The sequence below is a fragment of the Desmodus rotundus genome, chromosome 1 (assembly GCF_022682495.2).
Source record: "Desmodus rotundus isolate HL8 chromosome 1, HLdesRot8A.1, whole genome shotgun sequence".
NCBI classification, from domain to species: Eukaryota; Metazoa; Chordata; class Mammalia; order Chiroptera; family Phyllostomidae; genus Desmodus; species Desmodus rotundus.
The window spans coordinates 97,995,580-98,134,934 of NC_071387.1; the positions used below are offsets into that span (position 1 = coordinate 97,995,580).

At 51.5% G+C, this 139,355-nt stretch overlaps 4 protein-coding genes and 1 non-coding gene across 9 annotated transcripts in view; all 5 read left to right on the forward strand.

Annotated features, from left to right (window-relative positions):
- Positions 1 to 1,054: 1,054 nt before the first annotated feature.
- RAB11FIP3 (RAB11 family interacting protein 3) lies at positions 1,055 to 96,557 on the forward strand. Of its 2 annotated transcripts, XM_024553128.3 has the most exons (15): positions 1,055 to 2,046; positions 57,775 to 57,868; positions 65,867 to 65,958; positions 73,820 to 74,031; positions 76,990 to 77,139; positions 79,213 to 79,347; positions 82,651 to 82,686; positions 85,648 to 85,741; positions 86,838 to 86,941; positions 90,378 to 90,518; positions 93,080 to 93,161; positions 94,003 to 94,140; positions 94,385 to 94,540; positions 94,656 to 94,796; positions 94,881 to 96,557. In XM_024553128.3, the coding sequence occupies exons 1-15, from the start codon at positions 1,447 to 1,449 to the stop codon at positions 94,992 to 94,994; spliced, it is 2,289 nt and encodes a 762-aa protein (XP_024408896.3). In that variant the 5' UTR covers positions 1,055 to 1,446; the 3' UTR covers positions 94,995 to 96,557. The 2 variants fall into 2 exon arrangements, with proteins under 2 accessions (XP_024408896.3, XP_053783448.1); XM_053927473.1 differs by lacking the exon at positions 79,213 to 79,347.
- Positions 6,624 to 6,727, forward strand: LOC112298514 (U6 spliceosomal RNA). The gene has a single exon (XR_002974153.2). It is a non-coding gene; the product is annotated as a U6 spliceosomal RNA (small nuclear RNA).
- A 4,086-nt stretch (positions 96,558 to 100,643) lies between the features above and the next one.
- Positions 100,644 to 125,652, forward strand: CAPN15 (calpain 15). Of its 4 annotated transcripts, none has more exons than XM_045189679.2 (13): positions 100,644 to 100,878; positions 101,434 to 101,546; positions 118,343 to 119,807; positions 120,697 to 120,905; positions 120,986 to 121,169; positions 121,245 to 121,468; positions 122,289 to 122,414; positions 122,496 to 122,648; positions 123,045 to 123,206; positions 123,358 to 123,590; positions 123,671 to 123,822; positions 123,896 to 124,074; positions 124,141 to 125,652. In XM_045189679.2, exons 3-13 carry the CDS (start codon positions 118,365 to 118,367, stop codon positions 124,316 to 124,318), a joined length of 3,243 nt encoding a protein of 1,080 aa, XP_045045614.1. In that variant the 5' UTR covers positions 100,644 to 100,878; positions 101,434 to 101,546; positions 118,343 to 118,364; the 3' UTR covers positions 124,319 to 125,652. The 4 variants fall into 4 exon arrangements, with proteins under 4 accessions (XP_045045614.1, XP_045045612.2, XP_024408898.1 ...); XM_045189677.2 differs by lacking the exon at positions 101,434 to 101,546 and adding an exon at positions 109,311 to 109,591; XM_024553130.3 differs by lacking the exon at positions 101,434 to 101,546.
- Positions 125,653 to 131,095: 5,443 nt separating this feature from the next.
- Positions 131,096 to 136,695, forward strand: PRR35 (proline rich 35). The gene is made up of 4 exons (XM_024553401.3): positions 131,096 to 131,516; positions 131,642 to 131,787; positions 134,524 to 135,656; positions 135,920 to 136,695. Exons 3-4 carry the CDS (start codon positions 134,563 to 134,565, stop codon positions 136,551 to 136,553), a joined length of 1,728 nt encoding a protein of 575 aa, XP_024409169.2. The 5' UTR covers positions 131,096 to 131,516; positions 131,642 to 131,787; positions 134,524 to 134,562; the 3' UTR covers positions 136,554 to 136,695.
- A 1,421-nt stretch (positions 136,696 to 138,116) lies between these two features.
- NHLRC4 (NHL repeat containing 4) overlaps positions 138,117 to 139,355 on the forward strand; it is a 1,912-nt gene continuing 673 nt past the window's right edge. The window contains 2 exon segments of the mRNA XM_045189684.2: positions 138,117 to 138,277; positions 139,039 to 139,355. The exon segment at positions 139,039 to 139,355 is cut by the window's right edge and continues 266 nt beyond it. The gene's annotated coding sequence lies outside the window, so the exon portion shown is untranslated.

Here is a 139,355-nt window from a genome sequence, read left to right on the forward strand (position 1 = left end):
AACAGAGGTTCAGTTTCCTTTAGTTCTTGCCAAAGCTGCTTATGAAACATATCTGGTTTGGGTGCCCACGGCGTATAAAAATACCAGTTCATACTTCCCCTTGATTCATTTCATTACAGGCTAAATTTAGAATCTCGCCTGGGGCCTGGCAGTTCACCTGTTCCTAACTGGCATGTCTCCACTGTCATGCTTGTTGCAGGGTGCCCATGTTCCTGTCTGGCGTCCTGTATCCTCATTGATGAAAGTGACATCTAGAGAAACAGATGCCAGTTGTCAAAGACAGCCACTTTGCTTGGGAGGCCTGACTGCTGAGTGGCGATCAACACTGTACATCCTGTGAAAAACACCTTTTTCATAGGCTTAAAAAATATCTCAGTGTTCGACCACGTGTACCTTCAGTTAGAAGTGAGATAAACAGCATTTTCGGTGCTCTCCCACCCTCGTAAAGGGATAGCGCGGTCCAGCTCCTGCTTCTGCTAACCTCTGCCCGCCACCGCAGGTAAAGCCTGCGACCTATTCGCGCCGTGGGCATCAGCGAAGGGGCGCGGGCTGTGGGAGGAGAGGGGCGGGCGCAGCGAGCGCACGTGCGCCAGGAGGCGGTGCCACGTGGGGGCTGTGCTCAGTGCCACGGGCAGCACCCCATCCCATTAGGATGGTGTTCTTTGTTTATCCACTTGTGACAGCGCTTTACGCAGGCAGGACTCAGCCCCTTTGGGACAGGTGCGCATAGGGGTTTTTCGTTCTCCTCTCGGCGCATTTTATTCATCCGCACAGTGCGTGGGTCAGCTATCCCTGCATGCCCAGCAGTGACATCACGTATGCCTTTGCAGCTCCCGAGGACAGCTGCCTCCTGAGTCTGAGGGTCGGGGTCCAGACCAGGGTCCGGCAAAGAACGAGAGAATAAGAACCCACACTGCTTAGGCCCAGGTTGCCGCACACCGCCCCCGTAATCCCTCCTGTTTCGCTGCCCGCCTTTTGTAGCAAGTCGGCGAGGGGCGGGGCCGGAGGGCGCCGCGGCGTGTATACGTAACTCCGGACAGAGGGCGGGGCAAGGGCGGCGGCGTTCGCTAGGGTACCTCCGGCGTCTCATCCTCTCTCCTCACCCTGCTCCGCGTCCTCCTCAGCGTCCTCTCTGTCGCCCTCCTCGGCCCCTGGGCCGCACGCCGCCGCCTGTCCTCTTCCTTGCCCTCCCCGTGCCTAACGCCATGGGCCATCGCCCGCCGCGCTGCCGGGCCGAGGGCAGCTGAGGGGCCGCGCCAACATGGGCAAGGGCGGAGCAGGGCCCGAGAGCCAGCCCGAGCAGCCCGGGAGCCCCGTGCGCGCACGCCCGCGCCGCCGCGGGGATGCCCGCGCCCGCCGCCGCGCCCTGAGCGCCTTTGTCTGCCGCCCGCTCTGCCCGCAGCACCACTGGCCTTGCGGGCCCGCGCCGCGGCCCGGGGCGCGTCCATGAAGATGGAGCCGGGCCGGCCGGCTTCCCCCAGGGGTGGCCCGAGCCCTGACCCGGAGCCAGGCGGACTCGATTGGCCGGGGGTCGCCCCTACGTCCGCCGATCCTGCCCCGCGCCCAGGTCTCAGCTCGCTGGACCCTGCCGTCTTGAGCGCCGAGCGGGTGCCTGGGGCTTCTTACCTGCTGCCGAGTCAGGCCTCCTGCCCTGACCCCGATCCTGACCCCGATCAGCCGCTGACAGAACTCGGCCCGCTTTTTTTCTGGACTAAAGAGCCAGAGGATTATGGGCCCCAAAGTTGCCAGGAGAGCGCGTCTCTCTGCGCGCAGGATTTTGGCCACAGCAACCACGGGAGGGGCGAGGTCGACTTCTTTCCTTCCTTACCCTCGCCGATGGTGGAGTTGGCGCTGGAGGTGGGTCCCGGGGACGCGCACCAGCCATCGGACTTAAGCCAGACCCGCTCCATCACGAGCGAGCCCACGGGGTGTGCGGAGGACGGCCCCCGCCTTCGAGCCGTGTTCGATGCCCTGGATGGGGATGGGGACGGCTTCGTCCGCATGGAGGACTTCGTCCAGTTCGCCACGGTTTACGGGGCAGAGCAGGTAACTCGGCGAGCGCGCCTGGGCCCTCAGCATGAGAGCCTTGGCCTGCGCGCCTCCTCCGGGCCGACACGGTCCGCTGTGTTCGCGAAATGCATGGTTAGGACCAGTGGGCCCGCTTGTTCTTTTTATTCATTTTTGCCCTCACCTCTGGCTCAATTTTACCAAAGCTCCTTTTCCTCCTTTTAAAGAGGTTCTGTTCTAGAGAGTTCGTTTCTTTCACTGCCCTGCAACCCGTCCCCCGGCTCTCCGGCGCCATAGGAGCTGGGTCTTTCTTAAACCGAGGAGAGTTCCTGGTGACAGCTGTGTGATGGAAGTGCCCCCTGAATGAAGTGCCGGGCAGTTCCTCTAACTGAGGACCCAGATCTGGATTGGCTGAAGTAATTCACTCCTTCAGACCTCGAAGGCCAGGCTGGGCTTGGCTGCTCAAGATCATGGTGACAGACACCTTTTTTGGCAGGTGTTCTACGTAGACTTATCTTTTATTGTTTGGGAGACAGTGAACACTAAAAAATTTCACTTGTGTACCTTCTGTGCAGAAGGAAAGAGAATGGTGAGGAGGGGAGGGGGGCTGGGAATGAGCCTGAGAGCATCATGGTGAATACAGACTTGAGCAGAACTTCATCAGGGCCACCCCCACTCTTGTAGGAGAGGTGAGACATAGACAGCCGACCATGGGAATGCACGGCGCAGTGTGCCAGGGGTCCCACGCAGCGTCCAGGAGCTGCAGCTGCCCCGGGAGTGGGTGGGTCTCAAGGTCCAGCCCTTCTCTCTGGTCTCAGCAGTCATGAGAATTGGTGGAGATAACAGCAGGGCTGTGTGTGTTCTGCTAATAACCGGGTAAACATGAAATAGGTTACTGGTTTTCACTTTTAAATATTTTGCTTAGTAGTAGGAAATCCCTCAAATGCTGATCATCTAGTTTTTGTATTTTATTGACTTTTCAACACATGCAGACATTTTTTAAGTGGGTGTTCAAGTATATTTGCATGTTTAAGCCAAGAGGTTTTTAAGAAAATAGGTAAAATTGACACCCTGGTATTTAGGGTGTTGTAACTAAGAACCTTTATGGGGGACCTGTGTGCCATCCCCCCGCCCCCCATCCCCCAGTATTCACAGTGTTCCTTGAGCCCAGGAAGATGTGCTGTGCGTGCCCCCTTCACCTCCCGTCAGCATGGTGCTTGTGTTTAGCGCTGGGCTGGAAGACATTGCTCAGAGTGCTCTCCCATGTGTTAATCTAATGGGCATAGAAATATATCATTTCCTCTGGGGTTAGGGATAGCGATTACTAGTCCAGGTTCTTGGTGCTTTTCCTTCTTGACCCTGGGCTGGAGAGCACCTTGGGCATCCTTGGTCTTCTCTCCAAACATACCCTTTTTCATTACACCAAAAATGTTTTAAAAATACTATATTTGTGTGTGTGTGTGTGTGTGTGTGTGTGTTTAATCATAACCTGTCATGGATGGCGTACTTTACAGCTTATGTGGGGCTCATTTATGTTTTCACTGGATCATCACCACCTCTCTCTGAGGTAGTATAGTAGTAGGCAAGCAGGCTTCATCTCACTTTACAGGTAAGAAAGGAAGCCCCGAAAGGTTAGACAACTTTCCCAACACCTCACAAATTAAATTGCCAGTGCTAGAACAGGGACCAGAACTAGGTTTTTTGTCTAATAACATTTAGATGGCTCTCAACTTCTTTCTTTCTTTTTTTTTTTTTAAGTTTTATTTATTTATTTTTAGACAGGGGAAGGGAAGGAGAAAGAGGGGGAGATAAACATCAATGTGTGGTTGCCTCCCATGCACCCCCAACTGGGGACCTGGCCCACAATCCAGGCATGTGCCCTGATGGGGAACTGAACCAGCGACCCTTTGGTTCACACACTGGCGCTCAGTCCACTGAGCCACACCAGTCAGGGCACAACTTCTTAGGTTTGGTGGCTCAATATATTCCCACAAAATTTCATCTAATTGAATTTCATAAAATCCTTTTCACTGGAGAAACACCTTTTGTTGTGACTGTCCTTACTGATCACAATGGGCAAAACTTTGAGTAGCTATTTGGGGCTGAACTTTCTTATAGTCATAAAGTAGAAGACATGAGTCAAAATTCTTTGCTCAGTTAGCTCCTGGTAGAATTTCTAATTGGGTGGTAAGGCTCGTATGACTCAGGGTTTGGTGGCGATGGGCGAATGTAAGGAACCTGTGGCATTGCCCGCTTCAGTCTGTTCTCCCAGGCTGCTCAGGAAGCAGTGCTAGACTTGATCTCCGTTAAGTACCCAGACTTGAGTGAGCTTCCTGGGATGCTGGAGGAGATCAGTTTTGGAGCAGATAATTCACAGGGTGATAAAAGGTTGACTTTTGTGTTGGTGTAAGATCAGCTATCCTTTATTATGATTTAGGCTCGCTTTTTCCAAGTCCATTATCAGAATACGTTATAAAGCATGCCTTGGCTGGTGTGGCTCAGTGGATTGAGTGCTGGCTCACAAACCAAAAGGTCGCTGGTTCCATTCCCAGTCAGGGCACACGCCTGGGTTGCCAGCCAGGTCCTCAGTTGTATGAGAGGCAACCACTTGATGTTATCTCTTCCACATCAATGTTGCTCTTTTTCTTTCCCTTCCCCTCTCTCTAAAAATAAATAAATAAAATCTTAAAAAAAGAGCACAGTCTTGAACATATACAGAAGTAGAGAGAAAAGGCTAGACTAGTGAACTCCCCCTCTGCCCCCTCGCCATTGCTCAGTTTCAGCAGCTTTGGTTCACCTGTAAACGCCCCAACTCTGTATTATTTTTGAAACATGTGACATATCATTCGTCCATAGATATGTCAGTTTATATCTCTGAAAGATAAGGATTCGTTTTAAAGCATTCACGATTTTTAAAAGCCTTAGAAGCTGTTCAGATAAGCTGGATAACAGAAATAAAGACCGTAAGTTTTTGTATTTTCCACTTTGAATTTCAAAATATTAAGTGTGTGTGACCATTAGGCTGGTCGCATTACTGTCCTTGATAATATCAACTAGATTATCGTGATTATTGCAAAATTTTCAAAGGTAGCATGTTCAGTATCTTTTATGTAATCTGTTTATAAAGGAAGCATTTTAAATTATTTAAGTTCTGTATCTGAAGTTTTATTAGAAGCAGCTCCCATTTATAATACAGATGGCTTTTGTGTCCCTCTTCAGCAATGTCACAGCGTGTCTGGCTCTCATTACGTCACCCCGTGGTAGATCAGGTGTCGTGTAACATAAGTGTTAAGAGGAATCTGCAGAGGAAAGGAGGAGGCGGACTACAGTGGAGCTTTCTGGTGAAACAGTAATCGCTAGTCAGATGTGCCCAGGCACTAGTTGTGAACTTGAGTAGGTTATTTTTAACGGCCTCGACCATTTCTGAAGATTCCTCATCAACACAACCCTTCGTACTGAGAGGACTGATGCTTTTGTAGTCACCACTAACTCATTGTAAAGTAGAAATTGTAGAATAAATTCTAAGAGTATTGTGAGAAAGGATTAGTTTATTTTGGTTTTATTTTTCAAAGGAATAAATCGTAAAGATTCTCTTCACATTGTATTATTACGCTCTCTTGCACAGTTCTATTTTGATAGTCAGTGATCTTTTCCAGAGAACCCTCCCCATCCAAGCCCCGAATGCCCTTCAGGAACCTTGTAGAATTGTCTGTCCTCTTCAGTACAGACTTGCATAAGTAGGCTGCTGAAGGAAGGGCTCCTAGTTTTTAATTCCCCACCTCTGCTGGTGGGAATTGGAAGTCCCTAGGGACATTTGGCTGCACCTTTTTTTCCCTCTTTTTCTTTTGGGTGCACCTTTTAGTTGCTTCAGTGTCCTTTCCAGTTTCTACCCTGGCCTTGAATTTGAGTGTGAGCGTGTCTGTGTGGGTGAGTGAGAGAGAATGAGTGTGTGTGTGAGCAGGTCATGTGGGAGCTGATGTGTATGAGAGAGAATGAACCTGTGTGTAAGAGCAGATGAATGTGGGAACTTTTGGTTTTTTATGTGTGTGTGTTTGCATGTGTAACTGTTGGTCTACATGTTGGATAGATTGCTAAAAGGCAGATGACATTCCTTTATGTGCTTGGATCACAGGCAATTTTAAAAAAAGATTTTATGTACTTATTTTTAGACAGAGGGGAAGGGAAGGAGAAACAGAGGGAGAGAAATACTAGTGTGTGGTTGCCTCTCACGTACCACCTACTGGGGACCCGGCCAGCAGCCCAGGAATGTGCCCCGACTGGGAGTCAAACCAGCGACCCTTTGGTTTGCAGGCTGGGACTCAATCCACTGAGCCATACCAGCCAGGGCACCTTTGCAGTATTATAAAATAACTCATGCTTATTATTTTTAAAGAATTGGAAAATACAGAGTGATACAAAATATAAACAAAAAATGACCAATAGTCCACAATTTTGAGAAAAATACAATTAGCATTTTAGTACTTTTCTTTCCAGACATTTTTTAAACACACACAGGCACACATACACAACTGTCTAAAGAAGTACACAGTTGAGTTCATATTGGGTAGAAGCTAAATTATTTTTATAGATGATCACTGTTTAAAAAGATGAAAGGACTGCTCGCTTTGGCAGCACATACACTAAAATTGGAACCATGCAGAGATTAGCGTGGCTCCTGTGCGAGGATGGCACTCAAATTTGTGAGGCCTTCCATGTTTAAAAAAATAAAAGGAAAAATAAAAAGATGAAAATAAATAATATTAGTAAGCATTATCAGAAAAATAAGAATCACTATAATACCACCATCTACAAGATAGCTACTTAAGTAAATTTAAATATATATATTTTAATAAGTCATATTTTATATATATTTTGTATATAAAGTTATGTTTTAATAATATATAAAGATATACATAATATATAGATATAGATAAAAATAATATATACAATTATATATTACTTATATAAATAATATATAAATATAAGTCATAATGAGTTATATATTTTAATAAAATATTTTAAAATAATAATATATGACTTATAGGCAAGATGGAGACATAGGCAAACATGGCTCACCTCCTCCCACAACCACATCAAAATTACAACTAAATACAGAACAACCATCACTCAGAACTGTCAGAAATTGAGCTGAATGGAAGTCTGATAACTATAGAATTAAAGAAACAACACCTATCCAGACTGGTAGGACGGGTGCAGATATGGAATGGGCTGGTCCAAAATCCACGTGTAGTGGATAAAAACTTGGGAGGGAGGAGTCCCAAGACCCACACTAGGCCTCATCCAGCCCAGGGCTCCAGTGCCAGGAAGATAAGTCTCCACAACTTCTGGCTGCAAAAACCTGTGACTATTGACTTGGTGGAAGAAAATTCTGGAGTCTGAAGCAGTTCCTCTTAAAATACTCCCACATGGACTTACTCAGACTCACTCCCTCTGAGCTCCAGCTAGGGGTAGCAGCTTGAAAGGCACCAGTGGCACACAGAGAGGAACTGAAGTGTCTGGCATCAAGGCAAGAACTGGTGGACGGCTTTCTCCCAGACAGAAAGGTGGGCAGAGGCCACTGTCCCTTTTCTGAGCCCTCCCTTCACAGACTCACAGAGCTGGCAGGCAGGTGCCTTATCTGAGACTCCATCACCTGGCTGACACTGTTTGCTCTGCCCTGAAGATCACCTGAGGCTCCATCCCACCCAACTTACCTGCCCACCCAAGCTGTTAAAAGTGACTTTTCCATATGAATGGCTGGTCTTGCCTAATGCTTTACAACTTCCTAAATCTTCTCAAAGAAGCAGCTGCCTGCCTCAGTGAGCCCCCAACTCCTCTACCTCTTGCTAAGTGGCCCCAGGCTGGCACCAGCAGTAGCCAGCCTAGATTCACAGCTTGGCTTCACCTGGGAACCGTCAAGCCCAGCACAGGTAGCAGCCATCTCAGATTGCTTTATAGCTCATGGAGGGTGGCCCCAAGCAGAACACAGGTGGGGGCCGACTTGGGCCTGCACCACTTGGGGAACCCCAGAGTCTGTGCACCCAGTGGACAGCTATAGACTACATTGGAACACCACCGCCCGGCCCCTGCACAGTTGACCCTCCACAGAGGGCAGAGGGTGGTGGTCTGTGGTCACAGCCATTCCTTTTAGCTGACTGACTTGGGTAAATCCCTCCCACTGATCTGCCAACAGCAACCAAGGCTCAGCTACAAGAGAAGGGTGTACTGAGTGCACACAAAGGGCATGCCTTGAGTACCCAGCGTGGGGGATAGGGGAGGCTGGGCCAGGGGACCCTACAGGACACCTGCTACACTAGGCCACACTACCAAGAGATCCAGTCATAGCAGCTCTACTTAATACATAGAAACACAGGGAGGCTGCCAAAACGAGGAGACAAAGAAACATGGCCCACATGAAAGAACAGATCAAAACTCCAGAAAAAGAGCTAAATGAAATGGAGATAAGCAATCTATCAGATGCAGAGTTCAACACACTGGTCATTAGGAAGCTCAAGGAACTTAGTGAGGACCTCAGCAGCATACAAAAGATCCAGTCAGAAACGAAGGATACACTAATTCAAATAAAGAACAATTTACAAGGAAACAACAGTAAAATGGATGAAGCTGAGAATCATATCAATGATTTGGAATGTAAGGAAACAAAAAACAACCAATCAGAACAAGAAGATAGAAAAAGAATCCAATAAATGAGGATAGCATAAACAACTTCTGGGACAACTTTAAGAGGTCCAACATTTGCGTCATAGGGTTGCCAGAAGGAGAAGAGAAAAAGCAAGAAATTGGAAATCTATCTGAAAAAATAGTGAAAGAAAACTTACCTAATTTGGTGAGGAAAATAGACATGCAAGTCCAGGAAGCACAGACAGTCCCAATTATCTTGGTTGCAAAGAGGCCCACACCAGGACACATCTTAATTAAAATGCCAAAGGTTAAAAATAAAGAGAGAATATTAAAAGCAGCAAGAGAAAAGCAGTTAGTTTCCTACACGTGAGTTCCCATAAGACTGTTAGCTGATTTCTCAAAGGAATCTTTGCTATCTAGAAGGGATTGGCAATAAATATTCAAAGTCATGAAAAGCAGGGATCTATAGCCAAGATTGCTTTACCCAGCAAAACAATCATTTAGAATCAAAGGGCAGACAGAGGGCTTCTCAGATAAGAAAAAACTAAGGAGTTCATCATCACCAAACCATTATTTATTGAAATGTTAAAGGACCTTACATAAGGAAAAGGTCAAAACTATGAACAATAAAATGGCAATAAATACATGTCTATCATCAATTGAATCTAAAAAAAGTAAGCAAACAGGAGGAACAGAGACAGACTCATAGATACAGAGAGCGTTCTGATGGTTGCCAGGTGGGAGGGGTGTGGGGAATGGGAGAAGAGGTGAGGGGATTAAGAAGTACAAATAGGTAGTTACAGGACAGCCATGGGGATGTGAAGTACAGTATAGGAAATGGAGAAGCCAAAGAACTTATACACATGACCCACGGACATGAACATTGGGGTGGGGTTTGCCTGACAGAGTGTGGGGTTACTAGGTAGAGGGGGCAAAAGGAAAAATTGGGACAACTGTAATAGCATAATCAATAAAGTATAATTAAAAATAAAAAACATAAATGTTCATGTTATTAAAATTATACAATTACCATATCTTTATTTGAAGATTTTATTTATTTTTAGAGAGAGGGGAAAGGAGGGGGAAAGAAAGGGAGAGAAGCAGCAGTGTAGGAGAAATACTGAGCAGTTCCCTCTTGCTCACCCCTAGCTGGGGCCTGTGCCCTGACTGGGAGTGGAGCCGGTGGCGTTTCTGTTTGCAGGCAGCACTCCGCCCACGGAGCCACACCAGCCACCGCGCCATGTTGTTGTTTTGGACCTGCTGTTTATTTATTGCTGTCAGTTTTGTTGAACCTACTCTTTGATCAGTTTTTTAAATTGAAGATCTCTGGTATTAGGTGTATACTTTAAAGGAAGTCTAAAGTTTACTTGTCCCAGGAATATTGCAAATTGTTAGGTATTATTCCAGTGTCGGATCTACATACAGGAAGAATTTAATTCCAGGCAGACTACATGGACAAGGCTGTAAAGGGACCAAGCCCATGGATTCCTTCCCTTCCAAACACTTATTTTATTTGAATTCTGAAAATAGGGCTAAACATTAGTTATAATCAAAATATTAAACAAAGGGTTAGGCATCCACTGAAGGCTGTTGATGTGGTCCTCAAAAGTGATAATTACGAAATTTCCAATAAGCGAAGATAGGGGTATGCTAAATTGTATGTATACCACAGTTATAACTAAAAATAACCCATGTGAAAATAGTCTTGGTGGAAATATTAAAAATTATTTTTCATTGTGTGTATGTGTTGGGGAAATGTAATTGTAGGAGGGGAATGTATGGAGGGAGAGGGGTTTGGTTTTATTAAAGATATTGGCTAAATTTTCTGTTATGTTACTGATTTTGTTTTAATTAGTTTGAAAAGTGGTGCCTGTATACACATCACAAATTTCGAACAGTATAAGAAGGAATGTAGTAGTGCCCTGGCTGGTGTGGCTCAATGGGTTGTGTGCTGGACCCTGAAGCAAAGGGTCGCTGATTTGATTCCCAGTCAGGGCACATGCTTGGGTTGCAGGCCAGGTCAGTAGGGGGCAGGTGAGAGGCAACCACACATTGATTTTTCTCTCCTTCTCTTTCCCCCTCCCTTTCCCTCTCTCTAAAAATAAATAAAATCTTAAAAAAAAAGGAATGTAGTAAAAGATTTTATTACAATTTTTAGAAACAAAAAATGTATATAAACCCTAAAGATAATATTTGTACATATTTTACTTTGAATTAGTATAGATTTTAGATCAAGATATAAAATACATCTAAAGTAACTCAGATTTTTAGTAAATTGAAGATCTTTCTAGAACATTAAATTAGCATGTTCAGATGCTTATTGAAGGTAAACTGTTAATTTTACTGATATTTGGATAAATGTATGTAGTTCTTTTTTTAATAGAGGTCTTGTTTGTTTGTCTGTTTATTTATTTATTTTAGAGATAGGGTAAGGGAGGGAGAAAGGGAGAGAAACATAAATGGGTTGCCTCTCACATGCCCTGAACAGGGTGTTGGGGGAACCTCACCCATTACTGAGGCATGTGTCCTGACTGGGAATCGAACCAGCAACCCTTCGGATCGCAGGCTGGTGCTCAACCCGCTGATCCACACCAGCTAGGGCAGAAAATCCTTATAATTCTTGAAGGCTGGCTTACAGATAGGCATTGTGCTTTCATCGATATCTAACATACGTTAACTGTAAGAAATTCCTGGTGGAAAGAATTGCACTGTTTGCCCTGTAATTTTCAAAAGTCCTTGAGACTAGTGGATTCGGATAAATGGATTCAGTACCATCATTAGGGAGGAAAAGAAATTTTTTCATTAGGTACAGTTTTATTTTTCCGTCCAAATATTTCACGTTTGTTTTAGGCAAGTTGGTATTACTCTGATTACAAGGTGTGTTCATGTGCTTTTTGTACGTTTCAAAACCAGAGCTAACCTTGAGCCAGGGTCCTGTCTGTGCCACTGAGACAGGTGTCCTGGCTCCCTGTCCATAAGCTTCTTGCTGGGCAGACTGAGCCTTGGGCCAACAACAGCAGGCCTTGCATGGGTGCTGTGCCCTTTTCTGCAGGGACATTGTGGGCGTGATGTCATGGATGGATGCTTCAAAATATGAGACATTTGAAAGGCCAAGTATTGAGTAACATTTTAGCATTGTTAGCTGTAAATACAGGAAGCACTATCACTGCATATTTTAAGTCGTTTTTTGCACACATCATGTCTATGTTAGTAACTTGATAAATCATATTTTTAAAAGTTAAATAGTAATTTAAAATTTACTAATAGATTGCTTGAGCCACAATAAAAATAAGTAAAAGTACACACTGATTAGAGAGATTAGCATTTCCTTTGAAAACCCATTAAAGTAGCCAGGCCAGGTTGCTCAGTTCTTTAGCGTTGTCCAGGTCCCTGGTCAGGGCACGTACAGGAATTAACTAATGAATGCAAGTAAGTAGAAGGACAAATCGATGTTTCTCTCTCTCCCTCTCTCTCCCCCCTTCCTCTCTCTCTATCTCTAAAATCAATTTTTAAAAAACAGTGGCTTACTATCTGAGATTTCCTGTCTCTGTATCCCTATTCCACTTAAAAAAAAAAAAAAAGAAAAGAAAGGAAAGAAAACCTACAAAATACCTTTTAAAAACTTCAGCCAGTGAGAATAGTTTTCTAACTTGAAATACACGAGGGGTGGGTAGAAGGCTTGCGCTGTGGGAAAGATTGGAGCAGAGGGTGGCTAGCTTCCATGTGTCCTGTCTGATTCCTGGCCCTCCTTCTTACGTCAGTGGAGGCACCTCAGATCTCATAGGGTAGAGCCAGCCTAACCAGTGTGTTCTTTTTTTTTTTTTTTTTAATTTTATTTATTTATTTATTTTTAGAGAGAGGGGAAAGCACGGAGACAGAGAGGGAAAAAAACATCAATGCGTGGTTGCTTCTGGTGTGCCCCTCACGGGGACCTGGCCTGAAACCCACGCACGTGCCCTAACTGGGAATCAAACCAGTGTCTCTTTGGTTCATAGGCTAGCACTCAATCCACTGAGCCACACCAGCCGGGGCCCAATGTGTTCTTAAAAAAAAAAAAAAACATGAGTCACAGATAAAAGGTTGATACAAAAACTCTTAAAAGTCCCAGGGAAAAAAGACCAAAATCTGATAGAAGAATAGACAAAAGATATGAAGACATTCCACAGAAAAAGATAGACAAATGGCCCTTACACATGTGAAAAATGTAACTGCAGAACCAGCTCATAGTGGTCCTATCCTGTTTCTAACAAGACCCAGAACCAAAGTTAAACCTTGGATACACCGTTTATGAGTAACACTTGGGAACCTTTACCTGCTCCTCCCCATAGAACCAAAGGGCTGGAACCGGATGGGAACCCAAATCCTTTACAAAATGTGGGGTCTGTTATCCAGGAAGATCCGGTGGTGAAACACCTTAAAATCCCGCCCCTAACCCTGGGTCTAGGAAGACGGATTTGAGCCTTGCCTCCTTTTTCCTTGCCTGTCAACTCGCAAATAAAGCCTTTTCTAAAAAGCTGGTGCCATAGTATTTATTGGCTTCTATGTTTGTCAGGCAGTGAACCCTTGCTCGGTAACAAAGGTGCTCAGCTACACTCATGATAAGAGAAGTGGAAATTAAATCACTGGGATAGCATTTCTCACTCATCATGTTGGCAAAAAATATAAAAGCATGAACACGTTCTGTTGGTGAGGCTTTGGGAAATAGGCACACTCTCATATTGTTTGGTGAGAGTGCAAAATGGTACAGTCTTCATCAAGGGGGGTTTAGCAGTATCCGTGTATGCATTTATCCTTTGACCTCACAGTTCCACTTCCAGAGTGTACCTCCATGAATACAAACCACAGGTGCCCGAGGATATTCATGGTGGCAGTATCGGTGACATAAAGTATGGAACAACCCAGTAACCATCCAGGACGAGTGAACTGAGGTACGTCTACATAACAGAACTCTTTTTATTTTGCAAAAATAAAAGAGTGCTGTGAACTGGTAGGGAGTGATTTCCGAGATATATTGAGTGAAAAAAAGGACAAATGAATATACATGACAGGTGGTAAGAAAAAATGGGTATTGTATGATTCCTCTTGTAAGAGGCTTCTAGGGGAGTCAGCTTACAGAGACAGGAAGCAGAGTGGCGGTTGCCAGAGGCGGGGGAATGGGGAGTTAGCGTTTAACGGGTAGAGTTGCAGTTCGGGAAGATGAAAACGTCCTGGAGATGGATAAGGGTCATGGTTGCACAACAGTGTGGATGTGCTCGATGCTATGGAGCTGTATACTTTAAAACAGTTAATTTACTACCATTAAAAAAAAAAAAGATGAGGTTCTGAGGCCTAGAACCCCGAGTGATGGACTCCAGCTCAGAGGAAGAGGAATTCACAAGTAGAATAAGAAACCATACTGTACAATCCCCAAACCAAGTCCCCTTCTCCTCCTGGCCATGTAGTCGGAATCCTCAACCCGCCCAAGGTTTCTGTGCTCACAGACTCTAGGGCAGGCCTAGGCCAGCAGGGTCTCATTGTACGAATAAAGAGAAAGAATGCAAAATGAGAAAGGGGGAATAAAAATATGAATATATTTGCTTTTTGCAAAAAGGCATGGGAAGGATAGACTAGAAACTAAATTTTTTTTTAATCCTCACCTGAGGATATTTTTTAAGAAGATTTTATTATTTTTTTAGAGAGAGGGGAAGAGAGGGAGAGAAACATTGATTTGGTTGCCTTTTGTAACACCTGGACTGCAACCCAGCATGTGCTGTGGTGGTGAATCGAATCAGCACCTTTCAGTTCGCAGGCCAGTGCTCAATCTGCTGAGACACAGGGCTGAGGAGATTTTTTAAAATTGATTTTAGGGAGAGGAAGGGGAAGAGAGAGAGAAACATCAATTGGTTGCCTCCCGTACTTACCCTGACTGAGGATCAAACCCACAACCTGTTGGTGTGTGGGACGATGCTCCCACCAACTGAGCCACCCGGCCAAGGCTACACTAGAAACTAATTTTAAAAACTTACTCAAGTGGGTGGGGACAAGGTATAAGGGACATGAATGATATCTGAGTATGCCTTTCTATATAATTTTGAATTTTGAACCACGCAAATATTCTCCATACTCAAAAGTAAAATTAAAGCAACAATAATAGAACACGCCTAAAACTGAATTCAGATAGAAAAAAATGAACCTACAAGTATATTGGATTAATAACATAACCACATAGGAAAATAATCTAAATCACATTAATATAGTACTCCGTATACTTTTAGTGGAATATATTCAAAAGTAAAAAACTACAAAGAAACTTACTACAAAGTTAGGGTTGTTGTTGATAGATGAGCAGTAGTAATTCTGCAATTACTTTCGGTGTATTTTGGGTTAGTATGAATTAATAAATACACTGGTTGGTGTTGGGAACCATGGTTCTCTGGGAAAAAGGAGATAAAAATATAGTATGGAAAAGGTAGGGAAGAACCCTGCATCTTGGGATTTAAATTAGATGTATCAGTGTGAATATATGATTTAAAAAAATTTCTAGATCTGTCTTCTGAGAGGGCTTAGGGGCCATTAACACCCCAATAGCAATGAGTACACCTAGCTCCCAGATCTTTGTTGCCAAATATTTCCCACTAAAGGAACCAAGGATCCTTGGAAAAATATTCCAGATTTTGGGCAGGCAAAATTCACCGTGAGCCTGGATTATTTTGTACCAGAAAGCAAGGAAGTGTTCAAAAATTGATGGGGACATGTTGAAAAACGTACAGCTTGAATGGGTTTCTGCTAGGCAAATCTGGGACATTTTGACCATCAAAAAAGAATAATGATGATAGCCCTGGCTGGTGTGGGTCAGTAGACTGAGCCCAGCCTGTGAACCAAAAGGTCTCCAGTTCGATTCCCAGTCAGGGCATGTGCCTGGGTTGCCGGCCAGGTCCCCAATTAGGGGCATGTAAGAGGCAACTGATAGATGTTTCTCTCACACATAGATGTTTCTCTTTTTCCTTCCCTTACGCTCTCTCTAAAAAATAGATTAAAAATTTAAGAATGATGATGATAAAGGACATATTGAGTTTAACAGTTCATACCACATAGTGAGTAAAAATTAGTTGTAGTGATACTTCGGAGGGGGTGGTGAAAGTAGAAGGAGTGAAAGATATAGAAAGTCAGTATTTTGCAACCACCAAGGTAATAATTGGTTCAGGCAAGAATCATCAGTGGTTGTCAAAAAACATTGTGTAAACATTTGCGAGGGATGAGGGTGGGGAGCAGGATACTCACACAGTGTAAAGTATCATTCCACAGATGACTGGTTACAAAAGGAAAAAATTAATCTCTATATTGGAGAAATCTGGCAGACTCTACCTTAACCAGGTGATCAAACTCAGACTCCCCAGTGATGGATAGATTATGTGCTTCTGGATGGGATGCCAAAAATGTTTACCCTGAGTCTCATAATGAGTGATAATCAGACAAACCCAGACTCTAGGGCATTCTATACAACAGCTGCCTGGACTCTTCAAAATATCAGTGTCATAAAAAGGGTCGGGACCCTGCTAGCTTGAAGCAGACGAAAGAATTGTGACAACTAATGCCTTGTCCTTGATTGGATCCTGGGTTAAAAGAAAACAGCCCTTTCAGCCATCTTTCCGTGGAGCCATAAGGGTGCACATGAAGTCCTGGCCGATGGCTTCAAGAGTGTCAACAATGCCGAAGAGAGAGGCAATGCCAGGTTCTTACTAGGCTGGGCTCCAAAGTCTGTCTGGTTTCTGTGATGACAAAGCCTGGTTACATTGCTGAATTTGATATTATTGACCACAGAGCTGGAAAAGCTGTAGTGAACCTCACGGGCAGGTTAGACAAGTGTGGAGTAATCCGCCCCAGATTTGACGTGTGACTCATAGATCTAGGAAAATGGCAGAGCAGCCTGCTTCCATCCCGTCAGTTTGGTTTCATTGCGCTGCCAACCTCAGTGGGCATCACAGACCGTGAAGAAGCAAGATGAAAACACAGGAGGGAAACCCTGGGATTCTTTTTCCAGGGATGTAGTACATACATGCAGAAAAAATGCCTCAATGGACAAAGAAACAAAACAAAAACTGTAAAGGCCATTACTGGGCTGATTGGGGAAATTTGAACATAGACAAAATATTTGATGATACCAGTGTTAAATTTCTTGGGTGTCATTATGGTATTATAATTACGTAGGAGGGTAGTCCTTGGAAATACATGCTAGAAGAATTTAGGGAGGTATCTTGATGTCTGTAGGTTACTTTTAATAGCTCCACAAAAAGCGCATGTGTGTTGAAAGAGACATAAACAAAATGTGGAAGGACATTAGTAGTTGGTGGATCTAGGGGAGGGATACATAGATGTTTCTTACACTCTTTGAACTTTGCAGTGGGTTCAACATATTTCAGAATAAAAAGGAAAAACAATATGGGAATTTCATTGATGATAACTTACACTTCATCTTGTAGTATATGTTAGAATGTGTGGCTTTTAGTAATCTTAAAAACAACGAACAAAAACGAAAAGCCCCTTTGTTCCCAAATCAGTAAAGGAATGCCACACACAGGCACGCGGGTGTTTCTTTAATTCGACACCCAGCGCAGCCTTCGTTGGTTCATGCAGTGCACAGGGTGTAAAATGACCGCGCCCTCCGACACGGGAAATTCAAACAGCTCCTCTCAACACTAGGAGCGTGGCTGAACCTTGTTTTCCTCTATCAAGGAGTGGTGCTCCCGAAGAGATGTAAATATCTTGTCCAAGTACAGACTCCCTCAAAAGGAAGTTAGGAGAGAACTCTTTCCTGTCCCATTGATAATATTCAAATGGGATAAATCCGGATTTGAGTAAATGTGTGAAAACAGCTAAGGAATGCTTAGGGTACCTGAAAACTAATTTGTTTAAGGGCAGCTGCATTTTCTGCTTTGTGTTTTGTCTTGGGGTGAGAGCGGCCAGGTAGGTGCTGTTGTAGAGTTCAGTGTGTGCGACGCGGTGTTACATGCAGAAGTTATGGGGGTTTCATTGTATATTTAGGCATCACAAAGTGCATTAAAACTGGGTTTGCGGTTTGGGTTTGGCTTAAGCCAGCAGTTTACCTGCCCTCACTGTCAGTGGCGTGGAAAGCATTTAGATTTGGCGAGGTGCACGCTGTGCCGGTCAGGGAAGTCCTTGTTGAGGTTGTCGAAGCCTTGGACGCCAGCTTCATAAACTTTCTGTTCCAGGCCCCTTTACTCTGTTACATGATACTGAATGTACCAAAGAACTTTTGCTTATGTGGGTTGTATCTCTTGATCTTTGCTATATTAGAAAGTAAAACTAAAAAACAAAACCAAAAAACCCCTCAGACATCTTTTACTAATCCATTAAAACTAATTCATTACATGTTAACATTAATGGAATTTTTATGAAAAATAACTACTTTCTAAAACGGTGCGAAGAGTGGCATTGTTTTACATTTTTGCAAGTCTCCTGGATTCTTCTCTCTGCCCCTGCAAGCAGCCTGTTGTGTCATGTAACCTTTGGGAAATGCCACTGTACATTGCGAGAGAGTGAGATGAAAGAAAGAGTGTCTTAGCATGTTATCATTTTGATCTCGGACACCCCACCCCCCAAGACCCCAGTCTCCCCAGGATTCTTAGACCACTTGTTGAGAACGGCAGTGTTGCTGTGCTACTGAAGTGACCCGGCTGTTGCCTGACCTCACACACTTGCTCTCATCAGAATCACCTGGAGGTCCCGTTAAGCCTGACTGCTGGGCCCACCCCAGAGTGCCTGATTTATCTGGTTTGAGTGGGGCCTGATAAGAAATGTGCTTCTGCCCTGGCTGGTGTGGCTCAGTGGACTGAGCACTGTCCTGCAAACCGAGAGGACGCTGGTTTGATTCCTGGTCAGGGCACATGCCTGGGTTGCAGGCCGGGTCCCCAGTTGGGGGCGTGCAAGAGGCAACCCATCAGCATATCTCTTGCACATGCTGTTTTTCTCCCTCTTGTTCTCCCTCCTTTCCCTCTCTAAAAATAAATAAAATCTTTTAAAAAACAAAATGTGTTTCTGACTATGTCCTGGTGATGCTACTGCTGTTGGACCTGGTGTCTCACTCAGAGAGCCACTTTTCTACAGTTTTGAAAATGTTTGCATCTCTTTAAAGACACCCCCCCACGATGTATTTTATTTTAACATCACTCTTTTCCTCACTGATGTACTTATTCCTAAACATTAATTTCATAAATGTTTACTTGGGACCCACTCTGCTGTCTCCTCAGAAGGCCTCACGGATGCCCTCTGCCCTCCATGTTTTCTATCTGGTAGATTTTATTTATTTAGTTTTAGACAGAGGGGAAGAGAGGGAGAAAGAGAAGAGGGAGAGAAACATCAATTTGTGGTTGCCTCTCCAGTGCCCCCCACTGGAGACCTGGCCTGCAACCCAGGCGTGTGCTCCCACTAGGAGTCGCACAGGTGACCCCTTGGTTCGCAGTCTGGCGCTCAATCCAGTGAGTCGCACAAACCGGGGCTGTTTTCTGTGTAGTGGAAAAGCACAGGTGAAGAACCGGAACCCAGACTGGTAAGCCTATATACCTTGGCCTATTCTTTTTGGCATGTCTCTGCTGTCCTCTAGCCTAGGGGTGTCAAACTCATTTTCACGGGGGGCCACATCAGCCTTGCGGTTGCCTTCAAAGGGCCGAGTGTAATTTTAGGACTGTATGAATGTGACTACCCCTTAACTAGGGGCAAGGAGCTCGGTGCTGGGCGGGGTAGAACAACATGGAGGGCCGGATGTGGCCTCGGGCCTTGTGTTTGCCACCTGTGCTCTAGCCTCAGGTTGCTGCACGTTTTTTGTACTAATTTTAATTTTATGTTTTGGTTTAAATTTAATTTTTATCATATGTATAGTTTAAAAAGTCAAATAGTGTACTACGCATGTATAAGAAAAAGTAGCTATACTCTCCTTACTTCTCACTCTCAGATTCCTGTCTATTTCCTTCTAGGGTCCCCCTGCCTCCAAGTTTAGGTGGTTTCTATTGACTTTCTCTTGTAGAAGGTACACCCGCATGTATCTCTCTGTCTCCTCCATTATTTCAATCCAGTTAATCGTAATCTTGGCTAAATAGACATTCTGTATTTATCTTAGTGTATTTTGATTGTGGATATTTTTCATAGCTGTTAGGTATGCTGTGATTACATTTCCAAATACAACTTATGCTTTTCCTGGAGTTAGTAATCACATTATGTTTTTTACTTGTTTAGTTTTCTACAGACTATCAGTAGTCCTTTCTAGCCTGTCTTTAGGAGTCTCATCATTCAGCACATACTCTTGGACTTCCATTGTTGTGTACTGGCTCCTGTTCACACAGGGGCTCACCGCCCCACCGCCCGCCCCTGTCCTCTGGGCCCAGTGTCCTGCTTTGGGAGCATCCCTGGTCCTCTTTCTTCTTCTTCTTCTTCTCCTTCTCCTTCTTCTTCTCCTTCTCCTTCTTCTTCTTCTTCTTCTTCTTCTTCTTCTTCTTCTTCTTCTTCTTCTTCTTCAAGTTTATTGATTTTAGAGAAAGGGAGGGAGGAAGGAGGAGAGAGAGAGAAACATCGATTTGTGGTTCCACTTATTTATGCATTCATTGGTTGATTCCCATATGTACCCTGACTGGGGATCGAACCTGCAACCTTGGCGTATTGGGACAATGCTTGAACCGATTGAATTACCGGGTCAGGGCCTCTTCTCTGATTTAGCTTTCTTGCCTGAGCTTCCATGTCAGACATTTAACTGGGCTTTCTTTTATCAGGTTCGACACCGATACCCATTCTGCTTCCTGTGCTTTGCTGGGTCATCGGGCATTTATGTGTTCTTTCCTCTGAGTTCCCACTTGTCCATCCCTGTGCGTCTTCTGGAACGTTTGGGGCCTTTGCTCTGGAGCTGCATTTTTCCAGTGGGCTTTCAGGAAGGAGTGGAGAGAAACTCATGTGTTCACCCTCTAACTTTGTTAAGCCTCTCTCCCCGCTCAACACCCCACACGTGTATCTATCAGAACAGGCCTAGGAATCTGCCTGTGCACTTTCGCACCGCCCCACTGTAGTTCTGTGGTACAGTAGAGCAGGCCTTGTTGGGGGTCACAAAGCTGGGGGTGGCCGGGCCGGGCCTCAGACGCGGCTGCCCCTTTCTGTTCTCCCTGGACTGTAATCTGCAGGAAATCTGTGTCAACAAATCACTTGGGTTAGCCTTTCTCATCTTGCGTTTTGTGTGTGAGTGTTTTCAACTTTTGACAAAGTCCACATACTTGAACTTAGGTTTTTCTAACCCTGGAATATTGCATTATGTGGATGTACCATGGTTGCTAGGCATTTATTTTGTCCAGTTCCTCCCTACTGGGAGTAGTGCTTCTATACCTCCAGCCATACAGGTTAGTTTTCACGTACCTGACTTACAGCAGGACCTACTTTTTGTGTTGGGGCTATCGGGGATATGGTCTTGGGCTTTGAAGTTGTAGATACTTGGAAGAAGTTTAGTCAGGCTTTCTTAAGCATTTCAGAGCTTTTTCTGTGGCATCAGAGGAGGTAATACAGGGAGGAGGCAGAAGTCCTTGGCTGAGTTTCTGGAAATACCTCATCTGTTTCAGCAAGAGCTTCCTGTTACTGGCTCTAAATACAATCCCTGAATCTGTAAGCTGAGCAACTGCAGGCGTCTTCCTCCCCTGCCCAGTTTGCAGGAGCCAGGCCCTGTTGTGGGTGCTTGGGTGCTGGGGACCTGAGTGTCTGATGAGCTGTTGTGCGTGAGGAGCGCTTTGAGGAATAGGTGCTGCAGGTGATGGCATTCTGGCCAAGTGTTGCTGGGGATCGTGTTCTTTTGTGATTAGTTATGTAAGGGCTGTGCTTCCATCTATAAAGTGGATGTTATATGTAACATTAAAGGAAATGAAAGGGTGTCCTTGGGGCTTTGGAGTCAGACAGACCTAGGTTTTGTTTCAAGCTCAGCCACTTCTCATTCTTTCATTCAGCAGATATGTGTGATGATATTTTAAAAAATATATATTTTATTGATTATGCTGTTATTGATGTCCCATTTTTTTCCTTAATTCCCCTCCGACCTGCACCACCTTCCCACCAGCATTCCGCTCCCCCTACCGCCCTTATGAAGGTCCATGGGTCATTCATATAAGTTCTTTGGCTTCTCCATAACCTATACTATTCTTAACTTCCCCCTGTCTATTTTGTACCTACCATTTTTGCTTGTTATTCCCTGTACCTTTACCCCCATTCTCCTTCCTCCTCTTCCCCACTGATAACCCTCCATGTGATCTCCTTTTCTGTGATTCTGTTCCTGCTCTAGTTGTTTGTTTAGTTTGGTTTTGTTTTTGTTTTAGGTTCAGTTGTTGATAGTTGTGAGTTTGTTGTCATTTTACTGTTCATAGTTTTGATCTTTTTTCTTAGATAAGTCCCTTTAACATTTCACATAGTAAGGGCTTGGTGATGATAAAGTCCTTTAACTTTACCTTATCTGGGAAGCACTTTATCTGTCCTGATAGCTTTGCTGGATAGAGTCATCTTGGATGTAGGTCCTTGCCTTTCATGACTTGGAATACTTCTTTCCAGCCCCTTCTTGCCTGAAAGGTTTCTTTTGAGAAATCAGTTGACAGTCTTATGGGAACTCCTTTGTAGGTAACTCTCTCCTTTTCTCTTACTGCTTTTAAGATTCTCTCCTTGTCTTTAATATTGGGTAATGTAATTATGATGTGCCTTGGTGTGTGCTTCCTTGGGTCCAACTTCATTGGGACTCTCTGAGCTTCCTGGACTTCCTGGAAGTCTATTTCCTTTGCCAGATTCTGGAAGTTGTTCATTATGTTTTCAGATAAGTTTTCAATTTCTTGCTTTTCCTCTGGCTCTTGCTCTTCTCCTTCTGGCACTCCTGTGATTTGGATGTTGGAATGTTTAAAGTTGTCCCAGAGTTCCTAAGCCTCTCCTCACTTTTTTGAATTCTTGTTTCTTCATTCTGCTTTAATTGAATGTTTATTTCTTCCTTCTGCTCCAAACCATTGATTTGAGTCCTGGTTTCCTTCCCTTCACTGTTGGTTCCCTGTACCTTTATTTTACTTTGCATAGCCTTCACTTTTTCCTCTTTTGTGACCATACTCAGCCATTTCTGTGAGCATCCAGATTACCAGTTTTTTGAACTCCGCATCTTATAGGTTGACTATATCTTCATCACTTGGTTCTGTTTTTGGAGCTGTGATCTCTTCTTTCATTTCATTTTTTTGTCTCGGTGTGCCTGTTACGTAGTAAGGGGCAAAGCCTTAGGTATTTGCCAGGATGGGGCAACCCACATTGCTGCGTTGTGGCGCTGTATGTGGAGGAGGGATGTGAGAGGGAACAATGCCTCTTGCTCTGCTCTTGCTGGCTTTCAGCCACTTCCTCCCATACCCACCAGCAAATTGGGCCCTTCTGGTGCTGATTCCCGGGTTGGTGGGTTTGTGTACATTTTAGGACCCTGTGGTTCTGTCCAACAAAGTCTCCTGTGAGGCTGGGAGTTTTCTCCTGCAGCCACAAGCCCCACAGGTCTTTACAGCCAGAGGTTTTGAGGCTTTATTTCCTGCGCTGGAACTCTGGGTTGCGTGGTCTGTCTTGCTCCCCAGTTATTCCTCCCGGTTTATCTGCATGCAAATGTGGGACCACCTGGTCTGCCAGCCACTGCCTCACCCTCCCCATCCTCTAGCTGCCCCTCTCTGCCCTCCTGTCAGTCTGGATGAATGTTTCTTCTTCAACTCCTTGGTTGTCAGACTTCCATACAGTTCAATTTTCTGGCAGTTCTGGTTGTTTTTTGTTTTTAAATTTGTTGTTGTCCTTTTGGTTGTGCAAGGAGGCAAAGTGTATCTACCTACGCCTCCATCTTGGCCTGAAGTCCGTGTGATGATGTTTATTGAGCATATTCCTCGTGCCAGGCAGTGTCATAGGTTTTGGAGACACAGTGAGAAGCGAGAACATTTCTTGTCCTTTCTGAAGTTATTGAACAGGTAATCTCCAGTACGTACAAGCTGATAGAAATGCAATGAAGGAAAAGCAGAGATTACTTGAGAGTGTGTAACAGTGAATCTGACCTCCTTAGAAAAGTTTACCTTAGGGAAATCCCTCTTTAATTTTTTTTATTCTTTTTCTTTTTGAGATAACTTTTGACATTCTGAAGTTAATAGAATTCGTAAGGTAAAGGGTGGGAGAGGACAGAGCATTCCAGGTGGAGGTGCAACTGTGGAGAGGCCTGAAGGGGAGGAGCTGGGGCACTTGGGAAAGACAAAGAACAGTGAGGCTGGAGGGGATGGTGGGCCAGACCTCACAGGGCTGCACCGGGACTGTTGCTGTTTCGTCCCACAGTGGTTCGAAGGCAGAAAGAGTTTAAGTAACTCACTTGGGATTGAAAGACACATACACAGTGAAGGGATGGAAAAGATAAAGGGAAATGAAAAAAAAAAAGCTGGCGTACCAAAACTTAGATCAGCCAAAATAGACTTTAAAACAAAGGCTGTAACACCCAGCAGTTACAAAGAATTTGTCTTGGTGTTTATACAGAGACAGCTCCTGGATATTTTCTAAAGAAACCCAAAGCGTTAATTCAAAAAGATACATGTACCCATGTGTTCATTGCAGAGTATTTACAATATAGCCAAGATGTGGAAGCAACCAAAAATGTCCATCAGTAGATGAATGGGTAAAAAAGAAGTGGTATGTTTATACAATGGAATATTGCTCAGCCATAAAAAAAGAATGAACTCTTGCCATTTGCAACAACATGGCTGGGCCCAGGGGGCATTATGCTGAGTGAAATAAGTCAGACAAATACCGTATGATTTCACTTCTTTGCGGAATATATCAAACAAGATGAACAGACCTGGCAGGTGTGGCTCAGTGGGCTGAGTGCCGGCCTGCGAAGGTTGCTGGTTTGGTTCTCCGTCAGGGCACGGGCCTGGGTTGCGGGCCTCGTCCCCAGTTGGAGGCGTGCGAGAGACAGCCAATGGATGTCTCTGTCACACATCGATGTTTCTCTTCCTCCCTTTCTCCCTCCCTTTCGCTCTCTAAAAATAAATAAATAAAATCTTAAAAAAAAATAAATGTGCAAACAAAGCAGAAGCAAACTTAGAGATGCAGAGTACATTGTGATGGTTGCCGGATGAGAAGGGGGTTGGGGGCAGGAGTTGAAAAGGAGAGGAAATTAAGCACAGACTGATAGTTACAAAGTAGTCATGGGGTAAAAAGTGTAGCACAGGGGATGATAGTCAGTGATATTGTGTAACTGTGTCGGATGGGTGTTAGGGTTATTGAGGTGATCACTTTGTAAGTTATAAATATCTAATCACTATGTTGTATACCTGGAACTAATACAATATTGTATGTCTGTAATTGAAAAATTAAAAATTAAAAAAGAAGTTTAAGTAGAGAAGGTAGGTAATAAGATTTATTTTTTCACAGGATGCCTCAGTTTGGAGAGGACAGGAGTAGATGGGGTCGCCAGTCACGAGGCCAGTGCTGGGCTGGCCAGGACTTGGACTTAGGTGGTGCCGGAGGAGATGGAGCGGAGAGGGAGCTGTAAGCTCTGGGAGGCAGTAATGGTGTGACCCCATGGCTGAATGGGTGTGGGTGGGGACTTTCAGAAGGGAGTGGGAAGGTGGGGATTCTGAGGAGGGATTAGGGAGGTGGGAGCCCTGTTGTGAACCCCCCCGGACATATCCATGGGCTGTCCAGTGCTCCCTGGGCCTGGACCTCAGAGGAGAGGTCTGGGCTGGAGATACAGTCTGAGAGTTCAGTAGTTAGAAGGACTCCAGCAGAAAGTAACGGAAAGCTGGACTATAAATGGCTCTAAAGATTAAGAACATTTTCACAGGACGAGCACTAGGTAGGCGACACCTTAACAGCGTCCTTAGGTCCAGCCCTGTCTGTGCTGCTCAGCATGCTGCCTCACTGATTTCACTGTGGCTACAGCGGGCAGCATCCCGAAGCAGAAAGAGAGCCCTTTCCCTGTGTCTCAGTTTAAGAAATTCTTCTGCAGTCCTCCCCGGGCCCACTGCCCCTGTTCCCCTTTGTGGGCCGTGTTTGCTCACAGGCTGTCCAGGCCTGTCCCTACCAGGGGGTAGAGGAACCACAGGTGGCTTGAGCAGAGCTTTCCGAAGTGGGGTCCTTGTACCACCCCTGGCAGCGCCATTAGCATTAGCATTGTCTGGGGGCTTGTTAGGAATGCAGCAGCCACGCTGGAGTGGGCGGGTGTGAGAACCATCAGTTAAACCAGTCAGGATCGCTTTCCTGGCCTGGCTACAGGCAGCCTTCCCTGCTGGGGCCTCTCTTGGCTCCAACACTCTCTGTTCCCCTTTCCCCACTTTACTGCTCTCCTTAGCACTTACTAGCAAACTCTGTGTTAATTTATTCTCCTATTTGTCATTCCCACCCACCCACCCTGAATGTGCCAGGTGGGCCCGTAGTGCAGTAGCACCCTAGATGTTTGCTGAACTAAAGGAAGGAAGCAAGATCTGAACAAGATTGGGGGCTGTCAGCAAGGAAAAGGGGGTGAGTATTGTTGGTGACCAGCTGGCAGTGAACAATGGGGTTCAGCTAGAGTCACCAGTGGAGAGCTCAGAAAACACCGTTGAAGGCCAGCGGGAGGAGCAGAGGAAGCAGAGTGGAGGTCGCAGAACGGAGATCGCAAAGGAGGCTGAGGAGGGGGAGGCTGAGGCGCAGAGGGTGATGTTTATTAAGATAGGCTAAGGACCCTGACCGGTTACTTACCTGCTCTAGGTTTCTAAGTGAGGATTTTAGTGGTACCTAGTTCACGGTGGTTGTGAGCAATGCATAAGGCAGGTGTGATAATTAAACACATCCTCACACTGGGGGACTCACACTGGGGGAGTGCTTCGTAAAGAGTAAGAGTCAGAGTGATTGAAGGCTCACTGTATGCAAAGTCTTCTCAGGATTTTAATTTTCTTCTGGGATGTTTCGGGGGAACTTAAAGTAACTGCATGTGTATTTGTGGCTTGTGGTTCAAGAACTTGGCCTTAGGGTGATGTGTGTTTACCTGAAACCACGTGTCAGTGTTTCTGAACTACAAATTTCTGTGTTCCGTTTCTTTGTATTGAAGACTTACTAAATGGCTTAAAGAACTTGTGATATCATATTGGGCATGAAACTGCTTTCTGTGAAAAGCAGAAGTACAGGGAGAGGTTGGACCAGGGCGGCTTCTTTCTCCTCCCTTTTATCCCCCTTTTCCCAGAGGATGCCAAAACTGGTGGGTGTTCTCCTAGGCTTGCCTGGCATATTAATTTCCTAAAGAAATGTTCTCTTTGCCGAAAGAGTTCCCTTTGCTTTGCCGCCAGCATTCTGCCTGCTGTCTCTCAGAAGGCAGGAGATGTGTCTTCCTCACAAACATGTTCAAAGACACAGTAAAACTTATTTTATCCTTTAAGGAAGGAGAGAGTTATTTCTGAAAATTCTATATGCCGAGAAAAAAATACAATAAAAAAAGAAAAAGAAAATGCTATGTGCCGAATCCGGGCATGTCAGTGCTTTCGACCAGCCACACCAGGGAAGTCATCTATGGATGGGGAAGGAGGCTCCCCCACGCCCCCTGTTGGCAAGGCTGAGAGCTGAGAGGGGAGGCAGGACAAGGCGGTGAGAGCAGACACCTCTGTCCACACCCGTGCATCCACATTCTTCCTCATCCAGCGTTCTTTAGAACGGAGGAAGATGAACTTGGGTCCATTATTCTTCAACCTTTGATATTCCTGATAACTAAAGTCATATTTGCCCACTGTTAAAAAAGCGAACAAGTGATCCAGAGACACATTCCACAGGGTATGCAATCTTCCCCGGTCGCTATTAACAAATGGCGGTGTGCTCTCACTTGGGATGAATTTTTATCTTTCTCTGCCTTCACTCCCCATAAAGCACTCCTGATTAACTTAAAGGCCTACATGTAGACAAGTGATGAAAATAAACTAGGTATATGAAATGCTGTAATAGTAATAAAATAATCCTGATACTCTGTAGTTTCTGCTACAAACTGATTTCATGTGCGTGCGATTTCATGTGCGTTCATTGGAAGTGGGACCTCACAGCCAGTGCTCCTACCCACCAGGATGGTGCACTTTGCCCTGTGCTGCTTTGTTCCACCGCTCAGCAGACACACACTTATGTCCCCGTGTCCAGGCCCCATTCTCTCTTCCTGTGATGTGAGAGCACAGGTTTTGAGTGACTGATACTCAGGCATGTATTTTTTTTGACTTACGTGTATTTAAAGAAGGAAGAATCCAGGTTCATATTCACAACCCTGTGAGATACAAAGTTGCCTACATGGTACAGCTTTTCGAAATGGGGTTAGTGTTTCTGCTGGTGGGGAGTTTGGGGATGTTAGTTGGAGTTACATACTTAACCGAGGTCTTTGAACTAAAGCCTCTGCTCCTTCCTCCACGTCGGGGGTTCTCAAGCACCAGAGGCATCAAAACGTCTGGACGGTTTGTTAAAACTCGGTGCCAGGTCCAGTGCTAGGTCCCCCTGGCCGGATCACTCAGTCAGTTAGAGTATCATCCTAGTACACCAAGGTTGTGGGTTCAATCCCCGGTCAGGGTGTGTACAAGAAACAACCAATGAATGCATAAATAAGGGGAACAACAAATTGATATTTATCTTTCTCTTTATTTCTCTTTCTCTCTCAAATTAATTTTAAAAAAGCTCATGTAGGTCTCATCAGCAGTTTTTGTTTTTAGCAAGTTCCGGGTGGGGCCTAAGAGTCTGCATTCCTAACCAGTTCCCAGGTAGTTCTCCTTGACCCTGGCTGCACACAGAATTACCAGCAGAGCTGGTAAGACAGTTTCAGACTCTGGAGCTGGGACCAGGAAGAGAGCAGGAAACCTTGCTCTACACTGTGACGTTGAGAACTTTGCTGTGAAGGAAAACCTCTGTCCTGCTCAGGCAGGTGAGAGCACGTGAACTTGGAGCAGGTTCGAGTGCCGCTCTTTTGTGGATCTTGGTGCAGATTGTGTTGTGGGTGAGGACTGTCACCTTAGCTCTGGAGACTTGTTTGAGAAAAAGCTCTAAGAAGGCCAGAAAGACAGTTGGTGAGAGAGGCTGAATTTGAGCCTGAAACTGTAAAATCCAAGGCCCAATTGCTTTCCAGTTTGGGGTGTTGCCTTCTTGGGGAAAAAGCCCCAGAGCTGTGTATTGGGTGGTCTGTGGGGGCTTGGTAGCCTGGGTCAGTCAGTGGGGCCTTTGTTGCCGGTAAGTAATCAGTAAACTTAAACTTTGTTCTGTGGTCAGGCTTAAAAGTCGGTGTTTGGCTTTTGACAATCACAGGCTTCCTTTGTGATTGTCACTGCTGAGGGTCCCTTGCTGGGTCCTGCCCCCTGCCATGCTTGGGCCCAATCAGTGTGAAGGGTACTCAAGGAGAAGTTAGGAGGACAGAATAGGTGTGGGTGCATGAGTACATGTTTTGAAACGAAATATTTTTCTCTCTGTCATTCTGTAGCCTGTGATGATTCTCATGAGGGTTGTGGATATTTGCAGGAGGCGAAGACTGTCCTGGGCTGTGTTCAGGAGCAGCTGCCTCTCCCCTGTTCGGCTCTGTCTTACTCTCGGTGTTTGAATGCTTTTATGGATTTCTGCCTTTGGAGCAGCACCAAGTGATAGTCACTGGTGAGTGACTACCTATTTGCTGAGCTGCCCAAAAGCACAGAGATGGCGTTTCGCATCTGCGCTCGGGTTTCAAGGGCAGCCACCCTTTGTGGGTAGGAGCTCAGGTTCCACTCAGCTGCTTTATCAGGTGGCTCTTGGAACACAAAGGGGACAGGTGGGTAGTCTTTCCAGTCGGGTATGATTATCTGGGAGAGTAAGGAGAGACCATGCTGGATGGAGCAAGTTACCTCCACAAGTGTTTGCTCCTCCCTCTCTTCTTTTCCTTCTCCAGCCCTTTCTCTCACCCTTCTTGTCTCACTTGTTTACAAAGTTCTATTTCATTCCAGCATTGGGAGGGTGATTTACTTTACTAAAATCCAAGAAAAACAAGGTTGCATTTTTTTTTTTGCTGTGGGAAACACAAAGCCCTTTCATGAGAAAGTCCATCCTTATCAACCTTGATTCACTCTAGCTGATGAGGATTGAAAAGACACTAAGTTGCCAGACACCCCTCTGGGTGATTTTATTTTTAAGATACACCCTTTAAGGAGCCTGCCTTATAATGCATTTCACAGGAAGTCCCACTTGGAACATTGGGCTTTCTCTCACACATTTAGAACTTTGCAGTGGGAGGAATCTTAGCATTTGTAATATATGAAGAATGAACCTGTTCTCATTGTTGGTATTGCCATTAAAGCAATAAGAAGAAACTCAAAAAGAAAAAAAAAACCCATAATACAGATTTAAAGAAAAATGTGCAAAAAAGGGAGAAAACAAAAATCCCATCCAGCACTGTGTATCTTCTCAATCTTCTAGGCTTTTAAATTATTATTTATATAGGAGAGATAAAACCAGAGCCATAATTTGCCATTTTAACCTATTTTAAATCAATATATTTTCAGTTCTAAACTATTTTATTTATTTTTAAAAACATGTTATTTTTAAAATTATATTTTATTGATTATGCTATTACAGTTGTCCTGATGTTTCCCTCTTTGACCCCTTTCCACCCAGCACCCCCCACTCCCTCAGGCAGTCCCCCCACCATTGTTCATGTCCACGGGTCATGCATGTAAGTGCTTTGGCTTCTCCATTTCCTACACTGTACTTTACATCCCCATGGCTATTCTGTAACTACCTATTTGTACTTCTTAATCCCTCACCTCCTCACCCATTCCCCCACACCCCCTCCTGTCTGGCAGCCATCATAACACTCTCCGTATCCATGATCAGTCTCTGTTCTTGTTTGCTTAGGTTGTTTTTTGGGTTCAATTGTTGATAGATACTTATTTTTGCCATTTTATTGTTCATAATTTTGATCTTTTTCTAAAATAAGTCCCTTTAACATTTCATTTAGTAATGGTTTGGTGATGATGAACTCCCTTAGTTTTTTCTTGTCTATGAAGCTCTTTATCTGCCCTTCGATTCTAAATGATAGCTTTGCTGGAGAGAGTAATCTTGCTGTAGGTCCTTGCTTTTCATGACTTGGAATATTTCTTGCCAAACCCTTCTAGCCTGCAAAGTTTCTTTTGGGAAATCACCTGACAGTCTTTTGGGAACTCTCCTGTAGGTAACTAACTTTTCTCTTGCTGCTTTTAAGATTCTCTCTTTATCTTTAACCTTTGGCATTTTGATTATGATGTGTCTTGGAGTGGCTACTTTGCATCCATCTTGTTTGGGACTCTCTGTGCTTCCTGGACTTGCATGTCTATTTCCTTTACCAAATTAGGGAAGTTTTCTTTCATTAGTTTTTCAAATAGATTTCCAATTTCTTGCTCTTTCTCTTTTCCTTCTGGCAGCCCCATGATGTGAATGTTGGATGTCTTGAAGTTGTCCCAGAGGCTGCTTATGCTATCCTCATTTTTTTGGATTCTTTTTTCTTGTTGTTTTGACTGGTTGTTTTTTGGTTCCTTATGTTCCATATCATTGATTGATTCTTGGCTTCATCCACTCTACTGTTGTTTCCCTGTAAATTGTTCTTTATTTCAATTAGTGTGTCCTTTGTTTCTGACTGGATCTTTTCTATGCTGCTGAGGTCCTCACTAAGTTTCTTGAGCTTCCTAATAACCAGTGTTTTGAACTCTGCATCTGATAGATTGCTTATCTCCATTTCATTTAGCTCTTTTTCTGGAGTTTTGATCTGTTCTTTCATGTGGGCCATGTTTCTTTGTCTCCTCGTTTTGGCAGCCTCCCTGTGTTTGTTTCTGTGTATTGTGGCCTAATGTAGTAGGTGTCCTGTAGGGTCCCCTGTCATAGCCTCCCCTATGATCCAAGCTGGGTACTTCAGGTGTGCCCTTCATGTGGACTGGGTACAACCTCCTGTTGAAGTTGAACCTGGATTGCTGTTGGCAGATGACTGGGAGGGATTTACCCGGGCCAGTCAGCTGCAAGGACTGGCTGTGACCACTGACCACCAACCTCTGCCATCCGTGGAGGATCAGCTGTGCAGGGGCAGGGGTGGGTGGTGCTCCAACATGGTCTATAGCTGTCCACTTGTTGCGCTGGCCCTGGGATTTCCCAGGTGGTGCAGGCCAAGGTCAGCCCCTACCTGTGTTTTGCCAGGGGCCATCCTGCCTGAGCTATAAAGCAACCTGAGATGGCTGTTCCTTGTGCTGGGTTTGGAATTTGGTATTTTAGGTTTTCGCCTTTCTACTGTTACAAGTTTTACTGTAGCTGAACCTTCCTGAGCAATTTTTATTACTTCCTTAAGTTACAGTCTTAAAAATGAAATTGCAGGGGTGACAGATACATAGAGTTTAAAGGATTAGAAAAGTATTGCCAATTTGATAAAGGAAAAATGCTGTGTCATTTAATCTCCCTTTTTCTTGTGTGTTTGAGTTGAAGTTCTTCTGAAAGTGTCATTGAACACGAACTCCAGTGCAGCGTATCCTCTGCGTCTTAGCGTGAGTGTCGCCTAGCCTGAGGCCTCTGTCCCTTAATCTGTGAGGTGAGGGTGTCTCAGGCAGCCTCCAAAGCCTTGTGGAGCCCTGAAAATGTCATTTCTGTTGGCATTTCTTTCTTTTGTGGTGTTATCCTTTCTTACAGGTTTCAGTTATACGCTATCCTATGTAATTAAATTAGAAACAGACACTGTCTGTTTTGGCTTAACCTTCTGTTTTTAAAGAGCCAAGTACAGAATATATAAGCAGAGAAAACCTGGATGGTGTTGGGCAGAATGAGAGTCTGAAGAATTTTCATTTTGTGTTGACTTTAAAATTTTTTCCACTGTTGATTGATCTCTGGATAATTAAAAAAATTATGATAATCATAGACATTAGGCCAGTTCTACAGTTAACTTTATTCATCAGTGGTGGTTTGATACATCAAGGTTTAATGCTCATCATTTTAGAGCTTCTGGAATGTTTTGGTCCTCTCAAGATTGGATCCTAGGTACTATCTTAATCTAGGAACTGTTACCTCTGGATTTAAACCAACTCTCAAAAAAACAAAACCAAAAACCAACCACGGACTATGCAGAAGTGAGTCTTTCTGGTCCAGTCTGGTTTTGGGGAGTGAGGGCTGAGGGACATTGCTCCCACTCAGATGGCCAACCAGAGGGTGGACTAATGTTGTGGGCCCTTTACTGGGTTCCCCATGGGGAGAAAGTTCCTGCCGGAAGAACTGAGGGAGCCTCAGAATAGAACCTGTCTTCTCCTAGGCACTCACCCATTCCTTCTCAGTAGTGTGTTCAGCAGGGTATGCTTTGTATCACCTTGGGCCAGGTATAGGCCGCGAGAGATGGATGGGGCAGGCCTGGTACTTGCCTAGGGAGGCAGATGAGCAAATGGAACATTAGGATGTACTTACCTAGAAGCCTACCAAGGAAAGATGTTCTCTGGGTGAGCCCTGAGGTTTGGGTAGTAGCCCCTGCGTGCTTGAGGTGGAGCTGGTGGGGATAAGAACTTGTTCTGGGTACAGAGATCAGGGTGCAACATGGCAGTTGGGGGAGTTGCATCCTAATGATATTGGGAGTGGGGCCTTTGGTCTTTCTGGTGATCCTGGACTTGTAGGAGAGGGTGCTTTTTTGCCTTGTTCATTTCTTTGTTTCCTTCGCAGTTGCCTCTACCTGTACCTCTACTTCCCTGGACCATATCAGAAGTTGGTTGTCCAACTGAAGCAAAACGCTGGTGCCACTCATGGGCAGGGGCATCAAGGTTTGCTTTGTTTCTGGTGATGACTTTGAAGGGTAGGCTCTCCTTGGTAGAGGATGTCTCCCTTCAGAAGGACTTAAAGAGTGACACTTGGTGGGCTGTCTTTCCAGAGTGGCCCTTGCCACTGCTCACCTAGGTGTGCTTGCAGCGGGCAGAAGGCTTGGTGCACCTGCAGGGCCAGCTGCAGATGAGAGCCCGCTGCTGTGAGCCAGGGTCTGGCCATGTCTTTCAGAAGACATCATCGTTAAGATGGCTCCTGAGTATGGCAGGGTGTGATGATGTGTTCACACGGTGCTACTTATTCATGTATCTCAAAGCTTTAAAAAAATTTTTAAACTGATTGTAGGGAGGGAGAGAAAGAAAGAAACAAATACCAGTTTGTTGTTCCACTTATTTATGCATTCATTGGTCGGTTCGTGTGTGTGCTCTAACCAACCGAGCTACCTGGCCAAGGCCTCACAGCTTTTTTTTTTCAAGCAGAATGACTTTTAGTTTTAAATCACATAATGAAACTTCTGTGTTGTTTATGAACTTGTACCTTGTGATATACCCAGGTGGGAGCTCAAGGCACAAGGAAAGAGTTTCAGGTCCTCAGGCTGTGCTCATCCAGCACCTTGGGTTGGACAAGTCTGGAGCATGAAGGGTCAGTGGGTGGTTTGGTACCTCACTACAGTGATTCTGTCTGTTTCAAATGGCATATGGAGCTATTACTTAGTAAAGTAAGCATATTCAAATCAGAGGCTTTACCATGTTCTCTGGATCCCTTCCTGCTAGAGAGCACTGAGATGTGTGTCTTCCCAGTTCTTTTCTGTGCTTGTATATAGCGTCCCAGGAAACAAAACGAATATTTGTACCATGTCTTATTTTGTGTAAGAGCTTATTTTTAGTGACAACTCATGACATGCCGGACCTTGTTGTGAGCATTCTGTGCCAGCCTCATTAATTCTCAGCCTGGGAGGCACCATTATGAGCCTGGACTTCTGTCTCCTTAGGCAGGCTGTCCCTGCATGGCAGCACTGGGGTTCCATTGCATCAAGGGAGAGAGGCAGAGCATGGGATCCGAGAGGGCACTGGGTTTCCCAGTGGAGAGGTGGGGGTCTGTTACCATAAAGGGGGGCATTAAAGTCTACTCCAGGCAGCCAGCTGCCCCGGGAGAAGCCAGTGTTCTTCCAGGGCATGGTTTGTATTGGCCAGATGAAGTCCCACTGTAGCGATGAACTGATTTAAGTCTCTCAACAAGCCTCCCATTGATGCCTCCAGCTTCTTATCACTGTGATGGATCGCTTCTTTCAGAAGTTGGTTGTCCAACTGAAGCAAAATGTTTATTGAGTAAGTATTTACTGAGCACCGGCTGTGGACTAGGCACTATTGTAAGATGGGACAAGGGTCTCAAGGTCTGGGCCATTTTTACACTAAATGCTATCTTTGCTAAATGTTAAAATGTAGCACAGTATTTTGCAGACGGGCTATAAACAGGATAAGCTTGACTGGAATCCAACCTGATAAATGTAGCCAGTTGCAAAGAAGAAATCAACGTGTAATTGACCAAATAATATATATAAGCAGTAGCTAACCTCCCTTTAAGGGAGGCACAGTTTTATATATGAATTGTCTTTTTAAAAATTAATTAATTTTAAAAAATTAATTTTAATTAAAAATCCTCACTTGAGGATGTTTATTGATTTTTAGAGAGAGAGAGAAAGGGGTAGGGAGAGAGAGGAAGAAAAAAACACTGATGGGAGAGAGAAACATTGATTAATTGCTGGCCATGTACATCTGGACCAGGGATCAAAACCACAACCTAAATACGTGCCCTGACTGGGGATCAAACCCAGGACCTTTGGTGTACTAGACAGTGCTCCAACTGACTGAGCCACCCAGCCAGGTCTCCCCTGTCTACTTGCCACGAGTAAACAAGACTACCTTGCAACAGCCAGGTCTCTAGAGCACCCCAAAGGGTGAACCTCTTGAGGTCGGTAACATTATTCTTGCCCTGGGGTACAGCAGTGAGCAAAATGGAGGAAAATCCCAGGTTTTTTCTAAATGTTTTAGATACACTGTATCTACAAAAACAAAATAGATATGTTTTTAAAGGTTGTTTCATAGACGCAACTATTTTCTCCATGCATTTCATCAGAAACATTATTCTAGAAAAAAGAAATCCTCCACCTGAAGATTAGCCCCAGGAAAAAGTACATATTTATGACATCAAATGTAAGTTAATATGACTAATGTTCAAAGCCTAACCTCAAATCCTTTATGTACTTTTAAAAAATATTTTATTTATTTATTTTTAGAGAGAGGTAAAGGGAGGGAGAGAGGGAAAGGAACATCAATGTGTGGTTGCCTATCATGTGCCCTCTACTGGGGATCTGGCCTGCAACCCAGGCATGTGCCCTGACTGGGAATCGAACCAGCAACCCTTTGGTTTGCAGCCTGCACTCAATCCACTGAGCTATACCAGCCAGGGCCCTCTATGTACTTTATTACCAAAGGTTATTTACAATCATGCTCAGAATCACTGCCTGATTGATGTGATCAATATTAATATTTATTCTCTCCAAAAAAGGTGAGAATAAAGACTTAAAATTAGCATTAGATAAGATGAATTTGTTTTAAAAATATAGTGAATAGACTAAAACAATAGGGTAAAAGTTGTACCTAAAACTTATTTTTAAATAAGTAAGGTAGGTGTTATAGGCTGATAACTGATACTGCCCCCAAAGATATCCAAGTCATAACCCCTGGAACCTGTGAATGTTACTTTTATGGCAGAAGGGCTTTGCCGGTGTGATTAAATTAAGGGTCTTGAGATGGGGTTATCCTAGTAGGCCATAAATATAATCACAAGGGTCCTTAGAAGGAGGAGTCACAGGGAAATTGGATGACCCAGGAGGAGATGGGAGTGCAGCGGTGGAAGCAGAGACTAGCATGTTGCTGACATAGTCCAGGGAGCATTGGCGGGAAGGTCAGGGAATGGATTCTGCCCTAGAGCCTCCAGTAGAAACCAGCCTTGCTGACTCCCTGGTTTTAGCCTGTAAGGCTTTGGAACTCTGGCCCTCAGAAGTATAAGAGAACAAATTTCTGTTATTTTAAGCTACAAAGTCTGTGGCAACTTGTTACAGCAGCAACAGGAAGCTAATACAATAAGGAAATGTTTACTTGGTCCAAGAAAGGAAAACAACCAGATTCAAACAGGAGATATAAACTCAAACCATTTCAATGGCTGTGGAGGGAGAATTGGAGATGGGAAGACACCAGTACCATTTTATACAGATACGCTTTTGAGAATGAATGTAGTATTTACCTAGGTAGCCAAATACCAGTGTGCTGTAATTGCATGACTTGTACATTTTTTTCTTTTTAAAAGTATACTGTTAGGTATTTGTACACCCATGTTCATAGCGGCACTGTTCATAATAGTCAAAAAATAGAAGCAGCTCATGTGTACACTGGCAGGTGAAGGGATAAAAAATGTGGTGTATATATACTGTGGACTATTTATTCAGCCCTAAAAAAGGAAGGGAATTCTGACACATGCTACTACATGGGTGAGCCTTAAGGACATTAGGCTTACTGAAATAAGCCAGTCACAGAAAGACAGATACTGTATGGTTTCATTTATATGAGGTTCCTAGAATAGCCAGATTTATAGAAACAGGAAGTATTGGGTTGGACAAAAAGTTGTTTCTTTTTTCCATAAAATAAAATATATTGTTTTGGAATTCTAGCCAAAATAGAGGTGTAGATAGATACACTTCTGCCTCCTCGCACAATTGAAAGATAACAACAAATTTAAAAACAAAACCAACCAGAACTGCCAGATAATCGAACTGTATGGAAGTCCAACAACAGAGAAGTTAAAGAAGAAGCATTCATCCAGACTGGTAGGAGGGGCGGAGATGGGCAGCAGGGGCAGAGAGGACCCAGGGCAAGGTGGCAGCTGGGGGTTGTATGCAGATAAATTGGGAGGAACAACTGGGGAGTGAGAAAGACTGTGCAACCCAAGGTTCCAGTGTGGGAAAAGAAAGTCTCAAAACTTACAGCTCTAAAAACCTTTGGGGGGTTGTGGCAGCAGGAGAAACTCCCAGCCTCACAGGAGAGTTTGTTGGAGGAGCCCGTGGGGTCCTAGAATGTACACAAACCCACCAACCCGGGAATCAGCACCAGAAGGGCCCAATTTGCTGGTGGGTAATGGAGGAAGTGATTGAAAGCCAGTGAGGGCAGAGCAAGAGGCATTGTTCCCTCTCAGATCCCTCCTCCACATATAGTGCAACAACATAGCAGTGTGGGTTGCCCCCCTCAGTACCTAAGGCCCCGCCCCTTACAATGTAACAGGTGCACCCAAAGAAATACGGCCCAAATGAAAGAAGAGATCAAAGCTCCAGAAAAACAACTAAGCAATGAAGAGATAGCCAGCCTATCAGATACAGAGTTCAAAACACTGGTAATCTGGATGCTCACAGAAATGGTTAAGTATGGTCACAAAATAGAGGAAAAAGTGAAGGCTATGAAGAGTGAAATAAAGGAAAATATACAGGGAATCAACAGTGAAGGGGAGGAAACCAGGACTCAGATCAATGAGTTGGAGCAGAAGGAAGAAATAAACATTCAATTAAAGCAGAATGAAGAAACAAGAATTCAAAAAAGTGAGGAGAGGCTTAGGAACCTCTGGGACAACTTTAAACATTCCAGCATCTTAAGAGGCACCAGAAAGAGAAGATGAAGAGCAAGAAATTGAAAACTTACTTGAAAAATTGATGAAGGAGAATTTCCCTAATCTGGCAAAGGAAATAGACTTCCAGGAAGTCCAGGAAGCTCAGAGAGTCCCAAAGAAGTTGGACCCAAGGAAGCACACACCAAGGCACATCATAGTTACATTACCCAAGATTAAGCAGAAGGAGAGAATCTTAAAAGCATCAAGAGAAAAGGACATAGTTACCTACAAAGGAGTTCCCATAAGACTGTCAGCTGATTTCTCAAAAGAAACCTTGAAGGCAAGAAGGGGCTGGAAAGAAGTATTCCAAGTCATGAAAGGCAAGGACCTACACCCAAGATTGCTCTATCCAGCAAAGCTATCATTTAGAATGGATGGGCAGATAAAGTGCTTCCCAGATAAGGTCAAGTTAAAGGAGTGCATCGTCACCAAGCCCTTATTATATGAAATGTTAAAGGGACTTACCTAAGAGAAAGAAGATCAAAACTTTTATGAACAGTAAAATGACAACAAACTCACAACTGCCAACAACTGAACCAAAACCAAAATCAAAACCAAACTAAGCAAACAACTAGAGCAGGAACAGAGTCACAGACATGGAGATCCCATGGAGGGTTATCAGTGGGGAGGGGGTGGGGAGAATGGGGAAAACTGTACAGGGAATAAGAAGCATAATAAGTGCAAAAGTAGGCAGGGGATGGTTAAGAATAGTATAGGAAATGGAGAAGCCCAAGAACTTATATGAATGATCCATGGACATGAACTAAGGGGCCAAGCAATGCTGGTAGGAGGGCAGTTTCAGGGTGAAGGGGAATAAAGGGGAAAAAAATGGGACAACTGTAATAGCATAATCAATAAAATATACTTAAAAAAATAAAAGACATTTTTCATTTTCACCAGCAACTTTATTGATTTGCATAGTTTGAGTATGTATGTCTTTACATCTAAACATACTTTTAAAGATTTTATTTATTTTTAGAGAGAGGGGAAGGGAGAGAGAAAATGAGGGAGAGAAACATCAGTGTGTGGTTGCCACTTGTGTGCCCCCTACTGGGGACCTAGCCTGCAACCCAGGCATGTGCCCTGACTGGAAATCGAACTGGCTACCCTTTGCTTCATACTCCGGTGCTCAATCCACTGAGCCACACCAGCCAGGGCCGCCCCATCTTTTCTCAGTAGACACCTAAAAAATACACTGGAGGCAAGTTATGTTATTCCTGTACTCAAAACTCTCCCGGGGCCTCTCATCTCATCTCCTGCTGCTGACCCCCTACTCACTCTGCTTCAGGTACCCAGCCTCCTTGAGGCTCCCTGCATTCTACAGGCACCCTCCTCCTCAGGCCCTTTGCACTGGCAGTGCCCTTTGTCTGGGACACTCTGTCTCACATCTCTTCTGCCCTGGGTCTCTCCTGGAGCTCAGGGTTCCCCACCACATTGAGCCAGGTGGTTGGCAAAATTCAGTTCCTTGTGTTTGTAAGGCCGAGATTCCTGTTTTCTTGCTGGTGGTTGGTGTGCAACAGCCCTCAGGTCCCAGTTGGCTCCCTCGGGCCCAGCCCTGTGACCTGACCCTCCCGCAGCATGGCTGCTTGCTGCTTTTCCGTTGTGACCAGCTGTCTGCTCTAGTTAACGCACGCACAGAGTGACTGGCTCATCACATTTGTGATGCACGGCTCTTCCATCACATTTACCAGGTAAGCCTTCTCAGGACCCTGCCCCCGCAGTGTCCGCTCCTGGAGGAGCTGACAACACAGGAGCGGCCGGATCACTGCCCAGGTCACTTGTAGTAAGACCCCCACTTGACAAGCCCGTTACGCAGTCCTAGCTTTTCATCAGCTTTTTAGTGAGCACTTTTAAGTGTAAAGAAATGGTCAGGCGCCTCAGATACTTGAGGAAAACCCACAATAAAGGGAGAGACTAAAAACAAATAAATAAAAGTAGAAAGTGCTTAAAGGGAACAGTCAGTGCAGATAGCAGAAAAAAGCTTGGAAAACTTGACTTATATTGTCAGATTGAAGAAGACATTATATTCAGAGAACTAGAAAGCGCACTCAGAAATTAAACATGAAATAAGAGCATCCAGTTGAAGGATTGAAAGATCAAGTCAGGAATATATCCCAAGCCCTGGCTGGGTAGCTCGTTTGGTTAGAGAATCATCCTTACATGCCAAGGTTGTCGGTTCGATCCCTTGTCAGGGCGCATACAAGAACCAACCAATGAGTGCATAAATGCGTGGAACAACAGATCGATGTCTGTCTGTCTACCCCCACCTTCCCTTCTCTCTAAAATCGATTTAAGAATTTTAGGGGAAAAAATTACTATATCCCAGAAAGTTCTTTAAAAGGCAGAGAGAATGAGAGGAAAGATAGGAAAGCATGTGGCTGACTAGCCATAGCACCTGACAGCCTTGCGGGGGAGGCAGACCAGGGTCCTTATCAAAAGGGTCCTTCAGGAACTCTTCCAGGCTGTATCTCTGTCTGAAAGAGCCTTCCCTGTGTGTAGTACAGTGAGGAGAAAGTACCCCCAGCAAGCAGGGAATGCTGCTGGTAGAGGTTCCCAGCAGTCTCCAGAGATTAAATCGTGCCCCACACATATCGTCAGGACAGGGCAGCCTCAGACTCCACAGCACCCACAGGAGTGAGAGGAGGCTGGGGCAGCAGCCTTCCCAGTGCCATAGGACCCATTTCCAACCTACATCTGTGTGTGCAGGCACTGCCGGGGAGGGAAGGGTGCGGGTGCTTCAGATAAGAAGGGAATACCACATACCACATACTTTTCAAGGTGCATACCACATACTTTTCTGGAAGGAGAGCCTAGAGAGCTGCCCGCACAGAGGAGGGAATGCAGGGGCGGCAGCCAGGCGTGAGGCCCCAGGGGCCTGGTTGTGTGGGAATGGTCTAAATGAGGCATGTAATTCTGCAAAGATGTTAGAGCAATAGGCATGCAGAAAATTCAGGCAATGAGAGGTAAGGGAATTGCTAAGTATAGGAAAAATTTACATAAGAAAGGCAGTGCTATAGTTTAAATGTGGTCTAGCAGAGAAAGATATTTATGTCATCAATGATGTAAACACTGCAGAAGACCTAGCCAAACTTGGGAGAGTGTGGGGAGAGTGCTAAGTTCTCTCTCTCTCTCTCTTTTTTTTTTTTTTTTTTTTTTTTTTACCATAGGAGGCCAGAATGCAGCATGTAAATTTGAAAAGCCAAGAAATAGTGCCAGAAGCATATTCTCAGGCATGGAGGCAGTGAACACCCCCCACCCTCTCCAAAGCTAGAGTAGAAAGAAGGGCTTCTCCCAGCAGGGCGCGCTGGGTGAGAGGGGAAGGAGCTGCTGTCTGGTTCCAGGTCTTGCAGCACTGACTTTCTGAACTGTGTACCTGCGTTGGATAACGTTTTGGTTTGTTTCTTCCTCCCTTACAGTTATTCTCAGGGGTCTAGGATGGGCCAGGAGTCTAGGAGCGTCCCTGTGAGGATGAACCCTTCAGTTCTCTCTTGTGTGCAGCGATGTCATTGCAGGGCACGCCGCCCTCACGCAGCCTGGAGTTTTCTGAGCTGAATCGTCCTTTCTCCAGTTGGTTAGCATTCCAGAGAAAAGCCCTAGAGGGGTCGTTTTTATAGCTTCTTGGAGCGGGGCACAGGCCAGGAGTGACCCTTTCCCTCCTGGGGCACCCCTGGCTCTCCCCAGCACCAGACCTGAAATGCAGGAACCAGCAGGAGAGGCTTCTGTTCCCTGAAGTGCCACTGTTTTCTCAGATTAATGTGCTTACATGAATGTTGAGTGTATGTGTTCTTTGGTAACTTCTGTAAATTCTTTTTTATTTCCTCAGTGTGTTTGCATAAGGCTTGATTGTGTCCAGTTGACTTTTTCCGAATATTCTTATGTGCATTTTATGATTTTATTGTCTTTAACACAGAGACAGCGCTGTGAGTATACTAAAAACCACTGAATTGTACCCTTTAAGTGGGTGAATTGTGTGATATATGAACTCTATCTCCGTACAGCTGTTAACAGAACTAACATGGAGAGTCAGAACTGCCCCAGACCCTGGCCTCTCCGCCGCCCACCCCACCCCTGCTGAACCAAAATCTGTAGAGTGGGTGTGGGACTCCCTGGAGAGCAGCAGTCTGCCAGAGTCCCAGTGCCGACAGACGTAGGAAGAAAGCAGCTTCTGCTGTTGGAGGCAACCCACGGCCCTGTCCTAATAACGTCAGGAAGAGCTGGGCAAGCCCTGGCCATCATGGCTTAGTACGTTTGGTGCCGCCCCGCAAAGCAAAAGGTCACTGGTTCAGTTTCTGGTCAGGGTGCATGCCTGGGTTGCGGGTTTGGTCCCCGGTTGGGGCTCGTATGAGAGGCAACTGGACGATGTTTTTCTCTCTCGATGTTGCTCTCCCTCTCTTTCCCCCATCCTTCCCTTCTCTCTGACAATAAATAAATAAAATCTTTAAAAAACTAAAAAGAACTAGCCAAGCACTGGTTACAGCTGGGTGCTGCGCAGGCTCCTTCCAGCGATGGAAGGCACAGCTGGTGGCATTGCAGCACGCGTTTCTGGAAGACAGAGCTGAACTCCTGAACGGCGTATGTGCCTCTTGGGGGGCCTGCGGAGTGATCTTTTCCATGTAAGACCAGCAGAATGCTTTTATTCCAGAACCTTATAAGCCCTCCTCCCTAAACCAGGGTTGGTTAATTAGTTCATCACAGGTGATGGAGAAAGCTATTTTTATACCTCTGGCAGAAAAAAAAACAGTTCCAAATGAGCACATGCAGTGTTGGAAAATCTTATTTTATTGTCGTATTTTAAATTTTAAATTTAGAAATAAATATACCTCACCTCTTTTAAGTTGGCCAAAAAGTAAACATTAGATTTATACTCTTATGACTTCATTTTCCCCAGCAGGACCCAGTAATTCCAGAGGGGTTAGTTAAGGTGTTTAGGGAGACAACGAGCCTTCATTGTGTGTCCACACAGCTGGGCAATTTTTAAGTACCTAGAGATATCTCTGAACTCGGTCTCCAAGCATAAATTGCTGAGCATAACGCCCAAAAAATTTATTTGCCAAGTAGAGGTTAAAAGAAAAAGGAAAAAAAACAACAACAACAAAAAAACACCTGGCGCTGTCCCAGGTCCTGGAGCCCGAGTGTGACAGTTTCCTGCAGGCTTAGGGAACGTTACACAGGGGGGGCTTCTTACTCACGTGTTCTCTGGACAGTTACAGGTAGAAAGTCGGCACTGCCTAGAAGGGAGCTTGAATCATCTGCCATGTGTGTCTACCTTTCAAAGGCCCTGGGAACAAATTTGTGGCATTTTTCTTCTCTCTTCCTTTTTTTTTTGTTTTAAATCTAGGAACTCAAAACAGTGCCCATTCTGATGAGCACACAGCTTTTTCTGGTTTTATATTAAGCATGTTACTATTTGCCAAACAGACTTCCTTACATTTCTGAAAATCCTGCAGTTACTTCCATTAAAATGAACCAACCAGCAGAACCCGCACTCAAGTGCTTATCTACTTTTAAGAAATCACACACTACAGATGTGGTTGTAGCCTCGTCCACCCCTTTCTCTTCCTCACCTCTCCTTGCCACCATCTCCCAGAACCCACAACCATAAAATTATCCTGAAAATCAGAGCTCTATGTAAAATACTCCAGGCTTATTTCCAAAGGTGTCAGTAAAAAACGGGACATATATCCTTCCTCTCTCTTATTTATAAACTTCAAAAATTACATGACATTTAGTCTTTTCTAGATTTATAAAAATGAGTTAGTTTTTGCTCCTCCGTGAAATCGGCAAGGAAAGTTGGAAATGGCATCTTGAGTGTTGGTGCTGGCCAGGGCCCACGCCTGCAGGAGCAAAGCTAGATGGAGCTTTCCATGCCAGAGAGCTCTCGGTGCCCTGGACACTGGCTGGTCCTTTAAGGGAGGTGCCTTGGGTATGCAGCTCAGGATAGCTAAGAGGACTTCTCAGAAGCAGCAGGGAAAATCCATGAATGTTTGTTTAGCTGCTTTATAGATGTTCTTGAAAAGAAGTGCAGGGTTCCGTTCAGGATGGCGGCATGGGTAAGCGTGGTACTTGGAACCTCCTACAACCATATCAAAATTACGACTAAACTATAGAACAGCCATCTTCAGAACCTCCTGAAACCTAGCTGAACAGAAGTCTTACAACTAAGGATATAAAGAAGAAGCTGCATCAGGACTGGTAGGAGGGGCAGAGATGCAGAATGGGTGGCTCCCACACCTACATGGGGCAGATAAGTATCGAGAGGGATAGCTGGGCTGTGGATGTCCCCCCCGAGGAGCGAGGGGTCTGAGCCCTACACCAGACCCCCACCCAGCGTTCCAGTGCCAGAAAGAGAAGTCTCCATCACTTCCCCATAGTGTAAAAACTAGTGGTCATAGTCCTGGCTGGTGTAGCACAGTGGCTTGAGCACGGGCTGTGAAACAAAGGGTCACCGGTTCTATTCCCAGTCAGGGCACATGCCTGGGTTTCGGGCTGGGTCCCCAGTAGGAAGCGCGTGAGAGGCAACCACACATTGATGTTTCTCTCCCTCTGTTTCTCCTCCCCTTCCCCTCTCCCTAAAAAAATAAATAAATAAAATCTTTAAAAAAACCACAAAAAACCTAGTGGTAATAGAGGCTGAGGGAGACAGAGAGCTTCTAGAGTCCCAGGTGTTCCTCTAAAAGGGCCCATGCATGGATTTACTTGGATTTGCTCACTCTGAGCTCCAGTACTAGGGCAGCAGCTCAAAAGGCACCAGGGACACACAGGGAGGAACTGAATTGTCTGGCATCAAGGTGAGGGCCAAAAGGGCAGCTTTCCCCCAAACAGAAGTGCTCGCAGGGGCCATTGTGCCTTTTCTGAGCCCTCTCCCCACAGAGCCGGAGGCCGGCAGCATATCAACCTGGCTAAACCTGTTTGCTCTGCCTTGGTGATCCCTGAGACCCATCCCCATCCAACTTGTGAACGCACCCAAGCTGCTTGCAGGGGCTTTTCCATACAAATGGCCTCTCTTGCTTTATGCTTTGGACTTTCCTAAAATCTCTCAAACAAGCTGCATCTGACCTCTGCATACTCTGTACCTCCGCTAAGTGACCCCAGGCCCGGCACTAGTGGCAGCTGGCCTTGGTTTGCGGCTTGGGCACCTCCACACCCAGCACAAGTAGCTGTGTGAGGATCACTCTGTAGCTCGTGCCAGGTAGCCCCAGGCAGGGCACAGGTGGTGGTGACCTTAAACTTCCCAGGAGGCCTCAGAGCCAGTGCACCCAGGGGACAGCTTCAGACCATACTGGGTTACAACCCTACCACTTCTACAAGTGACACACTCAAGGGACAGAATTGGCAAGCACCAAAGCCCACTGAAGCAAGTCTTGCTCCGTAGGGTTGGCTCTTGCACAGCAGCACCTCTGCATAGTCACAGCCAGACCTCGCATCCAGTTGGCTCTGAGTGTCAGTCCCTCCTAGTGATGCCAACAGCGACCAAGGCTCAGCTACAACATGACAGTGCTCACATCTCACACGGGCACACCTGGAGCACCCGGCTTGGGTGACTGGGGAGGCTGTGGCACTGTGCCCTATAGGACACCTACTACACAAGGCCACTCTCCCAAGTCCGGGAGATGTAGCAGCTCTACATAATGCATAAAAACAAATGTAGGGATACGGCCAAAATGTGGAGACAAAGAAAGAGGTCCCAAAGGAGAAATCTCCAGAAAAAAAGTTAAATGAAATGGAGCAAGCAAACTACCAGATACAGACTTCAAAACAGTGCGTATAAGGGTGCTCAAGGATGCTCTAGCTGGTGTAGCTCGGTGGATTCAGCACTGCCCCGTGAACCAAAAGGTCACCAGTTTGATTCCTGGTCAGGGCACATGCCTGGGTTGCGGTTCAGGTCCCCAGTTGGAGGTATGTGAGAGGCAGCCTATCAATGGTCTTTCTTGAATGAACGAAATGGTATTTCTTTCCCTCCCTTTCTCCTTCCCTTCCCGTCTGTCTAAAAATAAATAAAATCTTTTATTTTTAAGAGGATGCTCAAGGAATTTAGAACTTCAAGGAACTTAGTGAGAACTTAAACAGCATGACAAAGGATAATGAAACCATGAAAAAGTAATGAAGGACGCACTAACTGAAATGAAGAATAAATTACTACTCTAGGGAATAAACTATACTCTAGGGAATCAACCATAGAGCAGAAGTAGCAGAGAATCATATCAGCAATTTGGAATATAAGGAAGCAGAAAACACCCAATCAGAATAGCAAAAAGAAAAGAAGAATCCAGAAAAAATGAGGACAGTCTAAGGAGTCACTGCAGCCACTTCGAGTACCGTAACGTGCGTCACAGGGGTGCTGGGAGGAGAAGAGAGGGTGTTAGCAGTGGGTGAGCTCATACCTTCGGCTGGCCCCTTCTCAGTGAGCCAAGGTGCCTAATGCTCAGCAGACTGCGTGGAGCTGCAGGGAAGAGGGGGTGGCCCTCTGCAGGTGGGGAAGGAGTCCGGAGACTCAGCCAACCACAGCATGTTGGCTGCATGGCTGCCCAGCCCCAGAGGCAGTGGGAACCCTGGCAGATGTGGCCAGTGGCAGGGCACCCCCTCTCCCAGTCAGAGTGGTGGTTGGGCCTGGTTGCAGTGGAGATGGCTGGGCCATTGCGTTGTGGCCTGAGGCCCTGAACAGGGAAGTGGGGCAATCTCAGATGCAGTGGAGTCAGGGGAGTCTCCCCCACTAGTGACCAGGGGGATATTTTTACACTGAGTGGGCTGAAAGCTAGAAGCATGAATGGACAGGGCCCCAGGCATGCCTGGAAAGCTGGAAAGGTGAATGGGTGTGACCCAGCATGCAAAGGGCTAGAGGAATGAATGGATAGGGCCCTGAGGTACCAAAAGCTAGAAAGATAATTGGATAAGGGGAAAAGCCCTTGCCTACACCCTTCTGGTACCAGGTTAGGGGTAGGACTAAGGGAAGGCAGGCAATATAGAAGTCCGAATGGCAAGTGCTGAACCAAAGAGGTCTGTCAGTCTAGCCTGGGGAAAGAAGGAATTAGTTGGGAGGTGTGTGCACCCAAAGCACCTAAAGTTTAGGAAGTGCTCCCTTAATTGTGCTTTCTCTCTTGCTTGTCCCTCACTGTTCTGGACCTGCACTCCTTGTGCTGGTCACTCACTGCTTGGGATCTGCTCTCTTGCTTGTTGCACAGGATGGCTCTGCTCTCACTCATTGCTCACTGCTTGTGACCTGCACTCGGACAGTGCACTGGCCTGACTTCCATGGCCATGTGGCCTTAGTAGCTACGTGGTCCGTGGCCTCCAGGAGGGAGTCTCTTTCTCGCTGACCTGGTGAAGGATTTGCTGGTGTGCTTGCATGCTCTCCTGTACAGGCAAGTGGCCTTGCAGCCCTCGCAACCACGTGGCTATGGCTGCGCTGTCTCCACACACAGCCTCCAGGTGAGGGGCCTGAAGCCAAACAGCAGCTGGGAACAAGCAAAGCTATCTGGATGACACTTAGCAGCTGCCTCGGGCTGCAAAGGGCAGTGCTTTAAAATGCAGCGGGAACTCTGGGCACTGTCTTTGTGTTCTGGTCTTGCTGAGGGTGGCTGGGTTTTGTCTGGGTTTTGCAGAGGACGTGAGCTTTGAGACGGGGAGTCCTCCATTCTCCAAGATGGTGCAGCATCCAAATAAAACCTTTTTCCTTTTGTATTAGCACCTGCCTCACGAGTTTGGCTTTTGTGGCAAAAGGCAACCAAACCCTCCTTCCTCCCCCCCTTTTTTTTGGTTGGGTAACAAGAGCAAGAAATTGAAAACCTATTTGAAAAAATAATGACAGAAAACTTCCCTAATCTGGTGAAGGAAATAAGCATACAAATCCATGAAGCACAGGGAGTCCCAAGCAAGAACTCAAGGAGGCCAACGCAAGACACATTGTAGGTAAAATGCCAAAGGTTAAAGACAAAGCGATAATCTTAAAAGCAGCAAGTGATAATCTTAAAAGCAGCGAGAGAAAAGCATTTAGTTTTGTACAAGGCAGCTTCCATGAGACTGTCAGCTAATTTCTCACCAGAAACTTTGCAGGCCAGAAGGGAGTGTGGCAAGACATATTCAGAGTGAGGAAAATCTTCAACCAAGATTACTGTACCCAGCAAAGCTATCATTTAGGATAGAAGGACAGATAAAGAGCTTCCCAGACAAGAAAAAGTTAAAGGAGTTCATCACCACCAAACGGTATTACAAGAAATGTTAAGGGATCTTCTTTAAGAAGAAATAGAAAAAAATCAACAAAAATATGAATAATAAATAACCATAAAAAGAATGAAATCTTTAAAAAATATTTTTAATTCTCACCCGAGGACAGTTTTTTTAAAAATGGTATTTATTTGTTAGAGGGGAAGGGAAGGAGAAGGAGAGGGACAGAAGCAGTGATATATGAGAGAAACATCTGTTGGCTGTCTCTCGCATGCCCCCAGCTGGGGACCTGGCCCACAATCCAGGCGTGTGCTCTGGGAATTGAACCAGAGACCTGGTTCACAAACTCGTGCTCAATCCACTGAGCCACACCAGCCAGGGTAAAAGAATAAAATCTTAACGTTTGTGACAGCATGGGTGGACCTAGAGGGTATTACGCTAAGTGAAGTAAGTCAGTCATAGAAAGACAAATACTATGTCTTTCACTTACATGTAGCATCTGAAGGACAATATAAACGAACAGAGGAAACAGGTGCATAGATACAGGAAACACACTGAAGATCAGAGGGAGGGATGTTGGAGGCCTGGGTGAGAAAAAGTGAAGGATTGAGAGGTACAGATTGGTTGTTTAAAATATTCGTAGGGATGTAAAGTACAGCATAGGAAAGAGAGTCAATGGGAGTAATAACTATGTATGGTGCCAGTGAGTACTGGAAATATTAGGGGGAACGCTTTGTAAAGTGTGTGATTGTCTAACCACTATGCCGTACACCTGAAAGTAATACCAAAAATATTGAATGTAAACTGTAATTGAAAAAAACATTTAATTGAAAGAGAAGTGCAGGTGCCATGAGGTAGGCAAGCTGCAGGCCTTAATGTGGACGTTTAGGCATGATCTGTAATTAGGCTTTTGAGAGTTGCTTGTCTTCCCCACCTGCAAATCCGGTGTGAAGTTCATGAATAGCTGAGGGAGTCCCTAGGAACATTCTGCTTATTAGTACCGTGACTGCTGCTTTTTAAAAAGTCTTTTGGAATACCACGGTTTGTTCATGCGTTCTTAAGTTGATGGACATGGGATTGTTTCCCTTTTTTTTTTGGCCACTTCAGATAAGTTTCTGTGATTGTTCATGTACAAGCCTGTGTATATGCTTTCATTTCTTTTGGGTGAATACCTGGGAGTGGCAGAATGACTAGATCATAGGGTAGACACACGGTTAACCCTTTCAGGAATTTCCAAACAGTTTTCCAGAGTGGCTGTGCAGTTTTTATGGTCACAGCAGCAGTGTGAGAATTCCAGTTCCTCCGCATGCTTCCAAACACTTGGTGTACACGTTGTGGCCCATCTTTTTTTTTTAAGATTTTATTTTATTATTTATATTTAGGCAGAGGGGAAGGGAGGGAGAAAGAGAGAGAGAGAAACATCAGTGTGTGGTTGCCTCCTGTGCGCTCCCGACGGGACCTGGCCTGCATCCCAGGCACGTGCCCTGACTGGGAATCCAACCGGCAACCCTTTGGTTCACAGGCCGGCACTCAGTCCCCTGAGCCACACCAGCCAGGGCCCATCTTTTTAATTTTAGCTATCCAGATAAATGTGTGTGTACCTTATTGTTTTAATGTGCATTTCCCTAATGGCTAATATTGACTTGAATCCTTTGAAATCGATTTAAACTTGTTTTATGGTCCTGAATATAGTCTGTGTTGGTAAATGTCCCACGAAAGGAATGTGTGTCCTGCTTTCATTGGCTGGAATATTCTGTAAATGTTAGGTAGGCTGAGGTGCTTAATAGTATCACCATGCTTCAGGTAAGGTAAGAGTTGTGGAAAATGTTCTAATTCAAGTGCGGCTGTCCCACAGGGTTCGGAAATGGGGGTGGTTTCTCCGGTCAAGTGCTGTGACTTCTGTGAGCCGTGCTCTGTAGTTGGAGTGAACACTGGCTGCAGAGCCTGTTCTGCTGTCTCCTCTAAATTGTCTTCACATCTGTAGCAGAAACAATACAATTCGCTAGTAAATTGCTCCTATCAGAGCAATCCCGCAGGAGCCAGCTCTGTCTGTTGGCAGCTGGTTGCAGGGCGGGTTCCTCTCCCGTGGTGTTCCTGTAACTTGCTGTGCCCATCTGTGGGACAGAGTGCTGGCTTCCTTTGACCGCTCTGGTGTACATCTCTTGGCTTGGTTTCCAGGGTCTGCTAATTTTCCAAGAAAGGGCAGGTTCCTGTTGTTGTTTTGTTTGTTTGTTTTTTAATTTTATTTATTGATTTGAGAGATAAAAACATCAATTTGTTGTTCCACTTACATTGGTTGATTCTTATATGTGCCCTACCTGGGGATCGAACCCACAACCTTGGAGTATTGGGATGACACTTTAACCAATTGAGCTACCTGGCCAGGGCCCACAGTATTACTCTTTTTTTGTGAAAGCCTGTGAGTGGATACCTTTGGGCTTGGATCATTTGAACCATCCCCAAATCATTGCTGATGTATTTTCCAAAGAAAATAATAAAGGGCACTTTAAAAAAATGTATACTTTGATTCATCTTTCCTCATTCTAATACGGTAACCTATAAAAGGGCCTCTTCAGTTAATTATTTATTTATAAAGCATTGGGTTAATGTTTCAGAATGAATGACTTGGTACTTTGTGTTCAATTAGTAAATAACTTCCCTGTCGAAATTCTTAGAAACCTTAAGGAGAACTTAGCCAGAATGGAGTCCAGGTTGAATACCCAGCAAGATTCTCACTACACATCACATGCTTTAGGAATGAAGGCTTTTGTAAGTTAAAGAGGGAGTCAGCCAGCTATTTGAAGAAATCAGCTGATGTGGAGACCTCTGAGCCCAGTGTCTCAAACACCCAGGGCCTTGAGATGGAGAGATGGTGGCTGCCATCTCTTCCCACTGTGGAAAGGAGAAAAGGGAGATTCGTCTCTAGCTCAAGAATCCTGGACTGTTAAGGTCAGTTGGCTTGAGCGGTCCGTTTTCAGTCTGGCTTTATGTTGCATGGCGTCAACAAATGATGTTGAAAGGGCTGAATGTTACAGCATCTGCCCACCTGCCTAGTGCTGAGGAGGCTCTGAAGAATATTTATGGATGGCGTTGATTATGGGTTTGGCCTCAGCCAGGCCTCATGCCCATCGCAGTCTTAGTTCTGATTCTCCACCTTTGAAACACCCTTCCTACACCCTGTCCCTAGGTAATCACGTGCTGAAACCCTCCTACCTTTCTTGGTTTCCCGTGTGGTCCTTTCCTCCTTTTGCGGTTACCTCTCCCCGGCTAACCACCTCATCTTTTTTCCCTCTCCCTCCCCACTATTTTCCACTTGCTTTCTTGCTCTTTTTTTGTCTTTTACTCTTTATTTTTTTCTTTCCCTTTAAAATTTTCATTATGGAAAAGTTCAACTATATACAAAAGTAGAGAGAGTAGTGTAAATGCTTCCCCAGTAACCCAGCCTCAGTGGCGCTTGGTCATGGCCATTTGGTTACATGTATGTATCCATATATGTATCTTAGTCCCGGGTTTTCTAAGTATCTCTAAATATTTCAGTTAGTATATCAGAGAAGCAGTGTGCTGCCCAGGCTGGGTCGCCCCGTTGGTTAGGGTGTCGTCCTGTACACCAAAAAGTTTGTGGGTTCAATGCCCAGACGGGGCAGACAATCAATGTTTCTCTCTCTCTCCCTCCTCCCCTTCCTTTCTCAAAAATGAATGAAACATGTCTTCAGCTGAAGTGGGGGGGGGGAAGCAATGTTCCTAAATTAACAACAGCTCCTTAATAGCTAATATTTAGTCATTATTCAATATCCAGGACCACTATTCACATTTCTAACTGTCTTGTAAATACGATTTTTAAAAACCGATTTATTTGAATCAGGATCCCCAAACGTCCTTACATGGAGGCAATAGGTTGATTGTCTTCTGAGTCTCTTAAAGAAGGCTTACTGCTCTCTGTGTCCTTTTTTTTCTCCTTGAAAATAGCCGGTCACTTATCTGTTTCTTTCAAGGTCCTCCTGCTTTGGGTTTTGCTGACTACATCCCTGTGATACTGTTGAAACATGTTGCTTTAATCATTGTATTTCCTGTAAATTGGTAGTTGGATTCAGGTTTGATTTAGGTGATGTCGCATACTTCCATCAGAAGGCACTTGGGTCATTGATCATATCCATTACTTCATCAAAGAATGCAGGATGGTGACATTCTAATCCCATCATTCCTTCTATTATTGGCTGGATCTCTCCTTAAAGAGACACTTCCCCGAATGACTACTGTTGCTTAACCTGAATAACTGTGTATAGCAAAGGCAGGGTGACTGCTTGGTTCTTTCCCTTTATTAATTTTTACAATGATAAATTGGTTCACTAGCATCCTCCCAATGATGAGTGGTTATTTTTCACGCTAATTTTGCTTTCATTGATTGAAATGTGGTGTGTTTCAGTCTGTTGGATTTTTCATTCTCATTGGTGTTTCTGCTGTCTCATTTTTGTCTGTGAAATCTTGTTTAGGTTGGCTCCTGAGTTCTTTGATGTGACCTAACACAGTCTTTGATAGCTGCTTTGCTTTCAGGGATGACACTATATGCCAGGCTCAACTTGCTGTCTCCTGGCTATTTCTGCAAGGGTCCTGACTCCTTTTAGTGAAAGTGGAGTTTAAATACCATGACCTAGCTGCTGCAGGTGCTCACTGTTAATTGCATAAGTTAATTTTTATTTTGTTTTTAGTACATCAGGAGTGATACCTCGTAGTGATGTGGAGGATCCCAGTTCTCAACAACACTTGGAATAATGGAATAAGAATATTCCTGTGTTGCTGCTGAGAAGTGTAATGATAATCTAATTTTCTTTTACAAAGAAAAATTAAGTGAAAGAAAATCTAATTTTCTTTCACTTGATTTTTCACATAGCTATTCAAAGGACTTTTTTTCCCTTTAAAGTCCAGCTGTGGCTGGTGCGGCTCAGTAGATTTTGAGCACTGGCCTGCAAACCAAAGGGTTGACAGTTCGATTCCCAGTCAGGCACATGCCTGGGCTGCGAGCCAGGCTCCCAGTAGGGGGCATGCAAGAGGCAACCACACATTGATGTTTCTCTCCCTCTTTTTCTCCCATCCTTCCCCTCTGTCTAAAAATAAATAAATAAAATCTTTAAAAATAAAGTCCAAAAAATTTACCAGATTAAGTCTTGGAGTAAGTATTTTGGGTTTAGGAGTTGGTATTCTTAGGCACCTTGTGTAGTCTTTCGATATGTAGTTAATTTTTTTAGGGAAGTTTTCCAAGTATAGTTTTTAAAAACTTCTATCATTCATTTATTTATTGTATTTTTCCCATTACCATTTATCCCCGTGGTACCCTTTTCCACCTCCACCTCCCCCCCGCAATCACCAACCACACTGTTGTCCATGTCCATGAGTCCTTTGTTTTGATTTTTTCTCAGGGACTTCTGTTAGCCATCCTAATATATCTTTGCCTTCATTATTTGTCATTTTCTCTTGAATCTTTTTTATCTCTTTGTTCATTTATATTTTAACAGATTTTATTTATTTATTTTAGAGAGAGGGGAAGGGAGGGAGAATAGAGGGAGAGATACTTCTAACAGCTGCCTCTCCTGTGCCCCCTACCGGGACTTGGCCCCCAACCCAGGCATGTGCCCTGATGGGGAATGGAACCAGCGACCTTTTGGCGCGCAGTGCGGCACCACGCCAGCCAGGGCTATTCATTTGTTTTTAAGAGCTTGTTGAAATATAATTTATGTGCCATACGATTCACCCACTGTAAGTGTACAAATCAGTGAATTTTAGTAAATTTATAGTTACGCAGTCATGACCACAGCTTAGTTTTACAGTATTTCCACACCCAAGAAAGGTCTCTCGTGCTGTTAGCAGTCAGTCCCACTTTCATCCACAATTTCCAGGCAACTGCTCACCTGCTTTGCATTTCTATAGATTTGTCTTTTCTGAAATTTCCTGTAAATGAAAGAATATAATTTGTGGTCTTTTGTGTCTCGCTTTTTTACTTAGCTGAATGTTTTTCAGGTTCATTCATGTTGTAGTATGTATTAGTATTTCATTCCTTTTAATGACTGAGTAATGATCTATTGTATGCATAGGTCACATCTTATTTATCCACCCCTCAGTTGATGGACATTCGGATTGCTTTTGCTCTTTTGCTATTATGAATAATGCTGCCTAGCTCTAAATATTTGCATATACATCTTTTTTTCCTCTTGGGTGGATACCTAAGAATGGAGATGCTGTGTTGTGTGGTAAGCTTATGTTTAACTTCTCAAGAAACTGCCAAATGATTTTCCAAACTGGCCAGACCATTTTACATTCCTCTTAGCTATATATGAGCTTCCAGTTTTTACATCCTTGCCAACCCGTGTTACTGTAAGTGCTTTTGATTACAGCTCTTCTAGTGAGTGATAGCTTGTGCTTTTAATTTGCATTTCCCTAAGAGCTCATGACCTTTGGTGTTTTTTTTTAAAGATTTTATTTATTTCTTTTTAGAGAGAGGGCAGGGCTAGAAAAAGAGAGGGAGAGAAACTCCATCTGTCAGTTGCCTCTTGCATGCGCCCTGACCAGGGACTGAACCTGCAGCCCAGGCATGTGCCCTGACCCGGAATCAAACCAGTGACCTTTCAGTTTACAGGATGATGCCCAACCCACTGAGCCACACTGGCCAGGGCAGTACTCATGATCTCGAGCAGCTTTTTATGTGCTTATAAGCCATTTGTATATTTTCTTTGATGAAATAACTGTTTAAATCTTTATTTTCTCTTAGTCTGTGTCTTTTAGTTTTACTAATGGTGTCTTTTGAAGTGCAAAACTTTTAAATGTTGATGAAATCCAGTTTATACTTGGAACTATAAATGTATCTTCTTTTTGAAGAGTTTCATTCTCTATAACATTCATGTGTGAAATATCCTACTTACTTTGCATGATTTTTAGGTCTACTTGCTTAACTTGTTTTTCCTAAGGAGTCTGCACAGCTGTTGGAATGGATGGGTAGATCTGTGCTATTTGTAGTGGTCTAGATACGGGCTAGAATAATGCCTAAAATGTCAACACTGGTGATCTTTCCACTCAAGAAACATGGCTGTTGACTTTTGAGAGCAGGATTTTTAAAAAATATATTTTATTGATTATACTATTACAGTTGTCCCATTTTTTTTCTCTCCTTTACTCTCCTCCACCCTGTACCCCCCCTCCCACCAGCATTTCCCCACCTTAGTTCATGTCCATGGATTGTACTAATAAGTTCTTTGGCTTCTTCATTTTCCATACTGTTCTTAACCTCCCCCTGTCTATTTTGTACCTACCATTTATGCTTCTTACTCCCTGTACCTTTTCCCCCATCATCCCCCCTCCCCCTCCCCACTGATAACCCTCCATGTGATCACCATTTCTGTGATTCTGTGATTCTGTTCCTGTTCTAGTTGTTTGCTTAGTTTGCTTTTGTTTTTATTTTTGGTTTAGTTGTTGACCGTTGTGAGTCTGAATCTGTTGTCATTTTACTATTCATAGTTTTGATCATCTTTTTCTTAGATAAGTCCTTTTAACGTTTGCTATAATAAGGGCTTGGTGATGATGAACTCCTTTAACTTGACCTTATCTGGGAAGCACTTTACCTGCCCTTCCAGTCTTAATGAAAGCTTTGCTGGGTAGAGTAATCTTGGAAGTAGGTCCTTGCCTTTCATGACTTGAAATGCTTCTTTCCAGCCCCTTCTTGTCTACAAGGTTTCTTTTGAGAAATCAGGTGACAGCCTTATGGGAACTCCTTTGTAGGTAACGGTCTCCTTTTCTCTTGCTGCTTTTAAGATTCTCCCCTTATCTTTAATCTTGGCTAATGTAATTATGATGTGCCTTGGTGTGTGCTTCCTTGGGTCCAACTTCTTTGGGACTCTCTGAGCTTCCTGGACTTCCTGGAAGTCTGTTTCCTTTGCCAGATTGGAGAAGTTCTCCTTCATTAATTTTTCAAATAAGTTTTCAATTTCTTGCTCTTCCTCTTCTCCTTCTGGCACCCCTATGATTCAGATGTTGGAATGTTTAAAGTTGTCCCAGAGTTTCCTAAGCCTCCTTATTTTTTTGAATTCTTATTTCTTCATTCTGTTTTGTTTGAATGTTTATTTCTTCCTTCCGCTCCAAACTGTTGATTTGAGTCCTGGTTTACTTCCCGTCACTGTTGGTTCCCTGTACATTTTCCTTTATTTCACTTTGTATAGTCTTCCCTTCTTTCTCTATTTTGCAACCACATTCAACCATTTCTGTGAGCATCCTGATTACCAGTGTTTTGAACTCTGTATCTGATAGGTTGGCTATCTCTTCATCACTTAGTTCTATTTTTGGAGCTTTGATCTGTTCTTTCATTTGGGCCATGTTTTTTGTCTCAGTGGGCCTGTTACGTAGTAAGGGGCGAAACCTTAGATATTTGTCAGGGCAGGGCAGCCCATGTTGCTGCTTTGTGGCGCTGTATATGGGGGAGGGGTCAGAGAGGGAACAGTCACTTGCTCTGCTCTTGGCTGGTTTTCAGTCACTTTCCCCACTACTCACCTGCAAATTGGGCCCTTCTGGTGCTGATTCCTGGGTGGGTGGGTTTGTGCACGTTCCAGAACTCCATGGGTCCCTCCAACGGACTCTCCTGTGAGGCAGAGTCTCTCTCTCCACTGCAACCCCCACAGTTTTCCACAGTCACAGGCCTTGAGGCTTTATTTCTCCTTGCTGGAACCCTGGGTTGTGCGGTCTGTCTTGTTCCCCAGTTGGTCTTTGTGGTTTATCCACACAAATGTGGGACTGCCCAGTTCACCAGCTGCCACCTCGCCCGCCCAGCTCCTCCAGCTGCAGCCTTGCTGCAAGTCCTCTCCACCCTGGCTGCTGATCTCCGCCCCTCCTACTGGTCTGGACGAATGTTTCTTCTTTAACTGCTTAGTTGTCAGACTTCCATACAATTCAGTTGTCTGGCAGTTCTGGTTATTTTGTTTGTTTGTTTTAAATTTGTTTTTGTCCTTCTTTTGGTTGTGCGAGGAGGCAAAGTGTATCTACTTATGCCTCCATCTTGGCCAGAAGTCGAGAGCAGGATTTTATTCCGTGACTCGTGGTCCCAGGTGCTTTTGGACCTTCTCCTAGGATACCACCTTTTCTCTGTCTGGAGCTGTTGGTGGCCTTTTTTTTTTTTTAATTGTTATTTATTGATTTTTTGGAGAGAGAGTGAGAGACAGAAAGAGAGAAACATTGATTTGGTGTTCCACTTATTTGTGCATTCATTGGTGAGTGTGTTTTGACTGGGGATCGAACCCACAACCTTGTAGTATCAGTATGACACTCTAATTGACGGAGCCATCCGGCCAGGGCTTGGTGGTGGCCTTGGGATCAGAGGAAGCAGTGGCTCTTAATTTCAGCACCGCTCCTTGCAATTAGGCTGCTCCTCCGAATGTGATGAAAGGTCAAGTGCTTGATACACCCCCAGTTTTGTAAAGGCTTGGGTAACATATTCTCACTTGGCAATTGCAGGTGAAGGACTTAACGAAATACTTGGATCCCAGTGGGCTCGGCGTGATCAGTTTTGAAGACTTCTGCCGAGGGATCACAGCGATCAGAAATGGAGGTCAGTCACCCCCACTCCATGCTTCCACCTCCTCACCCCTTCCTCAGCTCCGCCACTGTCCTTCCCTCTCGATCAGCCACCCCTGATCAATGACCCTTACTCCTCAGGCTGCTTTTGCTGAGCTTAACCTCTTCCCTCCTCTTTGAAGCCCCTAAAACACCCCAGGGTTCAGGATGCTCTCTCTTGTTTCTTATTCTTTGCTCCTCACACACCCTATCTTCCAGAATTGACTGACTCAACTCCTTCTCCAGATGTTAGAAAACTATTGACATTTTCCCCAAAGAGTTTTCAGTGGAAACTTTGAAACATACGAGAGATGCACACAGCGCACACCCATGTGTATTGTGTCTGTCATATGTGTTGTGCAGGCAGCATTTATTATATCTGCATTACCCAGGCATCTGCCCATCTATCCGGCAACCCCGTTTTCCTTTTTTCTGATGGGATGCACTTCACATCAGTGTACTTCCATACACTTCAGCCCAAACGCTGCAGCATGTGTATCAGTCATTACCTAGAGTCAGTATTTGTTTGCAGTTTTTGTTTTAAATGGGAAATTTTAAGAAAAGATTTTATTTATTTGCTTTTAGACAGGGGTAGGAGGGAGAGTGGAAGAGAAACATCAGTGTGTGGTTGCTTCTTGTGCGCCCCCTACTGGGGGAGGGGTCTGGCCTGCAACCCAGGCATGTGCCCTAGACTGGGAATTGAACTGGCCACCCTTCGGTTTGCAGGCCAGCACTCATTCCACTGAGCCACACCAGCCAGGGTTGTTCGCAGTCATCTTTGAGTAAAAATACACCTACAGTGAAACCTTAGGTGTACCGTTCTGTGAAGTTTGACAGATTCTTATGTCTAGTAATGCAAATCGCTATGAAGAGTTACTAGCATCACCACAGACAGTTATACCCTCATGGTCTTACAGTAATCCTTCCTTCCTATTGGTGCCTTCTTCTTTTTTTCTTTTTTTAGATTTTATTTATTTTTAGAAAGAGGGGAAGGTGGGGGAGAGAGGGAGAGAGAGGGAGAGGGAGAAACATCGATGTGCGAGAGAGACATCGATTGCTTGCCTCTCACTTGCCCGCAACTGGGGCCCTGGCCTGCAACCCAGTCATGTGCCCCGACTAGGAATTGAACTGGTGACCTTTCAGTTTGCAGGCTAACACTCAATCCAGTGAGCCATACCCGCCAGGGCCCTACTGGTACCTTCTTTGCTGCTTTTTGTCACCATAGATTTGTTTTGCAAGTCATGGACTTCAGGCAAATAGACCACCCGTATCTGCTCTTTTCTCTGGCTTCTCCCTGTGCGTGGTGTTTTTGAGGTTTATCCTTGCTGTTTTTAGCGTCAGGACTCTGCTTTTCTGTTGCGGAGTAGTGCTCCGTCGTGTGCCTGCACTGCAGGGCGGACACTAGTTTGGGGCTAGGATATTCCCGGTTTGGGACTATGTGTAAAGCTTCTAGTGACACTCGTGTGCAAGTCCATGTAGACACACGCTTTCGTGTCGTTAGGGCCTGTGCTTGGCAGTGGGGTGCCTGGTCACATGCACGTGAGTTTAGTTTCTTAGAAAACTGCCAGGTGTTCTGCCAAGTGGTTGTACCATTTCCCTCTCTTACCAGTTGCCCATACACTGGCCTCTTCAAATGAAACTGAAGCTCTGTGTACACCTTTCCTTCTCATTCCCTATCTTCGGCCAGGTGGCATGGGGGTGACGGTGTTGAGAAGTCACTAGTTGCAGGCTTTTTCCCTCCTTCCTGCACCTTGTTGGAGAATGAGGGGCATAAAGAGACTCAGCAGGACTCACTGTCATCCTGGTAGCTCCGTCAAGGGGGGTGCCCTCAGATCCCAGGTCTTATTAGCTAGTTGTTGGTGGAGTCTCACCTGTCTTGTCTGTCACCTCCCCAGCAGTGGCATGTTTGACCTGGGTTTCCTAAAACACCCAGATGGCTTTGGGTAGCATTCTGTGTATGGAGCCCCGTGTGTTACACTGCCTGTCCTTTCACCCATTCAGTGCACACATGGGAACACCAGCACAGCCCAGAGACCCTGTGGTGAGCCCGCAGCCAGGGTCCTTGGGAGTACAGACACGCAGTGAGGGAGGGAACAACAGGGGAGGCGCTGCTGCTGTCAGTGTGGCGGGTTGGGGGTGGGGGCCAGGCTATATAACCTTACCTACAGGGGATGATGGCATCAGTGTGCTCCCTGGGACCGAAAACCAAAGGGACCATGAGGAGCTCTGGGCCTTGGACGTGACCCTTGTGGTCTCTGCACCTTCCAGACAGGGGTTGAGACTGGGCTCCCTGGGATTCAGGTGGTTGAGGATCCCAGGTTCCTTTCAAGTGTCAAGCTGGGAGCAGCAGTGGCAACTGGGCCCATGGGTGTGGGCAGGAAGGAGCCCAGGGCAGTGGCCAGCGAGAGACAGTGCTGGGGCCATCTGTGTGGCTCTGAGGCCCTCTCTAGGCAAAGTCCAGGTTGGTTCTTTTAGAACACAGTGTGAAATGGAGCAAGCTCCTCTGCAGGAGTTCCTGGGGGGTTGTGACCTGAAAGTCAGCACGTGCTCCCGGAAAACTTGTGACCCAGGCAGGTGCATCTCGGTCCGCGGTAAGAAATTCTCAGGCCATTGACCTGCCTGGTGACGGAGAGGAACTGTCTCTACGGAGGCTAATTCTCCATCTGTCAAGCAGAAGGCGTTGCTGGCTCAGATGGCCTGTGTGGTCATACTGTGGGTTGCATGTGTCTTGAAGTTTAGCAAAGGTGTGCTTAGATACTTATCAATCTAGTGAGAGCAAGTGGCCGCCTGAGAATGGCCTGTCTCCCTCAGTCCCAGTCTTTCCTTAATGGTTAACCGTCCACCCTGATGCACTGAGGTGGGGCCTCTGCCTGCGCTCCCCAGCCCTCTGCCCTCTTTCTCGCCTTTGCCTGGGGTGTTCTCTCGGGGGTACTCTCTGTCCTTCTCAGAGATTGGCAGAGAGGAGCCCGAGGCAAGACCCTGGAAGGGATTTGGGGTTCTCTGTCTCTGCCTGAGAGGAGCTGGCCAGGACTCGTGTCTCCACCCAGAGCTCTCTGCAGCATTTGAACCTCTTTCTGGCTCACCTGGCCTGGTACACCTGGCCTGTCCCCATCCCCCAGGCACCCAGTTCACTGAAGCTGTACCTCCTTCTCTATGGAGGAGCAGCCCCCTGCTACTGTGAGCCCCCAAATCAGTTCACTTTGGGGAAGTCCTGCCTCTGGCCAGCCCCCACACACCACAGAGCCTCACTGGGGTTGTTTGAGTCTCTTTGTCTTTTCATTCTTTTTTGGTAATATTTCTACTTTGATTTAATTAAAATCACCCCCCTACCCCCCTGCCAGTCCTGGAGTTAGCATGGATTCTTTAGGAACTGGTGTGTGATTTTTCAAGGACAAGTTCTGGAATAGAAGCATCCTCAGAAGGCGAGGCCTGGTCTCAACGTGGTACCACATTGTGGGGTGCATTGTAGGTGGTGTCCCCCACCCCACCCTGAGTTTAGCCTGTGCAGAGCAGACCCTTGCTCCTGAAGTGAGGTGGTGGACCCTGGACCCTGGGGGGCAGGCTACAGCTGGGGTGTGTTGTTGAGGGGGCAGAGAGATTGGGGGCCTTGGACAGGGTGGGTGAGGGGGTTGGCCTGCCCGCAGGTGGGGTCGGGTCCTTGAGTGGGTGGCTGAGGGGAGGCTTTAGTGGTGAGAGCTCGAATCAGGCAGGGTGGGGGGCAGCAGCCAAGGGAGGGCCCAGCTGAGACCTGTAAGGACCGTGGGTGCGGACACTGGTGAGCCGGACTGTTCCAGCCAGACTGTGTTCTCAGACTCTGGGAAGCACAGTCACCTGCCCTTGGGAGCTGGTGTTCTAATGGAGGCCACCACAAACAGTGAGGCAGTGTAGCTACAAGAAGTGACAGGCGCTCAGGAGGAGGGCGAAGCCAGAGGTGGTCAGTAGACGCCTCCTCCTTGAGAAAGTCTGGGAAGGGGTAGCAGGGTGCAGGTGGGGGGCCTGAGGGAGCATGCCCTGCATGTTTGGAAGCCGAAGAGGGGTCAGCGTGGCTGGTTTGGGCAACCAGGGGGTATGGTCATGGCTGGGCTGTGGTCACTGTGGGAGGACTTGACCTTCTCATCAAGAGGCCTCACAGTTCAACTCCAGCCCCAGGCTCCCTTTGGAAGGGCTGTTGAGTGGCCCCTTGGCTCAGTGCCGAAAGGGGACACTCAGTGCTGTCTCTTGGAGTGAGTGGCTTGGCCTCCAGGTGACTGCAACTGCTGTGGGCTTGGCAGAGGCAGTGCTCGTGGAGACACCCCGCCCCATGCATTCAGTGTACCACTGGTCCAGCTCAAGGCTGTAGGGGTAGGGCTGGCTTTACTTTTTTGGTAATTTGACTTTTTTTTTTTAAGATTTTAAAATTTATTAGAGAGGGAAAGGGAGGGAGAAAGAGAGAAACATTGATGTGTGAGAGAAACCTGGATCAGTAGCCTCTCGCATGCCCCCAACCCCGGACTAGCCTGAAACCCAGGCTTGTGCCCTGACCTGGAATCGAACCGGTGACCTTTCACTTTGCAAGATGATGCCCAACCAACTGAGCCACAACAGTCAGGGCTGTAATTTGGCTTTATCACTTAGCTTTTGTTAGGGAAGGAGAGTGAAAATAAAGCTAGGAGAAAAGCAAGTCAAAGCTGATTTGAAATGTTACTCAATAGCGTTTGGAAGAGCGAAAAGCACGACTGCTTGAACTGAATCTCGGCTCAGGTTCACTTTGGGTCTTCCCTCCAGTGCGCCGTCATAGCTGCACACAGCTGTCTGGTCTGTCAGACTTCTTCTGCACCCAGGAGTGGCATAGCAAGTGACTCGATGCATTGACCCAGTTTGCAGGAAAAGTGTGAGGAGATTGTTACTGTCATAACCACAGGCCTTGTTTCAGGAATAGAATGAGATAGAGAGGGAATTGTTACAAATAGGCCATTGCTCTGGCTTGTTCCCTCCCCCCAGGCTGTGGGAGAATAAGATAAATGCACATTAAAAATTTCCACTGTTTTATAGAGAAAATTGATAGAAGAGCCCTATTTAGTCCCATCAAGAGTACAGAAATACCAGATAGATGTTCACATCTTCCTCTTCGCCATGTGAGGCGCAACTGCTAGAGCATGTGCCCACCACTGGAATCTGAGCATGTCTCCATGTCTGCAACGATTGGCTAAGTTTTAAGAGTTTGAAATTCTGTTTCAGTTTTTGGAAGTGCAAGCAAGGCTGTTCACACTTAGGAGGAGAAAAATAGCCCAGGTTGGTGTGGCTCAGTGGGTTGAGTGCTGTCCTGTGAACTGAAAGTTTGCTGGTTCGATTCCCTGTCAGGGCACATGCCTGGTATGGGCCAGGTTCCCGGTTGGGGGCGTGTGAGAGGCAACTGGTCAATGTTTCTCTCCCTCTTTCTCCCTTCCTTCCCCTCTCTCTAGAAATGACTAAATAAAATCTCTTTATGAAAAGGGGGAAAAATAGGCTAAAGACAGTCTAGCTTTTTACAAAATATGTGTGTGATCTCAAATTGCACTGGGATAATGATCCTCCTTCGCTTCTTGTCCCAGAAACCACAAACTTCCATCCATAGCAACCTTCTCCCTACAAAGAGGTTATATTGCTCTGCTGTAGTTCACCTGCACCAAAGACCCAGACCTCCAGTGCCGGGGATTCCGAGGCTGTCAGCCTGCCTGGTGGGCCACGAGTGCCGGAGCCAAAGGCCATTGACCGTCTGCGTGGGATCCAGGCTGCCACGCTTTGGGGCTCTTCCACTTAAGCTGTAGTCTGAGGCACTCAGATATTTAGCCACACTTTCGGGGAAAACAATATAAAACAATAGCCACATAAGGGATTTTTGGATAAGGATCTTAATCCCTACTGCAAAGCAGTATTGAATCGGCAGAGATGCCTTGTAATTACTGAATGCATAAGTGCTTGAATTTGCATAATGTTGAGGGAAAGCATTATTGTTTAAATTGAGAGAGCTCTTTAGAAACTGGACAGAGTAGCCATGTGTCCAGCTATTGCTCTGTGGTGAGGGTCTTTCACCATTCATTCTTTCTTCCCTATTAATTACAATGACTATCGTAGTGACTTCAAACCACTGACCCCTCAGAACCTGGCTGGGGGACGGGGCAGCATTTTCCCCACATGGCCCATTTGCCAGAGAAGAATGTCCTCTGGCCAAGGAAGCCGGCGATGGCCATTTCAAAGTACTCTCCCCAGGAGCGTCCAGGGAGGCTTGCTCTTCCATTTGGCCCTCTGAGATTCTACTCCGCTTTTTAAATAAGTAAGTGACGGATGTTATGTTAGAGTATGTGAAATATATTGAGTAAGTGACTGATACATTTTAAATAAGTTCTGTGTGATCTGTTTTCTGCTCACACTTTGTCACCCAGTGTGTGGGTTTTCCTCACCCAGCAATTCTCTAATTCTCTGTGGTTCCCACGTGGACAATTTATAATTTAATTCATTCTGATTCCAACTGCCCAGGGTTAGCACAGGCCCCATTTCAGGTGCCCAGGTTACCCACACTTCTAACACAACTCCTTCCTCGGGTTCAATAATTTTCTGTAATGGCTTGTAGAACCCAGGGAAAACCTTAGTTCTATCACCAGTTTATTATAAAGGTTACAATGAACAGATACATAGGCAAGTCTGGAAGGGACCACAACACAGGGGCTCTGTCTCCATGGAGTTTGGGGGTGCACCACTCTCCCGATACGATGTGCTCACTAACCCAGAAGCTCTCCAAACCTCCTCATTTTGAGTTTTTTATGGAGGTGCCATTATACAGGCACGATTAGTCATTGGTCACTGGGATATTAGCTCAGTCTGCAGCCCCTCCCTCTCCAAAGAGGTAGGGGTGGAGCTGAAAGTTCCAGCTCTAATCACAAGGTCAATTTCCCTAACCAGCCCCCATTCTCCAAGAGTCACCTCATTAATTTAAACCCAGGTGTGGTTGAAAAGGGCTTGTTGATGAATAACAACAGATACCCCTTAGGAGCTCTGTGTCAGGACTGGGAACGAAGACCAGATAAATATTTCTTGTGAAACGGCAGCATCGCAGTAGTGAGGCAACATCATGGTTCATGACCCCATCACTTGCATGCTCTTTAGAAAGTGTTATACCTGAACATGGCCAGGACGCTGTGGAAGCCAGTGCCTTCATTTCCTTTCCTTTTAAAAAAAATATTTTATTTATTTATTTTTAGAGGAGAAGGGAAGGGAGGGGGGAAGGGAGAGAACCACTGAGGTGCGAGAGATGTGTTGATCTGTTGCCTCTTGCACGCTCCCTGCTGGGACCTGGCCTGCAACCCAGGCACGTGCCCTGACTGGGAATCCAACTGGTGACCCCTTGGTTCGCAGGCCGGCGCTCAACCCACTGAGCCGCACCAGCCAGGGCGCCAGTGCCTTTTCTTTGTTGGGATTGGTCATGTTTGAGAAAAGTGACATTTCTATTGCTGATGTCAGAATTACAGTCTGTCCATCGTGAAAAGATTGTTTTTCCTTTAAACTTTTTCACGTTATGAAAATAAACATTTACTGTAGAAGATAAACTTAAGCAAAAAGGAAGAAAATAAAAATTGCCCGTGAGTCCAACACTGAGGACAAGGTGGTGTTATTATTTTGGTACTATTTCATCATACCTACACCTCCCCAACATGTACCGTTTTTCAAAAAGTCAGGTCTGGCATCTACTACTTTCTAAAGCCGTGAGCAGTGTCACAGAGCTGGTGCTGTGCTCCTTCTCTTTAGCAGTGCCGTCTAACTCTCTTAAGAACTAGTTACCATTCGGCCTCTACACCACTGCCTGAGAACTCTGGCCCCGGGTGCCGTTGCAGCCGGAGACCTGCTTTCCTGTGCTGACCTTACTGCCCCCTGGTTCCTCACAGCCGTTCCAGGCTCCATCGACCTTTCGCGTAGTTTCCCCCTTGACCTCTGTGGATGGTCTCGGTTACCTGCTGACTCGGGGTCTTCTCTCCTGCAGATTCCGATGGCCAGCTGTGCAGCATTGTACCTGCCCAGGACGAGGGGCCGCAGGCCTGCCCTGATGAGTTCGAGGACTTCGTTACTTTTGAGGCAAGTGATTTTCATGAGAGAGCGAGAGGGAATTTGATGTTATACCTGCTCCTCTGTGCACTCTCAAGTCCCACTTCGCTTCGTGGTTCCCTGGGCTGGAAGGGCAGGGCAGGGCGCACTCTGCAGCCCGGTGTACACTGTGGGGGGTGCCGTGGTTGGTGGGTGCTGGGCTTTGCGGGGGCTCGTGGCTGCAGCACGCAGTTGTTGGCTCTCCACTGTGAGTGTTATATACTTGAGACCCCTGACAGGAGATGCCCCTGGGCCCGTTGTTAGTGGGGTGACAGGCTGAGCAGTTAGGTGTCTGGTGATACTGTCCGTCACCTTCTCTCAGGCTGCCAGGCAAGGCTAGAGCAGGGGACTCATCGTGAGATTTTAATTTTATCCAATTTCAAACCATTTTCTGGGTCTGCTAAGGACCTTTGACTAATGCCTTGCGTTATTGCAACCGCCGCCCCCAGAAAAAGCCAGGGTTGCAGTGGTTACATGGCGTTGCCAGTAACGTTGGGTGTTTTTCCTCTGTCAAGGCTCGGGGGAGGTCTGTGAGCACAGCCACAGCGGACAGATTGCCGCTTTGTGTTCCACTAGCTGGGGGGTTGTGCGGCAGATGCCGGGAAAGCCGAGGTGGCTGGATCTGGAATTATTTTTTTAAATATATGAGAAATTCCTGAGTCCTTGAAGAGCTGTTGGGGAAGGCCATGGTGGCTACCTCCAGCCCCTCAGCGCTCTGCTGCCCAGTGAGGGAAGCAGGCTTAGGCTGTGACCCAGTGGGCCTGAGGCTCCGCATGCCAGTCCTCTGAGCCTCAGCTCCTTTGTAAAATGAGGGGGTTGCACAGAATAGTTTCTGAAAGTCCCTCTGCATATTAACTCGCCACAGATCCACCGCTTCCCTTCTGTGTCTGTGTCCCTTCTCTGAGAAGCTGCCCAGGTATTGGTGACGCCTCAGACAATGCAGGCTTACTTCCTGACCATCACCTCTGGCGGCACAGGACCCCCCCCAGGCCACCTGGGCATGTTCACTCTTCACAGATTTGTCCCAAAATGCCAGCTGGTCCTGAGCCCCGCTCCCCGCCGAAGGCAAGAGCCAGTCACCTTTCGTCTGCTGTGTTCACTCGGTGTGACTGGGTGGGGCTGGCTCCGTCCTGGCTTGTGGAGGCTGAGACTCTACTGACTGCGAGGCATAGTTTGGCCAGGCGGGGGACCTCCAGTGTGCATGACTCTGATGTGTCAGCTTTCAGATGAACCGCCAGCTCCCGTAACTGTGAAGAGGCTGCTTACACGGCCTGACTAGGAAGAACTGTGGTTTGACCCATCTTGGGATTTTCCAGGAATGCAGCTAGGTCAGGAGGAGAGCCTTCCTTTTTCGTTTGGAGCATCTGCAGAATTGCCTCCCCAGTAATAATGCAGGGTCCACATCTCCCAGTGCATACACTTTATCATCAGGGTCTTTTGTTTTATTCCTCTCATATTTCTACTAGGGCATTGCGTTGATTTTTTAAACATTTTATGTAGAGGTGGGTATAATGGATTGAATGGCGGCCCCCGAAAAGATTACATAACCCAGAACCTATGAATGTGACTCTATTTGGAGAAGGGGTCTTTTCAGATATAATTAAGGTAAGGATCTCAAGGTTAGATAGATCATGCTGAGTGGAGTGTCGTTAGAAGAGAAAGGGAGGCGGCGCGGCCGGAAAGGCGATAGGAAGACTAAGGCAGAGGCTGGAGTGATGCGGCAACCAGCAGGGACGCCAGGAGCCTGCAGAAGCTGGGAGGGACAGGAAGGAAGAATTCAGCCCTGCTGACACTTTGATTTCGGACTTCTGGCCTCCAGAACTGAAAGAATACATTCTTATTGTTTTAGGATGCCCAGTTTATGGTAATTAGATATAGCAGACACAGGAAACTATTCAGGATAGTAAAAGGCATCAACACATTTTGTACTTAAAGTTCCCATTTGGTCTGAGAGTGAGCCACTGCAGGGGGGCTGCCTCCCCTGAGCAGGCAGGGGCGCTATGTGACCGTGGCCCCATTTTGTCCTCTGAGTGGGTGGATCCCCCCTTAGCCCACAGGACTGTGGCCCTCCCACCTCTGTGGGTCTTGGCCCTGAGGCTGTGCCAGCTCCTACCTCTTGCCTTTGGAGGCATGGTAGGAATCTGAATTTTCAAAGAGTATGCAAAAGGAATGCTTTTCAGGCTTTTAGATCCTAATTTTTTTTTTGAATGGAGGAAATGTATTTTGTAAGTTTCTTTGTTACTTAAAAAAATTAATACTGTTTATACTTTAGCAGTTTTAAGTTTACTGAAAATGGAGCCGATAGGAAAGAGAGCTCCCAGTCCGTGCCCCACACACTGCCGGTTTTCCCCATCATGAACACCTGGCCTTAGTGTGGTACATTCGTTACAGCTGATGAACCAGTACTGATGCGTTCTTATTAACTGGCGTTCACCGTTTACACGAGGGTTCACCCTGGGTGTGGGGAGCAGGCTGTGGTTGCAGGCAAGTGTGCCGTGGCAGGTTCCCACCATTGTGGCATCGTAGAGTAGTGTCACTGCCCTAACAGTGCTCTGTGACCCCTACTAGCACCCAGCAACGACCGATCTGTCGCTGTGCCCATGGTTTTGCCTTTTTCAGAGTGGTGCAATCACAGAGTGTATAGCCTTTGCTTACTGGCGTCTTTGGCTTAGTAATATGCAGTTAAGGTTTCTCCATGTCTTTTTCTGCTTTTTAAGGTTTTTAGATGTAATTTTGGGGGGAGTTGAAGCTAGGTACTGTGAAACTTAAAGAAAGATTGCTCCCTTTTAAAAAAAATGGTAGTACATTGTATAATGTTTAAAAGTCCAGTAAAAATATGAGTAGAGAATGTGTGTGTTGTACCCAAACAGTACATTTGGAGATCCTCTGCTGGAAAGCTTCAGAGATAAATAAGCCTTTTATTGGTTTTTCAGGCTGGACACACGCCAGTGTTGGTCAGGGGACCTGGTGCAGGGAACTGCTGATGGGCTGCTCTTCTGGTCCTTTCCTGCCGGGGCTGTTCAGTGGGTCCCGGGGCTCCCAGCATTTCCCTGAGCATCCCTCTGGCTTGTTGCCTGTAACAGAACTCCTAGGAGAAAGCCACTGGTGTGGTGTGTCTAGAAGGGGAAGAGCTGAGGAGGTGACTTAAGTTTTGTTGCTGGTGTTCAGAGAATGAGAAGAAGACTCCTGGTCTGAGAATCTGAGTGAGGGAGAGGGTGAGAGCCAGAGGCCTGCGGGGGGTGATCTCGCGTGGCAGGATTTCTGGAAGGGGGTGGGAAAGTCCCGGGACGGGTGCAAGCAGAACCAATAAGAATTGTCCTTGCTGTGTGCCTCCTTGTACCTCCCTCCTTCTCCCACTACCAGCATCTAGAGAAAAGAGCTGCCTTAATAAAATACCAGGAAAATGTGTCTTTTATGCAGACTGTTATCAGAAAGGTTAGAGAGTCAAGAACAAAAGCCATACTGTTTTGAGATATGACTGTTTGTTAAAAAGCCAGCAAGGATACTTCTTGAACTTTGCCCCCACCCCCACGTCCTCCGCCCCCACCACTGCCATACCAGGAGGGTTAACAGAGCATGTCTGGAAGCAGGTTAAGCTTTTTTCCTGGCAGTCATGTACCTTCAGGTGAACACACAGGTTTGGCAGAAACCGCAGCACAACTTGTCAGTTGAGAGTTTGGACGGAAGGCCCTAGAACTTCCAATACGATGGGAGGCCGTCTCCAGGAGCATGCCCTGGCTGGAGCTGGTGTATGCAGCCAGGCTCAGCCTGCAGAGCTGCCTGGGCGAGCGTCTGAGGGTAAGAGGAGGCTGTGTTGTGCTGGGACACAGCCTCGCACTGTGCCCAGCAGTCAGTTTCCCTCTGAGGGACCGCAGCCTGTAGAGAGGGGCCCCCAGGCAAGGAGGGCCACACGTGTTCCTCACAGGTGTGAGGCTCTGTACGCGTCCTTCCTTGTCCGTCTGTTGTCAGATTGATTGTTAATTGTTGAAAGTAACATTAACTTGTAGTGAGGTTTTATAAGATGCACTTAGATTTCCACGTGAGTTCATCTTAACATGTAATTTGTAAACATTTTTATAGTTGGTGTCATAGACTTTGGGCTTTTGGGCAAAACTAGGTCCTGTCTGGTGGCTAGTACGAATGCGTGGGGCATGTCTGTGAGTGCTGTTGTGTTTTGTCTGGTAGGCTGTGGGTGAGCATGCACCATGGTCTAAGATGACTTTTCTGCCTCTCTTGAAAAACAGGTGTTTACCCGGCTTCCCTGGAAAACTACCTGCTGGCTGACATTTATTCAGGGCAGGCTTCACCGATAGAAACTGACCCTCAGGAGCTGCACAGGTTGGGCAGCACTTGGGAAATGAGCTATCCCTTTCCTCCTGGCCACTTGGCCCTCCCTGGGCTTGTCCCAGGTGCTCATGGAGCCCATCAGTCTCTTGTTCCCTTTGGGCCGCTGTCGGTGCCCTCAGTCTTCATAGGGAGCTCCAGATAAGAGGCTCTTTACCAGTACCCCCACCAGGGTGTCCGAGTGTTTATAGCTGTGCTGTGGGGACGGGACTTCCATGACCCCTTCCATTTACTTATAATTTGGAGCAAATTAAGGTGTAAGTGCCAACATAAAGCCTTTTGTGAAGTGGGGAACAGTGTTCATCTGTGTAAGACGCTCATTTGGTGCAGGGGAACAGGTTTGCTTTAGAAAGGAAGGTGAAGGTGGAGCGGTCGCCCCTCTCTATCTGTTTAAAGCGTGGAGAGAGGCCCGGAATGGAGTGTGAGTGCCTGACTTGAGCATTCAGGTTTGTAAAGCTTCTGCCTTATTTTTCCTGTGTCAGCAGAGAACTGCTTCCATCCTGAACGGTCCTGGCCAAGCTCCATGAGGGTTTTGGCTCCAGCTCCAGCCTCAGCTGCATGATTGATGGCAGTTCCTTGCGGGTGAAATGAACAGGCCCAAGTGCCTGGGCCTTCCTCCCTTCACTGGGGAGAAGTGCTGGCTTGGTACTGAGTTGATTTGCTCTTATAGATCTGAGCTGCCGTCGAGGGCAGGGGGCCATGCTATTCAGAGAGGAGTACTGTGCATCTGTTGGAAGTGCTGGTTGGTTGGCTTTTTTTAATTTTAAATATTTTACTTACTTTGAGAGAGGGGAAGGGAGGGAGAGAAAGAGGGAGAGAAACATCAACAGGTTGCCTCTCATGCGTACCCCGACAGGAGTCGGAACCTGCAACCCAGGCATGTGCCCTGACTGGGAATGGAACCTGTGACCTTTCACTTTGTGGGACGATGGCCAACCAGCTGAGCCATTCTGGTCAGGGCCCATTGACTTTCTAAAAGCTGACCTCAAGAGTCAAGTTTTGTTCCCCACAGAAAAGCAATTATGAGGGTCCCCAGTCATGTCTAGGGGCCCACGATGGCCCTGTGTGGTGAGGATTATGGTGTGTGGGCCATCTGCTTCCTGGGCCTTAGGACTGAGGTTGAGGTGGGGGAGGTCCATGGGATTGTCCTACAGGTAAGGAGCAGTGCTCTTGTAGGCGTTTTCAGCTGCGTATTGAATGGCTGACTGGTCTTTGTCATTATTGTTAGAAGTCTGGGGCGGGGGTCTTCCTGGTGCCCTTGGGTGGTTCTTGGGTAGCATCCCATGTGAGTGAGCAGTGCCATGTGGGTCACCAGTCAGCAGCCACACCTCAGTATGTCAGGAATTGACTGCGGATTTTGTGCCTGTTTGGTTGGGCTTCCCCTTTGGGCCACCTCCTGACATACTGGTACCTCCTGCCCAGCTCAGGTAGCTCGTCTCTGCCTATGCGGCCTAGCACTAGCACTTCTAGCACTTCTTGAAGTGACTTCCTGGTTTCAGATTTTGAAGTGAACTTAGTTGCCTTAGATTCCAAGGAAGATTGGGGTTTCCATTAAATAGACAAGTAACATCATTGAACACCTCAGTAGGTACCGTGTTTTTCAGACTGTAAGACGCACCGGACCATAGGACGTGCCTAGGTTTTAGAGGAGGAAAATAGGAAAAAAACCCTGCTCCACTGAGCCAGGTAAGCTACGTTCAGACTATAAGACGCACCCCCATTTTTCTCCCAAATTGGGAGGGAGGGCAGTGCGTCTTACAGTCCGAAAAATACAGTACATCTCATGTCCTTCCCTGTTTTATCCTGGCCCTACAAGCAGCTAGCAGGGCTTCTACCCACCGGTGACACATGAACCTCACAGCCTTTTACTTTCTGTTTCTGGACCTGCCTTTGGGGTCTCTCTTGATAGATTGCAACCGTGTGAGATGAGCATTTACAGCCCCACCTTTTACAAATGAGACAGCAGGGCTTAGAGTTGTTGAGACCCCAGTCTGAAGTCACGGGGCTGGTAGACCGCAGACCGAGGGTGGACCTGGGCCTCTCGTGAGCAACGCCGGGCTCCCTCTGGCTCCGCCAGGGCCCTTTGCCTTTCTCCTCTGGGGCACGGAGCCCCAGGGGCACAGCTGTATGAGGCCTTCTAGCCACCCCCAAAGGTAGCCAAGGACTTTTTGTTACCACAGCCTATCCGAGCAGACTGTTCACCTCCCGTGATACCTGAACCCAAGTACAAAGTGCACCTTTCTCCAGCTACTTTCTGAAATCTTAACCTGTTTGCAAATTGTTAAACTCAGAATCTTGCAAGCATGACATGTTGGCTGTGTTTCTTAACCAATGCAATTGCATTTTAATTAAAATTGAGATTGTAAATTGAAAATGGCCTGATTAATGGTTATTTAGTTTTAATTTCATTTGTACAATCCACACATACTTCCTGCCTGCTGTGTGCTGGCCCTGCGCTAGGTGCTGAGTCCCTATGGGTAAAAATAGAGATTTGTTCAGTGGGGAAGTAGACATTCAACCAGTGAACATAATAGATTGATTAAGTAATTGATTAATTAGTATTCTGAAGTTAGATCACGTAATTGAATTTCAAAGCAATATCCTCAACATACGGAACAGATATTCATGGTGACTTTTAAAATTAAAAAGGCATATTTTTATACTTTTGAATGCTAATTCTTTGGATATAAATAATTCTAGAATCTCTTTTTTAAAGATTTTGTTTATTTATTTTAGAGAGAGGGGAAGGGAGGGAGAAAGAGAGACAGAGAGACATCAGTGTGCGAGAGAAATATCAGTCATGTGCCTCTTGTATGGACCTGGCCGGCAACCCAGGCGTGTGCCCTGACCGGGAATCGAACTGGTGACCTTTTGGTTCACAGGCCGGTGCTGAGTCCACAGAGCCACACCAGCCAGCTCATGGATATAAATAATTCTATTGCTAGAAGCCACAAAATGGGTAGTTCTCCTGGGATTTATCATGTGTTGGGATGCTTTGTATCACTTTTAGGTATGTTCATATAACTAACTTTAAAAATTGCTCCAGTAGATTTGTGTACTTGGACACATGCCTGTTCTTCTTTTTTTTTTTATCCTCACCCAAGGACATGCTTATTGATTTTAGAAATAGGGGAAGGGAGGGAGAGGGAGAGGGAGAGAAACATCAATGTGAGAGAGACTGAACACGCAAGCCAGGCATCTGCCTTGACTAGGGATCGAACCCATGACATTTCACTTTACAGGACAATGCTCCAGTCAACTGAGCCACACCGGCCAGGGCCCTATTTTTTCATTAAAAAAAATATTTAATCGTGTTGTGAGCTAATCTTTCTGCTTAGAAATATAGTAGGGACTTCTCCCATGTGAGAGCTCCCCCTCTATGTGTTCATTTCTGTTCCCACAGCAGCCTTGTGCTGTGTGGGGCACTGGGCCTTATTGCACCGAATACCACATGTAGGCATCCTTATTACCAGGGTGCCGTGACTGACTTCTTGGCACTGTCTTCTAGGCCAATGAGGTGACAGACAGCGCGTACATGGGCTCCGAGAGCACCTACAGCGAGTGCGAGACCTTCACCGACGAAGACACAAGCACCCTGGTGCATCCTGAGCTGCAGCCTGAAGGGGACATGGACAGTGCGGGTGGCTCGGCCGTGCCCTCCGAATGCCTGGATGCCATGGAGGAGCCTGGCCATGGTGCTCTGTTGCTGCTCCCAGGCAGGTCTGTAATCCTCCCCAGCAAGGCCTTGGAATTGTGCATGAGGTACCGTGTGGACGTGTCTGATGGGAGGCTGAGTTCATTGGGGGGTTATGTCAGAGTGGTTTAGAACCCTCACAGGACATGCGAGAGAGTGTGGACCCTGCAGGATGACCTATGCAACATCCTGGTCACAGCTGCCTTCCTGTCAGGAGATGCCCCTCTTGCTGGCGGTGGAGGACAGCACTTACAAACGCTGCATGACTGCTTTGACTGTAGAGACAAGAATTTTGGGAGAATAACTTGGTCTTTTAGGTTTTGTCATCACAGCTCTTACAAACCAGGCAAGATCAATATTCAGTAAATGCCTTCTGTCAGGATCTCAGAACCTCATCTTTATGGCCTCCCTAATCAGACCTCCTTTTCCCCCACCACCCGAAGCGTCCCCATGCATCTGAGGACTGGTGAAAGAAAGGGGAAGGGTGGGGCAGGTGCGGGTGGCTCGTGTGGGCCTGAATGATAGCGTGTGGTTTTGCCCTGTGCTCCTAGGGAAGCCACCGTGCTTAGCAACCTGGGAAGTGGTTGGTTTTTATTTTCTTTTGCTTATTTTATTTCATTTAATTTCTTATTTGGTCCTCACACGGTTTTTTGTTTTTTCTCTTTAATTGAAGTATTACATAATGACACGTGAGCACACCTGTCAAAGGTGCACAGACACGCTTGCACCTGGAGTCCCTGTTGCTCCCTCCTAGGCTCCCTAGCTTTGTAACGGCAGCATTGCTTTCCCTGGTTTTGTACCCTACATAGTGTGTAATTACAATGAAGTGTCCTTTTACACGTGCCTTCTTTCATTTAACATTTGGCCATGTGCTTTACCCATATTTTTGTGCACAGTTGGCAGTCATTTCCTCTCATTATTAGAGCATTCCATTGTATCAATATGCTGCGGCTTTTTAAAAAAATTTATTTTTAGAGAGGGGGGAAGGGTGGGAGAAAGAGGGAAAGAAACATCAATGTGTGGTTGCCTCTCATGTGCCCCCTACAGGGGTGCAACCCAGGTATGTGCCCTGACTGGGAATCAAACCAGTGACCCTTTGGTTCACAGGCTGGCACTCAGTCCACTGAGCCACACCAGCCAGGGCTGCAGCCTTTTAATTTACTGTTAATATGTACTTGGGTAGTTAACAGTTTGGGTTTTATGAAAAAAACTGCTGTAAACATTACATGTGTTTCAGTGGTACATCGGAACACACATGTTCAGCTTTAGAAGTTACTTGCTTATTGCAGTTCAGACAGTATGGTCAGGACTTACAGTAGTAGTTACATGTCTGCCAATGCTGTGGGTTCTGGTTGCTCCCTGTCTTTTATTTTAAAGATTTTATTTCTTTATTTCTAGAGAGAGGGGAAGGGAGAGCAAAAGAGAGCAAAAGAGAGGTAGGGAAACGTCAATGTGTGGTTGCCTCTTATGCGCCCCCTAGTGGGGTGCGCAACCCAGGCATGTATCCTGACTGGCAATTGAACCCGCGACCCCTTGGTTCGCAGGCCAGCACTCGATCCACTGAGCTACACCCGCCAGGGCTGGTTGCTCTCCATCTTGGCAGCCCCCGGCATTGTCTGGTTTTCTTCATGTTTGTTCTCTGGAGGGCGTGGAGTAGAATGTTAGTGTAGGATACTTCTTACTGGCATTTCCCAGGTGACTCATGAGGGTGAGCACCTTTTGTATCTTCTCTTGCCTTTTTGCCCCTTTGGAAATCCTCTTTTGTGAAGTTGCTGTTCATGTCTTTTACTCCTTTGTTAATTGTAGGGGTCTATAAACATTTTCTGTAAAAGGCCAGATAATAAAACATTTTTTGGTTTGCAGGCCATACGGTCTTAGTGGCTGCTGTTCAGCTCTGCTGTTGAAGTGCAAAGTGGCACATAAGTGGGTGGGATTTAGCCTCTAGGGGTCCGTTGGTCCTGGAGTCTGTCTTTTTCTTACTAATTTGTAGGATTTCTTTAACTATTGTAGATATGAGTCCTTTATCCTGTATGTGGATGACAGATACCTTTTCTCTAGTCTGTGGGTTGCCTGTTCAGTTTCCTGGTGGTGCCTTTGTGGAACAGATATTTTTAATTCTGTTGTACTATAGTCCAGCTTATCTGTTTGCATTTTGTGCTTAGCACTTCTGTGTGCTGTTTGAGAAATCTTTGCTTACCTCCACATTACTATAATGTCTACTTACGCTTTCCTTTAAAAGCCTATTGTTTAGCCCTCGCTGGTGTGGCTCCTTGGAATGAGTGCTGGCCTGCAAATCAGAAGGGTCACTGGTTTGATTCCCAGTCAGGGCACATGCCTGAGTTGCAGGCCAGGTCCCCAGTTGGGGGCATGCAAGAGGCAACTGATCGTTGTATCTCTTGAACATTGATATCTCTCTCCCTCCCTTCCCCTCTCTCTAAAAATGAATAAGTAAAATCTTTTAAGTAAATAAATAAAAGCCTATTGGTTTGCCTTCATATTCAGATCTGTTAGCTCTTTGTTTTTAAAGATTTTATTTATTTATTTTTGGAGAGAAGGGAAGGGAAGGAGAAAGAGAGGGAAAATCATCTGTCAGTTGCCTCTCGCATGTCCCCAGCTGGGGACCTGGCCCACAACCCAGGCATGCGCCCTGATGGGGAATTGAACCAGCAACCTTTTGGTTGGCAGGGCGGCGCTCAATCCACTGAGCCACACCAGACAGGACTGTTAAGTCTCTTGTGTGTATGGTATGAGGTAGGGATAATTTTTTTCCCATATTGATATTAATCATTTCAGCCTTGTTTTGAAAAGATTCCCCTTTCCTCCACTGCCCAGGTATTACCTTGGTTCTCTGAGGTGCCTACCAGGACATTGAATTTACACATGTGACTCGTAGCATTTTTGCTAGAAAGTACAAGTTCATCCTCAGTTCTGGGGCTGCTCATGGCCCTGAGTCAGAATGTGTCTTTTCTCTTTTGTCTTTTCAGATCCCACCTGCACAACCAGTCCGTCGTCATGGTGATAGGTGGCGAGGAGCATTTCGAGGACTATGGTGAGGGCAGTGAGGCGGAACTGTCCCCAGAGACTCTCTGCAGCGAGGAGCCCGGCTGCGGAGATGCTGCTTTTCTCACCCCCAGGTAATGCAGCCCTGCACTGGCATGCGTCCTCTTCCTGCGTCTCCCCGTGGTTAGTTGTGGGGAAGCTTCCCCTTTGGTTGGTAAGAGGGGACCTTCTTTTATTCACTGTGGTGTAACTAACATACAGTCAAATCTCAAGATTCATGCCTTGGTGAAAGTTAGCTGAAGTTTCTCCTGTCCAGTTATATTCCCAGATTGCTCCATATTAATGAGGCCTCAGCTGAACCACATGGCACAGAGCCTGGGCTGGGATACTCGGCTTTGTGGGTTCCTTAGCCACTGGTGGTGACCTCATTATGGTTGGTGGCTGGCTTTGAGGGAAGCTGGGTATGTATGTATGTGCGAACATTTCAGTTACATAACATGGTATTGTTAACTATAGTCACCGTGTTTTTACATTAGATTCTCAGACCTTACTTCTGTAGCTGAAAATCTGTACCATTTGACCAACCTCTGAGGGAGCCTTTAACATCACAAACAGTTCTTTGAATTCATTTCCTTCTAGTGATCTGACATCCCCATACTGTCTGGGAAGTTCTGGCTTTCCGCTATGGTACCCAAAGGGCGAGATTCTCACTTACGGAGCTGCTTGCTCCCAGCTGTTCTTCCTCACAGGAGGCCCTGGGAGAAAACCGGCACTTTTTGTCCTGTGGGCCTGGCAGCCTTTCACTGGTGGCCGGCCCGTCAGAGAACATGGCTCTCTTCAGGTGGGGCCCTTGCCTGGCTGAACAGTCACCTCTCTCCTTTGCATTCCAGTTCTTGAAATTCTCCATCTTTGCTGACAACAAAGGCCAAGTATCTTGAAATTGGCAACTATGAGATTCTTCCTTTGCCCAGACTGTTAGCCAGGCCTAGGAGACCTGAGCATGGACCAGTGCCAGGAGGGTCTGCCTGACAGGGTCCCCCCTTGCTTTCTCCATGTGCCTCCCCTAAGCTGCCCACCGGGGAGCGGTGAGGAGCCCTCCACAGGCGTCTCTAGGAATGAGAGTGAGTGAAGCGGTGAGCTTGCTTTCAGAAGCTGTCCTCTTCTCAGACGCACACTCAGGGTCGTGTTGAAATCAAGGCCAAAGGAGTTGGCATTGCCAAGTGTGTGTTTCTGTCCTGTTTTGGTAATCTCTTCCTATTTGCTTGTTCCTGTCTTTTGTCCACTGTGTCACTGTTTTCTGTCTCAAGTGCAACTTCTATGCTACAATCGATGATTTCTTTTAACCTTTCTTCAAATTGAACTTCCAAATTGGCTTTTCAAAGCCTGTGGGTCTTCATGCGCCAGGGGCGTTGCTGCCTTCTGGCAGATGCATCACCAGTGCCCTGGAAGCCCAGGGAGGCTAATAGAATTCTTCTTCTTTTTTTTTTAATCCTCAAGAATATTTTTATTGATTTTAGACACAGGGAAAGAGAGAGAGAGAAACATTGATGTGAGAGAGAAACATCAATCGGTTGCCTCCTGTAAACGCTTCAACCAGGGATTGAATCTACAACCTAGCTATGTGCCCTGACTGGGAATTGAACCCACAGCCTCTTAGTGGGTACAGGATGATGCTCCAACCAACTGAACCCCCTAGCCAGGGCTAGAATTCTGACTTTTTAACAGAGGCCTTTAAAAAAGACAGAATTATTAGTATTTTATAATTCACATGTAGCCTTTGATATCAGTTGTTTTTAGAGCTGTTATTAAAGCAGGTAGTACAGTAACAGTCCACATGAAGACGTGCTTTGCTTTCACATTGATTTTTTTTGACAGAGGAGGGGGCGGTGCATCGAGGCACGCACTTCTTGCTAAGGGTAGCTGATGGACTACCCTCTGAGCTGGTAGTCATTTCCTCTGAGCACCTGAGCAGGAAGGAGCAGGTGTGTGGCTGAGCCCCCTGCGGCTTGAGCTGGTGGTGCATGTCACGGGTCATGGGTGATGTTGAGGGAGGCGGGTGTACAGCAGTCTAAAAGTAAGAGTGAACTCTTCCACAGTCAGTTACCTAACAACATGCTGTTGCCTGGCTAACTCTAGCCCTGTGTGGAGTCACAGGTAATGTGACCAGTCCTTGCTGTTTCCTGAACTGACACTTCTCGTCTCTCTAGCACCGACCCGCTTGCCGCAAAGCTGCACAGCATCCTCACTGATGAGGCCTTTGAGTTTTACTGTAGCCAGTGCCATAAACAAATCAACCGCCTAGAGGATCTTTCTGCTCGCCTGAATGATCTTGAAAAGAATAGGTAACTGATGTAGCGCCTGGCCTTGGTCTGTGTTCAAGGGTGAGGGGGACTCTTGTCCACAGCTGCCCCGGCTGTTCTTATCCCAGGTGCCACTCACTCGGTCTAGCCAACTCTGGGGGTGCTCCCTCTGGAAGCTGGGCCTGAATTGTGGTTTGAAGGTGAGCGTGCAGTTGCAGGACTCTTCCCCGGCTCCGCCCCGCCCGCCCTGCATGTGTCGAGCCTGTGTTTGGCGCCCTTTGCCCTACTCGCTCCTGTGTGCATGCCCAGTCTAATCAGCCGCTTCTCTCCCTGCTGACGACCTTTAGACACTATGTATCCTGCTTGAGGAAATCTAGCCATGCGAAACTCTTTGCTGACAAAGAGATACTTTTTAAATTTTATTGAAATATTTCTTTAATGGGGAGTCACATGAAACAGCATGGGAAATTTAAAGTAAGATTTGGTCCTTACAAACAACTTTGCAGTCAGCTTTCAGGAATGTTGGTTTAAATCAGGTTTGCATTCTTTAGGTGGACCCCTCCTCTGAACTTGCTTTTGTAAGGCTGCCTCAGACTCCATTACGAGAAGAATCCAGTTTTGCTACCCTGTTCTTAATACAGGCCACCAGGGTCTCAGCACGTACTGCCGCTCTCTGCACTCAACAGTCCGTTCTGTCTCCTCCATCTCCTGGGTCCAGTTTGTGTTAGACCATTGGCTTCCCTTCCCATCTCCATTACCCAATCTCAGCTCAAGTCAGGGTTCCAGAGGAAACAGTGCCTTTTGTTGGCTCCTTACAACTTCACAAGCTCCAGTCATAGAAAACATTTTTTGGGTATTTTTCATACATTGACATGCCCATTAAGCGTACTGTTCATTTAGCTGGTCATATGGGCAAACCCCTAGGTGGGCTACCATGCAACAATCCAGGGAGGCTTCCTGGAAGAAGGGTCTCGGACTGATGGGAGGTTACGTAAAAGGTGGCAGAAATGTGAACCATCTTGATGACTTCAGTAGGTTTAGAGTAGTCTTCTAAAAACCACTTGTGTATCTTTTTTTTTTAAAGATTTTTAAAGTTTATTTTTAGAGAGAGGGGAAGAGAGGGAGAAAAACATTGAAGTGCGAAAGAAACATTTATCAGACACCTCTTGTATGCCCCCAAGAGGTGACTGCAACCTAGACATGTGCCCTAACCAGGAATCAAACCGGCAACCTTTCAGTTTGCAGGACGATGCCCAACCCACTGGGCCACACCACCCGGAGGTCACTTAGAGTCCTGAGCCTGTCCCTTTAGAGCCTCAGCCAAGGCCAGCTCAGCCTTCCTGTTGGATCCTCATGACCTTGGTCCTGCCGTACCTGTTGTTCTGCCTCTAGTTCTAATTCCAGTGCATTTAATAACATGACCCTTTTTCTTACATTCTGTGCAACACTCACAACACAGGCGACAGGCCAGCAAATGCCCGGTTAGCTGGGGAGGGTACGACGAGACCCCGACATCTGTGGCCCGTCAGCAGCTTCAGAGGGAAGCCGGGGGGGGGGGGGGGGGGTCCCAGCAGCAGTGATGAGAAACTGGAAGTGCTTTTGGAGGACGCGGCCTTCCAGAGAGACTTGAGAAAATGTGTGTGGTGACTCCAGAGGTCTGCGGGCCTCTTTTTCAGGAAAACCAGTTTCATTTCTTGGGTGCTTTGGTGAGGGGTCATTTATTCTTTCCATGTGAAGACTTCCCTCCTGCTACGTGGGTTCCAGTACAGGTTTGCGTCTCATTCCCTGAAGATTTTTGACATAGAAATGATTTTTTTTCCATGTGGAGAATCTGTCCCAAGACTGCCGTGGTCGCCTCTATTAGGCTTTGTGGGGCAGAAAACAGACAGGGACATGGCTAAGTACAGCCAGCAAGTCCAGTGGGGTCTCACCTCCAGTTCCCTCCGAAAGACTCTACCAAGGGTAGCTAACATACCATTAAAATCATCATTGTAGTAAGGACCCCACTGTCAGTCAGGAAGTCCCCCCCAAACACTCAGTTGAAGAGATCTGAATCTTGCCTGTTGGTTTCCGTGGACTTGCCTCAGGATAAATGTATTTGTCGTGGTTTCTGGAAGATAAAACGTGATGTAGTCCAAACTGTGTCTGGAAGCTTTGACGTCAGATACAATTTCCACTCAGTGAGCCTAGAAGATGCTGCCAGCCAGCGTATCTCCCAGGCTGCCTGGGAGCCTCTGTACAAACAACTCATTCTGTAGAAAGCTTTGTAGAAGTCTGCTTTGCCCAGAGGTGTATTTCCACATTGTGAACTCTGTCACCGGACTGCCGCCCCCTCCCTGAGAAGTCCGTTAGGGAGGCTGAATAGTGTGTCTGTCGTAGCTGATTGGTTTCAGGGAGTCTCGGTACTATTAGGATGAACTTAGATTTACGTTAAAATATATGTTATCCGTCAGGGTCCGGTCAGGAGAGGGAGCCACACAGTGATTTGAACAGGGTAAGCTGAATTAAAAGAGTGACTAACTGTAACGGGATCAGCTGGTAAGAGTAGAGAGAACCGGAAGAATGGAGGAACAGACTCCGCAGGGAGCAGGCAGCCCACCCGGGGCTGAGATCTGACCCTGCCTCAGAGGGTGCGGCCATGGCAGGCTGGGTGGCAGATATGTCACTGTGGTGCCTCCCAGGGGTTGGGAGGGTTAGAGACATTTGTTGGGAATCTACCTTCTAGAACTTGCTAGAAGTCTGCTCCCTGGCTGCCAGGAAAGCTGTTCACTGGGAGGGGTCTCACCAGTGGTACTTTGCTACAAAACTGCCAGAGGACGTGTCAGGGGAAGCTGCTGGGCACTGGCGCTGCTGGGCGCGGGCACTGGGGAAGCTGCCCCGGGAGGATTTTGGAGTGTAAAGTGTTAGCCTAAGTTAAAAGCGATGCCAACACTTGGCTGTTACAGGCAGGCCCGTGTCGTGTTTCATGTGGGGGCCAACTGTTCGGTCTTGGCCCTCGTGGGGATATGGCATTGGCCAGTGGCTTGGCCCCAGTGCAGCCAGCTGGTGGGTCCAGGCACTGGGGTCATCCTCTGAACGGAGATTTGATTGTGGCCCTACTGCAGATTGCTTTGTGGGGGGTGGAATAATGTGACTTGCTGAGGCCTTGACAAGCCCTTGAGATTGTTCCCATGTCCCTGAATGTTTTGCTGAGTGGGCCTTTCTATGCATGGAGTTGGCCTTGCAAGCAGGGTGCTGCATGCCTGCGGACGCACCCCCATCCCCATATCTCTTCAGCCTGAATTTCCTGTTTCCTCCCTGTCTGTTCTCTAATACGATTTTCCTGTTTATTTTGATTTCGCACAGTCCAACGAAGCGGCTCTCCAGCAAGAAGGTGGCAAGGTAGGAAACCATTGTCTATTTACTGAGATACTCTTCTGAGAAATACCACTAATCTTAGCACTCTAAAAAAGACAAGTTATGTTTTAAAACTTGTAAGTTGCTTCTCATGGTTTGGGATTCAAAATAATTTGAGGGGACAGGCTGTGCAGAGAATTTTCGAAGCTGTGGATCAGGACCTGAATTTGTGTCAGGAGGTAGATGTGGAGAGTTTCTGACATCCCTATTTTACTGATATTCTCCACAAGGGGGCCCGTGTGCCCGCCTGACTGCTCTAGGTTAGCCCACTGGCAGAAAGAGTCCCCCAGAAAGAGTCAGGGGGCCCTGATCTCAGAGAACCGGAGCGTGATGGAGCCTGAGTCTGGGTCTGCCTCCTTCGAAGGCTGTGCCCTTCCCACCCCGCCGGTTCCCCAAGGTTAGGAGAAGAGGAAGGAGATGTGCCTAACTCTGGGTTTCTAAAGAACATGCTTTGTGACCATTTCTTCATTTTTCAGTTTTGGATACTATTTACTATGTCCTGTAGTGAACGATAACAGCACATACCTTTATCCTCTCCCCGATATGCTAGTTATAAAAGCACTTTCCACAGGGCTTATAAGGTGCCAGCGTTCTTCATAGGAAGCCATGGAACATGTATTTATTTCCTTCTTAAGACAAGTCATTGTTTCTCCTGGACTCAGTGATTGTCTGCATGTTTTTATTTGCTTCATCTCCTGTGCTGCTCTGGCCTCCTCTGCCCCGCCCTCTAACAGGGCCGGGAGGCAGCCCTGTGCCTGTCTGGGCACTTCCTCCCAGAGCCTCTTCCCTTGGCACAGGTGCGTGCGGCCTGCACGGTGGTGGTCCTGCCGTTGCCCCACACACTGTGCGATCCAGGTGTTTTGTTTCAGGGGTTGGGCCCTCTCATTCCCTGATACTCTGTCTTCCCGTTCTTTCATCTCCATTTTTTTTTTTTTTGTCCAGCACAAGCCCTGTAGCTTGCTGAAAAAAGAGGTGCCCGGGAGGTAAATTTGGGGGACCTTGCTAGATATTTTATTCTTATAGTTTGGCTTCGAGTAGGAGTCTGGGTTGTAAATAATTTTCCTTCAGAGTTTTGAAGGCATTGCTCATTATTTTCTAATACTGGGGCTGCTGCTGGGGTCGAATGCTTTCTGATTTTTCCTTGTGACCATTTTCCTTCTCTTGAAGCTTATAAGGTGTTTTCTTTATCTCGGTAGTTAAGAAATGTTATGGTGAGTCTTGTGAGTTCCTACTCCCATTAATTATGCTAGGCTGAATGAAAGACGTGCTGTTTCAGTCCGGAAGCTTCTGTCCGTTAGTTCTGCCTGGTTTTTTTGACATTGTCTTCTGTTCCACTTCCTGCTCCTTCTGGGATTCCTGCTTGTGGCCCCTCCATCCATCCTTGCTGCCCATTCCTCCCTGCCGTGATCCACAGCCACCCTCCCCCCACCTCCAGCTCTGCCCGTCTCTTCCCTGAGCTCTCGTCCGGGTCTGTCCTTCTCGTTAGAGGTCTCCCTTAAACAACTGGGGGTAAATCCTCTGCGTATTGAAGGGGTTGCTCATAGCCAGCAGGCGGCCCCTGGCCAGCGTGTAGTGTGGACAGGCCCCTGCGTCAGCAGGTCTTCCCTCCAGCCAGGCTGGCCGATTTTTCTAGTGCGGAGTCCTGCCTGACTGCGGGCGTTTGGGGTGCTGTGCTGGGCCCACCGTGTAGTTTGCAGGCTGTGGGTGCACTCCATTTGTGGGCCCTGTGTCCTGAGTCCAGGGCTCCTTCTGCCCTAGGAGATTCCTGCTTTTCAAGGGTGTGGCAGATACTGCCCCTCCCACGTTCTTGCTCACCCCTGCCGCCCCGTTCTCAGATGCGGGTCCTTCCTGGGTTCTCCAGAGGAAACAGGCCAGCTTTCAGCGTCTCAGTGGCTGGCTGCGGTCCTCCTACCTCTGCTCCCTAGTGCCCAGTGCCCTGGACACCTCTTTCCTGGTGCCATTTGCTCTTTGGGGATGTAAACATTTTATTTATTTATTTTTTCTATCATCTTAAGGGCTTAGGGTGCAGAGGAAGGAAGCTTAGGTAAGTGTCATCAACCCACCTCCACTTGTTTTGTCACGTAGCCCCTTTCAGAAAAGCATCCGTGTTCTTAGGAATATAGTGTTAATTCCAAACTACACTTTATTACAGTTTTAACATTACTTTCTGTCTTAGTTTCATATTTTGCCCCAATCAGGTTACAGCTGGTGAAACTAAGGAAGGTAGAAATCTAGCTGAGTCATCTCCTCTGAGCCTCCCACATCTGGGACGTTGAGGGCCCAAGCTGCTTCGGCGCCAATGGCTGAGGAGCGAAGGACGGCCAGGGCTAGTGCGCACTTATGCCCTAGGCTGCACGCCGCCCAGCGTGGCCCATGGGGCTGGAGACCTGTGTCCACTGGGGCCAAGTGGTTGGAGTTGGCTGTGGCAGAAGACAGTCCCACCTCTGCAGCTTTCTGAGAGAGACCCCTCTGGTCTCTCACTGTTGCTGCCATTGGGAGTACATTTGAAAATCAAATATCGAGATGCATGTGTGTGGGTGACTCTGTGTGCGAAAGTCATGATCCCGAATTAGTATTTCATGGGTCTGCAGTGGAGGATGAGGTTGTGTTGTATTACAGGGAGGAAAGACCTCATGCTTTATGACCAGGTGCAAAGTACCTGCCCCGTCAGCTGGAGGGGAAGGAGGCTGGGCTTGGTAGGCTCCAAAGACCAGCAGGAGGACTGTGCAGACAGAGAGTGCAGCTGGCTTGCTCCTGCCCCTCGGTGATAGCGTCCTGCTCGGACTTCCCTTTGGAGACGTCTGGGCCCCAGGGTAGTGGGCTTGCTTTTCAGACTGACCTGGAAATGCCCATGTTTGAAGAACTTGTATTGGGCTCCCCCCTCTTTTCTCTCTCTGTTCTGCTGAAGGACCTTCTCTGGACTGGGCTGTTGTTTCTTCTCCACAGGCACTTGCACCAGTCAGGGGTCCTGACCATGGAGGCCCTGCAGGATCCACCCCCAGACCCCGTGGAGGGCATGGAGGAGGACATTGCGGACAAGGTGGGCCCTGCATGGTGGGGCTCGGCGGCCATGTGCAGACAACAGGCCTCAGTCTCAGGACTTGTGCTGGGTGCAGTGGCCTTGGGGTGCGGGCCCACAGTAGGCACATGGGGGTATGTTGGGTGACATGCCTGTGGGGCGCCTGGCCGCATCCTGGCGAGCAGACAGAGCACAGCAGGAGGTGGTAATGGCACTGCAAGCGTGAATTAGTTCCTGTTCCAGCCCTGCCGTTCTCCAGCATTTCACCTACAAGGAAGAGGGAACTGAGAGGACGGGAACGGAATAGTGAGCGCCAGTGGCTCACAGCCCAAATTTTACGTGCTCAGTTCCAGGTGCACTGACACGCAGAGACAGCTCACCAGGGCCCATGGAGGCGGGATCTGGAGACACTGAGGTTTGAGGGCAGAGGGCACTTGGCCTGAAGTGATGGCAGAACCAAACCTTGTGTGGACTAGGCTATTCCAAGAGAGAAGCCTGGCAACTGGGTTAAGTGGAGCCAAGCCAGACAGCCATCAGTGGTAATGGGCCCAGACTTCTGAAGGACCAGCTCCAGAAAGAGGGGAAGAGGAGGGTGGCAGCACACACCTCTCACCTCCTCCTGTCCCTTCTCACCTCTTCCCATCTCCCCTCACTTCCTCTCTATAGCACCTCCAGCATCTGCTCTGCAGAGCCTTCTCTGGCTCTCAAGGCTGGTGGCCTTCACTCGTCCTACCACTTTTGTAGATGTCTGTCTCCCATCTACTTAGTGAGCTCCCTGGAGAGGGAGGGATCAATCCCTGGGGCTTTTCTGTCCTTGAGTCCCCTGGCATGTGCTGCCTCTGTGTGCTGGGTCTGGCAGAGAGCAGGTGCCCCTGCCTATGGGGGGCCCATAGCCTGGCTCCCCCACACACTATCACAGAGTCAACACAACGGCGCTATCAGGTCACCTCAGGCCTCTCCAGCCCCTGCTGACATCTGCACTTGTGGTTTTGAGGCCATGGAGTCCTCGCTGTTCACATTGATGCCTGTGGGGGCCGCACTGCGTCGTTTATGGGGACAGTCTGCATGAACAAGGTAGACCCAATTCCAGCTGAGTGAACGCTGTCTTGCTCCCAAGGTTGTGTTCTTGGAGAAGCGGGTGTCAGAGCTGGAGAAGGACACTGCTGCCAATGGGGAGCAACACAGCCGGCTGAGGCAGGAAAATCTCCAGCTGGTGCACAGGTGAGTGTGGCACAGTTGTCTGCACCTCCCAAAGCGGAGCATGGCTGCTGAACAGAGGTCGCTCTCCCCTGGAGCTGCCCTCTGTCCTGCAGCTGGGAGCCAGCCAGGGGCTGGGGCTGGGTAGCTTTTTGAGCATGGCTCCAACTTAGTACTATCCCCATCCCATTTAGGGCCTCAGAGGAAAGAGATAGGAGAGGGCACCGCCTCACCCCTGGCTCAGGAGCAGCTGAGGTCAGCACTTGTACCACCTGCACGGAGTGCCTGGTGGGGGGAGGCCTGACCTCAGGGTGGCAGAGGCTATATGGGGAGAGGATGTGTGCTGGGATTCTAATGTCAGGCCTGTGGCTTGTGTCCCTGCTTCTGAGAGCCCATCCAGAGGAAATAGTGCCAACCACAGGCCTTCGTTCCTGGACACGGGCTCCTCAGCCTTGACAGTTGCTGTGCCTTGCTCACTTCACTCTCATCACCTGATTTCACCTCTATGATCCCTGTGACGCAGGTGCCGTCCTCATTTAGCACGTGTGGAAACCAAGGCTCAAGGAGTTTACGCGAATGTCCAGGGCCTCAAATAGTAAGGCCCTGGGGGTGGGGTCTAGGGCCTTCAGGGTCCCCTGCAGTGGGAACATGACCCGTCCTTGGGGCATGCAGGTCCTCACAGGTGCTTAGCCACAGAAACAAGAAACGAGTGGGGACCGCTGGGTTCACGGCGGAATGCAGTCTGATTCTAATGGTGAGAGCGGTGAGGAAGTAAGGATTCACTACTGTGTTTGCATGGAGGGGATGGGGGCTACCTCCCCTCTCCTGTTCTGTGGACTTTCTATAGAATGCTGTGAGTTCTAGTGTTTTGAAACTAGTCACTCAGTGTAACCCCATGCGGTTTGCAGCAGTATGCTTCTTGTGCAGAGCAGGAGGAGCTTGGCCCAGAAGCATCAGCTGTCGGGCTGTGCTACCTGAATACATCTGGTGCTGTGGGGGCGAGGCTCTGGGGAGTCCCCAGGGGTCTGAGAGAGGCAGGAAGTGTGGTGTGTGTGGGATCTCCACGAGAGAAGCAGCTTGCCCATGCCAGGCTGCTGGAACCAAAACTCAGCCCTGCCACACACTCTGCGACCTCAGGCAAGAAGAACCCTGTCCTCAAAGCCTCGGTTTCCACACCCATGACCTGAACGAGTGGCCCCCGAGTGCTCTGAACAGTGTGGGACATAGGCCCGCACACACTCGCATGCGTACACCTCACATGCTCCAGGGCTGTGCTTGGCTCCTGTCGTAATGTCTTCATCCTGGAAGCTACCGATCGCTTTATGGAGTTAAAACAAGTTCTCTTGTGCAGTCGCAGGGCTGTCACAGGAGGGCCTGCCCCAGGCCCCGCTGCAGAGCCAGGGCGGGGTCTGCCACATTTGTGGGTTCCAGTGCCGCGCCAAGTACGACGTTTGTTACTCCCCCTCTGTCCTTGTCCAGGGAAGTCTGGGTAGGCCACCAGACTCCTTTCTCCAGCTGACTGGCGAGATTAGTCTAATCTGATAGGCATTTACCAGTTATCCACAGAAGCCCTCAAAAGTCTACGTTCCAGTGGCTCATCCTGCCCCATGGTCACACACAGCCAGTTCCTGTGGGTGTTCCTTTTGGTGTTGGCCCCAGTTCTCCTGAACTGGGTGTTGGCCCTCTGCCTCTGCTGCAGATTCTTGGTGTTCCCCACTTGTAACATTGTCGGCCCGCACCAGCCCTGCTGCCCAGCTCTCCTGCCCTTCCTCCGTCCCAGGAATTCCAAATGCTTCCTCTGCATTTTGATTTTTTTTAATTTTCTGGATCCCACATTTTCTTTTTTTTGTTCTGCTCATATTCTGAGGAGGAGATCCCCCGTTGTTGCCTGGGAAAGGGTGCATAGGAACAGGTTCTGAGAGCGTGCATATCTGACACTGTGTTCACCCAGCTTGGAAGTCCGTTCCCTGTTCCCTGAGAGCTCAGTGGTCCTGCTGCCTCCACCCAGGCTTTGCCCTGGATGCCTGGCAGCGCTGTGTTGCCTGTTCACATCCTCAGCACCTGAGGGCTTCCTGTTGTCGCCTGTGCTGGGCGCGAGGTTTTCAACCTTTACATCTGGAAAGTGTGCCCCTCACCTTTAGGAAGATTTCTAGAATTATTTCTCCACATAGTGCCTTTCATTTTCTTATCTAGCTGAACTTCTGTTCACAAAATACTAGACCCTCCCTCTGATTTTCTTGACTTTCCTATCCTCTCTCTTTTTAAAAAAAATGTTTTATATTGCCCTGGCTGGTGTGGCTCAGTGGATTGAGTGCTGGCCTGCAAACCAAAGGGTCACTGGTTTGATTCCCGGTCAGGGCACATACCTGGGTTGCCAGCCAGGTCCCCAATAGGGGGCGTATGAGAGGCAACTATACATCGATGTTTCTCTCTCTTCCTCCCTTCCCCTCTCTCAAAAAATAAATATTTATTGAGAGAGGGGGAAGGGAAGGAGAGAAACATTGATTGGTTTCCTCTTATACGCCCCCAACTGGGGACCTGGCCCGCAACCCAGGCATGTGCCCCGATTGGGAGTCAAACTGGCGACCTTTTGGTTTGCAGGATGACTCCCAGCTGCTGAGCCACACCAGTCCGGGCTCCGTTCTTTTTTAATTCTCTATGTAATACCCTTGCTTTTCTTTTTCAGCTCTTCTATTGAGTTTAAAATGTTTCTCTCATTTAATTTCTAAGTTACTTTTTGTTGTCCGTTCCTTCTGTGACATCATTCTTATTTGGTGGGTGTGGTATCTTGGCCTTCTGTCAGTTACAGGGCTTTGCCTCCTATTTCCGGCGTGATAGACATTTCCTTAGAGGTCCTTTACTGTTTGCCGTGGCCATTCTGTAGTACAAGCTTTCCCGCGGTAGCTGGGGATCTGTGGCTGTCCGTTTACTCTTCGCTGGGAGGCACCAAGAGCAGATGAGAAGCCCTGTGTGGGGGGACAGCTTCTGGGCTCTACACCGTCCATGAACAGGGCGCAGGAGCCCTTGTCTTTGGGATGGTCAGTTCCTGCCTCCTGTGGGTGGGCATAGTGGTCTGGGAAGGGGCCAGGGCCGGGACCCCCATGAGAATATTTCCTTTGTCCCTGTATTCTTGTTGACACCTGCTTCTATCTCTGCTGTAGACGAAATGGGTGGGGCTGGTTTGTACACCAGGTCCTAGAGTGTCAGTGCAAGGTACCTTGGGAGCGCTCACAGGCTTGTGCCCATCAGAGGGTCTCCTGTCCACGCACCACCCTCAGTGTAGGGAGCAGAGACTGGGTGTGAGGCACCTCCTTCCGATCTGCCCTTAACCAGAGCTGTGGGTGGGAAGCCTCACAGCCTTCGTATCCCTCCTCCAGGTAGGGGCAGCTCTCTCCGGGTCCTGATGCAGCCCTTGGTGGAAGGGCGGAAAGTCTCTCACCTCCTCCCTTGGCCTTCACAGAGCCAATGCCCTCGAGGAGCAGTTGAAGGAGCAGGAGCTGAGAGCTTGCGAGATGGTCCTAGAAGAGACACGGAAGCAGAAGGAGCTCTTGTGCAAGATGGAGAGGGAGAAGAGCATTGAGATTGAGAACCTGCAGGCCAGGTAGGCGGGGCCGCAGCTCCCCAAAACAGTCTGTGACAAAACGACGCCACAGTGGATGCTACGGCCCCACCCCCCGTCCCAGGAAGGTGCAGTGTCTCAGAACAAATTCTGTTTCAGAAAAAGTAGAAAACCTACGTGAAGAAGACTGAAACTCTACTAAAGGCCACAGAAGACCTGACTTCAAAGACTGAGCTTACATGGGAGTCGGTTTCTCTACATCTCTCTCTAGTGGGTGTCGTCTCAGGGAAAATACCAATTTTTTTTTCTAAGGCAATGTGACAAAACTACCTTTATGCTTCTCTGGAGGCAAAAGCCTTAATAAGTCAGGAAAGGAGGGAACAGAGAAAGGGGTGAGCACACTGTAGGTGAAGCATGCTTGGAAGGCATAGCAGGGGTACAGTCCCGCCCTACCTGGGGCCGGCAGTGCCACACCCAGGCGCTCAGGCTGGAGGCGAATGGTGCGTACAATTGTATGTGTGGGTGACGGTTCTCTTAAAACTCTGTAAAAGAAAACCCACGGGTAACTTAGATGCCCACCCACAGAGGAATGGTGAAAGAGGTCATCGTAAGGCTCCCTCCCAGAGCACCTCCCCTGAGTGGTAGTGAGGGTGGGCGTATCTCATAGAACATTCTTTTAGCTGAGTCAGTACCATTTTACAATACAAAATACAGTAGTTTTAAGTATTCATGAAAGAGGACTCTTCTTTAGTTTGTGTTCCTCTCCAGCTCTTAAAGCTGGGAAGATATACTTTGGCTTTATCTAAGAAGAGCTAGGAGGGCATTTCAAAAGTGGGGTGGCACGAGTGGGCTGCATGCAGAGCTGTGCCAGGGTCGCCCTGGACAGGGAAGCCCCTTACACGCAGACACAGTGGGGTGCCACCACCTGGGGCAGCCAGGCCTGGGCAGTTGGGACAGTGCATTTTAGTGGACTCAAAGCAATTTCTGTTACGTGCATGCTGAGAGCCTCTCCTTCGGGCCCTATCCACTGGGGCTGTGGCCGTCCTGCCTCCCACGCCTGTCCACACCAGAGCCTGCCCAGCCGGGTTGTCCCGCAGGATAGCAGCCTGGAGGGGCACACGGTAGACAGGTCTCCTGCGGCCTTAGGGGAGTGAGGCAGGACTCACTCCTTCTTCTGACCAAACCTGCTGCCTGCCCTGTGTGCCTAGGGTCCGTGGCTCTGTGTGCCTGGACTCTGCTGGCTTCCTGCAATTCCCTGGGAGTATGGTGGGAGGCAGAGGAGGCCTGGGGTTCTTGGGGGACTGCCCAGGCCCTCACAGGCCCCTGCAGCCTTGGGTCAGCACCCTGAGGTCATCCCAGGACAGGGGCCTCCCCATCGTGGCCTCGGTGCATTATGGTGTACGGGAAGACACTCCTCGTTAAGGGAGGCTACAAAGTAACAGCGTGGTGAGGACAACTGGGTTACAGAAAGGAGCGAAGGCTCCTTAGAGAAAGGACGGAGTCTGCAGCCGGGATGGGGTAGACTAGTGGAGGCTGGAGCATCACCTTGTAGTGCCAGAAAGCAGGGAAGTGCTTGAACAAAAGCATACACACGCAGGGATGGGTACATGTACCTGGGACATGAGCCAACCAAAGATCAAAGGTGGGACAGTTTGAGCAACGCACTAATAATGATCCTATTGGACCACGACCCAAAGTGTAACTAAACGTGATGGTTGGTGAATGGGGAGAAGACACAAACCTTCCTCACAGAGAATTCCAAATACAATACACGGAGATGCCCCTTCCTGGGGAGTGGCGCTGCATCCTCCCTTTCTCTGGAGTGTGGGCTGGACTAGGAGACCAGCTTCCAGGTTCAGAGAATAGATTTGAAGAGTAGAACGTGGTAGAGGAAACACCTGGCAGACACACCTTAGCCAGGTGATCCAGGTCAGTATCACCCATGATGAGTCATGTGGACTCGGCACCTCTGACCTGATGTGATAAGAGGGGCGCCTCACTTCTGTCAAATTCTTCCCCCAACCGTAATCCATTTAATCATGAGAAAACACCAGAAAGACCCAATTTCAGGGACATTCTACTAAATACATAATCAAAACTTCTCAAAACTGTCAGAGTCATTACAAACCAGGAAAGTCTGAGAGACTGCCCTAGACCCTAGGGCACAAAGGAGGTAACTAAGTGGGCTGTGGTGCTGGGAGGGATCCTGGACAGAGGGGGGCACTTGTGGAAAAGCTGAGTTACACCCAGGGTTTGGTGACCAGAGCGCCCCGACATGGGTGTGTTCGCTGCGACGAGCCTGCTGTGGTGATGAGCAGGCGCTTCCAGGGGAAGCTCAAAGGGCCGGAGGTCCACAGGGACTCCACACTGTGTCCACAACTGCTCTGTAACCCTGAAGTTATCCCCAAACCCATCCTGGCCTATGAACAGTTTTTGCCCAGAGCATTTATGTGTGTAAGGGTTGGGGGGTAGGCATTGGGGGGTAGCCTCTATGGATCCCTGGGCAGCCCCTAGTGAGGTTTCCAAGACACTCAGCCTCCCTCCCTCACCCCAAGGAGGCGCATTCCTGGGGAACGGGGTCCCAGTCTCATTCTCTGTCCCAGGCTGCAGCAACTGGACGAGGAGAACAGTGAGCTGAGATCCTGCACACCCTGTCTAAAGGCCAACATCGAACGCCTGGAGGAGGTAAGCTGCGAGCTAGGAACGCTGAGCCAGGATCCGTCAGGCTGGCCTACGTGCTTTTCCGTACTCTCTGGGTCTGCCACCTGTTGGGGGATTGGGATACGCTGAGACAGGTTCTCCAAAGCAGGGCAGTCACATGGCTAGCTAATGAGTCTGCAGGGATGTGGCCAGCCAAGGGGTGCACCACAGGCCAGGGAATTGTGCTGCTCCAAAGAGCAGGCTGACGGTGCTGGGCCCCAGCAGGCCTGTGTGTGAGGGAACAAGGTCAGCGTGGGCCACCATCCCTTTGCTGGAAGATGCTGGAGCCTCCTCCCTGCTTCCCAGCTTTCCCACAGACGCGGGATCCTTGGGTGCAGAGGTTCACGCTTTGATTGACCTATGGTCTGAACCTAGGGCTGATGTCCTTGAAGGGCCAACTTCAGCTGGACCCCTCATGCCCCATTCTGCAGATGTTCACTGAGAGCCTTCTCCTCCCCTGTCCTCCACTTCCTGCCAAGTGTCTCCTGGGAAGCTCTGAACCCTGAGCAAGTCGGAGACCACCTGGGCTCTGGCTGCTGTGAGAAGCTCCTGCTTGAGTGGCCATGGGTCAGGTCCTGCTCTTGCCTTCCCCTAGAAACAGCAGTGGTGGGAGGGCCCCAGGCCCACCTTCCACGTGCACTGCCCTGCAGCCAGGCCCTGAGAGAGCATGTCTATGTACGTGCACCCCAGCTTTCACAGGAGAGAAAGCTCAGTTGCAGCCCCGTGCATGTCAGTGAACTGACACTCGCAGGACACGCAGCTGAGGAAAGTTGTGTGTGTGGGATGGCAGGTGAGGCGTGTCCATGGCAAGTGTTTCACCTTGCAGGAGAAGCAGAAGCTGCTGGACGAGATTGAAGAGTTGTCGCTGCAGCTCAGTGATGAGCAGGAAAACAGGAGGAAGCTAGGTGACAGGCTGAGTCACGAGCGGCACCAATTTCAGAAGGACAAGGAGGCAACACAGGAGGTGAGCACAAGCCCAGAGGCCCCCCCAGCTGTCACTCAGTGAGCTCCCAGAATTCATAGGGCCTATCTGGAGTGAGCTGGGGACCCACTGCTTTTAACTGTCAGGCTGGACAGAGGCGCTCGGTGCATGGTGGCATTTGGGAAGTGTGGCGTTATCATCCTCCTCAGAAATGGTGTTCAGACAAATGCAGAGGTTGGGAAGCCAGGGACTGGGCTGATGCTGCTCACCCTGCTGTCCCACACAGCTAATTGAGGACCTGCGCAAGCAGCTGGAGCATCTGCAGCTCTTCAAGCTGGAGGCAGAGCAGAGGAGGGGCCGGAGCAGCAGCGTAGGCCTGCAGGAGTACAATAGCCGCACCCGGGAGAGCGAGCTGGAGCAGGAGGTCCGCAGACTGAAGCAGGTACACTGGGCAGGTACCCTCGTACCCAGAAAAGGCCTCATGACAGCCGGCACGGGGAGAGGGGAGCGTGGGGAGTCACAGCCCAGGAATCATGCTATTGTGCCACCCACGCCAGGATAACCGTAACCTGAAGGAGCAGAACGATGAGCTCAATGGACAGATCATAAACCTGAGCATCCAGGGTGCCAAGAACCTCTTCTCCACATCTTTCTCCGAGTCTCTGGCTGCAGAGATCAGCTCAGTCTCCCGTGATGAGGTAACGTACCCACTCCCCCACGCCTGGGACTCTAAGGCACCCCCAGTCAGTGTGCCCAGTGTTGACCCCTTGCTTTTCCCACAGCTCATGGAAGCGATTCAGAAGCAGGAAGAGATCAACTTCCGCCTGCAGGACTACATCGACAGGATCATCGTGGCCATCATGGAGACCAACCCATCCATCCTAGAGGTCAAGTAGAGGCAAGCAAGCCCAGCCCAGGGTGATTCCAGACTCCACCAACACCCCAGGGATGGCCACGGTACACAAGGGCCGAGAATAGCAGGTCCCATGCCCACCGCGCCCAGAGCGCACAGCTGAGCTGGAGCACGGAAAGATAGGGTGCTGGAAGAGGGAGAAGGAAAGGGAAGCCCAGTGATCAGAACCCACAGCAGGTGCAGGTGGGTTGGGCCTGCTCTCAGCTCTGGCCGCCTCCCGTTTGCAGAGATGTGGGGACAGTGTCTCAGGCCGGTATGAGTCCCTCCATGAGCTCCCTCCCATGTAGTAGACCCTCCTGCCGTCCTGCCCGGTCAGAGAAAAAGGAAGGAAATGGGTTGTCACCTGGGGTGCAGCCATCCGTGTCCTCACAGGTACCCTGACATGGGGCCACCCACGTCTCAGCCACTCCTGGACAATCTAGAGGCCCCAGGACCCTTGCACCACATGTGGTGGTAGGTGAAAGACAGGCAGTGAGGTTGGTGCCAGTCAGGGTCTGACCAGCAGGGCCCCCTTCCCACAAGCTTTTCTGGGACTATCTCCCTGAGCTGCTCAGGCCACCACCCAGCCAGAAGAAGCATCGCAGTCCAGCTTCAGGCCCAGGGGCCTCCAGCTGCGCGGCTGTTCCATGGTTGCACCCTCGCTACAATAACCTTCGGGGCAGGAGCCTCTGCTCTGAAATCAGGACTTGAGAGTCTAATGGTATGGAAAGTACTATCTGGACGAGGTGGGCATTGTCAGCCTTCTCCGACTCCTGGGGTGCAGGCAGGGCCATGGCAAGGTGCGGCCTCCCCATGGGTAAGGCCCTCCTGGCCTCTTGAATTACCCCTCCCTGTGCAGATCTTGGCTGCCCCTGGTAAAGTCCCACTTTCCCAGGCCAGAGTCCAAATGTTTCCTCCAGGAATCTAAGTCATTAGAAGTTGTCATTCTCCCCCAGGTGCATTCTGCAGGAGGCTTGGGCAGGGCAGGCTCTCCAAAGAGAGAGATCAAGAGCAGATAACAAGGCCTTCCCAGCAGCTTGGAGGTTCCTTTTAGGAAACCCTTACCCAGCTGTACGCTGCCACTGCCTGGCACCTGTGCTACCAGGAGCAGCAGTGTCACCCCACAGGGATGCTGGGCCTGCTGCCCACCTGAGCCGAGCACTGGCCACAGGCCTCCGAGTGCTCCCAGGTGGGCCAAGACCCCACACACAAACTGGCCACTGCTGCGTGCAAGTGCGTATCTGAGGTGTATGCACGTGTGTGTGTGTGTGTGTGTGTAAGCATGTGTGTTGCCCTTCACCCTTCATCCTCCACATGGTCCACCTTCTACACTAAGACTTATGATGTTGCCTCGTCTTGTATATTTTGGGGAAAGCCTTGGGTGTAAATCAGTGTAAACTTGGAAGAGAGATTTTTCTATCATGTAGAGTAGGTATTTTTTATAGATTGAAGGTTGATCAATTTTTTAATACTTCCAAGAGAGACTATCTGTGTATACACATGAAATATATATATATGTATGTATGTATGTATGTATGATAATAAATACGGGACCTCTGCTTTTCTGCGCCAGCCTCACCCTGCTGACACAGCCTGGGGTCTGTTTCTGCCCATCGCTCAGCAGTACTAACTAAATACAAATTGCCAGGAGATGTCTCGCACAAACACCCCGGCACTGGCTTGCACACTGACCCTGCTTTCATCCTCTCAAGAATGACTCTCCAGGCAGTGACAGGAGCCTGGATGTGGAAGGGCAAGGCCAGAACAATGTCATCACAGACGAAAGCTGTTGCTGCACACACACAGCTCAGTTTCTTCCTCTGTGGGGGTTGAGGAATGGGGTGGGGGTGTCATGGGCCTGGCTCGGCACCCCCTGATGGTGTTCGGGGTATTGGGAGCCATGTGTCATCCGAGTTCAGATGGCAGGAGACCACCTAGTCAAGCCAGGCCCTCCTGGCCTCCTTGTAAACCTCTCAGAGGCCCTGGGATGGCACCTGCAGGCTGGGCCCCAGAAGAACTTGTCCAGAGGCACTCCTGGGCAGGGCCACGTGAGGGGCCCCAGGGGCCGTGAGATCATGGCTGCCAACATGGCATTGAGGGCCAGCTGGGCCGAGGAGGGGGCAGCACTGCAAGTCTCAGGTTCATGAAAAGCTGCTCCTGTGGAACATGTACTCAGGGATGAAGAGATGGGCCCCAGAAGAGGCCACACGCTGAGTACCACCCCGAAGGCACAGAAAAGGCCAAGACCCCGACAGAATTGGGCTCAGCGGGAGGGACAAAAGGGGAGGCAGGCCGGGAGGAGAGCTCGGCTACCACCGCTGTCGCAGATACCAGCAAGAAGATTACTGAGAGGAAGTGACCAAACTTGACTTGAAAGGGGGTTGTTAGGCTAAAAGTCCCCCAAAGGACTCCCCAGCCCAGGTGTCCACAGGAGTGACAAGCTGCATCTACTACCCCCACCCTTCACACTGAGCACCTGCAGGCCAGACTCAAGTGGAGAAACTTAAGGCACAGGGAGGCCAAGGACCGTACCCCCAACCACCCAGCTAGTAGAGAAGGGAGTTGAGCTCAGGTTTGCTGGCCCTGACTGCTGTCCATGGTGTTGATAACCTGAGGATGGTGATAGGTGGGCACAGGCTGGCCTGCAGCAAGCAGGTCCCCCAGGTCTCATCCATTGGGGGTATAGCAGGACTCCAGGGGTCCCCAGGGTGAGACTCTGGGCCCTGGACATTGTGTGGAGGGGCACTAAAGAAGAAACCTGGAGGTTGAGGTTCTGCCTGGAGTCCACCTCCCGCCAGAATTCCAGGGGATGGGGGGCAAGAGAATGTGGAACACTCCTTTGCACATCTAGCTGGCCAGGTCCCCACCTGTGTTCCTGGTGCTTAGAAGGTGTAGCTCCCCAGACCACCCACATAGGGAGATGGTCAACACCCCCTCTGGTTACCAAGTCCATTTGCTGCCCTTGAACCAGGCCATCCCACCTGTGGGGCCCATTCCTGGCCAGAAGGGCAACCTTGTGTTGGAACCCAGGGTGTGGAATTCTGCATAGAGGGTCTGCTCAGCACTGGGGGGAGCCAAAGCGCTGCCACTGTGAGTTCAGATTGTTGGGGGCCGGGGGAGTCCTAGAGGGCCCTGTCCCCAGCTTGGCTGCGCTGAGGGGTCTCTGTTGACCCAGGAAGAAGCCAGTACCTCTGCTTTGATGCTAGAAGACACCTGCCCTCCCACCTACTCTGTGCCTGTCCATCTGGCTCCTGCAGGGCCCACCTCTGCCTGGGAGAGGAAGCTGGAAGTGGGGAAGGGTTTTCGCCATCAGGCTGGGGCCAGGAAGGGAAGGGAGGTGCTGCTTTCTCCTTGTCACTCCACTGAGGCCTGCCCATCCAGTTCATTTCCACTCTTTAAAACACATGGGGGCCCACCAGCAGCGATGCAGAAATTCCTGACCTGGCCCTCCAGGGGTCTCAGCCCCAAGTGGAAACATTTGGAACAGGGTGGGGCAGGAGAACAAAGGAGGAAAATCTGTAAGTGGAAGCAGGGCAGTGTTTAGCTGCTGCCCAGGCAGGGCTACCTGGAGAGTTTCTTCCAGAGGGTGGCTGAGGACAGGGTCAGGAAGGGGGTCTCCCAGGACAGGCCTCAGAGACTGTGCTGGAGCGGCCCATGGTGGGACCTGTGAGGCCAGTGTCAAGACCTGCACCCCCCGGGCCTGAGTGCATCCCTCCCATGTGGGGACCCTCAACCACCAACCCTTAAGTACCTGGCACAACCCTTCCTCCTGGGACAGTGCACACCTCAACAGTCTTGAAATGACTCCTGAGACCCTCTTCTGGTGACTGGTCTTTCTCCACCACAACAGACTTTGGTTCCTTACTGGAGAGGACTGGGGTGCTCCTGCTGTCTCCTCACCCCTGTGTAGGGCCCGGCTCCTCAAAAATCTGCAGTGAGCCGTCAGGAACCTGGGCCATCAGATCACCGGGCTCAACACCATTTCTCTTCCTGAGAGGCTACAGAGCTGCGGACACCAGTCTCGATTCAACCCACTCCAAGCAGGGTCCAGGGAAAGGGGCTGGGGAGGAAAGCCAGGGGAGTCAGCCTTTGACTTAGTTCTCTCACGCGATTCCACACATTGTCAGAAGCCTCCTTGCCACTTTCATGCAGGAAAGGAAGCTGGGGGTGGGTTGAGTCACTGTACAGCCCAGTGCCCTGCAGGCAGCTTGTCACCTCAGCATTTAGGAAGCAACTCTGTCTTGGGTGCGGCTAAAGCCCAGGCCCCAACATTGCGGTACTGCAGCATCTGGAGAGTAAAACAGGTTTGCCTTGAGCTTGAATGGCCTCCCAGGAGCACAGAGCCCTGTCCGTGGAGGTACTACTGAGGTCAGTTTAGCTTTTATGGGCACTGGAGCAAACATCACCCAGCCTCAAATTTATCAAACTCTCCTCCATCTCGAGGCAGAACTGGACCACAACTAAACACTCCCTGAATCTTAGCTGATGAGCTTTGCTTCTGTATCTCGTTCTGCATGGCCTGTGTCTTCTCAGGCTCCCCATGAGTCCCTGAGGGCCAGAGTCCTTGGGGCTCTGCCCTCAGCATCCACTTCCCACTGCAGCCTCTCTGTGCCTCCGTTGCATCTGACAAACTATCAACACCAGATTTCCTGCACCTCCTGCTGCCTCCAGGGCACCTAGGCAACAGAGGGCAGAGGGGCTCCAGTTTTGTGACTGTCGGGAGTGAATGACCTCAAGGGTGCAGAAAGGGAACTTAAAGGGAGACTGAGCCTGAGGAGTCTCTCGTGCAGGGGGGCGGGTTCTGTTCAGAGGCCTCTATGGAGTAACACAGGAATAACACTGCTTCCCAGGATTCAGGATTTCCTTCCTGCCAGGCACTGGGCTACACGTTCTGTGGTGGTATCTCATTTCGTCCTCCCAATGGTCCAATTAGGTCCTAGTTTTCCTCTTTTACCGAGGAGGAAACTGAGACTCAGAGAAGTAATTTGCCCTCTAAGTGATTCCACAACCACACTAGTCACACTCTAAGCGTCAAGGCCCTGTCTTAGAATCAATCAGGTCGGTCCCACCGAAACTAGAGCTTTTGAACATGAAGCCCTTAAGGGGAACCGAGAAGTTGCACAGATGATTTGAGGGGTTGGGAGAGAAACTGAAGAGGCCCTAGAGGAAGCTAAGGAGGTCTATGAGACCCGTGGACACGTAAGGGTCAAGGTGGAGCCGAAAGCTCACACAGGCAGGGGGTGAAGTGACGGCAACCTAGCGCTTCTGCCCGCAAGGCGCAGCCGGAAGCACCTTGACTGGGGCGGACGCTGAGGCCTTTACCTCCCGCGCGGGGCATCCTGGGAGGTGTAGTCCCAGTCCTATACTCGGCTCATCCCCTCCCCACCTACCAAACCCAGAACGCAGCACTCCCTGGGGCCCGAGGATCGGCCATCTCCAGTGGCGCTGATGGGTGGGAAGGTCCAGGAAGTCTGGGGCTGCTGGAAGGCGCCAGGCGGGGCTGCTCTTGGCCGCCAACCCGTGGACTACAACTCCCGAATTCCCTTACGCTCAGGGCACCGCCCCGAGTTTTCGGCCTGGCGGCGCCGCTCGGCCCTGTGGGAACGGTAGTCCCCGCGCGCGATTCACAGCGCCGCGTGCGCCTTGGGCGCACCGTAGCCGCGGGGCTGTTGCCGGGCGCTACGCTACGGAGGCGGCGTAGGTTGGGCGCCCGACGCGGACCGGTCCAGCCGGGTCTGGGCGTTCGGCCGCTCCTCCACCCAGTGCCGGAGGCCGGCGGGGCAGCGCGGCTAGTGGCAGAAGTTGTAGGTCGGCTGGCAGGGGCGAGCGGGCCGGGGGCCGCGCCGCCCAGGCCGCACGGACCGAGGAGGCGCCGCCGGGTTGCGGAGGTGAGTCCGGCCAGCCGGGGTGGGGGCGCGGCCTGGACCCGCACCGGAGCCCGGGCCTGGCAGGCAGCGCCCCTCAGCGCCGGGGATGCCAGCCTTGGAACCAGGGTCAGCTTGTTGCCTCGCTGGCGCCTCCTGGGCATTGGCCGAGCCCTCACTGGGCTGGGAGAGGGGAGCCAGCGGGGACCGGGTCATCTGAATCACTGGGAGACCAGCCCCAAGGTGCTGGGGACCCTGGCGGCGGCCTCAGACTCTGCCCGCCCTTGAGTGTCCTTATCTTCCAGGCAGCGTTCTGGTTCGGCTGCATTAGGGGACGTGTCCCGTGGTGCCCGCAGCCCTCCCCACTAAGGGACTCTGGGCACTGCCTGGGGGCTACTCCATGGAATGGGGGTGCGCCCTGTGTGCCCACTGGCTACCCTAACACTTCCTCTTCCCTGTTCCTCCCCGGGCTGGCGCTAGAGCAACACAGGGAAGTTACAGAGGATTTATTCCTGAAAATATTTGCGGGGGTAACCCGGTTTTTCCTGTTGGCCACAAAGGAGCCCTTCTGGTCCATAGGAGTGAAGCTTTGTTGTGTGGTCGCAGAGCCCTAACTGGGTGGCTCTTGAGGACCCCTCAATGCACAGGAGTTTGTAACTAAACTGCAGGCAACAGGATCTCTGCAAGACCAGGTAGGGAATTTGGGGGCCTGCAGCCTAGAGCCCTGGCATCCTGTGGGGAAAAGGGACTCAGGTCGGTGCTGAGTTGGGTTTGAGCTCCTCCCAAGAGCCCCTCCTTTGGGGATCCCTTGGGTCCTCCCTCTGTCCAGGTCTGGAGTCCTGTGTGTGTGACTTAGGTGTGGCGAGTGATTATCTCCAGCCCCCAGAGGCTGATTGAGGTGGTGGGGTAATTCCATCCTTCCTGTCTGAATGACTCTCAAATGTGAAGAGATAGTGTTTCCCGGCCCAAGTCGTGGAAGGAGAGCCTCAGACGGACGAGGGGAACCTGGAGCCCAGCTCTGTGGCCCGGCCGATGCTCGTGCAGGAAACCCATGCAGCTTGGCCTTGGGAACGGGCACAGCTTACTTCCTCCCGGGTAGTTCTGCTCCCAGGAGTAGCACTCCTCCTCTCCCCCTTCCCTTCCCTCTGCGTCTGAAAATTTCTGGAGCTGCTTTTCCTGAGCAGATAGGCCCTTGACCTCGTGACCTTCCAAGAACCAGGTTTAAGCCCTGCTGGGCCTAAGACTTAGTGGCTGCATGACTTTAGGCAGGGACCCATGATCTTTGATATTGTATCTGCTCTGAGCGGGCCCCCCCCTCCCCCCAGACCTGGGCTCTGAGAGCAGAAGTGACCAGGGCTGCTAATCCTGCAACACATAGGACCCTCCTTCACCCCCAATCATTCAGAGTCCCTCTGCCCTTCACCAGAGAGAGAGAGGATAGTGGTAACATTCACTAAAGCATCTCTGCACTCAGGCCCTGCGCTTTCCAGGCCCTGTGCTCTCCAGGCCCCTGCCTCGTAAGCTGCACTCTGGTAAGCCCCATTTTACTGAGAAGCAGCCCTAAAAATGCTCCAAAAGCTAGATATCATTTATGGGCCCCAGCTGATCGGTGAAGAGCCTAATGGGGCCAACTACTGACAGTCAAGGCCTTTTGGGACAGAGCAGCCTCTGGTCTGGTCTCAGGCATGCTGCTCACTATTCTAGCGGCTGCTCTACACCCTGCTCTCTGGCTTTTCTGAAGTTTAGGACCTCCCTGGTGGCTGAGCCGGGGGTGTGCCTGAACTGTGCTTGGACTGTGCTGCAAGGAATCAGGAGGAAAGCAGGTCGATAGCTGCGATTGGGAATTGCCGCGTGTGTCTGCGTACAGAGGGACAGTTGTTACAGCTTCCTGCCCCGCCTGTGTCGTCACAGCCCAAACCTGAAGCAGAGAGACTTCCTCCTCAAGCCAATCCCCACTCACATCCACATTTTTTCAGAAGAGTTGCCCTTTGGAATTAAATTCACACAGGCAGAATTTAATTCTGCACCTGCCTGGTGCTGCCCTCCTGCCCCATCACAGAAAAGGCAGCACATCCTGGAGCCCCTGTCTTTCCAGAGAACCCCCCACCCCAGGCCCCTAATGCCTTCCTTTCGAGTGAGCTGCAGGCTTGCGTGCCCATCTCCCCATGAGACGATTGGAGCTGGCGGGTGCTTGCAGGGCTGCCTGGGCCAGGGCTGCTCTCGCCACCACTTGGCAAACAGAAATGTAGAATAGGAGTGCCAAAAACAAGAGTGCTTGTCTGGTACCTTCTCTTTTCCTGTTAAAAATAGTATTCAGCCCTGGCTGCTGTGGCTCAGTGGATTGAGAGCTGGCCTGAGAACCAAAGGGTCACCGGTTCAATTCCTAGTCAGGGCATGTGCCTGGATTGCGGGCTTGGTCCCCAGCAGGGGTCACATGAGAGGCAACCACACATTGATGTTTCTCTCCCTCTCTTTGTCCCTTCCCCTCTCTGTAAAATAAATAAAATGTTTTTAAAAAATAGTATTCACCATCAACTAATATGGAACTTTTGAACTAGAAACTGAAGTCCTGAGAGTGTCCCTATTTCTCTGGTAGTACTGTGTGAAAAACAACTTCCTTTTTTCGCTGCACACAACTGAGGTGGTGCACAGCTTCAAAGACACGAGAGGACCACAGTAACCCCGTTCACCTCCTTGGAGGCAGCCCTGGGATCCTATGTGATTGTCCTCCAGCCTCCTCACTTGCGCTTTCAACTTTGAGAGGCCCGTCCCTTCCCACCCCAGAAAGCAGGTGCCTCAGAAAGTCAGTGAATCAAGCCCACCAGCTGCTGGTTCGTCACAGTGAATGGGGCCAGTAGGAGTCTGAGAGGGGCTCAGAGTGGGCAAAGGAGAGGAGGGTGGGCCGCACGATGAGGAGCCCTGACTTCTGTCCTAGAGCCGCTGGCCAGAACCTTTAAGGACCAAATTACTCGACACACAGAGAAGCCCAGAAACACCAAGAACGGTGACTGCCGTGTAGCATATTTGGACAGCGGGTCCCAGTGGGTGGACGAGCGTTTGGGGCGGGTGTGTTTCCTCCCAAGTTCACTGATAGGAAGTGGTGGTTATACTTGTGAGGCCAACAGCTTTTGTTCCTGGACCTGGCTCCTGGGTGGGCATTTATCATAATTCTCAGCAGAAACTCTTCAGTCTGCTTCTCAGAGGTCAGCAGTGTCTCGACATTTCCTATGGGCATTGGCGGGCCCTGCGGGCAGCGAGCGGCCAGCCTCGGTGGCTGCCCGAGGACGACGGTGAGTGAGTGGGGGAGGCTGCAGCAAGGTGGGCACCAGGGCCCTCACGCCACAGCTGGGAAAAACAGGAGGGGGTATGCGTGCAGAGTCACCCAGGCCGCAGCAGTGGTTGGAGGTGAGGTGGCCAGATGGCGCTAGCACCGGGGTCCAGGTGAATCTTGGCGGATGCCTGGCTGCTGGCCCAGAGCCCTGCTCCCCCTGGACACCTTTCCCTGGCAGCCCCTGGCAGCCCCTGCCGTGAGCAGAGCCAGCTAAGGGAGGCCCCTTCCACTGCAGCCTTGGGATCTTGAACAGGTCCACCTGCCACCCTGGTTGGCCCAGAGATAGTCGGGTGCTTGGGCTAGGCGGTGAGGAGCTTGCTGAGCTGAGTCCATCCTTTAGGCCTCCTCTGAGTGAGAGACAGGTGTAGCTTCTAAAGGAATGCAGTCCGTGGGCCACCTCCCACAGGAGTATTCTTAGCGCGACTGAGGGCAGTTCCTTGTCCAGGCTCTTGTGCGTGGCAGTGGGGCAGCCTTCCGTGTGGCCCCGGCCTGGGGGTGAGGGCACAGCCCAGCACAAGGGCCACACAGTCACCGGGCCCGTACCACAGCCTGGGGGCTGGGCCTGCTGTTCTGGGGCCAGAGTCCAGAACCTTCCAGGAGAGGGGCACGTGGGGGCAGGTCCTCTGGGTGGCTGTGCTGTGTTGGCAGACTCGCTGTGCCACCGATACAGGCATGGAAGGGGGCAAGTCCCTTCCCGGGCACTGTGGGTTAGTTGGGGCCATGGGACCAGTGGCAGAGCAGTGGGGCTGGAGTGCAGTGTGGGACACCCCCCACCCCCGCTCTCTGCTCTCTACAGGGGTGCTCGGAGCCTCTCTGTAGAACCTTTGGTTCCCAGAACCCCCGAGGTCTACTGCCCAGGCCCCGCCCTGACAAAGCCTGGCTCTCAGGGCCCTGCAAGCGAGGTGCATCTGAAGCTTGGGGTCATGGCCCTGTTGCTCCGGGGAGCGCCACAAGGCAGGCAGGTGCGGCTGGGCCCTGTCTGCCATCCCTTTGGTGTCACCCCGTGTGCGCGTTCTGTCCCCAAGGGCCCGTCCCCTGACTCTGTGCTCTGCTGCCCTCCTACCTCTGGTAGGGCTGTTGATGTGGGTGAGCTGCTGACCCCGTGAGGAGGCAGCAGGAGAATGCCGTCCTGCCAGTCCCGCCTGGGAGGTCAAAGTCTGGGCACTCCTCGGGGTGGGGCTCTCTCCAGGGTGGGGTCCCAGCCTGGTTTCTGTTCTCGGGTAGGGACTAGGGACGGGAGAGGCTTCCCTCGCTCAGGCAGGAGCTTCACGACCTCGGTGTTTCCGCCGGGGTGGCAGCCTTCCTCAGGCTGTGGGGGCCCTACTGACAGGCTCCCAGCTTCATGTCTGGCGGGTACGATTCTGGGCTGTGCTGGGTGGTCGTGAGTGCCCTGGGCACAGGGAACAATGCTCTAGAGAAGCTTGGTGTCCCCTGGGTGGGCCGCTCTCCCTCTGTCCCTTTCCTGGGTCCCCATCCTGGCGCTGATTTTGTTGGCCTGTCGGGTGGCTGCAGTTGGTGAAGGGCCAGCATTACAGGCTGGGGCAGTGGGTCTTGATGAGCTTAACAGGGCTTGTCACCCAGGCCAACACGCAGGGCACAGACTCACAGGGACCCCTGGGGAGAGCTGGGACAACAGGGCATAAATACCCAGTCCCTCCCCACTGGGGTCTGGGTGTGGCCCACCTTTCCCCCTCTGTGGCCTCCCTGGGTACAGGCTTCTGGTGTCTGCTCATCCCTATCCCTGGGCCAGGTAACCTCACTTGGTGGGAGCACAGGGAAGTGCCCCCTTTCCTGTCCCACACACGCTGAAGGCCCACAGGGCAGTGGAGGGCAGGTGAGCTGGGGTAAGGGATGGCAGGGTGTTGCTACCGGGATCCAGCTGCCATGACTGAGACAGGTGCACCCCATGCAGGGTCCTGTGGAGACGGTCGTCCTCACCTGGCCTTTTGTGTGCTCATCACTCCCGGTGGGTGGCCCCCAGCTGTGCTCTCAGAGTGCCATGCCAGGCACCTGCCTCACACCAGGTCTGGTGGATGGTAACACCCTGCCCCCTGGGGGCGGCAGCTGCCCCACCTTTCCACTTCCAAGGCCAGATCTAGGTCACCGCCCCACTTAGATCCAGGGCAGTGGTTCCCAAACGAGCACAGGAGGAGCCAGCAGGGGCTCGGGGGATGTGGGGCAGCTGCTCATCCTGCCGTGTTTTGGAGTCCAGCCCTTTTGCACAGTCCAGGAGGCTGGTGCTGCCGCCGTCTGCTCTCTGGCTCCTGCCTGGAGACGCGTTGCACATGATGTTCTTAAGACACAGCAGCTGGAAAGTGCCCACCAAGGTTCCTGAGCATTGTCGTACCCCGTGCCTCAAACAGGGCCTGCGACATCACGGGGCCCTGACGGGCGTTTGCCGAATGAATTAAAGGGTGCGCAAAGGGATAGATGAATGGGTGTAGGCTCTTGCACGGCTGGCAGAAGGTCTCACCTGGGATGAGAGGAGCAGCAGGTCCTGTAGGAGAAGAAGGTTACACAAGGCTTGTCACCCTGGGGTTCCATCACAGAGCTCAGTGCCTGGGTGGCAGTGTTCCTAAAAGCTCCCGTCCTTGGTTATTCTGACAAGGAGTCAGGACGGAGCTGTGGACTGACCCACCTTACCCTGGCAGGGCTTCCCACACGTCACCCCATGCAGGTGGGACCGTCAGGTGGACTGGAGGCAGCAGAGTCCACACTGCTCAGCGGCCTGGCCGAGTCTTGCCCAGCCGGGGTGATCCTTCGTGGGTCTCACTCCCTTGGGCCTAGATAGGGTGTGGGGGTGCTGGAGTGCTGTTACCCCTGGAAATCCCCAGAGACACCTTTCTGGAGCTAACTGCTCCCTGGGGTCTTCTGCCCTTCCAAGCCACCTCTTTTCTGTCACTTTCAAGCCCCCAGCGAGGGCCTATGCGGCCCTTGCCTTCCCCAGGAGGCCCAGGGCCATGTCCTCACTCTGCACTGCGGCCGGCTCTCCCTTTGGCTCTGCCCACATCGGATGCATGTGGTGGCATCACCTGGGGCAAGGGCCAGGTGCTGGCCCTGACCTGGCTGCAAATGGGACTGTGTGCCCTGTCCCCCACCCCTGTTGTTGGGGTTCTCGGGCCAGGCTTCCCCATGCTGCTCAGTTCTCTTCTCCGGGTGGAAACGGGCAAAACGCCTGGGACACACCAGCCCTGGACCCAGTCAGGAGCACCTCTGCTCCATGGGCGCCGCTGCTGAGCGCAGCTCCAGCTCAAGCCCTCAGCTGCCTTCACCGGCTGCTCCCTTCCCTGCTGTTCGCCTGTTCAAGGTTTAGCCTTGAAAAGGGCCCTGGGCCCTTCTCCCAAAGGGGTTTGTGTGGAGTGGGGTTTAAAAGTTTGGGGGCCGTTCTCGTCCTTATGTCTGATGTGCCTTCACGGGGGAGGCAGGTGTCTCCGGTGAGCCAGGCTGGTGTGAAGCCACTGGTGGGCGTGCTGCGTGTGCTTAGGCCTCCTGTTGTGCCTTCCTGCGCACGCTGTTCTTCGTGAAGCTGCCAGCACGTGTGGCTGCTGACCCCAGGGTGGCTCGTTCCCTCGGAGGGCAAGCATGAACCGCAGTGGAGTCCAAAGTCCTTGACCCAAGATGGGGTCACACGGCTCCCATGTGGTTTCACCCGGTCTCACGCTGACACGGTAACATTCTGGGTGTGAAAGGTTCCGTGAGGTACTTTGCTGGGTCCCCATAAGCTGTCTGTTGTACCTTTGTTACGAGGCTGTTGGTGGACTGGAAACCAACCCTGTGGCTCGCGTGATGCTCCTACTGGGCCATGGTCCTGGAGGCCGGAGTTGGCCGACAATCTCTCAGGGGCCAGGTGGGGACAGTGTCAGCTTTTCTGGCCACCACAGGGTCTCTGCCCCACTGCTCAGCTCTGACTGTGCTCTGTGGCAGGGGCCTGAGTGTCAGGTGACTTGTGGGACCACCAGGCCGGTCAGGGCTGGTGTTTCTCTGTACCACCCATGTCCCCTGGGGAAAAGGCACCCAGCAACATCACTGCTGCAGGGGCACTCGGCCCATTGGACCAAAGCTCTTACGGGGCAGGGCCGCAGACCTCTGCCGTCCCAGATCCTGTGGCCCTTGGCTCCTGTGGTTTCCAGGGCGATGTCTTTGCTGCTGCTCGCTCTCACCTAGGGAGCCCCGCACAGCCCTGCCTTGTACCCGTGGCCCCGGCCAGCCTACCTGTGCTGCAAGGACACGTCCCCCAGCCCCACTGCAGCTCCTGGCCCCCATCACCCGGGACTTAGTTGGGAGCTGGGAGAAGGGTGTCCAGTGGACCCAGCGGTGGGGGTCTGGAAAGCCAAGCAGATGCCCACCTTGGCCCAGAGATGGCTGGGTGGGTGAGGGGAGGGGAGGCGGGCATCTTTCCTAACCTGACCGGGGCTTGGCTCATTCGAAATGAGGAGTCCCCCTCCGTCTCAGGGTGGATGCTCCTGGGCTGTGTTGGCCAGTGGAGGTAGGGGCCTCCCCTGGAGTGCAGATGGGATCCCACTGGAGGCCTGGCCAGCCTCCTGGGTACCTCTCAGGCCACCCATCTCCTCTTGGGCCCCTGAGGTTTCTTTGGGTCGGGGCAGCTCCTCAGGAAGGCCTCAGAAGGGCGGGATGGTACACATAGCATTGTGCAGGCCTTTGCCAGGCTTTGCAGGACTGTACCAGCTCCGCTCTGCTCACTCCTGTTTTCCCTTTTCCTCTGGTTAAATATCCCCTTGGTTCATCCCTCCACAATAAAGCAAAATTGTGTCATTTCTCTTTTCACTGAAGACAACTGCCTTTGAAGACCAGTGCCTGGTGACACCATCGTCCTTCCGCTGTGGGCAGCTGATGGGCTGATGTGGGTTTTTAAGAGCAGAGAACGGGGCACGGTTCTGTCACCGCGTGGGCCTCACACAGGGACCTCTGCTGTGGAGGTTCTTGGGGTGGGTGCTGCAGGACGCCTGCTGCTGGGTCGCTCCATGGCTGTCCCCTTCCCACCTCAAGGCTGCTGACACCGGGGAACCCTCCAGGGCTCCTGGGGCTTTGTTCCTGTGAATCATGCTGTTTCTTCTCTTTCTCTTTATTCTCTCTGTGTTTATTTTTGTTGTGTGACTTTGACTAGCCCGGCAACCCTGTCTCCTGTGTGGGAGCTCCCCTCCCTCCATGCTCTGGCCACATGTGACCGGGCCCGGCTCTCAGTGTGGCCACCGTAACAGGGGCCATGGGGAGCTCCGCTTCCTCGCTGGCTGCGGAGACTGAGTCGGACCATGGCTTCCCCACGGGGCCGCCCTTCCCAGGGCCCCCGGCAGCAGCCAGCTGTTGTAGGAGCGGCCCTGGGGGGCCTGTCTGGGGCGCTGCCCTGGTCACCCGGCAGCACCAGACCCCACGCCCCCAGGCCCAAAGGTAAGAAAGCTGGGCGGGCCCCAAGGGGTGGGAGTGCTGCTGTGTCAGGGTGCCCCTCTTTGGCAAAGGGTCTTGCAGAGAAGTGGGGGTGCCCGTTTCTTAGGGTCCTCTGGCAGCTCACATTCCCTCAATGGCACGAGACCTGAGAGGCCTGGTGTTGCTCCCCACTTGGTGAAGGTCTGGGAGACCAGCCCTCTTTCTTGAGCTGTGCTGTGTCTCAGTCTGGTGCTCATGAAGAAGCAGCTTCTGGAGCCTTTATCCTTGTGGGTGGGGAGCCTGCTAGCCCCAGGCCGGAGTGGCACTGGCTTGTGCTGAGAATGCTGGCTTATTTCTCACAGGATTTTGGGGACGCCCCTGTCTGCGTGACGCCCCTACTCTGGCATGGCTGCCAGCCATGCAGTGGGGGGTTATGAGGCCACAGGGGCTGGGTCACGTGCCAGCTCCCTCCCGCTGCGGCTGGGCTCAGCCCAGGCTGTGCATTGGATTACCTGGAGAGCCTCCCCTCAGAGGTGCTGGAGTGACCGATGGGAGGGCAGGTCAAGCTTTGATGTCCCACCTTGGCACTGACGCCCCTGTCCTGTGGCCTCGCTGCGGGGAGGGGTGCCCAGTGCTCAGCATGCACTCGGGGTTCCACCGACCTTGGGGCAGAGTTGTGGATAGCCCCGCTCTCTCAGGGTGCCCAGGCCTTGGTCCAGTGGGTAACAGACATCTCTCTCTCAAAAGCACATCCTGGGCTCTCCTGCCAGGTGGGCAGCAGGCAGGGCCCTGATGGGCATGCAGGAGTGGGCCCCGCCCCCTGGGATGCCACTGGAGCTGCAGCCTGAGTCCCTAGTAGAGGAGGCATCTGGGAGGGTGCTGTGGGTTAGCACAGCTGGGTGGGAGAGTCTTGGAGGTCTTGTGAGATACCCTGGTGGGCAAGAGTCAAGAGCTTGAGGTCCAGAGGGGTATGCCAGGAGGCGGCGCGGTGGTAGGGAGCAGCGGGAGTTGGGAATGAGGTATAGTGGATTATTAGAGAGCATCTCCTTGTCACTGTATTGACGATGTACTCGTGAACATTCTGTGTCCCAGCTTACTGAGACAGAACCTACGCGCTGTCAGACTCACCCCTCCCAAGTGTACAGTCGGAGAGTTGTTCAGCCGTCACTGTGACGCAGTTGTTTAGCATCTTTGTGCCCCCAGAAGGTCCTGCCTGTTAGCTATCCCTCCCTGTCCCCAAACACCCTGCTTCCCGTGCACAGATTTGCCTTTTCTAGAAACTTCACAGAAGCAGAATCCTGTAATGTGTGTCCTTCTACATGTGGCTGCTTTCACTGAGCATGATGTTTCAAGGTCTATCCATGTGCAGCGTCTGTTAACGCTTCGTTCTCTTTGCGGCTGCGCGATGCTCCTTTGTCCGGGAGGCCACCTTTGTTCGCCCATTTCTCAGTTGGGCGCTTGGGTGGTTTCCCCTTGGGTTTTATGTTTCATGCTCCCCTGCGTATTTGTGTGTACGTGATCGGGTGGACAGTTTCATTTCTGTGGGGTAGATAGAATGGAATTTCTGAAGTTTACTATAAGTTTATGTTGAACTTTCTGAGAAACTGCTAGACTGTTTTCCAAAGTGGCCGCACTGTTTCGCATTCCCACCAGCAGTGTAGGGCCCAGCTGCAGCTCCTCCACACGCCGGCCCTTCTCGTGGGTGTGACGCGGTGTGGTTTGCATTTCCCTGATGGTTGGTGATGTTGAGCATCTGCAGATTTCCATCTCTCCACACACATCTTTTTATTTTCATTTGTTTCCTTAGGATAAATTACTAGGAGTAGAATTATTGGATCCCAGGGAAGGCAGCTGGACTCCCCTCCGAGCAGCAGCCTACCTGTGGACCCTGCGGGGTTTGCCAGGCAGCTTCCTGTGAGGCCTTGTGAGTGTCCTGAGGGACGTGTGTATGTGGTAGACTTCACGCCATTAAGCCAAGTGCCTGGCGACTTGACGTCACCATATCTTCTCCTGGTTTCTGCCAGGCCTCTCCCCTGGGCTGGTGCAACCAGGCAGCTCCTTTCATGGCTACTGTAGTCGGGCCTCGACTTCAAGGTGGCTACTATCTGCCCCTGGGAGCAGTGGGCAGAGACAGGTCAGGAAGAAATGGTGCTAATGACCTTGAGGAATTCATAGGCGTCCAGACCAGAGATGACAAAGGATGGCAGAAGAGGTGGGCACAGCGGATGGCAGGAAGGGTGCAGAAGGCAGGTGGTCCGTCACGTTGTGGCTGCACTGCATGCTGCCCCTGGCAGGACACCCTCCCCACAGGCGTACACCCGCCACCGTCTGGAGGGGCAGCTGGGAGTGTGCCCAGGACCCCTCCCCAGCTCCGACGGGCACCAGGGCCTGGAAGGGCACGTGCAGAAGCCGGCAGCACAGCAGCCCCTGCCTCCCCATCAGCACGCGGAGCTGCTGGTATGCTTGGCTGGGAGCGCCCCGTTGCAGTAATGAAGCTGAGAGAGCCAGGCGTGGCCACACCTCCTGTAAGTCACTGCCAGGCTGGGAGCAGGAACTTCGATGTCCCAGGAGCTGCTCATTTTAATCAATAAGCGATTGGTGGGGGCACTACAAGCTCTGGGCCCTCCCTGGGGACTCGGAAACGAGGAGAATGACCCAAGGCTGGCTGAAGGTGACCTCTAGGGGAAGCCCGCAGCACTGTTTGGAACCCGCAGGGGGTCCAGGGTTGGGCCACCATAGCTAGGCATGGCACCTGCATCTCCTGGCATGGCCTGCCTAGGAGCCCAGCCTCAGGCCCGGCGGCTGGACGAGGCCCGTGTGTGGACAGCACTTCCTACTTTCGATTTTGCTGGGGAGGCGTAGGGCCATTGCCCGGACGGGCTGCTCCCACAGCCCTTCAAACAGCGTGTCCTGGGGCCCTCACAGTAAGCAAGCCCCAGGGGCAGCTCCACAAACTCCCCCTCTTTTGAATCAGAACTGAGCGTTGGTGCCTCTCAGATAATGAGGGTAGAGTCATCGTGTCGTTGAATTTTTCTGGACAGTTGCCTGCGGTTTCCACCTGACGTGGCCTTTCTGTTATAAGGAGTAACTCGGGCTGTTTTCCACGAGCAGCCAGTTTTCTCCCCAGAAGCGATGGCTTCTGTGTCCTGGAGCACAGGTGACAGCCTCTGAGCGAGTGTCCAGGAACATGGGAACATTTTGTGTTGAGGGTCTGGTTTGACTCCAGATTCGCCACTTTCTCTTCCAAGCTTTGCTTGGTGGTCCAGCCTCACCTTTGGACACTCCGGGGATTTGGGGTCTCCGGGCCTCGCTGAGTGTCTGCTGGGCCGTTGAGGGCGACCCTGGCATTTTGGAGACCAGAGCAGCTGCTCCCCGGATCAGGGTTCCTCTGCTCAGCCGTCACTGACCCCTGAGCTACTGCTCACCGCCCGATGGCACTGAGGGGGTGCAGGCTATGAAGTGCGGGGCGCTGGGGCCAGTGAGGGAGCGCCGTGCCTGTCCTGCAGCTGTGCCACCACCACTGTCCCCAGCGCCTCCTTCCAGCCGGAGGGGCCGCCGCTTCTGCTTCTGCCCAGCTCTCCTCTGGTTCCCCAGGGCTTAATTTGATTTTTAGGTACTGTTGTCATTTAAACCATTCTGAACTCCAGACAATCTTCCAGATTCTCTATGTCTACAAGGGCAGCTGTGAAACCTGCACTGGACCCAGGTTCTGGCCAGGACCAGCAGACACCTTGCCTTGGGTGCAGCTAGCCCAAGGCAGGGACTGGCCAACTGCTGGGTTACGCAAGTGAACGGGAGTTGGGTTCCTTGCCCTCTACCTCCCCACCAGTGTTCGCAAGGCTTTCCTTGCTCAGTGTGTCTGGGACCAGCAGGGTCTGGGGCCCACCTTTCCTGATGGGGCAGGAGCCTGAGTCTTCCCTCTGGAGACCTCCCAGGTTGGGTGGGGTGCATGGGGCGAGTGTGGCCATGCTCTGAGCCTGGCGTCAGGGTGGAGGCTGCCTAGGGACACATCTGTGTGTACACATCTGTGGGGGTACACGGTACCCCATACCTGGACCATGGGCCCTTCTCTCATGGGGAGTGGTGGGAAGCGGGGGGCCCTGGTAGTGCCCAGGCAAATTTCTTAGGCTTTACCTCACATAGAAACCAAGGCTAAAGCTGACCTGGCCCTTGGCCATGCCCACTCTGCTGGTGCTGGGGGCCCACTCGTGCATCCCAGGGCCTGTCCACACTGGAAGGCGGCTTCTCCAGCGTGGACAGGAATTTGCTCTGGGCCTTGGGAAACAGTCATGTTGCCTAGCGTAGATTTTTTTGTTACTGAAGAGGCAAGTTTTTTTTTCTTCCTGAACCGAGAGGGTTTGGGGTGAATATAGATAGCATTAGAATCCCAAGCTTTGTGCCCTGTTGTAAAGAACAATTGATCTTTCTGCCAGCAGAGCAGCGGCGTAGGAGAGTGTGTTGTGGCGCATGGACGCCACCTCGAGCCCAGATCAGCCCTTCAGAGGCAGGTCAATGGGCCAGCCTTGCCCTTAGCCCAGACACAAGACCCATCTTGGGTGGGAGGAACCATGCGGGAGCGTCCCACCTGCCCTGCCGTGGGCCTAAGTACCTTTCTTCTGCCCCTGGGAGAAGCAGAGGTCCAGCCTTGGGGAAGCTGGGTAGGCCAGGTACCCAAGAACCCACCCAGCAAAGGGGGCTGCATTCCAACCCTCCAAGCAGCCTGCAGGGCTGGCTGTGGAAGGGACCCCGGGAGGGTGGGAGGTGGATGCCCTGCCTGCTCTGCACCACCAGCAAGGTCCTGGGAGCCAGGTGCAGGTCTCCTGGCTCCCACTTCCCAGTCCTTCAGTCCTTCCCGTTGTTCCCTCCATATGCCTACCACGCTGCCACGCATGCCTCAGGCCTGGCAACTTTTTGGAGTACCATGTCCTCTGGCCACACCTGGCCTGTGGCTCCTGGCTCTCCCTGTGGGGTCTGTCATGGCCCTAAGATGTAGACCTGTCTGTGCATGTCTGGTAGCAGCCCACCTACACCCCAGGGCACAGCCAGAGGCCTCCTGGGATCGGAGCTCTAGGTGGGGTGGAGCCCCTCTGAGTGTTGTCAGCCCTGCAGCCACACACAGGTGCCTTCCCCCAGCCAGTCTCCACCCACCCAGGACGCAGGGTCTCCCAGGCCCGGGTGTGGCTGGCACTTCGGCACAGGCTGCTCAGGACAGGCTGTTGTTGGCCCCTGCTCCCACCTCCTTTGATCTTGGGTAGTCCTCCCCTGCCGTACCCCCTCACTCTCCTGGAGCTGGGTAGCCCGCCCCTACCCCGCAGGCCTACCACTGCCCCCACCACTTCGGGATGCGAGCTGTGAGAGGAAAGGGTGTGCGTGCTGCTGCAGGACACTGAGCTGCCTCCTTGCACCTCTGCCAGGTAGAACTAACTGGGCCTGGTCCAGTGGGCAGGCGAGTAGAGGGCGCTCAGCACCCACAGAGTTCAGGCTGTGCCCAGGGGCTGCTGAGGTGCAGGAGTTGGGTCAGTCCAAGGGCCTTGGACAGAAGGGCTGTGTCCTTCGCTAGGCAGGAGTATACTCACTTGGCCACGAGCACCGCCAGGTTGTGTCATGGTCAGGTACCTGCAGCCCTCAGCACGTGTCAGATTGCCCCTGCCCAGGGGGTTCCTGGAAGTTCCAGGAGCAGCCAGCCAGCCTGGTGGGGGGACCCATCGAGAGGCTCTGAATCAGGTGTGACCCCACCCACAGCACGGAGAGGACTGTGCGTGGTAACCTGGCCCTCTCTTCATGTACTCAAACTTTTTGTGTGTGATGAAATTCATGTAACATAAAGCTACTGGTCTCATCCCTGGCTGGTGTGGCTCAGTGGACTGAGCACTGGCTGCGAGCCAAAGGGTTGCCGGTTCAATTCCCAGTCAGGGCAGATGCCTGGGTTGCAGGCAAGGTCCCCAGTGGGAAGGCATGTGAGAGGCAACCTCATATTGATGTTTCTTTCCCTCTCTTCCTCCCTTCCCCTGTCTAAAAATAAATAAATAAAATATTTTTAAAAACCCCGCTCATCTCAAAGCGAACCATTCGGCAGTATTAGTACATTCACCACGTGCAGCCATCCCTTCTGCCTAGTGCTAAAACGTTTTCATCGCCCCGGAAGAAAACCTCGTGCCCACCATGCAATTAACTGCTCTCCGGCCCCTGGACACACCAGTCTTCTTTCTGCTTCCACAGACTTGCCTGTCTTTAACGTTTCGTATGAATGGGCTCATAAAACCTGTGGTCTTTTGTGTCTGGTGTCTTTCACTTAGCGTGTTTTCAAGTTTCTCAATATGCTACATGTTGTAGCATGTATCAGAACTTTATTCGCTTTCGTGGCTTACCCATGTATTCCCTGGGCTTCTGGGGCATCTCCACACCTGACTGTTGTGAGCAGACCTGCTGTGAGCATGTGTGTGTGTGTTAGAATATGCCTTTCAGTTCTTCGGGGTAGATACCTGGAGGTGAAATTGCTGCATCATACGGGAGGTCAATTAATTTAACTTCTTGAGGAACTGCCAGATTGCTTTCCAAAGCAGCTGTACTATTACTTTGCACTCCCACCGGCGATGCAGGGAAGGGCTCTAGTTTCTCTTTGTTTCCACCAATGCTTGTTAACGTCTGCAGGTCTGATCCTGGCTGTCCAAGTGGGTATGAAGCGGTGTCTCTGGCAGGTTTTGATTTCCCTTTCCCTAGTAACTAGTGATGAGTATCTGTTCAGGTGCTCATTGGCCATTTGTGTATCTTCTTTGTGGGAATGTCTGTCTATTCAAGTCCTTTGTGTATTTTTTAAACAGATGGTTTTTCTTTTGTTGTTTAGCTTTAAGGGTTCTTTACATATCCTGGATAGAACCTTATCAGACACACAGCAAATATTTTCTCCCTTTTTGCAAGTTGCCTTGCCCTTTTTTTGATGACGCCCATTTTTCCCTTGTTTTCCCACGCTTTGGATGTCATGGCAGATAGTCCATTGCTAATATCCAAGGTCGTGAGAATTACCTGTGTTTTCTCCCAAGAGTCCTGCAGTTTTTGTTCCTGCAGTTAGGTCACTAGTCCATTTTCAGTTACTTTTTTAATACAGTGTGAGGTAAGGGCCCATCTTCATTCCTTTCTGTTTATACCCAGTTGTCCCAGCACCATTTATTGAAAAGGTTGTCCGTTCCCCGTTGAATGGTCTTGGCACTCTGGTCAAAAGTCACTTGACCATGTATGTGAGGGTTTATTTCTGGGCTCTCCATTCTGTTCTGTTGGTCACATGGAGACCACGTAGTATGCCGTGAGAGGTGTGGCTCAGCGGGCTGGGGGTCATCCTGCAAAGCAAAAGGTCCCCGGTTTGATTCCTGATCAGGGCACATGCCTGGGTTGTGGGTCCAGGCCCTGGTTGGGGCATATGTGAGAGGCGACCAGTCGATGTTTCTCTCCCTCTCTTTTTCTTTTAGAAAAACCCCTTCTCTCTAAAAGTCAATAAATAAAGTCTGTTTTAAAAAGACCATGTAGTATAGACATGCAGCCTTTTTGCCGGTGCTACACTGTCTTGAGTTTCTAACTCTTTTTCAAGATTGTTTTCGCTGCTTGGAGGCTTTTGCAATTTGATGTGAATTTTATTTATTTTTTAAAAGAGCTTATTGATTTATTTTTAGAGAGGGGGGGAAGGGAGAGAGGGAGAGAAACATTGATGTGTGGTTGCCTCTCTTGTGCCCCCTACTGGGGACCTGGCCCACAGCCCAGGCATGTGCCCTGAGTGGGAATCGAACTGGCAACCTTTTGGTTCGCAGGCCGAAACTCAATCCACTGAGCCACACCAGCCAGCCAGGGTGATAGGAATTTTAGAATCAGGTTTTTCCATTCCTGCAAAAAAAAAGGCCATAGGGATTTTATTGAATCACTTTGGGTGGTATTGCCATCATAACTATATTGTCTTAATCCGTGGATGTGGGATGTTTTTACATTTATTTAGGTCTTCTTTAATTTATTTCAGCAACTTTTATAACTGTCAGAGTACAAGTTTCTCACTTCCTTAAATTTATTCCTAGGTATTTTGTTATTTTGGGTGCTACTGTAAGTAGTGGTGTTTTTTTAACTTCCTTTGCAGATTGTTCATTGCTGGCACTGAACACAGCTAATTTTTTGGTGTTGATCTCATGCTGAATTCGTTTATTAGCTCTAGTAGGGTTTTTTGTAGATTCTTGAGAGTTTGTATAGGATTATGTCATCTGCAAATGGAGATACTTCTGTTTCTGTGTTTCCAGTTAGACGCCTCTTTATCTGTTTCTTGCCCGATTGCTCTGGCTGGCACCCCAGCACAGTGGTGGACTAGCCTTGCTGTGTTCCTGACCAGGGGAAGCATCCAGTCTCTCACCACGGGGCGCAATGCTAGCTGCAGGTGTTTTGTGGACGCCCTTTATCCTGTCGAGGAAGTTCACTCACACTCTTTCCTGTGACTTATCAAAGACCACCTTCACGCCAGAGCCCCATGGCCACTAAGATGGCGTGGCTCAGCCCCATCCCTCCCTCCCCGCAGGCCCACCCCTCCAGAAAGGGTCCGAGGATAGAGCCTTGGGGTCCCTTGGAGGCTTTGACGGACCTCTTACTCCTCAGAGTCCTCAAGCCCCTCACAGGCTGCCTTCTTGAGCTTGACACCTGTCACAGCCCAGAAGGACACAGATCCTGCTGGCTTGATCCCCCTCATCCCAGGCAGGAACTTGGGCTCCCGTCCTCTGGGCCAGCACTGACTGGGGCCATCCCTTGCAGCCACACACACTCGCCTGGGTCCATGGCCACGGTTGGAGAGTGGTCTTGTGCGCGCTGCACCTTCCTGAACCCAGCCGGCCAGCGCCAGTGCTCCATTTGTGAGGCTCCCCGGCACAAGCCTGATCTCGACCAGATCCTGCGGCTGAGCGTTGAGGAGCAGAAATGGCCTTGCGCCCGATGCACATTCCGGAACTTCCTGGGCAAGGAGGCCTGTGAGGTGTGTGGCTTTGCCCCAGAGCCTGTGCCCAGCACCTCCCTGCTGCCAGTCATCAACGGGGTCCTACCGAAGCCGCCTACCATCCTGGTGGAACCCAAGGGCAGCTGCAAGGAGGAGGCAGGTCCAGCGCGGACTGAGGGACTAGTGGCCATGGAGCCAGGTGGGGGGCAGCCCGAGGAGAAGGAGGAGGAGGAGGAGGGGACAGCAGAACCTGGGAGTGGCTGGGCCTGCCCGCGCTGCACATTGCACAACACGCCCACAGCCAGCTCCTGCTCTGCCTGCGGGGGCCCCCGGAAACTCTCGCTGCCCAGGATCCCTCCTGAGGCCCTGGTGGTCCCCGAAGTTGTGGCCCCTGCCGGCTTCCACATCACACCTGCTCCACCCCAGCCTGGGGAAGGCAATGAAGCTGACCCTCCCTCTGCTGCTGCCGACCAGGAGCCACCCCGGATGCCACCCTTCAGCCCCTTCTCACCCACCCTGCAGAACAACCCTGTGCCTCGCAGCCGCCGTGAGGTACCCCCCCAGCTGCAGCCACTGGTGCCTGAGGCCACCCAGCCCTCCCCTGCTGCTGGCTCCAAGGGGCCCCCTCAGGGCCCAGGGCGGACTTCTGCTGGGACCTCCCGCTTGGCAGAGCTGCTCTCAGGCAAGCGACTCAGTGCCCTGGAGGAGGAGGTGGCTGAGGGCGGCACCGTGCTGCGCCGGTGCAGCTCCTGCTCTGCGCCCAGCCCCGCAAGCCTGTGCGAAGCCTGTGGCGCTGCTCCGGGCAGCGATGTCATTGACCTGGCCGGTGATACTGTGCGCTACACGCCAGCGAGCCCCTCTAGCCCCGACTTCACCACCTGGTCGTGTGCCAAGTGCACACTCAAGAACCCCACGGCAGCCCCCAGGTGCACTGTGTGCGGCTGCTCCAAGCTGCATGGCTTCCAGGAGCACGGCGAGTCTCCTGCCCGCTGCCCTGACTGCAGCGCGGACAAGCCCAGCCTCTGTGCCGCCCACAAGGCCGGCCGCCTCTTTCCCGAGGCACCGCCTGAACGCCCAGGTCAGTGGGCCTGCCCTGCCTGCACACTGCTCAATGCGCCACGGGCTAAGCACTGTGCCGCCTGCCACACACCCCAGCTCCTGGAGGCCCAGCGCCGGGGCGCCGCACCCCTGAAGCGCAGGGAGAGTATGCACGTGGAAAAGCTGCGGCAGACAGATGAGGGTGAGGCCAAGGCTCTCTGGGAGAACATCGTGGCCTTCTGCCGGGAGGTGAGTCCCCTCAGGATAGTGGGCCACACACCAGGGCTGATGCTCCATGGGTCTTGCTCGGCATCTTTTGTCCTTCCCTGCTCTCCCTTCTCCAGCCAGGGAGAGGGAGGAGCCAGTGGCAAGAGAGGCAGCGTTCCCTTCCCCAAGCTCTAAGCCTGGCACCGAGTCACCCTTCACCTGAGTGTGACTGGCCCCCGCTATCTGCATCTTGCCCCCTTTTTCTCCACTCCCATGAGTCCACAACACCATAGTCTGTGGTCCTGACCCCTCCGGTTGTGATTCCCATAGACATTGAAGCCACAGGGAGGTAGGGACACAGGTGGGGGTTTCATGCCGGCCGGCAGGCCTGGTACTTCGACTGCGCAGACCCAGCCAAAACTTGGGGTTGGGGCGCCCCCTTGTGCTCCCTTGCCCAGGACCTGTGGGAGGCCTGAGCTCAGGGCAGTGTCACCCTCAGGTCAACTGGAGGGGCTACTACCCCCATCGCTGCCTGCAGCCCACCCTGACAGCTCGCCCAGTCTTGCGTCCTGCCTTCCCCCACCCAGCCAGGCCCCGACCTCGGGCCTTTGGTGTGCTGAGCCATGGGCTTGGTGGCGGCTGCCCAGGTTTTCTGTGCCCCCCACCCCTGCAGTCTCCAGGCTTTGCTATTTCCTTGGGGCACCCATACCTCCCACTGACATGTTGCCAGCCTGCAGTGCCCTGGTTGGCTGTGGTCCCCCGTGCCCGTGTAGGGTAGTATGGGTCAGGGTAACTGTACACGTACCTACCCTCTTTGGGACTTAGGCAGCATTTTCAGGGTGTTGCCTTAGGCTGCCAGTTGGAGCAGGGTGCATCTTTGGCCCGGGGCCACCCAGCGGAGCCTGAGTGTGTATGGCTGTGGTCTCTGCAGAACAGCGTGAACTTCGTGGATGACAGCTTCCCACCCGGGCCCGAGTCTGTGGGCTTCCCTGCGGGTGACAGCGTCCAGCAGCGTGTTAAGCAGTGGCTGAGGCCTCATGAGATCAACTGCTCTGTCTTCAGGGACCACAGCACCTCCTGGTCCGTGTTCCACACTCTGCGGCCCTCAGACATCCTGCAGGGGCTGCTGGGCAACTGCTGGTGAGTGTGGGGCGCCCTCTCAGGCTGGGTGGGGGGACGGTCTGGTCGCGCTCACCAGCGAGGCCTCTGGCTCTGCGCAGGTTTCTCAGCGCTCTGGCCGTGCTGGCGGAGCGCCCCGACCTGGTGGAGCGGGTGATGGTCACACGCAGCCTGTGCATGGAGGGCGCCTACCAGGTGCGGCTCTGCAAGGACGGCACGTGGACAACGGTGCTGGTGGATGACATGCTGCCCTGCGACGAGGCTGGCTTTCTCCTCTTCTCACAGGTGGCTGGGTGGGCGGGCATGGGTGGGCGAGGGCCGGGCATTGGAGGGCCTCGTGACTCCGGCCCCTCCCTGCAGGCCCAGCGGAAGCAGCTGTGGGTGGCCCTCATCGAGAAGGCGCTGGCCAAGCTGCACGGCTCCTACTTTGCCCTCCAGGCAGGGCGCGCCATTGAAGGCCTGGCCACACTCACCGGTGCCCCCTGTGAGAGCCTGGCGCTGCAGGTCAGCTCCACTAACCCCCGCGAGGAACCCGTTGACACTGACCTCATCTGGGCCAAAATGCTGAGTTCTAAGGAGGCTGGGTAAGAGGGGCGGGCGCTCTGGCGGTCAGCAGCTTTGGGAGGAGAGGAGAGACGAGGCGAGGGGACAGCCAGGCCCGGGCCTGGAGTGGTGGGAGACGCAGGGGCAAGTGTCCTTTGACCTGCGCCCTGTGTTTCACAAGATGTTGCCAGCGTGGACTGACCGCAGTTAGGAGGCCTGGCCTGCAGCCCTGTAATCTCCCACGGCTGGCTGGTGGTCCTACCTTCCCAGGCCAGGGCAACAGGCAGAACAACAGCTGATCAGCCCTCACCTGGAGGGCTGCATCCAGACCCGGGCCTGTGATGACCATCAGCACCTGCTTGGAGCTCTGTGGAGCAAGCCCCTGGAGGCGCCTGGTGGGAGTGGGCTGCCTTCTGAGACCTGGCCCGAATTGGCCAGCGTGTCTGTAAGGGGGGTACAAAACCCTAAGCCTAAGAGAGATGGCTCACTGGTGCCGAGACCCCCTGCCCTCAGCTGATACTGGGCATATTACTGCTGCCCCATACCCTTAGGGAGCCTCAGCCCTGAGCTGGCAGGACCCAGGCCTGCCCAAACCCCAGCCCCAGCTCCAAGCTCTTGGGCCACTGTATAGGGAGCAGACCAACACTTCCTGAGTTCTGTGTGTCTCTCCTGGGTCCCCAGGGTCTGCACTCCCCCACAGTCAGGGAAGAACCCCCCAGCCTCAGGGCTAACAGAACAGGGGTCCTCTGGTGAGTGAGCCCTCCTCTGCGAATGAGGCCCCTGGTTACTAAGGGGCACCCATCATTAAAGGCCCCTGCTCAGCAAGCCTCCCCGGTCAGTCAGGCCACTCTGCCTGCGCAGGTTCCTCATGGGCGCCTCTTGTGGTGGGGGCAACATGAAGGTGGACGATGCTGCCTACGAGAGCCTGGGCTTGCGCCCCCGCCATGCCTACTCCATCCTGGATGTCCGTGATGTCCAGGGCTCCAGGTAGGGGCTGGGCTGGCCATGGGTAGCCAGGGCATGTGGATGTGTGGTGGAAGCCGTGGCCCTCAGCCCCATGGTCCGCAGGCTCCTGCGCCTCCGGAACCCGTGGGGCCGCTTCTCCTGGAATGGCAGCTGGTCGGATGAGTGGCCACACTGGCCGGGGCACCTGCGTGGCGAGCTCATGCCCCATGGCAGCAGTGAAGGTGTCTTCTGGATAGAGTACAGTGACTTCATCAGGTACCTGAACTCTGCGGGAGGTGGGCGTCCGACGTCTACCTCACAGCCACCCTGTGCTTTGGCCGCCTTCGCCTGGCCCACCGGGCTTGTCCGGGTCCTTCCCCCTCGCCCTGACCACAGCGTGTCCTGCTTGGGAAGCCCGGCCTGTCCCTCTGCAGACCTGAGGCGGGGGGTGGGGGAGAAGTTGGGTTCTGCTCTTAGGATTCTGCCATGTCTAGGTCATCTTTAGGGCCTGGGGGGCCCCCTGGTGGCGTCCAGGCAACGGCCAGGCCCAGGGCACAGAGGGGCAGAGATGGGCTCCGGGAAGGGCTTAGGGAGGTACCTGGACTCCTGCGTGGCTCCTGTGTCCGGGGCTGGGGTGGGAGCTGCTCAGTGGAGCGCCCGCTTACTGCTCAGGTACTTCGACTCTGTGGACGTCTGTAAAGTGCACTCAGACTGGCAGGAGGTGCGGGTGCAGGGCCGCTTCCCCAGCTCTGCCGGCGGGCCCGTGGGGGTGACAGCGCTCACCGTGCTGGAGCGTGCGTCCCTGGAGTTTGCCCTCTTCCAGGAGGGCAGCAGGTGGGGGCAGCTGTGGGCCATGGCGGGGAGAGGGTGGGGCTAGAGCACTGGGTGGGGTGGGTGGGCAGAGCTGGGGGATGTGTTGGGGGAGGCAGGGGGAGACTGTGGGCCTGTGGGTGCTGCCCGTGACCCCTCCCGGGTCTGGCTGCAGGCGTGCAGACTCGGCAGACAGCCACCTCCTCGACCTGTGCGTCCTGGTGTTCCGAGCCTCCTTTGGCAGCGGTGGCCGCCTGAGCCTGGGCCGCCTGCTGGCCCACAGCAAGCGAGCTGTCAAAAAATTTGTCAACTGTGACGTGATGCTGGAGCCCGGCGAGTACGCCGTGGTGTGCTGTGCCTTCAACCACTGGAGCCCCACCACGGTGGGCCCCCCAGCTGCCGCACAGGGTAACGCTGCCCTCCCCACCCCGACCCCCGGCCCTCCCCACCACAGCGCCCCAGGCTCCCCTCACTCACACCTTCCACAGCCTCCAGCCCACGCTGCTCCCCGGAGCCCCCCGGCCACGTGCTGGCTGTGTACAGCTCGAGGCTGGTCATGGTGGAGCCCGTGGAGGCCCAGCCAACCACACTGGCGGACGCCATCATCCTGCTCACAGAGAGCCGGGGGGAACGGCACGAGGTGAGGTCGGTGGGGAAGGGGAGGGGCAGGGAGGAGGCCTCACCCCACCCACACCTGCCCTTTCCGTACCCAGGGACGTGAGGGCATGACCTGCTACTACCTGACGCATGGCTGGGCGGGGCTCATCGTGGTGGTGGAGAACCGGCACCCCAAGTCCTACCTGCACGTACAGTGTGACTGCTCCGACAGCTTCAACGTGGTGTCCACGCGCGGCAGCCTGCGCACCCAGGACAGCGTGCCGCCCCTGCACAGGTGGGCGCCGCCCCAGACCCCTGGCCTCCCTGGCCTCCCCTGGCCCTCACCAGCCCCCTCCCCCAGGCAGGTCCTGGTGATCCTGTCCCAGCTCGAGGGCAACGCCGGCTTCTCCATCACCCACCGCCTGGCGCACCGCAAGGCCGCCCAGGCCTTCCTCAGCGACTGGACGGCCTCCAGGGGCACCCACAGCCCCCCCCTCACGCCCGAGGTCGCTGGCCTGCACGTGCCCCGGCCGTTGTGACCTCCACGCCCGCCTGCCCCCAACATGCACTTTAGGAGGGAGACCCCAACAGAGGACGCTTGAACCAGAATCTCAGGACCCCGCCCAGGGAGCTGCCAGCCACGCACCGCAGCTTTCCTTGGACCTTTCTCCCCACCCCTCCCTCCTGTCCGGGGCCTCCTAGCTGCCGAGCAGAATACCTCCACCCCGCTTCTAGCATGAGGGGGCTATGCCCCAGCCCCTCTGACCAGCCTGCCTCCAGGTCGGGTTCAGACTGCCAGGGCTAAGGTGAGGCTGCCCCTTTCCCGTGGGCCTGGGGGCTCCTGCCCGTGTGAGGCAGTCAAGAGCTCCATTTACAAAACCAAATCTGGGCAGGTCAGAGGCTAGGACGCAAGGGTTAGCAGGGACCACCCTCCTCCCCTTGGGGTCATAGGCCCGGACTCCAGGGTGAGTAGACAGGGACCACCCCCTTGTGGGGATCAGAGGTGGGGACCCTGAGATGTGTAGGGACCACCCCCTTTGAGGGTCAGAGGCCAGAATCCCAGGGTGAGCAGGGACCACGCCCTCCGTGGGGCACGAGCCTTCTCTCCCCAGCTTGCCCCAAGAGCGCATCTTCCCACCCCTCCACTCCCACAAGGCAAGCTGAGGTCGCTGGAGTCTCAGCAATGCGTCCCAGGAGGCAGGTGCCTGGTGACCATGGGCTCAGGACCAGGGATGGGGAGAGTCCTAGCTGCCCTCTCTGGCTACACTATGCAATTCCTGGAGCGCTGGTCAGGACTGAAGCCATGCCCCCAGGGCCATGGGACAGGAGCTGCCGTTGGGTAAGGTGGTTTGTCCTCAGCACCACCTGACCTCTGCCGGGAGGACCAGGGTCCAACAGAAATCCTTGGCCAACCCTGCCAGGCACACACGGCAGGGGGTGGCTCCTGCCCGCCCTTCCCTGCCTCAGAAGCCCAGGTTTCTGGGCTGCCTCCCAACCGCCCTCCCCTGCGGCTGCTCAAAGTCTCGCATCTGCCTGTGGACATCTGAGGCCAACTTCCGGAGGCCCCCCTGGCCTCGCTGCCCTCCCGCCCCCCGGGAAGTGGGCGGCCCTGCCCAGCGCCCCTCACTTCCCATGGGGTTGGGGGGTTTTTACCACTGGAGAAACACCAGGAAGCACTACACTCCCCTCCGGCCTCCTTTATATTTTCTCCTTTTACTCTGAGCTGTGAATATTTTTAACCCTGTACATACAGCCAGCTCTTCTGACACAAAGACTATTTTATCAGTTGTTTCCCAGCCTCGTAGGGTGACTCTCCATGGGTGTTTCCAGACTCAGGCTCTGATGGACCAAATGAAAATGTTTTGTTTTGTAACGATGCCTCTTCATCTGTCCGTCACTCCTCCCGTGGGCCATGGGGTCCTTACCTCCCCTCTACATGCTGAGCCCGCGAAGGGAGGCCCAAGCCTGCCTTGTGACAGTGGGGGTAGCTTGCTGGTACCCAAGGTCAACCTTCAGGGCCCCCTGCTCAACAGCTGCCTCCGCCCCAGAAAAGACCAAGTGTCCAGGCAGGGCCATGGCTGGGGCTGGCCCCTGCGGTGGTCGGTGGGCCGGCCCTCACACAGACAGAAGGGTACATCTGTGCGTTTTTTCCCAGTGAGACGTCTGTGTCTGGGGTGGCTGTCTGAATCCGTCAGTCATCAGATAGGAGCAGGGGGTGGGGGCGCGGAGGGAGAAAGGGTTCCCTCTCTGGTGGGTACGACCTGCTCCTGCTTGGCCCTGGGTCCCTTCCTGTTCGTGCCAGGAGGCACCGTCCCCATTTCACAGGTGGCCACTGAGGCCGGGCATGTCCGGCAGCTCCCCGTCTGGTCTGCAGTTTGAATGAGTGGGGGGCTGGGGTGTGGAGGCTGGCACTCAGCGGTGTAAGAAGCCTGTCACAGGCCAGCCTATGGAATGTGAAAGCAATTAAAGCCACCAGCAGTGTTGGCTCCAGGCGGGCCTCGGGCGGCGGGGGAGCTGCCACAACACATCTCGCATCGACGCCCGAAGACTGCCCGCCCTGATTCACCGAGGCCGCGCTAGCCATGCCAGACCCTCTCCCGTGGGGCAGGGGCCAGGCCGCGTCCACCCTCCAGTCGTCAGAGAGCTCGCACGGTCCCCCTGGGGTGTTCTGGGAAGCCTAGACTAGCGTTCCAGTGGGCGCCCAAACCCTTGCAGCGTCAGGCCGTCAGGGGTCATCACAGTGAGGCAGGGGATTGCACGCCCACTCCCGTGGCCAACCTGGAAACCCCCCAGCCAGCACCCCCCTGCACCCTAGCCTGCAGGGGAGGAGGCTCCAACAGGGAGGGGTAAGGGAAAGGGGGACCTGGCGTCCCCAACCCCAGAGGGCATGGTGCCTGAGGATTGGGGGCCCCACACACAAGACCATTAGCCGTGACGCCGAGGACCGCGGGAGGTGCAGGCAGGGGTGGAACACTAGCAGGGCCAAGTGGGGGCTTAGCCAGGGTCAGGGGGGAAGGGCTGGTGGTGAGAAGATGCAGGAGCCAGCCAGGCCTGCCTGAGAGGAGACTTCAGTTGTGCCCTCAGCCCTCTCAGGGTGGCGCTTGGGCCCCAGGCCAGGCGTGAGGAGTAGACAGGGCGGACGACCATGGTGGGGAGAGAACACGAGGTGGGAGGGCTGTCCCCCTCACTGTTGGGTTTGGCTCCCTGCTTCTGGCAATGGGGGCTTCTGGTTCTGGGCACATCTCCCTCCCCTAGACCCTTCTCTCCTTCTCTTCTTCATCCCCCCTTCCCAACGTCCCTGGCCCCCTCCCTGTCTGGTTTAGCACTGGGCGTCCCCATGGCCGTCTCTCCCAGCCCCTCACCCAGGTTTCCTCTGCCCACCCATTGGCCATGGCGGCCTTCCCAGGGCGGGCAGAGATGCATGCTCACTTGTGAAGCACCCCTGTCAAAAGCACTTAGTGTACAAATTAGCCTCTGCTTCCCGCCTCCCTCTGCACAGCTCTGGGCGCTGGACTGACAGGGCCAAGGCTCCGGGCCCTCTCCCGCCTGCCCCGGGGCCACGCAGCCCACATGCACCTCTGGCCACCCGCCCACGGACGAACAGGAGGGTGGCCCCCAGCCACCAGGGCTCTTCTCAGGGGCCCAGCTTCACCTGGATGGGACCACAGAGGGTGGGATGTGCAGGGCTATACTGGGGGGCAGCACCTGGATCCACCCCCAGCGTCAGGTCCAGTGTTGAGAGCAATGGGGGACAAACGAGCCGTGCAGAGGCTCTGCAGCCCCCGCCTGCTGGCCAGCCTGCCACTCAGGCAGGGAAAATCGGCTGTGACAGGCCCAGGAAGGCCAGGCCCCAGGGGCCCGAGGAGCAACACACACAGCTCCTCTTCCAACATATGGTTGCTGTCGGCCCAGGGCGCTGCTTGGCTAGTGCTGCCTCCGAAGCCGGGTGGGGGCTCTGGCGGCCCAAGCCTCTCATCCCACCTGCCTGGCCAGGCTGCTCCCTCAGTGATCCAAAAGCTCTTGCCCTGGCTTGCATGCCTCCTATGACAGGGAGCTTACTCCCAGTACAGACCCTGTCCTCCGTCACAGCAGCCTGAGGCATACAGAGGGCCCCCACACCAGGGTGGCTGATGACCTAGTGGGTCCAGGGGTAGAGTACATGAGGGCCAGCAGAGCTTCCAAAGGAGACCATTCCAGAGCTTTGGGAAACCAGGCACAGCAAAGCAGGCATGGGCCAGCTACCCTGAAGAGTCTGCTGATCCAGAAGAGCAGATGACGGGCCTTCTAGGGTCCCTGGTATCAAAAGTCTCCCAGCAAGGCCCCTCTCCTTTAGGGTGGGCCAGCTTGGGCAGCACCCCTCACAGACTCCCTGGGGAATTCCCAGCCCTCCAAGTGCTTGCACTGGGGGCCTGAAAACCTGCTTCAATCTCCATCCACACAGTCACTCAAACCCATCACTCTGGCTCTGCCTCTTCTCCTTACAGACCTACTGTGGATCCCCAGTGCTCTTGGGGTCAGTGGCCTCAGGCATGCCCCTCCTTACAGCCAAGCCCTGGGCCCATCCCTCTCAGCCTTGGGTCCCTGAGGCCACCTCGAATGGGCAAGGTGGAAGAAGTGCCAAAGGCAGTCCATGCTCTGGCCCAGAGGCTCGCAACACTGAGGTGGCTGTGTGTCCCGGGGCTCATCAGCGAGTGGGTGAACGTGAGCTGTGGCCATCAGCCTACATGATGCTGACCCTCCCGGCAGGGGGTGGCGGTGAGAGGCGTTGCGTGGGTGCTCCTGCCCCTCATTCTTCTATCCATGGGGCAGGTGCAGGCGGCCCAGCCCCTGCCCCCGTCCTGGCGAGGGCAGTGTGTGTACACTGAGGGAATGAGACAGGCCTATGGGGCACCATGCCACTGTCCCCTGCCTTCTCTAGGCCTGCCATCCGTTCTACCCCTGCAACCCCCAGCACGCACGTACCAGCATTAATAGGGGGGGCAGGTGGGGGGCTGGGAGCAAGTGGGGCAGAGGTTAATGGCGAAGATGAGCTCTGGCTGGAGGCAAAAGAAGGAGCTGTGTGTCCCCACACCACCCTGCACTGGAACCAACTGAGCAGAGAGAAGGCTGTTCTCCAGGACCTCACTGTTTTCAGAAGCACCCAGAAACTAAGTCTCCACCGCCCATTCTGCAGGTGAGGGCACCGAAGCAAGGGTTTAGGACTCAGGGCAACACCCCACTTGGGTGGAAAGTGGGACGGGCCCAAAGCACAAAGTGTGCCAGCTGTGAGGGAGCAGATGTGCCTGGAGAGCCTCGAGCAGAAAGCACGGGGGCACGGGGGCTGGCACGGACGCCCTCGCCACACCCACTCCTGTGTGATGGGGGTGGCCCGACGTGCACACCCATGCATGGGCCATCCGGCTGCAGCTGCAACCGAGCTCTTAGGAAGCCCCAACCCCAGGCAACAAGCTCATGGCCCACCTGTGCCCCCTACACAGACGCCTCCTGGAGGCCCAGAAAACCCTCCTGGAAGCCTAAGAACGTACCCAGGTCATGCCCCTTGGGTGCTGAGTTCCTCTGGGAGTGCTGCCACCTCTCCTCTCACCCAAATTTCTAGGGAAAAAACCCAGCAGCAATGGTGGCCACCATGCCTGGTGCTGAGCTGCCCTCTCTGGCCTCCTCCTTTTCCCAGAACCCAGAGTTCTAGCCTCCTCCCTCCTCCCAGGGGCTCCTCGGGCACCTGGGCTTCACTGGTCTGTTCGCTCTGCGTGCTTCAAGCAGACTTCCTGACCCATGACTTCCCTTCCCCGGAGTGGAGGCAAGAGCTTCCAAGCAGTCCGTCCCGCGGTGGTGGCCTTTGCCTCTCCTCAAAAGGTTAGCCAGTGAGTGGTGGGGAAAGCTGTTCCTGGGACCAAGCGGCCAAGGCCTGGGATCCCCCCTCCCACTGCTTCAGGGTGCCCCTGCCCTCTCCGTACAGTGCTTGTGATGAAGGGCCTGGGCCTGGCTGAGCATGCCCAGGCTTGGGTTGGTGTGCAGGAGGAGCAGGCCTCCTGGCCCCCACTCTCCACAGGGTTGCTGGCATGATGGCTGCTCAAGCTGTCTCTCGGCCTGGGGCTGCCTGCACGGTCCGCTAGTCAGCCAGGGGCCAGGCCAGGCGGGCAGAGGGGAGAAGACTAGCACGCTGTGCCACCCATGGTGGCCCTTCCTGCCCTGTGGACTCAAAGGGACGGAACGAGCCACCCTGAGTTGCATCAGGGAAGGTGGCAGGGGGGCAAGGAGGGAGACTGAACTGGGCACTCACCCTCACATCAGTTTCTTCACGCTGGGGGCCCCCAGAGCCACGGGGCCCTGTTCCTTATGGACGCCTGTTGTAGTTGGAGAGGAAGACCCGTGCCAATAACTGGGCCGTGGCTGTCGCCCTCTTTGGGAAACTGAGGCCTGGCTTACAGGGCCCAGGACACACTAGACTCTGGATGCAGTTCTCTCCAGTTTCCTTTCCCCATTGGAGAAGCCCCTAGTGGGGACCCCTCCCTTCCCCAATGTGCTCCTGCCCCCCAAACTGGGCTGGGGATAACCCAGCAAGCCTACAGCTAAGCCAGCAGGGAGAGCCAAGTGAACTGTCATGGGGTCCTCTGTGCCTCCACAGAGCCGGCCGGAGCAGCAGTCGCCCCTCTGGCTGCAAGGGCCATACCCTGCCTGAACCAGCACCGTCACACCTCTCTGGGATGCCCCTGAGTGAGGCAGATTCGCCGATGGACCGGCCCTACCCTGGAACGTCTGCGTCTATGTCCAACATGGAACTGGCTGGTCAGATGAATTTTCATGAGGACCGAGCTGACAAGCAGTGGGACCCCAGACTGTTAAGATTTGGTAGCTCAGGGAACAAGGCAACACCTGGTATGCCCTGGGTAGGGCTGGGAGCAGCTCTGGCCATGAGGGCGTTAGAGGGAGGAGGTGTCATGGTGGGCCCTCCATGTCCAAGCCTTTCCCTGGCCCCACTGCTCACCCCCTCCAGGCCCTCCAGCAGTGGGGAGGAGCCCCGGCTGTGCAATCTTCCTAGGACACCGGCCAGGGGAGCGAGGAGTCCAGCCTGGGAACAGGGGAGGTGGTAATGCTTCCAGGAAGGGGGGAGTGAGTGAGTGGGTCAGTGGGCAGGGAAGGGGTTGAGGGGTGCAGATCCACTCAGCCTCCTGTTTGGAGAAGCGAGAACAACACTGGAAACAAGGCTTGGCCTGGCAGAGCTGGCCAGAAAACTATTCTTGTCCCCACTGTCTATGCACTGGGCTATACCACTCAGCTGCGGGCTCCCACCCTTCCAGGGCTAGGCTCTGTCCCCTCCTGGGCTGGGCTGCAGCCCTCCCCAGGCTGGCTCTGTTCCCCATAACACCTCCTGTCCTGGGGCTTGGCCCCCAGGCCCTGGCTCAGGCGGGCAGCTGTCAGGGGCCAGAGCCCTGCCCTGACGGATGAGTGCTGACGGCGGCTCTCCGTGTGCCCTCTGCCGCTGACACCCCATCACACCGCTGCGGGGACCCCAGGAGACCTGGCCGCCTCTGCGCACCCCGGCGGCAGCCTGCAGGCGACGGGGGGCGGGGACGGTGCCAGGCGCCCGGCATTCGTCTGCACACCTGCTCCTTCACTCCTGGCTCCTCCGCGACGCTGCTTTCCCTGGTGGTGCCACTGGTGTCACCGGCCACCGCTCTATCCAGGAGTTAACGGCGCTGCGGAGAGAGCTGAGCAGGTCCTGGGCGCGCCAGGCTCGTGAGTGCGCGCGAGGGGTGACTGTGGGCAAGGAGGAGGAGGAGAGACAGGGCTGGGGAGGAAGCGGGTCACCAGGTGGCCAAGGCGAGACCGCAACCTACCGTTGCTCTCCCCCTCCCCCGCAGCGGGTGTCGGAGGTCGCAGCGCCCCCAGGAGCCCGAGCCCGGCGCCGCGGCGCACGCGCGGCCGCTCCTGCCGCCAACTTCAGTGGGTGCCAGTCGGCGTCGGGGGGACGCGGACAGTGGCGGAGGATTCGGTGACTCGCTGACAAGTGAGTGACTACAGACCGCGCGGGGGACCGCTCCCAGCATCGGACCTCAGTTTCCCCTGCGGGGAGCCCGCGCCGCTGCCCCAAGAACCTGAGAGGGTTTCGCGTGGTCAGGAGTCGCGGCCGGCGCCGGCAGGGGGAGGGGGAGATCGGGGTGCAGGGGGTGGTGGGTGGGGAAGGTTTCGGGGTGGGGCGGGGGCCAGAAGTTTTTGCCTTAGCCTTGGAGCAATCCAGGTTCCGTTCTAGCCAGGGCGCAGGTAAGGCGGGTGCAGGCATCAGCGCACGTTGCGAAGTTCGGGGGGCGCGTGGGGCCGGGCTGGGCGCTAGGGCTACGGGGGCGCGGTGGGACGCCGGGAGTATCTGGCGCGTTCCAGGCAACCCCAGCCCCTACATCCCCCGCTTCCCAGCGTCTAGGCTCCTTCCTCACACCCAGATCGTTCTGAATGAAGCAGCCCCGTCCCTGTAGGAGAGGCTGGGGAGGACAAGGCGAGCGGAGTTGGGGGTCTCGTCCTCAGCCTAGGAGGAGCCTGGTCATCTCCTCAGCACCACACCCTGTGCGGTGCTCCCCAAGTCCCAAAGGGGCCAATGGCATGGGTGAGCTGTAATCCTCTGGTGGCCGGTGGTTGCTCCAGGTGCTGGGCGTGGGGACTCCTGTTCCTGGCCTGCCACCAGTTCTCCCCAGACAAGGAATTAGTGGCGTTTGAGTGTCTGGGCTGGCAGAATGTGGGTGCAGGCCCCTCTGGAAGCATGTACGCAGTCACGGGTAGGGGCACGTGTGCAAATGAATGTGCCTCTGGCTGTATATGGGTGTGTGCTGGTGTCTGGGGCTGTCTTCTGCTTGTGCACAAGCACACTAGGCGGGTGTCAGGCATCCTCTGGGTCCCCGTGGGGTCAGCAGCTGCTGAGGTGGTTCCTGAACAAGCTGCCCCACCCCTGCCTCCTGAGTTGTCAGGCCTGGAAGGAGACCCCCCCAGTACAGGGGCTGGGCTGGGAGGTGAGGTGGGTGGTGGCACCAGGCGGCACAGCTGTGTGGCTCCTAGGGCTGGGTGATCGATGGCCCCAGCACAGCCGTCTCTGTCTCCCCAGCACACATGCCCATTTGTCATCTGTGTCTTCGGGGGGGCTGGGGGCTGGGATAAGGCCTGCCTCTGCACCCACCACCAAGTCCAGGAGGTTCTGCGCCTCTCAGGAAGCCCCAAGCCCTTTCCTGGGCCCAGCCCCATCCTCCCAACCCCTATGCCCCTCTTGGAGCCCCATCCCCTCCCAGACGTGGACATCCACAAACCAGTCAGGAGTCTGCTTGCCCCACCTCCCAGTCCTGGCCTTCACTACGCTGACCCCGCCTCGGGGCCTCTACGGGTGAACAGGCCTCTCTATCCCTCTGGCTGTTCTTATAATGGGGGAGCCCACCCAGTGTTTGAGGGGAGCAGACATGACTGCCTGCCATGTGCAGAGCCCGAAGGCCAGCAGGGAGGACAACCCACTTTGGTGGCTGCCTGGCCACCCCAGCCCCGCTGCTTATCCCGCTGGCCGTCCCTGAGCCCGGGGCAGCAGGAGGAGTGTGCCTGTCCGCATCCACGGGGGCATCCGTAACCATGCGTGCCGTGGGTGTGCAGTGTGTGCGTGTGGTCTGAATGTGTGTGAGTGCCTGCTCCCACCCCGCCTGAGCTGTGAGTGCATTCGTATGTGCACTCTGAGTGTGGCGTGAGTCTGATGTGGGCATGCGTCCAGGCCCCATGCATTTTGGTGGTCCACTCTGTTCTGAGCCTACCCAGCGGTGCAGAGGTTGTCCCTCAAAGCCCTGAGTGAGGGTCATCTAGGGGCTCACATGCGTGTGTGCACACACTCTCCTCGCGCCCCACGCAGGCATGCACCAGGGTGGCGGCCAGCCCAGGTGGCGGCCCAGATGGAGTGCAGAGCAGATTCTGAGTGAACATGCAGGGCATGGGGAGAGGAAGGTCTTGGCCGAGCTCAGCCACTGCAGGCTCGGCTGCTGACCTGCCCGAAGCCACCCAGATGGAGCCAGGCTGAGCAGGTGGCCGTGCCGTGGGGCCGTGCTGTGACGTCCACGCCCCCCAGCCTGGCCTAGCCCCATGTGAGGCTCACCGCCCCCGAGACCTCTCGTACCCAGCCGGAGCACACGCTGGTGTACACATGGAAGCTCACAGCCTTCTGCTGCTTTCTCATCTGAGTGACTTTTTATCTCGGCTTCCTGGCACGGGCAGGGGGTCTCTGGAGGGGAGTAAGACAAGGAGGAGCTCATGTCTCCCAGAAATGTGCCCGGTCATACTTGACTTCCAGTCACTCACCAAATGCCTGCAGTGTGGACAGAAACAGGCCTGCGTGGAATCACCACACAGCTGGGCCTGCTGGGACTGGGGCAGAGATAAAAGGCAGGGTGCCTAGTTAAACGTAAATTTCAGGTAAACAACAAATCCTTTTCAGTACATTGCAAATATTGGCTAGAGATTACACTTACACTAAAAAAGCATTTGTGGTTTATGTGAGTCAGATGTAACTGGGCATCCTATGTTTTTATGAGCTACACCTGGTGACCTTAGACGTGCGGGCAGAGAGGAACTAAAGGGTGAGGTGGGGAGGGCATTCCAGGTCAGGGGGCTGCATGTGCAAAGTCCAGGGAGGCCCAGGCTGCAGGGTGGAGGCAGTGCCATGCCAGGCTTCTGCTCCTGGAGCTCTGGGAGCTGACAGAGGCACTGACCGAGGTCCCCTTGTCTGCAGGTGGTCATGGTGCCGTGGCCTGTCCGCTAGCAGGCTGCCATGTCCCGAGAGGTGGGAGGCTCATGCCGCCTGGGCTCTGGGGCCCGGGCCCGGGCTCGGAAGCCCAAGAAGCCACACTACATCCCTCGGCCCTGGGGCAAGCCCTACAATTACAAGTGCTTCCAGTGCCCGTTCACCTGCCTGGAGAAGTCACACTTGTACAACCACATGAAGTACAGCCTCTGCAAGGACTCCCTCTCGCTGTTGCTCGACTCTCCAGACTGGGCGTGCCGCCGGGCCCCGACTGCACCCGGGCCCCCCGGGCCCGCCACGGACTGCCCCTCTGACCCCGCAGACCCTGGCAGGCACCCCCGAGGAGCTGAGCTCCCAGATAATCCCACCTCGCCCAACCTCGTTGTCACTGACACTCTCTCCCAGCACTGCCACATTGGGGGCCCCAAGCCAGAGGCTGAGGGGTCCCCAGGGACACCACCTTCTGTGGCCAAGGATGCCCAGAAGGGCGCAGGCCTTGGTGGGCTCCTGGCTGAATCGTGGAAGCCAAGGCCAGGCAGGGGCCCCAGGAGTGCGGTTGTGGTGGACTCGGCCGCAGTGGGCCCTGAGAGAGGCGTCCCCTGCTACCCTCCGCCCACTTCCAGCGAGTTCCCCGAGGCCCAGAGCCTCCAGCTGTCCCTGCTGGGAGTCAACTACCCTCTTGGCCCCAGCCTCTTCTCCTACCTGGGTCCCTCCCTGGCTGCCGCAGCCCATATGCCCTTCCTGGGCTCGGCCAGCCCCCTGCTTCCCCCAGCCTCTGCCTTCCCTGCCCCGCAGCGCCCTGAGCACCCCACCCCTATCCCCCACCTGTACTACCCTCTGCTCCTGGAGCATAGCCTGGGGCTGCAGTCAGGAAAGGCTGCCCCTGCCAAGCCCCCTGCCCCTCCCAAGGGACCCCCTGGAACTCTGACCCCTGGGCTACTGAAAGTGCCAGTACCTGGGCTGGTTGGGCCCTGGCTCTGTAGTGCCCCCAGGGACCCAGGGCAGGAGGGTGGGCTGGAGCTTGCTGCCCAGAGTGACCCCAAAAGGAAGCTTCCCCTGGGAAGCAGGCTGCAGCCCCCGAAGGCCCCCTCCAGCATGGCCAACTTTGGCTCCCAGAGCAGGTAGGTGTCAGGTCCCCCCAGTCATGTGGGGGGTGGCTGAGGTTGGGGGAGGAGGGTGGGGCCCCTGTCCTGAGCTCAGTGCCCAGGATTATAGGCTTCGGGCCACAGACAGGTTACTGAGACCAGAAAGCCAGCCTGTCTGTCCTGGGGTTCCGAGTCTCTAGGCCAGGAAGACAGGCTGCACGGGGGGCGCAAGGGGGAGAGGGGCAGAGGCTGGGGTGCTGGGGGCACAGCACAGCCTCTGACTGGCTCCTACTCCCTAGCCTGCAGACTGGCCCCTCCGTGATTCCCTGGCCTGAGGACAAGGAGCCAGGCGACCCTGAGACCCTGGGTCCTGTCTCCCCCGTGCCCCAGCAGCCATCGGGCCCGATGCTGGTGGTCCCTGGGCATGTGTGCGAGGACCTGACACGCGCCCTCGGTGACTATGCTAGGGTGGAGCAGCGCCTGGGGCAGTTGGCACCTGCCAGGGGTCTGGCACCACGGCCTCTTCGAGAACAGCTGGGCAAGATTCGCCGGGAGCTGCTCACCATTCACCAGGTGCTAGAGCAGGCCGTGCGGCCCCCGGACGTGCCCCTTGACCTCTCTGTGAAACGGACGTCCTCCAAGCTACCCGAGGTGACCTCGGGGGCCTGGGGGCAATCAGAGCTGGGTTCCATGCTCATCCAGGGGACACCTGAGCCCCCCAGGGTGCTGGGCCCCACAGCAGCCGAGCCTTTCTCTGGCCATACCACCAAGTGTGAGGCTGACTCCAGTGTACCGCCCCCGGGACTCCCCCTCCAAGCCCCAGATGACCCTGTCATTCCTGGTAGTAGCTGGGGCCGCCGTGGCAGGGTGGGGGGCTCCTGGCCCTCTGAGGCTATCCCCGGCCTGCAGAGCTCCCCAGGCGCCGAGGTCTGACTATAGCTCCTGCCGCCTCTGTCGTAACGGAGGTCCTCTCCCAAGCCCATGCCCACCACCTGGCCCTCTACCTGCCTCAGCCCCCGGGGTGAGGCCTGGAGCCTGCCCAGCATGCCCATGGACAGACCCCACCCACCATGGCCGTGGCCTGTCTCTGGGGCCACACGGGGACAGCAGAGAACCATGGCTTTTTATTGATCACAGTTACAACATTAAAATAGAAACCACCTTCACACACCAAATCTGAGCCTCGCCTTTCCTTGGCTGCTCTGCCGTCACCAGCAGAACACCCTCTCCCTGCGGAAATGTACCCGGCCTGGGCGTCCAGGGTGGCCAGTGTCCTGGGCCTCCCTGCCAGGTGTCTACCTTCAGGTCCTGACCTTCCTCCTGTAGACTGGGCCCTCCCTGGGAGGGGGCAGAATCTGGGGATAGAGTTGTGGGGGGGCTTTCCATCAGAGGGGGCAGAGCAAGGAAAGGCAGGTGAGTGTAGCCTGGGGGCCGGTCGGACGGGTTCGGCACATCGGTGGTGGGCAGGGTCCTCCAGGCGTGCCTCCAGCCCTGAGTCTGGTGGGACAGCCCTCCTGTCAGGTTTGTGCTGGAAGCTGCTCCTGCTGTGGTTAAAAGGCGCCCCCCACATTCTGTGGCCCGGGGCTGCTCGCCCGGCGTGGCCTCCACTGGGTCCCCGCCAGCCCCTGCAGCCACGATAGGCATCGGGTGGCCTTCACAGCTCGCTGCCTCCCTCGCAGCAGAGCTGGGCTGGACTTGGCCTTTCCCACAGGCAGGGGTGGGGGCAGGTAGAAGGGGTTCCCAGGGGACCCTTGGATCCAGCTAATCCTCTCCCTGTGAGGTGGCCACACCTCTGTGCCCACTCAGGAATGGCCCCAGGGAAGGCAGTTCCTGCCTGTGCCTGGCTCCCCAAGCTGGGCCAGCCGGGCTCGGGCCAGTCGGAGCAGGACCTGTGGCTGCCCCATTAACTGCACTGGGCAGCAGATAGCATCAGCTGCCCTCCCCACCAAGGGCGTTAAGAGCCAGTGGCCACAGAGCAGGGTGCAGACCAGCCAAGTGGGGAAAGCTGTGCATCGCATACAGAGGCTGTCCCTCCACCTGCCTGGGGCTTCCTGGAGGAGCTGCAGGGGACTGTGGGCTGAGTTAGGAAGTGTCCAGAGAACCCCCAGGTCCTGAGCCCTCAGCCTCGCATCGGCACCTGCCAGTGTGGTGTCTGCTGCTCCTGGCTTTCTCATCAGCCATAGGGCAGACAGGAGTCTGCCTGTTGGGGGAGATCACCCCAGCTTCACGGTGCAGAAATGGGATCCGGAAGACAGGATCCAACCTGCCCAGTCTGGGGGTGGGGGCACAAGAGGGACCCCTGGCGGTCCTCCAGCCTGGACTGTGGTCCTGCTGGGAGATGGTGGGTGGGGCTGCCCATGACTGACATTGCAGAGGCGTGTGGGCTGTGGGTGGCTGTGGGGGCCTCCCTGGGGAGGGGTTTGTTGGGCTGACCATGAGTGGCATCCAACCAAGCAAGGGCAGCAGAAAGAATGTCCCAGGGGCCAGTGCAAAGTCCCCAAGGCAGGAATGCAGCAGCACTGGGGAGTCCCTGGGGTTGGAATGTCAGGGCTCCACAGGGGCCAGTGGCTCCTCCTTTGCTCACGGCAAGGCGGCCCCTCCCAGTTCCTCAGGTTCTTGTAGCTGCTGGTGGAGCAGAGCCCAGGACCTGGCCCCAGGTAGGAGGAGCCCTTTCCCGCTGGTCTCCCTGGGTAAGGGCAGGGGGAGAGGCCTAGGACAGGACCCCTGCCTCCTGCCTTGGGGGTGGAAAGTCTCCGGGGACTGTGGGAGGGCAATGGGCAGGGGGCGGGGGCTTGGGCTGCCCCCCAAGAAGGGTCACTTTCCCTGCCTAAAGGAAGGAAGGGTTTTGTGGGCCAATGAATTTGAGAAATTGTTCATCTGTCACCGCACCCTCCACTTTGGGACATCTCAATGCCCTTAAGCTCATCCAGGCGTCAGAGAAAAACCCACAGTGACCTTCACGGGTCCCACAGAATTGTATTCCAGGTATCACACCTGGGCGAACAGGACTCAGAGACACAGCTGGCTGCCGGGTTTGTGGGCTGAGCCGGACTCAGGGCCTGTGGAACTGAGTTTGAACCTAGATCCTCCATCCCCCACCCCCGTGCCTCAGTTGTCTCATCTGTAAAACAGGAGAACATCAGCACTGCCCGGGTGGGCACAGGGGAACCGTGGCAGCTGCTGGTTGGCGCACAGCACAGGGGGGCATTCTTTCTCTGGCTGCCCCAAACTCGACTCAACCAAAGTAACTTACCTCAGAGAGGCTGAGCCAGCATACCCACCCTCTGGCCTCCTGCTCTGACCTCCCTGGCCTTCCCCACTAGCTGATCAGTTGCCCCCCAGGCCCTTCACCTCACTCTGGACTGACCTGGAGGCTCCACTCACTCCTGGATGCTCAGGGAGGTCCTGGTGTCTTTAGGACCTGGATGGGGCCCCCGGTTCTGCACTGCTCTCCAAATGGCCGGCCCTTCCTGACAGCTGCATCTGCTCCCTGCGTCCATGTGCTGGACCTTACAAGATTGCTACTTGCCCTGCCAAGTTCCAGGGGTCGGGGACTTTCTGCCCGAGGATACGGCTGTGACAGCTGCTGAGCTCATGGTGGTCGGTCACCTTGTCCACAGGGCTGTCCATGTGCTCCAGCATACTTCCCAGACCCCCAAGGCCACTGGGTGATAGTGGACATCCTCCTGGTCCCTTAGGGGCTGGCTGTGGATGCCCTTGGCTGCTTCCTGGTAA

What these genes read in the sequence shown, in the direction of transcription:
- RAB11FIP3 (XM_024553128.3), top strand. Translation starts at nt 1,447, where the DNA reads ATGAAGATGGAGCCGGGCCGGCCGGCTTCCCCCAGGGGTGGCCCGAGC. An exon ending in ACATCGAACGCCTGGAGGAG is followed by an intron (nt 93,162 to 94,002) that starts GTAAGCTGCGAG and finishes TTCACCTTGCAG; the next exon opens with GAGAAGCAGAAGCTGCTGGA. An exon ending in GCTCAGTCTCCCGTGATGAG is followed by an intron (nt 94,797 to 94,880) that starts GTAACGTACCCA and finishes CTTTTCCCACAG; the next exon opens with CTCATGGAAGCGATTCAGAA.
- CAPN15 (XM_045189677.2), top strand. Translation starts at nt 109,410, where the DNA reads ATGGGGAGCTCCGCTTCCTCGCTGGCTGCGGAGACTGAGTCGGACCAT. An exon ending in TCGTGGCCTTCTGCCGGGAG is followed by an intron (nt 119,808 to 120,696) that starts GTGAGTCCCCTC and finishes TGGTCTCTGCAG; the next exon opens with AACAGCGTGAACTTCGTGGA. An exon ending in CGTGATGTCCAGGGCTCCAG is followed by an intron (nt 122,415 to 122,495) that starts GTAGGGGCTGGG and finishes CATGGTCCGCAG; the next exon opens with GCTCCTGCGCCTCCGGAACC.
- PRR35 (XM_024553401.3), top strand. Translation starts at nt 134,563, where the DNA reads ATGTCCCGAGAGGTGGGAGGCTCATGCCGCCTGGGCTCTGGGGCCCGG. An exon ending in AACTTTGGCTCCCAGAGCAG is followed by an intron (nt 135,657 to 135,919) that starts GTAGGTGTCAGG and finishes CCTACTCCCTAG; the next exon opens with CCTGCAGACTGGCCCCTCCG.